Source organism: Cupressus sempervirens, chromosome 1, assembly GCF_028749045.1.
Source record: "Cupressus sempervirens isolate cs-2001-9-10 chromosome 1, ASM2874904v1, whole genome shotgun sequence".
In the NCBI taxonomy this organism is placed as follows: domain Eukaryota; kingdom Viridiplantae; phylum Streptophyta; class Pinopsida; order Cupressales; family Cupressaceae; genus Cupressus; species Cupressus sempervirens.
The window spans coordinates 275,732,014-275,876,192 of record NC_143118.1 but is presented as its reverse complement, the minus strand read 5'-3'; the positions used below and the strand labels follow the sequence as shown (position 1 = coordinate 275,876,192).

Here is a 144,179-nt window from a genome sequence, read left to right as displayed (position 1 = left end):
ACCTATTTCACTTGCAAATTCCACCTTTTAAGAAAAGAAAAAAATTGTTAGATTCATAAATGAACTGAAGCTACCTTTTAATTTACTTGAAGAAATTGACCAAATTAAGGAAACATGATATAGCAATGAAATCAAAATATGATACCCCATGTGTCTGGTCAGCCCAAATATATGCAAACATTCATCATTAAGTCTTTCATAAAATATATTCTTCCCTACAAAATAATAATGTGATTAGTAATTATTGCAAGGGACTACACATGAGGTTAGTGCATTTGATTATGACTATAAGATTATTTAGTAAAAGAAAGGATCACTCACTAAAGTACTTAGAAGTTGGAGTGTTTTTAGCTGAAGACCATCTTCATTGTTCATGAGAAACTGATCACAATTCTTTATTGTTCCCATACATCTAGCATGGGAACACCTAGGAATGTCCTCATCATCTCCTACATAAAATGAATCCAATATTACAAAATTCCCCCTAAGAAATAATATTTCAAGTGAAATAAACACATGAAAAATGTGTGTGTGTGTGTGTGTGTGTGTGTGTGTGTGTGTGTGTGTGTGTGTGTGTGTGTGTGTGTGTGTGTGTGTGTGTGAGAGAGAGAGAGAGAGAGAGAGAGAGAGAGAGAGAGAGAGAGAGAGAGAGAGATCTATTTAACAATAGGTTGTGCCACCACATATGTTGTCGAGCTAAATGTTGCAAAATTTGTAGTCAGCAGTGCATCTTCAGTTTTGTTCATCATAGTAGGCAGCGTAGTGAATAGAGGATGAATTATACAAGCTAAAAAATGAGATTGCTAGAGCACAATAAAAAAATATTATTTGAGCAAAATACAAGTGTAGGATAGAATGACATGTGATGTACTTGAACCACCTAAAGTATCATCCTTTAGGGGATCGCCCCTCAATTTCCTCAGCATCCTCTAAAAAAATAACACATATGCATTTAATTTAATGACATAAATAAAATATTATACTATAAAAACCATTATTGAACATTTTTTATAATTAAAAACTACATTAATACTTATTGTATATGTGCAAACTGGGTTCACTAACCTATCAATCTAATTTGTAATTCAGTAGTCTGAGGTTGAGTTAATGCCAATTGTGATAAAAAAAAATTCCTATATCATTAATCAAATTTTTCAATGCAAACATAGTATCATGGGCTGAATCAAAATCAATAATAAATTCATCCAGGTCATCATCTAGCTCCTCATCCTCATAGACTACTTTATCCTTTCCCTTTTCTTGATCAGAAGAGAAATATTATTAGCTCTATATTTAAAATCAATCTGAAATAGTAGTGAAGAATAAAACATTAAAAAAAAATATGCATTAACATATTTCTTGTATCTAATTTGTACAACAACATTAAGTTTTACCTATTAGGAAGAAGAACCATCGTTGCCATGTGTATCTTGCCATTGTTGATCCATACTATAGCCTTGCATTTCAAAAAAAATCATTGGGACATGCTAAAATACATGTTTTATTATTCTAAATTAGCAAAAAGAAATACAAATTTAATGGTGTGTTAGATTCATTGATTGGAATTGATTTTAAATGTGCATAGTGTGTACCACCTCGCCCATGATAGTAGTTTTGTTTGTATCTATGCTATTCAAATTGTAATCAATAAAAAACTCTTCACCTCCACATATTGATTTTATCACACATACAAATACATGATTTCCCTTACACACCTCAAATATGAAATTTTTTTGCTTCTTAGTTGACGCAAATTGTGCACTATTTATAAAACTTGCAATATTCCCTAATGCTTTTGGCCTTCCCTCAATGTATGTAGCTACTATTTTACTTTGTTCACTAAATTTTTGTTGTATATAATTTTTTGTGAGTGCATACCTATACATAACTTTTTTTTATCTAGCAATCTGCATCCAACTATTATAATCATGGCAAGGTCCAAAATACTCAATCAATTCAACAACCTTATGGTAAGAGACCTTTATGCCATCCATGGAAAAAAGACCCAAACCATGTAATGAGGATGGTGCTATGTGATATATCCTCTTTTTGACACAAAAATAGTGTGTTTATTTTAGGAATTTCATTAGGGACCCATTGTTTTTGTAGATGTTTATAACTAAAGGGAACATCAAAGTCACCTTTACTCTCATCATCATAAGAACATGACCCCCTATGAGCAAGGAAAAATTTCATGTGTTTATTGAATTTATTTCTATTATTTTGACCTCGAGTCTATCTCCTTGATTTAGACATACTAAATGTCTCATTTTCTTCTTCCATCCCTACATTTTCCTCACTCGAGGAAGACAAATCTAATAAATTCCTATTTGTTGGTACCTGCACTTCATGAAATAAAAGAGATAGGTGGCAATGAGAGAGAGATTTTACAAATGATAAAAGACATTAATATCTATGGAAGATATTGACTTATAAATGATTATCCATGAGACTATGTGGGATGCTCATGAAAGGACTTTAAGTTTCTGCAATAGTAAATCAATTATCTTATGTTAGCTAAAAAATTCATGATACATATACTCAAAATTAAATTGAATATTAGCATCACAAATAAATTATAAATAGTAAAACTCACATTATAATTTAATCAAATTAATTATCTATCTATCAAGAACTAAATGTTGAGTAGCATATGCATTGATCATGCTGGTGCTCAAAATTGTAGCCCTGATTTTGAGCACCGTTGAGAAATTTAAGCCCTATAAACACTTTAAAATGAGATTGTACCTGGCTATACCTTTGAGGCCCCTAAGGTGTTTAATGTTTCTAACACCCTACATTCTATATGTCAATGTGTTCCATGATGATAAAATGCCATTCCAAGTCATTTCGGGAAGTCCCATTTTGAGTAGTTATCAAATCTTCATTTTCATCAGTGTCAAACGATAGGAGCCTATGTTTGCAAGTGAATATATCGCACCCAGAAATGTTTTCTGATTTGCCACTTTGAGAATGTCTAATGTCCATACCCAAGAACCTATGTTTTAGATTTCAATTCATTTCGAGTTCATTTGATTAGGTTTTGAATCCCTCAAATTTGGTCTTTTAATTTTTTCATGCCGATGCACTTTGCACAAAATTCTAGGGAGCCTTGTTTGACCTGTAATAACTTTTGACTAGTTGAACAAAATGCTAAATTTCCTTTTGTGTTTCATTTTGGATGTCAAAGACTTGTTATGTTTCAAGTTGCAACTAGTGACGAATCTGTTTGATCAATTTTCAAATGCAATTCCAAATGTAATTTTTAAAGTTTTACTGGTGTCAACAAGTGTAAATTGTTTTGAACCCCTATTCATGTTGTTATATCTTGGAATCCATGATAGGTCACATCAAATGGATTGTATCACTTTGTTGCCCTCTAAAAATAATCCAAGTGCATCAATTTTTAGGTCTTGACAAATCCATATGCACACTTTTCTAGGTCAATTCCATTTGCAAAAAATGTTATCTTGTCAATGTTTCTAGTCAACAATTCCGAGTAGCTCACTTTGACCTTTTTCCATTTGCACCCATTTATTTGTCATGAGCCCAAATCACAGATCCATAATGTTCTCATGAAAAAGAACCAACATCCCAATTTTTGTCTTTCCAAGCATCCATTTGCCAAATTTTCAAAGTCGATTCTGAACCCAATTTAGTGTTTTCTAACATGTTTTCTTGCAGGAAGTTCTAAGAGGTCTACTTTGACAATGAATATCTTTTGACCCTAAATTCGTCATGAGATGAGATTCGACAGGGTGAAAGAGTGCAAAACAGAGAATCAGTGTGCCAGTTTTCAAAGCATGGTCATGTGTTTTTGTCATTTTTTAAGGCCAGTCAATGGACCTTCGGGTGTAAAATTGACAAGTTCCAAGTTAATGAAAAATGAGTTTCAAATTCATTTTCAGTGCTCAAATTTTGATTTCAGATAGTTCAAGAAGGTCACTGAAATGATTTGTCAATTTAGGTGTTCAAAAACAAAAAAAAATTAGGCGGACCCACTTGGGGCCTAACTAATTCCACCAAGTTATTACGACATCTAAATTTCTTCAAATATAGATCAATTTAAGGTGGCATTTGTATGGTTATATGAAATTCTTGAATTGATGCTAAGATAAAATAATTTCACTTGGGGAGAAAATAGCAGAACACAAATGGCAACAAGCATTTAGTGCCTTTTTACTAAAGAAATGTATGGGAGCAAGCAAAATAAAGTTGTGCAACTCATTACAAACCTTAATTCAGAAGAGGAAAAGAAAAAGTGTTTCTTTGACTAGGTTGAAAAGCTTGATGCTAGTTACCCAAGGGGCTTGCATGCATACATTCATAATGCTAGACAACTCTACGCAGATTCAAAAGATGAAAAAAATCTACTTAGTGGATTTACCCCTAATATACCAGTTGGGGAGGTTTTGTTATATGGTGAAGATGACTTTATCAATTTTGAAGAATATGGGGTTAGTGAAGTATGATGTCTAGTATTTGTGCTTATAGCAAGTGGACTAGATCAACGCCTTGGTCACAGTACATCAAATTACACATTTGGCTTCTTAGACCATAAAAGTTTAACAAATAAATGGAGCTTTGCTCATGAACAATGGAGGAACAACACTACTCTATTAATTTCAAAATCAGAACTTGTACAAAGCTGATCCAAGGTAGATGAATTAAAATTATAAGAACATGAAGCTATGAATTCCAAGAAAAGTGAAGCCATGGAGAGATAGAGGGAAAAGGCAAAAAGCATGAACAAAGACCAACCAGTAGAGGAATAGGGGAGCCATCTCGAGAGCCCCACGTGAAGGGAATTTGATTGAATAAAAGAAGCCACTTTTTAAAATAGAAGATAGGGTACCCCATTCTAGACATGTCTTACTATTACTAGTAAGTCTTTCTATGTCATCACTTGAGCAATGGCTTCATGTGGTCTCCTATGATCTCTACGTTAAAGACAAGTGGCTATTGTTCTTCTATTTATCACGACAACATTGTATGTAAGCCTATGCCAAGGATAAGAAGTACATTAAAAGGAACACAACATTCACATTTAAAAGAAGATAGTCATTGTCAAAGCTGCAGCAACCAAGGGAATGAGCCATTGATTGAGGATAGAAAGAGGAGGCATCTTAGTTTAGAGAGGACCACATGTGAGGAGTGAAAGTATCAACTACTAAAGGTAAGAAGTAGTTTTAAATGGAGACTACGGCAGTTAGAAGGGGTCCCATGTTTGAAGTGGGAGGAAGCACAATAGTAGGGGATGTAAACAAGGAGAGTGCCATGTTAAAAATACCATGCCAGTGAATGATGTGAAGAGACCTGCAAAGCCATCCCATGCAAGATGCAAATGAGGGAAACCCACTGTTTTAGAAGGCAGTCACATGTCAAAATGGGAAGATGCCATTGTATGGGGGAGATTGACAAAGATTACCCAAGCATAGAGTAGTCCACACCACACACAAGGAGGAGAATTTGTAACATGAAGCCAGTCTAGCACCATACATAAAGGGACCAGCGATAAGAAGGAGATGCCTGAGTGGAGCTTGGAGAATCACACACAATGGAAGGGCAGTGACATTTGTAGAATAATAGAGCCAACCCTACACCAAGAATAGGGAGATATATGTTGATCATAAATTAGGTTATCTATTGTGCATGAGTTACAGAGTTCCCATCAGATGTAAAACATCCAAATGCGTGTGAGAGAAAACACAGAGGCTCAGTCTACAAACATCTAAATGCAAAGTGTTGAAAGTTTTAGTCATGAGCAAGAATATGTGAACCAACACCAAGGAGCGGTTTCCGCAAAAAATGCCCACACTTAAGGAAACTCACCTAAAGTAGAGAAAACCAGGGGATGCATGCAATTGCAAAATAAAAAACCCAGCACTAAAGTCACCCACGTGAATAGCTGAAGATGCAGGGTCAAAAATGGGTACACATTGGTCAAAGAATCAAAAACCACTAGTGTTAAAGAAATGAGCTACCAAAGGATGAGTAGCAGAGGTGTCTTGTGTATGGACATATACATAAGAAAGCCCACAAAAGGTGCCATGAAGAGGAATGGGCACAAGTTTTTAAGGAGGCATCAAACTTTGAAGTGGTAGAGAACAAAGGGGAAATCCCAGTCTAAACCCTTTATCCCACATTCGATGGGAGTGGGAATTAGGAAGCTTTTAAATACTATTCCTTGCAATATGCATTGTGTCAACAAGAAAAGGCTTTTGGAAGTTTGGAGCACACATGGGGCCCATCCCAGTCGACCTGGTGATGTCAACATGACATTAGGCATAATTTTAAATGAAAAGGCAAGTGAGCTAATGTGGACCCGGTCAACAAGATCACGCCATGTGCCACATCAATTGAATGGCACATTCCTGGAAGATGGAGATGCGCACTGGATAGATAATGCGAGATTGTAGGTGATTGCCACATGATATTGGGCTCAGAGTAGGTGGTGATGTGGCAAAGGCATGCAGGCTTAGGCAGATGCATAGGATGCTTCCATGTGGTAGATCTAATGGATAGCGCATGCCTGCATTTTGAAGATGCATGCTAGTTAAGCAATGCGAGCATGTGGGAATCAAACAAGTGGTAGTGGGCCCAGGGTGCATGATGACATGGCAACCCTAATAGTAGGTGATAGAGTAGTTCATCAACCAATGGTAGCATGCCACATGGCACATGTCAAGGCCTAGTCAAAGGAAGGTTGACCCAAGGGGCAATATGAGGGCAAAAAATAAAATAATTTTAAAATTCCATTTTCAATTATTTTTCAAAACGGTGCACGTGAAAGTTTTTTAAATCAAAATGAGCATGTTTTCTAAAGTGTAAACTTTAGGACATTTTTAAAAAAATATTGATATTGGAGTTGCACCCTGAGTTTTCTAGTAGAGGGAGACATTTTCAAACTGATATTCTGGGGGTTTCTGAGAGGTGAAGACAAACTTTCTAATTCTGAGGTTAGTTTTTGTACAAGAAGCAGTGTGTTCAGGTTATTCGAGGTTTTCTCTCAGATTCCTATTTTGCAACTACATTTAGGTATCAAAGTTCAAAACTATTTTTTAGTAAGGTAATGACTTGAATGTGGCTAAAAGGTAGTGAAAATGCAATTAAGGTCGAATTCTAATCAAATTCACTCATTAAAAACTCAATTTCACTAGCATTTCATTATGTAGTTCAAATTTTTGGTTGCATAAAGGTTTCATCATTTAGCTAAGGTATTTAGAAGTTTGTTACAGAATAATGATGAAATCAAATCAGATTAGATGGAAGAGAGAGATTAGAGAGAGTCTTTTCTTTGCTAGGAGAGGGAATTTCAAGTGGACAAATGTCAATTGTAGATCAAATTCGAGAATTAATCTTCTTCCTATATCTTTCTTTCTTTCATCCATTATAGGGGTTGGTAGTTTTCTCTAGGTAATACCAACAGGGTTCTAGTGTTTAACTATGAAACCATTTTCTTCAGCATATTCTCTCTTGTATGAACAACATTAGGAAGGATAATACAGATAGTTTAGATCTGTTAGGTTTTCATGTTTTCATTTCATGCATACGAATGTATTGTTTCAAGGAAATTAATACAAAGAATAGATGGTTGAGTTTCATCTTGAATCTTGTCTCCTTTATCAGTGAGCTTCAATGTTTTATGGTCTTTGAACAAAGAGCCTAGGTCATAGTTGCAGTCCCTTAAGGTTGTATGTTGTTTCATTGTTTCCTGTAACCCAAAGAGTTATGTAAATGCTTCAGAGAATTCAACGGGGTTACAAGTTTGCTGATGGGAATATCATGTAAGAATGAGGTTCAGATTGAGCATTGATTTCTATTTACAAGTTGAATAGATAGATCGTATACCTGAATATATAAATAAGTATTAGATATCCATATGTATGCATTTGATTCATGGATTTTCCCAATGGATTAGACGTTGGTCAGCTACATGATCATTAAAATCTTACTGCTGCATATCTGAGGGTTTGTTGAAATCAATATTATTAATCAAAATCAATTTAGTTTTTCATGTTTTGTAGTGGACTAAAAAGAATTGACCCTCACTCAACTTATGAGATTCATAGATTTGCATTTAGCTGTTGTAGATTTGTGTCATTTCATGAGTTATTAGGAGATATAAGGGTTTTCATCTACAGTAAATAGGTTTAGATTCATGTTTTAAATGCACTAGTACCATATCTCAGAACCTCAAGGTTAACCTACCTAGGTCTCACAGAGCCTAAAGTGAAGAAGGGTCAAGCCTTATAGTTGGCCCAAGACTGTAGTCATGTGCATTCATCATAGGAATTTGCTAGCCTTAGATGCATTTGTCTAGTTTCTTGGTTGTTTGTAAAACTATTAAATTAGGAGCCAACAGATCACATAACTATACATTTCATTCTTCTCATTGATAATCAAACCCCCCTCTAATGTTAGCTAATCAAACCCCTTATCATTGATATTATTCTTCATCCATCTCATCATTAGGATCATCATTGTCATTGACATCATCACCAACACTATCCTAGTCATTGTTATCATTGTCATCATCATCATCATCATCATCATCATCCTTCTCATCATCATCTAATTAGTAGAATCATCATCATTGTGATTAGTAGTAGTATCATTTGCACCAAGAGCATCATCAACTAACTCTTTATCTTGATCTACTTCTTCCTCTTCCTCGGCATCTTCTTCTTCCATCACATTATACTTTATTGTCCTTCTCCTTGGATCATCTCTAAAAATAAATGACCAACCCATTTTATGTGGAACCTATAAGTAAAATACCTACATGCATTGGTTTTGAAGAACATAGGTGTCATCCCCAATTAAATCAAACAACCTTGTATTAATCATTGGAAATCTATTCTCATTCTCAATAACAATTCTATTACAATCATTTTGATTGAGTTGTAGTCTGTACTATTTGATGATGAAGAGAACTAATTTGAAGGAATTAAAGTCAGAGTCAAGTATATCAATGAAAATACCATAGTATCAATTTTTAGATCTCAAGGATGTAAGTCATTTCTAGATGAAATATTGGTCACCTAGAAGCCTAATCTTATCCTAGAATCACAAGTTCCCTTCGTGTCATCTAAATCTTAATTGAAATTTATAACCATTGAAAAACATAGCCTTATTGTGTTTCACCTAAAATAATGTCAAACATGTATAAATTTTTCCATCATGAGTTCAAAAACATATGATTGATTAACATACTTATGAGTAACTAGAGATCTCTTAAACCATATGCTAAATTTGTTTCCTTTTCTATAACATTGGGGTCTCCATTACATTGAGCTTTTTAAAAAAATGAAGAAATAGATTCCCATATTAATCCATGACCAGAATGTTGACATTTCACTCCATATTGTCATCCAATCTTTATTGTTTGCAATAAAAAAATGTATTGCATCCCACTCTTTAGCAACTATAAAAAAGTAAATAGATGACTTACAATAGATTGATTTTGAAGATTAAGAATTAATTAAGTATAATAACATCTCATAATTCATTACCTTTCACTTTCATAAACTACCATTCCCCACCAAGTACTCCCCTTCAATTTTTTTATTGGAGTTGAGATCCCAAATGCAATCTATATGGTTCTTTGTTGCAAGATTCGGAAGATATTGAGTAATGTACACCATCATCTAATATATCATAGATCCCTCAATCATAGAACCCTCAAGACATACTCTTTGTCAAACCAAACTCTTCAAAAATTTCAAGTGTCTCTTAACCATCCACATTGACCTAAGTTGTGTAGGTCTATACAATCCAATCTCCTCAACTTGGTGTATGAGGTAGTGTTCTTGTGCATTGAATAAAGTTGAAGGTAAACACTTTTTCATTTCACACATTAGTAGAGGAATTATTTTCTTCCAATAATTTATATCTTTTTTATGGATTTCTTTAGATAAAAACCACCTACAATGGATTCAAGACAAAAATATATATAAATATGAGACTTTACAATATATTACTTGTTTGATATATTGAACAAATATCACTACTTACCTCATGTATTTTCCAAGATCATATATCACTTGTTTGATAGTATTGTCAAAGTTGTTTGGAGCTATAGGGGCAGCACATATTGCAACAATTGTCAATTGATCATTTCATTATTTTCTAACATAATTATAAATACAAAAGACCATGACTTACCTTGATGAAGGTATGCCAATCATGTGTTTTTTCCTTGGAGAAAATTCACTTTTCTTTGATATGACATTTCTTATATTTGTAGGAAATCAAATTTTTTGTATGACTTCTTTTATGGAATTAATTTCTCACTCTATTAATAACCAAGGAAGGGCACTTGCATTAATCCAATCTCTATTGCTATTTGATTCAATGATATTTTCATTGTATGATTGGAATCATGAATGTCACTACAAATTTTGGCAAGGTTTTCTTTGTCATGCCTTCCATACAGTATTTTCCAAAGTGTCTCTATTACATTATATCTAATATGAATAGTATCAAATAAATGCACAATTTGTAGCTTCTCGGAGTAGGGCAGCTTACTAAATTCTTTGGGATGACATTTTAGTCCCTTTGGAAGGTGGTTAGTATTGATTCCTTGATGACCTCAAATTATATTATATTCCAACTACCATAGGTGAGGTGTTATTTTTTATGGCTTTGATGAGATTTCATCTTTGGACCACAAATTGGACATGCAGATTTTCCCTTTGTTTGAAGACCTACAAGATAATGATACAATTGGATTAAATATGTTCATTTTTGGAATTAGTATTATCACCTCCAACTAGATTTTATCATAACATACCATAAAAATGTTTCAACCTTGGGGCATCATGAATTGTCCACACAAGAATTGCATGGAATTGAAATTTTTTTGTCCAATTGGTCTAGAGATATATACATAGTGAAATCATTCCATAAAACTAGCAACTCATCGATAAGAGGTGCAATATATACATTCATATATTTCACTTGGTACTTACCCAATTGAATGAACAACATCAAATAATTATGTGGTCATTTCACTCAAAGACTTATAATTACATGTAGGTAACAGTAAAATAAGAAAATACCTGGAACAATCATTGCCAACATAATGTGCTCCCTCTTTATTGACATCCATGGAGGAAGGTTATTGTTGATAACAAAAATAGGCCACACCTAGTAAATGGATCTCATCTCTCCATATGGATTGACACCATCAGTTGCCAGAGAAAGCCTCATATTTCAAGGTTCTTTTTTAGAGTGTGGCTACTTTTTCTCTATCCATAAATGTTGAACCATCTATGGAAATTCTTATAATGTCATATTGACTTATATTGCATGCATTGCAACCCATAAATTGTGCCAAGCTACTACACTAGAATAATTTTTTAAGATGTGGAATAATGGGGACATAACGAAGAACCTTGTGAGGCACCTTTTTTGTCACTTAACTATCTTGATATCTTCTTGTATAGCATTCGGGGCATTCTATTGCACTTTCATGTTCTTTATGATAAATTACATGATCTTCAAGACACGAATCTATTGATTGATGCTCCATTCCAATATGTTTCATAGTGGCACATAATTCTTAGTATGAGAGAGGGAGAACATTTGATGGTGGTAAAAAATTATTGCCTATCAATCTATAGTGAAAAATATTATTTGCTAGTATAAACAATCTTAATGGTACATATTTCACCTATTATAGACTATAATCATGTATATCACAAACCTTAGAATATGTGTCATTTTTATATGGGATAAACCATTCATAACCTTCAAATTCACCAACAACAATACAATAGAGAAAAGAGTTGATTGGGATCCTTTGTAAAGGGTCATTTTTTCCTTCTCAAGTAGAGGTATATCATGGAAAATCTCAATATCATCCTCATCAACATTAGCACCAGCACCACTATCAAATGTGCCATGGATCAATGCATTTGTACCATAATCTTCAAATGTGTTTCTGTCACATGATCATCATCTTCCATGGGATCATGATCTTATCCCTTAATAATTGCACCTCCATGTTCCTCCATATTCACACCTACATTTTCCTCTATATTTACACCTCCATGTTCCTTTGAGATGTGTTAGTCCACATCACATACGACCCTGGGGGGATCAACCTATATATAAATGATGATAATCAAACCCTTATTTTATGGTTCATATGTATAATAATTGCAACAATAATTGCAAAAGAATATAACAAATAACTTACCAATGGATGTTAATCAAACCCCCCTTTAGTGTGACCATTCTCCCTACAATGTCTCTTAGTTGTTTTGATTTTGATTCTTCTTGTCTTTAAGTTGTTACAATGCTTGCAAGGACAATAACATTTATCATTGTTTTCTCTTTGAAGGTTAGACAACAATCTAGCGATTGTCTCCCTATTTTGATCAAACTCCCTTGTATTATCTGACATGTTCCTTCTTCACAAGAATAACCTATTCATGTACCCTTATTGAGTTGGTTGTACTTAATGTTTATATCTCCACATATGGTTTTTGTAAGAATTTTCCTTAGGAAAAAATTCATCCAAGATCATAGAACTCAAACACAAGCACAATTGTAGACCAAAAAGGAGTATGATCAATATATCAATGTATTTCCTCATACATTTCTCTATATTGTATGTCAAAACACACTAGGAGTGCCTATATGTAAAGGCCTCTTAGGAAGCACCTAGAATGTCTCTAGAAAGAACTAGGAGATATGATAATCATGACAACTAAGCACACATCTTATCCATCATTCTAGATGAGAGGATAAGAATGACAAGGTGTATCTCAAGTAGAGATGTTGTAGACACCATGTGCTTAATTGCCAATGTCTATACCGACATCAAATTATCATTTTACTATTTTTAACATTAAATTAAAAATCATTTTACAATTTATCTTAAATTTAAATTTATTTAAAAATTGCCATTTTGATGCCCATATAGACGTCACCTGCTTAATTAGTGTGCTAACTCCTATGTTGTAGACACCATGTGCATAAAAGAGGTGCAAACTCCTATGTTGTCAACATGACAACTCACAAGAGTGCACATACTCCTAGGTGACTAATAAATAAATATTAAAATAATGCATTAACCTAAGTAAACTTAAGTAAGTGTAAATAGTAAATAATTATTTACACCAATAGTTTTGAAAGAACATTTTTGTGTAATTAATGTGTATATCTACAAAATTATTGGACATGTTGTACTTAATATTTATATTTGTACACATAGTTTTGAAAGAAACATTTGGTGTAATTAATGTGTATATCTGCAAAATATTGGACATGTACTTAATATTTATATCTACATATATGGTTTTGAAAGAAACATTTGGTGTAATTAATCTGTATATCTACAAAAATATAGGACATTTTGTACTTAATGTTTATATCTACACATATGGTTTTGAAATTTTGGTGTAATTAATGTGTATATCTGTAAAAATATTGAACATATTGTACTCAATGTTTATATTTGCACATATGGTTTTGAAAGAAATATTTGGTGTTCAAATAGTATAGAAACTTTTATAAAATTAATGTTTTACAAGAAAATGCACCTAAAGAATTGTTAGCTCAAAAGCAAGAACATGGTGTTGAAATAGTATAGAAAGTGCCTGACATGAGAGGTCCACAAGTGAGGGTATTGGCAAATCTTGAAAAATTGAATGTTAAAATGAAAACTATCGAGGATCAAACACCTATGCCAAAGTTACAACACAATGTGAAGTTGAAAGCTATTGAGGATCAAACACCTATGCCCCTTTTCCTCTATCCCCTTCCTCTTCATTCATATTTTTTGTAACTCCTTATCACTCCCTCCATTCTTCTTTTTGATTTTGCCTTCTTGTTTTCTCGAACATTCAAGGAGTTGTTCACATGATTCCTCATTAGTTCATATTTCAATCAAATTCTTTTATCCATGTAGGAGTGAATGTTGTTAAACATGAGTAGTTATTGTGTCAAAACTTCATCTTTGTTTGACCAAACTATAGCAGGAATTACATTCATTCTTATTCTATCATGATCACCTTGGAAACATCATTTGCATTTTCTTAAACTAGCATATCATAATACCTTGAATGTTGGTTTCTCATATTTGTTCGTTTGAAACATTTTGTTGGTTTTTGTGTACATTCTTTATTTGATTTCTCATTCAAAAGTTTGTGTACGTGAGATCTTTAAAAAAAAAAACTTCTCACAATATTCTTACCCTCCAATTTATTGTATTTAAGATATTATGATTTATCATGATCACCTTGGAAATAGCATCTAATCACCTTGGAATGTGTCATGTGTTGCATCTACATTTGCTTTTCCATTTCTTATAAGAGTGTTTCAAGGTTGGCAACCACTTCAACATCCTTTGCATGGTTTAGAGGTAATTTCATTGTGGTAGAGGCTTCTATAAGGGAATGAGCCTCATGATTATGGAATTTACATAAAGGTAGAACTTTCTTCTCCAACCCCTTTAACTCAACTCTTCATTGAAGTTATTCTTCCAGCAATGAGAATAGCTATTAAAAATTCCTAGGAGCCAAGGGATCCTAAACCTATGCTACATTTTCTAGAGACATGGGATAAGTTACTACTAGATTCAGAACTTCATAACATTTTGGCTCATATAGTGATGCCCAAATTAACAACAACAATAGATACTTGGGATCCTTGCAGGGAGACTGCCAATGCATGCATGCTTACATCCTTGGGTTCCATTTTTGGGCTAGCTTATGGAGCCTTTATATCCAACCATTCATTATAATTTGGGGAATGCACTTTGTTGGCTGTCAAAATTGCATTCCCATTTTGAGAGTCTATTTCAAATTTTGAATCACTTTAAGCCCTATAAGTGCTCTTTAATGCATATGTACCTGACTGTACCTTTGAGCCCTGTGAGGTTTTTAATGTTTATAAAAACTTCCATTCAGCCTATCCACTCATGTCATGAAGTTAAATTGTCATTCTGAGCCATTTCGTGAAGTCCCATTTTGAGCATTTGTCAAATCTGCATTTTCATGTGTCAAACAATGACAGGAGGCCATGTTTGCATCTGAATATCTCACACCCAGTAATGTGTCATGATCTACCACTTTGGGAGCATTTAATGTCCATACTAGAGAGCCTATGTTTCAAATTTTGAGTTGTTTCAAATCCATTTGACTAGGTTTTGAATCCCTCAAAGTTGGTAGTTTATTTTTTTCATGCTAATGCACATTGCACACAATTATAGAGGGCCCTATTTGACAAATTATAACATTTGACCAGTTAACTGAAATGAGGAAATTCCTTTTGAGTTACATTTTAGGGGTCAGAGAATTGTTGTGTTTCAAGTTTGAGCTTATGATGAATCCATTTTATCAGTTTTAAATGCAATTCCAAATGCAATTTCTTACTTTTTACTAGTGTCAGCATATGCAAATTTTGTTAGAACCCTTGTTTGTGATGCCATATATTAAAATTCATGCTAGGTGAGATCAAATGGATTGTACCACTACATTTTACTCTAAAAATTCTTCAAGTTTTCCAATTTTTAAGTCTTGACGAATCCATCTACATACTTATCTAGGTCAATTCCATTTGCAAAAATTACTTTTCTACCATTGTTTCAGTCTACAAATTTTGAGTAGCTCACTTTGACTGCTCATCATTTGCGCCCATTTATTTTTCATGAGACAAAATTGCAAATCCATATTATCCTTGTGATAGTAAACTAGTGTCCGAGTTTTCATTCCCCCAAGTGTCAATTTGCCCAGTTTTCAAAGCCAAATCCGAATGTGATTTAGTGTTTTCTGACATGTTTTCTTGCAGGCAGTTTTGAAGGGGAAACTTTGATGGTCAATATCTTTTGACCTTGAATTTTTCATGGGATGAGACTCAACATGGTACAAGTGTGCAGAAAAGAGAATCAATGAGTCAGATTCTAGAGCCCAGTCAGGTGTTTGGATCAGTTTTTAAGGCTAGTCAAGGAACCTCCTAGCATAAAGTTGGCAATTTGTAGATAAGTGGTAAAATGAGTTCAATTGATTTTTCAGTGATGTAGTAAGGGTTTAAATTGAGTTTAACTAATGAAAGATGGCTATTGAATCGATTTGAAAAGTCAATTGCCTGAAAATAATTCTTTTTAGCCAAGTCACCATCTGACCTGACTCATATAATTAGGAAATGTCTTTATCAGCATTTTTGCATTGCAAGGGTGACTTAGTCTTAATGGGGTCCCTATTTTAAAAAAAGAGTGCTTGGGGAGCCAAAGGAAGGAAAGTATAATGAGAAACAAAAATGGAGGTCAGAGCTTGTAATAACTACCCAAGGGATGCCTAGGAACTATATTACACATGCAACAACTTTAATTAGAGAGAGAGGTGCATCTAAAGTTTTGTTGAAGGTTCATGAAAAAACAAATATCTAGATGCAGATAGTTTAATTCATCTCAAAATTGTGGGAATGATGAAGTCCTGAGACTTTACCCACCTGCAGTAGGAGTATTGCGAGAGGCATGTGAACCAATGAAGCTTGGAAGGTTATCAATTCCTACAAGAACTCAACTTTTTTTCTGATTATTGTAATCCACAAGACAAGGAAGAAGCCATTGGTTTTTTCCTTAAAACAATGGTTTAAAGGAGTAAATATATTGGAGTTTAGCAATAATCAGCATTCCTACTAGGGAAGATGAAATTGGTCCTATTGTTCTTCATTTGGATTCGCTGGGTCTCCACACCAGTGGAACAATATTTTCCAATATTTAGAGTTATTTAAAAGCATAAATGGAGCCATCAAGAAATTGATTGTGAAGAATCCAATCCAGAGATTAAGGAAAAAGGGGTTGAGCAAAGCCATCAATGGTAGGAATCCTCACAACCCAAGTAGTATTAGAAAATTTTCTTGAACATTCTTGGGGATGAATTCAATATTAATATACCTTCCCAAAGGGGAGAGCAATAAAAAAGATCAATGCATTGCAAATAGAAGATGACCATGTGGAAAGAGGTAGGAGTGGACATAGGGAGATGCCATAACAAGAAAGATCCCAAGCAATTTTGAATGAAGAGAAGTGGCTAAGGTGGGAAGGTAATAGATTAAAGAAGCCACCTGTCAAACGAATGAGGTAAACGCTCACACAACTGAATGAACAATTTGTAGGTCCAAGAATATCATGCTAGAAAAGCATAACAGGGCACGGCTTGAGAGAAGGAACATGAAGCTATTTGGGGAAGGGTAATTGCCATCTACAAATCTCATGCCAAGGAAATTTGCATATCAGTTCAAATGAGCAATCCCACGCCATGGAATCTATAGACTTGGGAGAAGTCAATTGAAAGAGGAGAAAATGCCAAAGGTTATGAAAAAGCCACCAAGCAAAGAAAAAGAAACCAGTATATAAAAAAATCCACGCATTACATAGATTCATGCATAAAAAGAGTAGGGAACTGTGAGGATTTGAAAAAAGATGCCATTGATAACAGAGCTCCATGCCTAAGAGGAGGAAATCCATAACAGAGAAGCTACTAACCAAAGCTTTCCACCATGAATAAAAGATGACATTCACACTATGTAAAGCACCCACATTAAAAGAAGATAGCCGCCAATGAATAGAGGAGCAATCTGATATTTCAAATATCCCACATTGAGTAGGTGGGGAGTAGTTTCAATGTTTATATACTTTTCCACTCAAAAGCTAAGTGTCTAATGACAGTGGGCTTTTAGAAGGTAGGCTCACATGTGTGGGTTCTAGTCGGCCAACTAGAGGTAGTTGAACATAAGTTTTGAATGTGCACATGTGTCCAAATGCTAAAATGGAATGTGAAGAAGGAGATGGTACCACATGGATGATCACACAATTGTTGCTATGTTGCCAACTAAAGTTTCTCACCCAATAATTATAGCAACATGGCAACCATTGAGGTGGCACAGTGAGGTGGTGAAGACATGGTGCTAAGATGTAAGAAGAGATCAGAGGTAATGTTGTCAGAAAATGTGACCAAAATTTAGTGGTCACCATGTTGCCACTAGAAAAATAAAGAATTTTTGGCAAGCGACATGGTAACTTGCTAAAAAATACAAAAATTTGGTAGAGAGTGTGAGAGGATATGGGGTCCCACCTAAGTTCATCAACCTACCAAAGATTGACAAGTGGCATTGTATGATTGGTTGAAGGGATATAAAAGAGTTTAAAATTTTAAAATATCCCTATTTTGCAAGTTCATATCCCCATTTGAAAAAAAAATTTTCAAATAGTGAATTCCTATGGTTTGAACTATAGGCTTTTTTAAAAATTTCAAATTCATTTTTAATGTGCAAACCTGTGAACAGAGGCTTGAAATTTAAATGGCCATAACTGGGGCTATTTTTATCCAAAATAGGTGATTTAATATACCATTGGAATTGGGATAATCTTATTTCCATTTTTGAGTTCATATTTTGTACAGGTTTTCACTAATTCGTGCTATGAGCTAGTTTGTGATTCCTAGGGTATTCTCAGCAGAACAGGCATATTTTATTATTGATCATTAGAATCAATTAAAGGACAGATTTGAAGACCTTTTCAAGCTTTAATGTGGAAAAAATAATTTGGAAAAGACTGTATTGACTTCTTGCAGTCATTTTTAACTGGTTTTTCACTTTTTCCTTGAGTTAAAATTTGGCATCAAAATCAGTTATGATGTTGAATCAGATATCTCAAATATTTCTTGATTTTGGAAACCAAATGATGAGGATTTGATTCGAGTAGTTGAGGAGAGAAGGTAGAGAGATTATTTTCAACTTCTTGAGGGAGAATTCTGAAGGGACACATGTCAATTGCAAATTCAATCTGGGAATTGCCCTCTTGATATTTATGCTTTCTTCTTCTCTTTTGAAAGGGGTTGGAAAATATTGGAAAGTTTCTCTGGAATGAAGACACTTAGTAGAATTGGCCCTAGAATTGATGAAGCCTAAATGGAAGATTTAGGATGTCCTGGTTCCAGACCATGAACCTTTTTCTTTGGCTGTGACACCCCCTTCCCATCCCATCAATTTCTCATTTCCACCATTTTCTCTCTTGTAGGATATCATTTGTTCATTGTATAGTCTAGTTTATCAAGTTCTTTATGAGTTCATTTCATGCATTTTTATGTACTATTTCAAGGAAATTAATACAAAGAATAGAAAATATTGATTTTCAGTTTGAATCTTGTCTCCTTTCTCAGTGAACTGTGATGTTTTATGATCTTTGAACAAAGAGCCTAGATCATAGTTGTAGTCCCTTAAGGTTGTATGTTGCTTCATTATTGCTTGTAATTCAAGGAATTATGTAAATGCTTCAGGGAAATCAATAGGGTTGTAAGTTTATTGAGGAGGATATCAGGTAAGAATGAGATTTAGATCGAACATTGATATCCAATTTACAAGGTAAATGGATAGATCTGGAGTCTTGACATAAGATATGTGTTCTAGATATCCAAAATGCATGAGGGAGATTCGTGAATTGCCTAATGGATGAGGCATTGATATGTTATAGGATCATAAGTTTGTTTTTCATATCTAGTTTTCATCCACTTTCCCCACCCACATAAAATCAAATCAAATTCAAATAATCTTTACATTCTATGTTGAAGAACTAGAACAGTCTAACCCTCACTTAGCTTGTGCATTTCATAGAGTTGTAATTTGCTACTACACTTCTTTGTTACTGCATAGGTTGTTATGAGAAATAAGGGATTTTATCTGCTTTGTAAGATTCAGGAATATGTTTTGCATTGGTACCATATGAATTGAATTTGAGGTCCATCCACCTAGGTTTTGCAAAGCCTGAACTAGAAGAAGGGTCAAGCCTTATAGTTGGCCCGGTGTCTGAAATAGTATGTTGAAGATGGGAGTTAGTTGTTCCTAGATGTACCATATTCTCATCGAGGTAATTTAAAACCTATAACATTTTAAAACACCAACAACCTCATGCCTGGCATTCAAGTGATGCATTTACATGTGCAGTTTTATCACCTTGAAAAACTATATTTGACCCTGCTAGTTGGGAACAACTAATTGTTCATTTTATTGTACCTAATATGATGACAGTTCTATAGAAATTTGTAATCAACCCATCTAATTAGAAACTAGACCAATTTAACTTGGTTGTGGTTTGTTTCTTTCTAAAAATATCTGTTATGATATGTTTTTATAAAATTTCTTGCGAACTCTGCCCATTTTTTGTGGTGTACATTATTTTTGTGTAAGATCTCAAGGTAGGTCACTTAGCATGGGTTGAGTGAGTTTTATTGTTTTATTATTTGTATTCTAGAATATATATGAAGATAGATCATATTTTCTATTGTGAGATAATATGTCATAAGCACCTTAAAAAATATATCACTAAATATATAAAGAGATACATGTGTAGAAGGAAGCATAAATACATGCATGTTTAGAAGGAAAATAAAAGAACATTTACAAGTGTACCTCTTCTCACCCTAGAAGAGAATTGTTGAGCAAGGGCACGTAGATCACAAGGGCATGGCATGGCCATGAAATTGCAGAGCAAGGGCATGACATGACAATGAAATCAGAGAGCAAGGGAATAGAAAAAAAATGTAGAGATCATGAGGGCACATCAAGGAAATGCACTGATCACAAGGGCATGGCAATGTTCACATCTCTCCACCCTCATTTGGAGGTCTCCACCTCTTTCACACATAGCTCTCCACAATCAAAACAAATTGAAAATTATTTATGTCATGTTTTCTTTATTTTTTACTTATGCTTGTGAGGGCGTCATAATGATGACACAAATGTTAGTATCATGATGACTTTGGGGACAATTGCAAAAAAAAAAACATGAAAATCACCACAAATTACATTTTCGTTGCAAATTATCATCATAATTTGACCCCAAATATTGTAATGGGTCATGGAAATTTTTGTTTTGGAACATTAGTGGATTAGATTTTTTTTAAGCTTTAGCAAATGGAAATAGCACATTTCACATTATAAGGTAAGTTTGGTGGTCTACAATCCATTGAAGGCTACAAATTAGTTGCTTCTTAATTATTTATGGTTGTTATTCTTTGCTTGATATTCATCCATTAAATCCATGGTGATTTCTTGAGTTAGATAATATGTTAGATAATATGTTTTATATACATCTTCTACCTTGTTTGACTATCCACTTCTATGCTTTCCATGACTTCAAATGCATATGAAGGTTTTTTATGATCCCTTGAGGCTCATGGCCTTTATGGTACAATTGTGTCTTTACATTTGATTTCATGTATTTGAGCACACTCCCACACACATTTAATTCCTTCTATAAGTATTTTTGTATCATTATATTTATGTTTGCATCACACCTATGGATTTTTTTTTGATGTCATGAAATGTGTTTGCATGTCAAATCTACAAAGTTGTGGATACTCCAAAATGTGATCTTGTATATTCTCGGTTCTTTTATAACAATCTGATCTCAAGATGCTTGCATGCATTGTTCCAATAAATTTATTTTTATTTCCAACATTATACCTCATGCATTTTTGGATTCATGACGTGGCAACCATGTCATCATGAAATGTGTGGTGATATCTTTTTCTTGTGGGAAATGCATTGAATACCATTCTTGTTATTCAGTAGGTACCTCTCTACTATATGTATGCAGATCAACCATGTCTTATATTTCTTATTTATACACATATATCTCCATACTTTCTACTGTTATTGTTTTACTTATGCATCTAATTGGATCTCTTGGGCATCATATGATCTCTTCATGTGATAGTATCATAGGGGTAGATATGTCACTATAATGTGTATGTTTTTCTCCTTTCTCATATGGCATCACTTTTATGTTCTCATGCATGTATAGACAACCACCATATACCTATTAATGAATTATTTTGATTATGAGAATATCCTTTCATTTGATGTCATCATTTCAATGCATATTCTATGCTTATGTAGATATTGCTAGCTTTCTATTTATAGTCTTCTTGTTTAAGCAATATCAAATGAGCTGACATGCTCTCCATACATGCAAGTGACTAAAATATGATGGCTGACCCATTGTATAATATGCTGGAAATATGAAGCATCATGTTTTATTTCTTTCACAATATTCTTAAAATGTGATTTTGGATAATCCTTTTCTATTAGAACAATTTCAGCCATATGGTAAAATGTGCATGCTTTAATTATGTACCTTGCTAGTTTGTGAGATGTGCCCTTCTGAAAGCCAGACTTTCTTTTCCATCCCTTCTATTTCCCATTGTAGATTTATCTTTAATCATGGGATTCTCTTCTCCTTTAGCACTAAACTCATGATAATATAGTACTTTTGAATACTTTACTTGATCCATGGTTTCTTTAATGCTATGATCCTCTAGGCTTGATATGCTCTTCCTCTAGTGTAATTGTCCATGAAATACAATAGGGAAATTCCTTGGTGTTAGAGTAATCCTAGTAAATCTTGGTAAAGGAGCTATGAGTCTCCCTCATAGTACTAATGTGTAGCACTAAGAGAGATTTGTGTTCTTCCTCGAAGCTATTCTTTCCTAGAAGATGCTTAATCCCAAAAGGTGCTCAAGGAGTTCCCTAATGGGGAGTTTCTCACACTTAAAGCCTTTTTTCTCTAATGAAGGATTTCTCTAGCCTTTTTAGGGTTCCTTTTGATACCATACTCTAGAGTATATTTTCCTAATCCTCTCCAACCTAAAAACTCAACTACCAATTTTCAAATCACACTCTTAACCTATCAAATCCCAACTAAGCACTTAAGTGCTTGCCAAGTAGAAAAACAAACCTAGGGGTCCCAAAATGGCCAACACATGTTTTGAGCATCCCCTAAATGTTCTTGGTCATTTACCAACCACTATGCATCATCTTTCCAAGTCCAAGACTTCAAAATTACCAAATTGCTCTTTTAGGCCTTATAGCCCTATAAGCCCTAGTTAGACCTCCTACAAAAAAGGGAGTTGAAATAACTTCAAAACCTCCTTAAAAAGAAATTTTTTTCACAAATTCCTAGGGTCAATTATTTTCTAGGTTTTAGACTCCCATGGCATAAGTACAATACTTTTCTAGAAAACCCTATTTTTGAGGGTTTCTAGGACAATGATAGCAATATCTTCTTGGTTGTATTGGCCCTAATTATAAGACCTTCTCCTCTAGCCTATGAACCCTTGACTCCTCCTAATTCATTTTCCAAATCAATATTTTCTCATCCCAATCAAGTAAACACATTTAAACCTTCTTGCAAGCATCTTAATTCTTAGTCAGACAATTCTAGGCTTGCCTAGGGCTCACTTGCAAGAATAGAAAAAAATTTCTCCCAAACTTCAAAAACCATATTTACATAATTTATAGAGTCTACTTATTTAATCCAAAATTATATTATTTTTTAACCATGGGCATTCAAGTTATAATCATTCTAGTGTAGACTACTATATACAAACTAGCAAGAAATACAAAACAAATTAATTATCAAAACCTAGTAAAATGAATTCAAATTCCTCCAAAAATAAGACATAAATCAGTCAAATGTTATGAATCAAATAATCCATGAAAAAAATTAGGAGGATAAATCCAAAACAATAGGTCTTAATCCAAAAACATGTTTTTTGTGTATATGTTTCCTCCTTCACATGAACATTATCTACAAACCAACTACCAACCCTTCAAAAAGGGATTGATCTATCCTTATATACCTTGTTTCTAAATTTCCACACTCTTAGTTTGAATCCTAGAACTTTTTATTTCCTATTCCTAAATCTAAGGAAAAGTTGTCATGAGCAACTTTTGCAATTTTTGCAAAAATGACCTTTTAACCCCCTAAACCCACCTAGTTGGATTCAAGACCATATAAATTGATCCAAAAACATCTATGGACCTTATTTTAACCATAATTTCTTAATTTTGAGATATATAGTAACTTTTCCCATAGTTGACCCTTTCAAGACCTTGTAGCTCTAACTAGGTCTTAACAACTACAACATGATCTACTCTTGCTTTCAACCTTCTAACACATTCTTCAACACACCTTGGGGCTTTATAACTAGTCCTTATTTGGTAAATGGTTAGCTAAACCATTTACAAGAAAAACATGACTATTAGGGCTTTCCTTTCCCCTAAGGTGCTCCTACACCACTCCCCTTAAACAAAATTGGATACTCTGGATGAGGGAATTTATTGATTTGGAAAGAAATAGTCAGAATTATATACCTAAAAAGGGAAAAAATAATGTTAGATACAACATGGTACTTCTTTCTTCTTCTACATGGTTCCTTCTTGCACTTGTCTTGAGTACAACTAGTTGGATTCTTTGATATTTTAGGGATGAACATGTGTTCATGATTGTAAGATTAGTTGTAGGATATCAAGCATTTCCTAGATCTTCCTGGATCTAACTCCCCTTATTCCCTTCTAAAACCCATGCATGTTTTGTGGTCAGATGGATGTTGGATGGATGTAGGAGTCAAAGCAAGGGATCAACATCTGTATATTCCTCTTAGGTCATTTCTAGTACCTTGCATTTCTCTTATTCTCATGTATGCATGTACTCATATTTAGGGAATTTAGTATGTTTTTGGCTATGCTCACAGCCTCTAGGAGCCTAAGTACTTGGTTTAATCATTATTAAATGCACTTCTCATTGGATGTCCCATTCAATACATACACAATGTTCTAGTCATTTGATGTCCCATTTGCTACTAAGTAAATTTTATGTCCTATTAAATACATACACAATTTTCTAGTCACACATATTTTTCCTTTTAGCATGTACCTTTATTTCAGCTAATTATATGTGCATATGTATCTTGATTTTTCAATTTCATGCAAACTGAAAAAAAAATCTTAACCAATATCACATAATAATCAAAAACTAGAGTATTGAAGACAACAAATTCATATAGTAACTAGGCCTCTAATTGGCACCAATTCAATTAAGATGAAAAATGGTAATACACCAATCAAGAATATCTTTTGCCTTCTTAAGATCCATCTTCAATTCATTAATAAAGATCACAAAACCAAGGTACACAATCTCCTCTTTCATAAAAGAATATTTCTTCATTTTTATCAATAGATTTTTCCTCCTTTAGCCTCAGCAGCACTGGTTTAATATGCATTAGGTTTTTCACTTTAGTCTTACTCGTCACACAGGGCTTCCCAGAATTATGTGCAAAGTGCATCAGCATGAAAATAGTAACTGGCCAACTTTGAGGGATTCAAAACCTAGTCAAACGAACTCAAAATGACTCGATATCTGAAACATAGGTTCTTGAGTATGGACACTAGATATTCCCAAAGTGGCCAATCATGAAACATTTCTAGGTGCAAGATATTCAAATTCAAACAAGGTCTCCTATTGCTGTTTGACACTTAGGTGAAAATGCAGATCTGACATTTTCTTCAAAACAATACTTCGCCAAATGACTCAGGATTTCAATTTAACTTCATGGAATAGGTAGATGCACTAAATGGAAGGTGTTAGAAACATTAAACACCATTTATTCATTAACTCAACAGTGGGGTACAAACTGACAGCCATGTACAAAGTCATTTTAAAGCATTTATAGGGCTCAATTTTTCAATGGTGCTCAAAATTGACCATGCAATTTTTAGTGCCAACAGTGGCTCTGTCTGGGGATGCATGTCCCTTGTGGGCATGGCAAGATTTCAGATCTCTGGGAGAAGAAGACCACACACTTGATAGCAAAAACTCTCTCGAACATCTTTATTGAAAACAAGAAACTACTCTAACTATGTATACACGATGACCCCGAGCCATCGAAAAGTTTACAAAACTTCTTACCTCTATCAAAAACCTAATTCTCATTTACATCTCCCTGAGGTAAGATAAAATTCTCATTATCATTTTTTTCACCAATCAGATTAGCATATTGAAACAAATAACTTGGTAAAACAAAACAACTTCCTTCATTCTCATAGTGCACATAAAATGCAAAGCCTATGTCATCTTCATGCTCACTATGAGAAAAAGCATCAGCATGCTCATGACTACACAAACTGAACTAAGAATCAACATCCAATGATGATTCATGCATGCTGATCAGAAACACAAAAACTTCATAATCTACATCATTCACCAAGTTGCAAACACCAAAAACTTGCAACTCACCTTGTGTCTTCGGCTGCATAGAGTGTTTGGAATCTGATTGTTGCCTACTTGCAGTCATATCATTCACTAAATCAGGTTCATCTTTTACTGAAACCTCTTCACAGTCAAAACATTGATTAGTCACCATACATGAAAATTCATTCTGAAAGTGTTGATCTAAACTATGCTGATCACAATCATTTTCTTCATCAAACTGAATGTCAAAATAAACCTTGAACTCATCTTTACAAGAACTATCAGCATATAAAGAAAATCTATAATCGGATTGACAACACTCATTGTTTTCCACTTCACCATATGAAACATCAAAACAATGTTCAGCAAGATCAACATGAAAAGAATCTAAAACAACATTAACCTTCCCTTCATTAACATTCTCTACATCCAAAAAATCATCATGTCCAAAGACATTTGAGGAACTGTCATCTACACCTCTAAAATTTGACAAGGCTTGTTTGGATTCTACCTATTTTTCCACATCAAACTTTGGGGAATTGATTTGACCGAATGAGAAGGTATTATGAGAGAAAATATGAAGATCCTTAGAAATACTTACATGCTTTTCAAATTCACGAGCCAACAATTCTGAGATTTCATCGGAGTTCAAGAAGATTGCCTCACAAATCTTCTCCTGGCTATGGTTATCATCTAGATAATATGAAGAACTTACAACAGCAGGATCCTTAGTGTAACAATATGGAAAATCAACATTATTACAACATTCATTCTTATTGTGGCAATTAGTAGATCTGCTATTGTTACAACTTTCTTCTACTTCATATGTATTGTAACAAAATTTATCTTCTCTTTTATATCCATCTTCATTATGCTAATTGCTATTACCTGATTCGTTAACATTTGAATCCACCTCTTCACATTTGGAAGCCAGATTATCTTGCTCTATGGACTCATTGTATTCATTACTACCTTGACTTTTAGCACACTCATTATCATCAGAAGACATAACATGAAATCTATAATCATAATCTTCCATCTCTTGAATGAATCTTTCAATTTGTAAAAACCTTTGTAATCTTATAGGTGCTGGACTATTGATTGAATCAGGCATTAGAACATCAAGGAAAACACTAGGCAGGGAAGATTCCTCAGGTCTACAATGAAAAGGCATCTTACTGATTACTGATTTAATCCTTAAATAACATTATCAACACTTAGACCTTGAGTGCTACCTACTTGAATTCTTATAAGATTGACAATACTTTTGTAGACCATTGTATTCAGCATAGCAATGTTATTATTCACAATTTCTAAACTCTTAGAATTTGGCAAACTAATCTCAGATCTGAGATCTGACTCCATTATAGAAAAAAATTTCTACCTCTTCTTTCTAGTGCTTCAAATCACTTAATAGAGGCAATTTTTTTAAACACTTGACTTCCATGAAAAGAAACATGAAAATCAAAATACCTCAAGTGCTGATGTTGAACTTCAATCTATTGATTTGGCATAGGTGCAAGATTGGAATTCCTTCACACCACTGATCAAACTTTGTAGAGTCACCACTCCTTTCAAGAAGATAAAGAGATCACTACTGTGATCTACTTTTTACATTTCAATTCTTTATAATAGAAGATTACAAACAGCACTTTAAAACTTATCAAGATTTTAAAACTCCTTTCCAAGAGACTCAAAAAATTTAGATCTGCCCATACAACTAAAAGTCCTTCAAAATTTTGCAATAAAATCAACTAGGAACAATTAGTACAGAGATTTGAGAGTCGCCACTCACTTATGTGAGAAATAAAACATAATTTGTCACTTCACAAATCTAAACCAGACCTTCAATGTAGGCGAAACTTGCAGATCATTATTATCTTGAAAAGAATTTACACTTTATAAATGAATTCTTGACTCTAAACTTTCTCAATAGTACTTGCAAACTAAACTGATTGAAGATAGACCTATAACAGTCATAGCACACAATTTTCATCTAGTTTTACAACCTACTGCTGATTATGAATAAAGCTCAACTAGGGTGCATGATATTTGAGTAAGAGACCTGGAAAACATATTAGATAACCTACTACTACAAATTCTTTATGCACTTATTCTTCTATATTGAATCTCTTCTTTTAAATTCTCAACATTTGTCTTAAATCTTATTCAATACAGTCCCCAGCAGAGTCACCATCTTGTTGGTGTTTGAAAATGTTACCGGTTTTCAATTACCCTGATGAGAACAAAACACATATAGGGGCAACTAACTCCCATTTTCAACATGCCATTTCTGACAGCAGGCCAACTATAAGGCATTACCCTTCTTCTTCTTCAAGATCTACAAAACTTGGGTGAGTGGACCTATAGATTCTTTATATGGTACCACTTATCAAAGCATACACTGAATCTAATATGAAGCAGATAAAACCCTTATTTCTCCTAATAACCCATGAAATAACATCAATCTATAGTAACTAAATGCAGATCTAGGAACCTCATAAGCTAAGTGAAGGCATTCTATTATAGCTCTTCAACATGAAAGGAAAAAATGTTTGATTATTGATGTTGAGTTTCAACAAATCCTCAAACATGCAGCAATATAACAAGTGATCTTATAACTGATCAGTGCCTAATCCATTGGGCAATTCCATGAATTCAATACATACATTTGTGATATCAAGAAAATATTACATATACCCAGACATCAGATCTATCTAATCACCTTGGGATTCAAACGTCGGTGTTCATTAAGACCTCATTCTTATGAAATATCCTTCTCAAGATAACCAGCAACCCTGTCAAACACATCAAGCATTTACTTGGCACTTTGTTCCAGTAGCAAGATATATCAGACATACAACCTGAAGGGGAAGAAAATAGATCTCAGCTCTTTGTTCCAAGACCACATGAGACTACAGATTACTAAGATAGGAGACGAGAACCAGAATGAAACTAATGAAATGCTTGCTCATATGTATTCATTTCCTTGAAACAATACAAACAAATGCATGAAATTAAAACATCAAACAACCTAACATATTAGAGCTATCTATATTATCTGCACTATTACTATTCACATGAAAGAATTTTGCTAAAGAATGGAGGTGGAATCACAGTTCTAGATCCAAAGAAAAGGTCTCCCAGAATGACTGCAAATTTCCTACCAACAATGGTCTCATAGTAACAAAAAACTAGAACCCTTACAAAGGATGAAAGAATGAAAGATATAGCAAGAAGTGAATTATCAGATCTGATATGCAACTGCCATCTGTCCCCTTGAAATTCAATCTCTAGCAACTGAAAAACCTCTTTCATTTCTTTACCCATCTGACTTGATTTGGTTTTCAACATCACACTCTAACTGATTTGAAAATATCCTCTGCTCAATCATGAAAACCTATTTGCCAAAATATCTGATTTGCCTCATGAAATGCTAGTGAAATTTCAGTTTTTATGGAGTGAATATGTTCAAATTTTGACCCATACTGCATTTCAACTTATTTTTAACCATATTCAGGTCATCACCATGCTAGGAATCAAATTTGAACTTCCATACCTGAATATTTTTGTAATTCATGTACCTAAGACAAATCCCCCTGTAGCTTGAACCAACTACTTCATGTGCAAAAACTAATCTTGGAATCAAAAAATTCAGACTTCCATGATTTTGGTGGTATATGATAAGGCATATCTAGCCTTCAGGAAACCCCCAGAAGGCTTGTTTGAAAATCACCTCCCTTGCTAAAAAACTAGGTCTGCAACTTTGACTATTTAAAATTTCAAAAATTTAAAATAAACTAAAGTCTCTAACTTTATAATATGACCTCTTTTGATTTTAAAAGAGTTGCACATCAGTTTGAAAAGAAATGAATAAAAAATAAAATTTTCATTATTTCTAATTTCTCTTCACCCCTCAAAAATTGAGGTCAAATTGGTTTGACCGAGTGACACATGTCACTCATTTATTTGTTCACCTCTACTTCATCTACCACATCACCATCTACCTTGGGCCCAGTGACATGTGGCAAAATCCCCCTTTCACGCATTTTTAACTAACGTGCATCTTCTTTTTGCGGAAATGCGGGCACTGTAGGATCTGCCACGTGGCAGCATCCTGTGCCTCTGCCTAAACTTGCATGTCACTCACCACTTTACCACCAGTTCAGGCCCTGTTGCCACGTGGAAATAGCCCACTTCCTTAGATTATTTATCTAGTGTGCAACTTCATTTTGTGGGTATGTGAGATTTGTTCGATCCACTACATGTCTTCATCTCCTCGCATCTGGGCATCTTCGCCACATCAGCATCTGCGTGCATTTGATTAAAAATTTTCTTTGACTTGGATCCATGTGACATCATCACGCAATTGGCTAAGCCACGGGGTCCACTTCAAATTTTTCTCCTTTGTCTTTGAAAAGGTGTGTCTTTAAGACACATTAACATGTGTGTCGATTCATATTTGAAGCATTAAGAATCCAACTTCCCATTCTATGTGGGACTAAACCTTTTAATGGTTTTCTTCATGGTTTCCCTACTGTAGACGTTCCTCTTTACTATGTGTGGGTAGTCTGATCCTTGCTAGGACTGTAGTCTTAATGCATGTAGGTTTCCTATGCTTGCTTATGGCATTTTTCATGATGGCTTTGTCTTTTGTTTAACATGAATTCTTCTCTCTAACTGTGTGAGCTTCACTATTGCATATATTTGTTTTATTGCCAAAACATGGAGCCCCAGTTCTGCATGCAGATCCATGCTTGGACATTTTTTTCTTGAGCTATGGGCTCCCTCTTTATTTCTATGTAGCCTGTGGAGCTTCCATCTCTATGCTATGACTACCTCACTCTGGTTGCATGGGTCTACTCTCTTATTGACACTGCCTGTCCCATGTTAGCGTGAGCTTCTTCAACATGCTTGTTGCTTGATATTCTTTGACAGCGACCTCTTTTTAATGTGCAGTTCTTTGTTTCATACCCCAAATATAATTTTCAAACTTTTGGCTTTCCTACAGTGAATAATTCATGACTTGATGTTGGCCTTGCTCTTACTGGAGAATTGTCAATGCTTGCCAAGTTTCTTCTAAACAAACCCAAAAACATGAGTCCAAACTTAAGGATGCAAACTTTGTACAATCCTTATTTCTGCCACTATGAGTGAGTTCTTGGTCTTTCATCCATTTCTCCAAAACTATGTAATGGTGGGGTCTCACTAAAAGATAGCTTTTTTTATCCTTCTGTGTACGATAGTAGTATGCAATGTCCAGAGGCTCTACAAGTCTTATGTATGTAGTGCCCGCATTAATCCATGTATTTTAGCATCTAAAGTCACTGGGCAATTCATGCTCCTCCTCCATTGCAACAATTCTTTCCCAAATTGTTTCCAACTTTATTCTAGCCATATTTACATAAACATGTGACTTTCCACAATGTTGTTTGAAATGATCATAGTACCCAAAACCCTCCTTACAGCATGCTTTGTACCATTCCACCTTTGCCATTTTACTTTGACCTTCGCACAAATTTTCATTAAGCATTTCAATGTTCATATCTTGTTTATTTTTCATCTCTACAGCTTTTCTAAATGCAAGGGATGCATGAAGGTTCTAAGCTCCAACACCAATTGCTTCTAATTCTAGTGTTATTCCTATCTCAAAGGAGTCGACAGAGAAGCTTACAATCAGCATTGTGTTGAGCAAGTTTTTCATGATAGCTTCCAACATTTGGCCATAACATGTGTGATCTGAAACAAAGGTGACTGCAAGTTGATTAGGAGGCATTCCTTGCATGGTGAAGTGCAACATCTTCAGGATAGCTTCAGAGTCATCAATACAAGCTCCACCTTGCGTTGAGCAAAACATATAAGTACCAAAGGGTCTATAAAAGCTTCTTTGGTCAGAACCTCCTAGGTAATTATTTCCTATTGTAGATGTGCACTGTAGGACATTTTGAATAAGAGTTTTGCAACCCCACCCCCCCCCCAGTGTAGAGAGATGTGTTACAACAACATTGTCAATCCTCATTGTGCTCCCCCAGTGAGGCACAATTGTATTCAAAGGCTTGACAATTGATTCAAATGGTGCAAGGAGCATCCTAGGGACAATATCATACCTTCTTTTGCAGAAACCAGAGAGTGGCCAGGGTTGCAACATCACCTCCCATGGAATGACATGTAAGTACAATGGTTTGTGCCTTTAAATCTTGTATCACTAATCTACAAATTGTCAAATTGATATCAGGAGGTCTGTTAACTGCCTTTGAAAACTGACCCAAACCTCAAACTGGGCTTTGAAAACTAGCACATTGAATCTCTGCTCTGCACTTTTGCACCTTGTCAAATCTCATCTCATGATAAATTCAAGGTCAAAAGATATTGACCATCAAAGTTTCCCCTTTAGAATTACCTGCACAAAAACATGTCAGAAAGCAGTAAACTGGGTTTGGATTTGACTTTGAAAATTGGGCAAATGAGCACGTCAGGAAACCAAAACTAGGGTATTAAATCTTTGTCATGAGGTGGGGCTCATGATGAATAAAAAGATGCATTTGGTGAGCGTCTAAAGTTGGCTACTCAAAATTGGCAGACTAGAAACACTGATAGAAAACATTTTTTGCAAATGGAATTGACCTGGAAAAGTGTGAAGACGAATTCATCAAGACTTGAAAACTGACATGCTTAAAGTATTTTTAGAGGAAAACATAGTGGTAAAATCCATTTGATCTCACCAATCATGGATTAGGAATTATAACACCACGAACAAGGGTCCTAACAAATCTACAAATGCTGACACCAGTAAAAGGTTACAAATTGTGTTTGGAATCGCATTCAAAAACATATCAAACGGATTCGTCAAGACTTAAAAATTGAAACATAGGAGGTCTCTGACGTCTAAAATGCAACATAAAAAGAATTTTATCATTTTTTTCAACTGGTCAAAAGTTATTACTCGTCAAACAAGGCTTCCCAGAATTATGTGCAAAGTGCATTAGCATGAAAACATTAACTAGCCAACTTTGAGGGATTCAAAACCCAGTCAAACGAACTTGAAATGACTCAAAATATGAAACATAGGTTCTTGAGTATGGGCACTAGGTATTACCAAATTGGAAAATCATGAAACGTTACTGGGTGCAAGATATTCAAATGCAAACAAGGCCTCTTGTCGTTGTTTGACACTTTGGTGAAAATGCATATCTGAGATTTGCTTCAAAACAATACTTTGCCAAATGACTCGGGATGTCAATTTAACTTCATGGAATAGGTAGACGTGCTGAATGGAAGGTTTTAGAAACATTAAACACCATTTATGCATTAACTCAACAGCGGGGTACAAACTGACAGCCATGTACAAAGTCATTTTAAAGCGTTTATAGAGCTCAATTTTTCAATGGTGCTCAAAATTGACCATGCAATTTTTAGCACCAACACAATCTACCATCATGTAAATTGTTTCTATCATACTACCAAGGTCTTCCCAAAAGAATATGAAAATAATCCGTAGGCATAATATCATACAAGCCCCCATCAAAGTGATTTCCAATCTTGAATTTTACAAGGCATTGTTCACTTTATAGTAATGTGTGTTCATCCTTCATCCAATCAATTCCATAAGGATTGCAATTTTTCATCCTTTGCAACTACAACTTAAATACTAACTTTTGACATACCAAATTATTAGAACCACCACAGTCGATCATCAGTTTGCAACATTTCCTTTAATCTTACATCTAGTCTTGAAAATAATTTTCCTGAAAATAGATTCTTCATTCATTTTCTCATTGCAAAAAGTTCTTCTAATCATCATGTTCTCTCCACTCTCAACTTCATTATGTGCAATGATAGTTTCTTCTTAAATTAAATCATTTTGCTACTAATTTATGTCTTGTTTCTAGAAAAAGTCCATTCAAGGGCTCTATGTCCTTCTCCATAGTTAAAACAAGTACCTTTAAATGAAGATCTACCTTCTCTTTTGCCAATATTATTATTCCTAGAGTTACAAGAATAATAACCTCTAGTGTATCTTCTTTCCATTTTTATCTTCCTTTATGTTGATGTGTGCTATCAGATCTATTAATTTCTCCATAAGATCTACCTCTACTCCTCTAAAATATTTCAGCTCTTTTCCTTTGTCTATGTTCTTGTTTCTTTACCAATATTTGTTTACCTCTCTAGGCATCCAAGTATATTTCTTCAACAATTTCTATTTTCATAAAAATAGTCTCATCTTATATTGAAGTTGTCAATCCATTCAAGTACCTAGCAACCTTTTCAACCTCATCATCAACATGTCCAGATCTAATGTCCAACTTATAGAATTCCCCAATATAATCTTTCACATTCTATTCTTCTCAAAAGATTAATTTATACTCCGCAAGAAGGAATTCCTTTTTAATCTTATGAACCATTCTCACTCAAGTCTTGACCTTTTTTTTCCCATTTCTTTGTCTATCAATTTGAAAGTGTTCCCACCAAAGAGAAGTATAGCCTTCTAATGATGCAGGGCATTCAGAGAGTCAAAACTTTTGACTTGAATCTAAGTTTTCTTAGATTTTTCTAGGTTTTTTTCAAAATCTATAGTTGAGGTGGATTCCAACCCAACTAGCTCTGTTGGGGCCATTTTGACTATTTTTTCGAGAGCCAAAAATTCCATCTTGACCTCTGAATTTCACTTTTAAAATATCTTAAGTATTTTTTTTTATTTTTCTACTTTGAAATAACTTTGAAATTTCTTTCTAAATTTTGGAGATTAGTTGGAAATTCACCTTTTTAGATTAAAGGGTAGATTTAGGAAACTTAAAATTTACTTTCTGGGGTTTTTATAAGTTACCAAAAATGGCATATTTTTCCTATGGTCAAAATTTGCCAAATTTTGAAATTTCCTTTTTTGTAGTAGTAGTTGTTATTTAATGGAGTTAGAGATCCATGTAGAAGCAATTTTGGAGGAATGAAGAATTGGGAATTTGAATCTCTATTGTATTTTGGCCATGAATTTTTTAGTTTCTAGTTTTTGAGATTAGCCTGCTACGTCACCTAATTTAGTAGTTTATATCCTCACTTTCCTATCCCCAAGGATACTTTTAGAAATAAAAATACTTTTTAATCTCAAAGATCCAATCCAAAAAAGCATCATTCTCAAGATTCCCATAGTATCTTGAAAGTTCAAAAGGTCTTGAATTGTCTCTAGACAAAGCTTTAAAAATCCTTTCTTAATCTTGATCTTCTTCAATCTTGGGATTAGGTGCAAATGTTTCTTCTTCATCACTAACATCATTAAGATGTACTCCTCTTCTCTAGGTTATTTCAACATCTTCAAGTCTATTTAAAATTTATCTCAGCATATATATTATAGAAATATATTCATTTCCTTTACCATGAACCATTTTGATAATAGTTTGAATGCAAGAATCATAACTCTCTGCAATTTATAGGTTAAAAATTAGATCTTCCACCTTATAAAAAAACCAATCAAGGCTCTCCATGATCTCCTAAACTTTACAAGGAAAGAAACCTTCAGCTCTAATACCATCTGATGCAAAGTAGGATGGGACAATGAACCAAAGAACATTCACCAACAACCTTCTTGGAATATACACATGGAAGCCAACACCAATATGGAAACAAACACAAAATATATGTAGATTCGAAATGCAAATGGATGATGCAGTCTTCTTAAAAAATGCCAAGAATAAGACCTACCTAGTTGTAACCATAAATAAATGAATTACAATCTATGATCTTAGAAGCTTGAGTTTACATAACCAAACTTATAATATATTTCTTCTACTATTCTCAATTCTACCTACTCTAATCCTAGATCTCAAATATATATAACCAAGAAGACCACAAGTCCGCATGTTAGAAAATATATTACAAAATATAGGTCATGCCCCAAACTAGAAATTAGAGACCAAACAATTAAGAAAGATAATGGTTTTAGGCACAAAGATAGGTCCACACATGATCTAAGGAAAGATCCCCAAGGCCACTATTCAGGAGGAAAGAAAATTTATTTTGTTTTCTTTCCTTGGAGATCTAAAGTGGTGAAAGAATTCTAGTATATTATGGCTTTGGCTAAGGCCCAACCATGGGGAGCTTAGCTTGGATCATTTTTTTACCCCAGTATTCATCCTTGCCCAAAGGAGAAAGAGACTGATTCCCAAAGTTTTTTGGTCACATAAATCAAGACCTAGATGATCACATTAAAGTGGTTACAAGCACTTGTGGGATTCTTGGGGTGCAAGAAGAAAACATCATTGTTAGACTATTTCACAAGGGGCTCGTCAAAAGTGTCACAGATTGGTTCCAAAATTTTCCAAACTATTGTATCACTTGATGGAATGATCTTCAGGTAAAAAAATTTCTAGAGATTTAAGCTTGCAATTGATGTTAATTATTCTTTATTAAATTTCTTTCAAATCGAGATGAAGGAAGGGGAAGCTGTAAGGGATTTTTTAGATAGATTCAATAGAAATATTGATAAAATTCCTCCAACTAGTCAGTCAAGTGAGAATAACTATTTGAGTATCTTAATTGCCACCATGCAAACTGAAATTAGATTCTTGCTTCATCATCTAAAATTACAAAGGTTGCAAGATGGACAAATGGAGACTATTGGTTTAGATGATGATATGATCATAAGTGGAGGATATTTTAATAAAAAATTCTAGGCATAAATTTCTCTCTATGAACAAAAGTTTTATTTGAAGGTAAAGCCTAAACAGAAAATGCTTGTTTTCAAAATAATAAAACCAGCATCCTTTGGCTCTATTCATCCAAATTTAACTATGTTCAATGACGAAGATTTTCTAATACCTCCTTTGATTGAAGACAACCCCATAGTATGATTAGATCATATCATCTACACATTGAGTATGATGATGAGGATTTTCATAAGTCTGCATCCACTAAAAATAATTCCCTTGATATGGTGAGAGTTTTTGTTTGTGCATAGAGGATACTGAGGGACATATTCCTCAATTAGGTGGTATAATGACTTGCCTTGGTGTACCTCCTATTAAGAAGGAACATGGCAATGACCAATTAAATAAAAGCCTCCCATTGATTTTCCCTTTTCTAGAATTTGAATCTTTTGCATTTCAAATTTCTAATGCTATTTTAGCCTTTGGTGATAATCAAGAAAGTATGGCAAATCAGCATGGACAACCAAGTATACATTTTCTTGATACATAGATGGAATACGATATCTTCCATGTTGATTATACACCTCAAGAAGAAAGGTTGAATCCTAGAGTGTGGGAGGAACTTGAAGACTCTTTAAAGAGCCTAGCTAATCATGCTACACAACCAAAAGGAAATGGGACCAATCAATAAGACCCATACATATGTAGCAATGATAATTTTGAAATAGAAAATATCTTGTAGGGCAATTATGTATATTTTCAGTTTGATCACGCGAAATGTTTTCAGCCTGAAGCATTAGAGATTCGTGGAGACACTCAAAAGATAAGCAAATATAGTTTGTTCATCCCCATGCCATCATTTACACAAGCTAAAATAGAGGCATTCCAATTTAATGATGAAGATGACCTACCTAATAATTCCCCTATAATGGGAGCTTTTCTCTTTTGAAAATGAGCTTAGTGATGTACCCATTGGGGATAAATTCTTCACAAGTCTAATTTCAAATTCTGATAAGAATGCCTTTGCACTACATCTCAATTCTCTACCTATTAGAGGCTTGTTTTCTTTTTCTAAGATGGAAGAGATTATAGTTATTTGCAATGCAAACCAACTCATTGAAAATTGGGTTAGAGTGTTGCAGCCAGAATCCTATGGAGTAGAATGGTTGTTTGGGCTTAACATGTTGTTTCAAAGGTTTTCTCAATACATGGCGATTATATCCTTTCTTGTATCTACTACTCAATGGTTTCTTAGAGTAATGCATCTCATATTCTAGCCTCTTTTTCACACTAGCACATACTTTTCTCAACTGTTTAATGGCTTTCCATGAGTAGCCAAATGCATTCTTAAAGGTATCGGTCACTCACCCTATCCTTTTCTATATAAAATTTTGTTATGCCTAGGGGTCACTTGCTTTGTTAGTTTAAGTTTAATTTTCTTTCTTTTGTGGTGTTGGTAGCTTTTTTTTTGGTATTTTCACATTTTCCCCTCTCTATTATGACTCTATCTTCCAAATGGCTAGACACTGATCTACTATCAGAGATACCTATATTCTTCATGTACAAGTTACAACCACATATCCCTAGTGAGAGCCAATTTTAAGCATACTTTCTACACCTGAGTTTAAACTTTGAAAATCAGCCCCATAGAATAAATTCTTAAACTATTTCATTTCTCTTTATTTTTTATTACTAATGATGTCTTTGTAAGAATTGACCTATGAAGAAGTAGTATTCCAAAGTTGTCTTGAGCTTGAACTTTGAACCAGAAAGTGCAAGGGTCAAGTTTGGGTTCAAGAGCATGAATGATCAGTTCACATATGCAGATCAAGGTTCATGTTTGAGTTCATAGAATCAAAGTCTAAGATTCAAGGTTCAAATTTTAGGAGTTCAATTTTAAGGTTCAATTCAGATGTATATATCTAATGCTTCAAGTTCCCAAGTGAAAACCTAGTTCTAAATGGCAATGTTCATTGGCCAAGTTCAAGTTTTGTTGTTCAAAACATTGGTATGAGAGTCTACAATATTATTTCAACTTCAATATATCAAGGGTGTAGATTTATATTCAAAGATAGTAAAGTTATTTGAGGTACATTTGGTTGAAAACTCTTTGTCCTTGGGAAATGATGCTCTCTTTCTGAATCAAGGATAACTTTAAAAAATTATCATGTAAACATGTATTTCCCTCATTGAATGACAATTATAGTTAGACAAACTTTGTCAAATTCACTATTAATATTGTATATATCATTTTGGTTGGAGATCATGGTGCTATCAATACAACATTGATATACAAAGAAGATTATACCAAATACATCTATATGAATGGCATAAGATTGTATAGACCTGATTAAGATGTGCTAAAGCCAATGGTAATCAATTGTGATTGCCTCAATGGGAGAATTAAAAACAAGAATAGTTTTTATATCTAATGAGTTTTTTTTGAGCCTAAACAAAAAATAAACATCTCTTTTTATGGTTGATAGTCCTCAGGTTCCTAGGGGAGAGGGGAATACATCTCTTATGCTATTTTTAACAGGGAAAAGGGGGATTTTTTTTTCTATACTTTAATTAGATTTGTAGAGATATGATAATATTGTGGTCATCCTATTATGTACTTAAAATGAAGGAATTTTATATATTGGATTTTGATGTTTGGGTATGAATTTCTTAGACTAATGTTGATTACTTAGTCTCTTCTGTCACATTTTGAATACAGTTCTATATTGTTATTCATTTTTTGTAAGACAAAGTAATGATTTCTTCCATTTCCTTTATAACATGAAGGATTCTCTAGGTAGTCTTGTGGCTTCTTATTCATCTTTCTTCTTTTATTTAGTTTATAAATCTAGCAATCACATTCATTTCATGACTATGAATGAATGTCAAAAAGCCTTAGTATCTTCAGGTTAAAGATACACTCTATCATTTAATCCATTGCAATTCTTTCTATGATAGAGTTGTACCTCACAATTCCGAGGAGGGATATCAATCTAATGACAACTTATCCAGCTGTTGGTAGCAATTGTTCCTTTAATTAGACATTTTAAGTCATTATTTATATTTCTTCTTGAAAGAAAAATCTACTGACCAACAATCCTAAAAAGCCTTGATCACAAAACCTCACAGAAGCAAAAAAAAAAAAAAAACATGTTACTTGATATGCCAAGAAATAAGCATGCCTCAATAAAATAGAAGGATTAATCCCTTAGGGAATGAAATTAACTTTTTTGAACATAGGATAAGTATCCACAATAGGTCTTCATTAAGAATCCAACTACATGAAAAGAATAAACACAAATAGCAAGAGTCATGTTCCACAAACAACAAATGGAAACAAATAATAGGAAATATTTTTGGTTGATGCAATATTTCCAAAGGACCCAAGCTCATGTATCAATACACATAAAAAAAAAGTATGATCAACTAGCATAAATGCATTACTAGCCCCTCTGGTATTTGATTTTTCATTGATGTAACCTTTTAATGATTTTGGTATTGGTTTAAGTATATCAAGTATTAGCTATAGTAATTTATTAGTAAGCTAAGTCCACACCTCAAAATTGGGGGCACTGGGGGGCTGAATTAGTTTTCATAAATGTAATTAATTGCAAAATTATCAAATTGATCACCAAAAAATAAGACATCAATGAAAACTAACACGAAAGATAACACCGTATCACATAGATTTTTATTCTCAAGGAAAACACTTGATTAGAGGGAAAAACCTCGATGGGGGTCATACCCACTAGACATTTCACTAATATATAGATTCTTAGTTAATTGATGTGACCCTATTAGGAGTCAAATATAATGCATTTAGTATAATTATCCTTGTTCGAGGACATATCCATGTTAAAGGACCTTGAACCCTTATTAGAAGGTTCACAACCCTACTAAGAGCTTATGAGAACAAAAAATGTTGGCTGCCCAAGAACACTCCACAAAGGATAAGAAGTTTAAATAACCTCCACATATGGATAAAAAATCCAATATGCATGAATTTACTAAACAACAACACATTTTCCAAAATAGTTCCTTTGAAATTTACTAGAAATGATAGATTCTACTTGTTCTTCTTCTCAAAGAATATGACATTACTTCAAATTTTCTCTAGTAGTCTACCATCAAGGCTCACAAAAATACTATTCTATACCATAAATACAAATGAGGAAAACATTTTTCCTTTATTAAAATTACAATTTTAAGCAATTATGTTGGCCTATTAGGACTTCCCTAATGCACAATCAAATACATAAGACCACACTGATGCATACAAGACTCCTTAAACAACTATACAACCATTACATGAAATTATTCATACACTACCATCTATAATAATGCTTTCCAATAGAAATCAACACACTACATCATCTAATTAGCTTCTCGTATAACATATCTCATGTTCCACATAAGTGACCATAGACATAATGTCTACATTCTTCTTGCAACACAAAAATATTCTTTCATATTTAGGACTTCCAATCAATATTCAAATTGTACTGATCAATAACCTGCAACATATAAAATTGGAATTTTTCTACAACCACAAAACATATATTGATGTCAATAACAAAACCTTTCATCAATATAACATGCTTTCTATCTCAAAAACATGTCAAGTACCAATAACTTTCCACATTTCCAAAAATCTCCCCCTTTGGCATTGATGACAACATATGGTAAAAACTCATCAATCCAAATTGTGTCATTGAAGTACAACTTTCTAAATATTCTCATTGTATACAAAATTTGATCTTTCTATACACATACCTTCCCTGATGAAATGTTTTTCACATTAAACTCTCCTCATTTGACATCAATAGAAAAAGGGTTCCATATGGGTTTCAAATAACTTAAGTAAAAAATTCTCTCCTTGTGAAACTAATCTCTTTCCTTAAGAAATATATAAAATATTTATGATATATTCCAAAAGTTTCTTTGACCAAGCTAATCTACAACAAAAAAGTAAATCAAGTACCAACAAATATTTTTGCACAAAAACTAATCAAAAGATCTCTTAGATTAATCTCTTTTCACTATGGTCACTCCCCCTTATGAGAAATACCAAGCATCACATCCATGTGTATGAATGTGTCCTTATTTTTACTAGACTAATACATACCTAGATTAATAAATATTCACAAAAACAAGGCCTTCACCCAAAGAATACCCTAGATATACTCAAATTTTTCCTTAGGAAAAGGATTAGTAAAAAAATTTACAACTTTTTCCTTTGTTCTTACATATTCCAGTATAACTTCTTTCTCTACAACATCTCTCTCATAAAATTATCTTTAATACATATGAGCTTAGTCTTTGAATATAAAATAAGATTCTTCAAGACATGGTGTACTTTTATTTACAAAATGCACATCAAAGGCTCATTAAAGTATATATACCAATATCCTTCAACATGTATTTCATCTGAATCAATTGTGTGCAATTATTTGTAGGAACAACATACCCTACTTGCAGTAGAATAATATTTACAATCTTTCTTCTTGCTTAATCATGAAGCTAATCTCCCACCTAGGAAGAATACTCCTCCACTTTTTCTTTTCCTATCATGAATGTTTCCAGATAAACCTGCGTAAGTATAAGCATATAAGGTAAAATAACTAGATTTATCATAAAATGACCATATTCTAATGTTGCTTTTTAAAATATTTGAAAAATCCTCCTTATAGTTGCTAAATGCAATTCCTTAGGTTCTACTTGATATCTAGAAAAAAGTCCAAGTGCATTTGCTATATCAAGTCTACTATGAGTTGGACATTATAATCCTCCAATCATAGATATATACCTTATCTAAAATATACTAGGTGCACCATCAATAGAAGTCAACTTACATTTAATCTACATAGGAGTTCCAACTAGCTTACAATTTTTCATACCAAAATTTTCCAATGAATCCTTAATATATGTAGTTTGAGATATAAATATACCATCTTCATTCTAAGTTATTTGTAAACCAAGAAAGCATTTTATTTCACCAATCTTAGACAACTCAAAGTCTCCTTTCATTACAACAAGATATTTACTGCCCATTTCATTAGTTCCACCAAAAATAATACCATTAACAAATACCTCAATAATAAAAACACCTTCTATATTAATTCTCGAGTATAAGTTAATATCTTCACTAACTTTCCTAAAGCCCTAATACAACATTAACCTATCTAACCTTGTATACCAATCTCTTGGAGCTTTCTTCAATCCATACAGTACTTTCTTTAGTTTTCAAACCATATCTTTTTTATTTGTCAAAGGGAATCCATTAGGTTTCTCAGTGTATAATTACTCTTCTAATTATCCATAAATGAAATCACATTTGACATCCATCAGTTGCATTTTGAATTTCATGTTAGATGCATATGAAAAAAATAATCTATCTACTTATATTCTATCCACAAGAGCAAAATTTTCTTCAAAATTGATACCTTCCTATATAGAATGGCCTTTATATACCAATCTTTCTTTGTTCCTTACCACTTAACCTTTTTCATTCATTTTATTTCTTAAATATAAATTTAGTTCCAATAAATTGCTTATCTTTAGGCCTATGAACCAATTATCATGTGTAATTATTTTCAATGAGTTCTAACTCTTCTTTCATTTCATTAATCTACGATTTATATTTTCTTGTTTCATCTGTACTCTTAGGTCCAACTTGTGACATCAAGCATATCTCATTTCTCATTCTTTCTCTATTCATTATACCACTAGTAGTATCTTGAATAATCTGATACCTCAATGATTTAAAACTACATACCTTTATGTTCTGTATTCTTTCATTGGTTATTTTATCTAAACATGTATCCCATTGTCAATCTCAAAGAATTGATTGTACTACTTTTTAAATTTTGATTCTAAATTTGGTTTTGACTCTAACTTGTTCTCGCTTGATTGTCAAGTCTTAATTTGATTCATAATTAAATGTTCTTTCTTTCACCTAGAATTTCATCAATCTTTATGTTTATAGTCTCAATAATCTTATTCAATTGTATATTATAATATTTATAAGATACTCTCTTAGTAGAATACCCAAGAAATATCCCTTCATCGCTTCTACGATCAAACTTTCTCATCTCATCATCTCTCTTAGTGTAGCATTTCCTTCCAAATTTTCTAAAGTAATTAATTGTAAGTACATGACCAAACCAAAGATCATATGAAGTTTTACCTATTTCATGTCTTATGTAAAATCTATTCAAGTTGTATATTACAATATTTATTACTTATCTCCAATGAATATGTGGCACTTTTTCTTCAAGCATCATGGTTCTTGTTGTATCAAGAATGTTCTATTCCTTCTCTCTGGTACACCATTATGTTGTGGTGTCCCAAGGGCTAACGTCTATTTGAAAATACAATAATCCTCACAATATGCATTAAATTTATCAGATGTAAACTATCCTCCTCTATCAGACCTTAAGCATTTTATCTTTAATCCAGATTCATTATCTACCTTAGCTTTATAGATCTTGAATTTATAAAGGCTTTGGACTTGTATCTTAGGAAACCAACCCACGTCATTCTAGATTAATCATCAACAAAAACTATTAAATATCTTTCATGATAATATGTTCTTGTCTTGGTAGGACCACATATATCTATATGTGCCAATTCCAACTTCCCTTTAGCAAAAACCATATTTCTCTAAAAATAGCCTCATGTATATTTACCCATTACACACTCTTTGCACATCATGTTAATAGGCTTCATAATCTTAGGAAAATTTATTATTTAATTATGATGACTAATTCTCATCATGTTATCAAATTTTACATGAAAAAACCTTCCAATTCATAACCAACTTTCATCAATCAAGTAGCAACAAACAACTTACTTCATAAGGATTCAATTGAAAAATATTACCTCTGGTCTTAGTCCCATATGCAATCACATTTCCTAATTCTTCATATCTTATTGAACACCTTCCATCTTTGAATTGAAAATGTTAACTCTTATCCACAATTTTTCCAATACTCAACAAGTTGTGTTTAAAGCCATCAACAAATAGAACATCATCAATATTATTTATACCATCAAGATTTATATAACCATTTCCCTTAATCAAGAAAGGATTATTGTCACCAAATCTGAAAAAAATAACAACAACATACTTCTTCAATTCAAAAAACTTGTCTTTATCACCTATCATGTGATCTAAACAACCACTATGAGCTGGTCTCTATGAAATTTTTATAACCTTCTCCTCTTTCATGCACTTACTAGTCAAATACCCATTTACTATCTCTTTTCTCACAATGTTTGTGTCTCTATTTTTTCACTACTTCCCAAAGAAGTCTTTACAATTCCTCCCTTTTCCAAAGTCATTCCAACTTTTACTTTAATCAAAATTTAATATAGTAAAAAAAAATCTCCACTTTGTTTCTTACATATAACACTTTGTTATTTTGTGTCTTCCATTTCCTATCCTTATCTTCATTTCAAATTCTTGTAACATTTTTTCATGATCTATTTCCTTTAGGAATTCATGTATTTTAAATGCAAATTATGTTATACCTTTTTAACTTAAGAACGTAATAGTATTATATTATTGTAAAATCTTAAATTGTATGCACCTTTAACTAGATTCTCAATTATGTCATATTTTGGTGTTCTTAAGGTTGCATGTCCACTATGCTTGATCATCCCTAGATCATCAAAAAAATTGGATCTCTTTCCAAATTCACAACTCCCCAAAAAAATTTCACTACTTTTTGGAAAAATAGGTCTTGCAAGTTGACCTTTTACTAGGAAGAGGTCATCTATGTTGACCTCTTCCTTGCCTATTTCCCTATAATTTATAATTTCCCTATGTCTCATTGGTTTATTAGGATTTTCCATATTCCCATTATCTTCCTTCAACTTTTGAGCCTAAAAAAATAATGTGTGATATTAAAGCCACCCATCTATACTCATTTTTCTAACCATGATAAATATTTTCAAATCATACTCAATATTTAAAGAAAAGCCTTCAAGACCAATACTTCATTTAAAGATTCTTCAAGAATCTAAAGAAACTTTGAAGATAATATTCTCTAGTATAGAAATCTTATCTAGCATAATGTCTAAGTAGATGAGACATCAATCAAGAAAGTAGATAAATTAACCATATGCATTCACTATTTTATCTAGTTTTCAATTCAATAATCAATCAAGCATAACAAAATTGAATATCTTTGAGTATTATTTGTAGATCTATGCATTTTTCAAGGGTATCCCTAATTCTTCTTTGCATTTCAAGGTTTAAAGAATACATACAAGTAACCTATAAGAATATTTATAAACATCACAATCTCAAAATGAATTTATGAAGGTACATACATTTCCCAAGGTTCAAAAAATACATGCAAGTAGCATACAAGCATCTTTATAGACATCACAATCTCAAAATATATTCATGAAGGTATAAATAGTTATATTATAGATCTAACATCTCTTTTATGTTTTTCAAGCTTCTCATTCATGAAATTTCATTTATATCTCAAGGTTGATTACTCATCTATGGTTTGACTAAGGTAAATCCTTTCTTACACAATATTTTCCTTGTTTTCTATACATAGCAATAGGTGGCATTTGCACCAATTTGAATCCAAAAAGTTTAAGACCCGTACAAACAATCTACAACTAGGTTCAATAAAAAGTGGAGGGAATAGGTCAATTAAGGAAACATATTCCTAGAAATGAGTTTCCCTTGGTGACCTCTTCTCTCCAAAATAACATCAAATTGAAATCATAAGTTAGTGGTATCTTCTAGTTTCTATTTCTAGCATCCCTATTGACTTGTTTACTTTCTATTATATTCTACAACTTCTCTATTTTTTCTATTTTGTCCTTCATAATGCATCATTAAATTATATCTCCCTAATTAATTCATGCATGACAAAAAATGAAGGATTATTGTACCTTCTTGACATTTAAGTCGTATATGAGTCTAGTGTGTCATCTTCCTTTAAATGTAATAGAGAATTGGCTACATTAACAAATGTGGATATTACACTTTGGATTTAAAAATAATTTTTCCATATTACATGACACCTTGACTAAAATAGATTTTTCAAACTACTAAACAAAATTAAAACAAAAAATTTCACTCAATCATCTAGAAAACTAAAAATTAAATTTGTATCATAAATTTTTATAGGCAACCTACTTATATGTGCTAATATCACCAACACTCTGGGTTGGATTCCCAAAAAAAATCTAGCAGAAGGGGTTGGAATCTTCTAATGCTGACAATTTGGTAAAACCCAAATAAAAATGGTTTGAATAGTATTACATTTTCATTTGGCATTAGCCAAATTTGATGAGTGCTAAATGAAAAATGCACTAGATATAAATATATGTTCATAATGCTAGCACTGAATTATCTACATTAAATCAAGTTCATTATTCATATTCCATAGAATATTATTTATACTAGTTCTTTCAAGACATCATACTCATATAGAATTGTAAGCTAATGATGTCAAATGAATAAAATAGGAATAATTTATAATTCAATTTGTTATATAATTTTGTTTTTTATTACATTATTAATAATATAAATTCTTATTATTATTTATATTCAAATCAAAAGTGTGATTTTAGTTTTTTTTTTTTAACTATTAGTAAAAACATTAAATTTTTGAATTTTCACCAATGACAAAATTGAGAATTTTCTTGTTTTACATATAATATTTATTTATAAATTTTAATAGGGGAGTATTTTTAAATGAATTAAAATGAAAGGAAACAAGACCCAATGTTTATTTCTTTAGAGTCTTTTGAAACTAACAAAAAACCATAGGAAGTTGGAGAGAACCAAGTGAGATAACATTCATCAATAGATAAATATATTTATATAGGTTTGAAAATTAGCCTTCTTACATGTCAAGCACATACATTCTTTCTTTCTTATAATCTCTTTTCTAATACCATAGGTCCAATGACAAAAGTTTATTCTTCCTAAGATCATGAACTACTACTTCTAGAGATATATCGGTGCAATATATAAAGGCATTATGACACACAAGTCAACCACAACATCAAGAGCATTCCTCAAGAATAGGAAACATATCACAACAAATAGTTGTAGTCCCAAATTATAAGGAACAAAAGAAAACACATATCAAGTCTTTTAGTCCTAGATATATATCCTCCTAGATCCAAGAACAATTTGTCAACATGCCACCAAAGATCCGTGGTAATAATTTTTCATTACAAGATCAAAATCTGCCAACAAACATGAAATTGGAAAGAAGGCACTACCTAAGAGAAGATGAATCATGAATCATGCAATAGTGGACCAAAAGATATGAAATGCTTAGGATTAGAAAGAATATTAGGTGCAGATTATATCTTAAAATTGTAAAATTTGAATCAATCAAACAAGATCTCATGAATGATCAATAGACTAGAAAATTGGCAAATAAAACATGGAATATTGTTGGTTGATATATGATTTCTCTAAACCTAGGATGCTCGTGTATCAGACACCCAGGTTTGATAAAATGAGTGTCTCACTTTGATCCCTTGGAAGAATCCAAAAAATCTAACTTGGGTTGAAATATCTATAAAAAATCTTCTAATGGTATGTCTTTCCATTTTATTAGATAATTCATATATTCCTTTCCTCTAGTACTCCTTCCAACTCTACTCCTCAATAAATTTTCTATGCAATCTAATTACATCTTAATTTAGTATTTCTTCACATATGAATCTTCATCCAAACTACCTTTAAATTCAAGTTACTCATACAAATTTGCAATATTGAATACAGGTGAAGTATCTGTATCCTCTAGTAGCTCAACTTCATAAGCATTCCTATAATCAAACTTCCTCATAATCTTATAGAGTCCAAACTTCCTCATCTTTAATTTTTAATAAGTTCCCAATGGAATCCTTCCTTTCTTTAGGTGAAACATAACTTTGTCTCCTATCGTGAAATCATTTTGTCTTCTTGTTCTATTAACCTTCTCTTAATTCATGGCCTCCAAATGATGTTTAACTTCCTTTTGTAAGCCTTCATGTAATATAAAAATTCCTCTACTTCAACACTCATTTTATCCTCTAATTTCATATCTCTCAACTCTAGAACTAATTTAGGACTCAAACTAATAACTATCTCAAAATGTGTCTATTGAAAATATTCAAGACTAGCTAGGTTACTAAGAGGGGAGGGGTGAATCAGTAACCTTAAAAACTTTATCAAATTTAGCTCTTAATTATAATAATCCAATTACCATTTATTTCATCAAATCTGATCTACTTGCATGTATGAGAAACATAAAACAATCATAACACTTGAACACAATGATTTGGTGACCCAAAAACCTTCCAAATAGAAAGTAAAACTAGGGTGGGGATGATACCCACAAAACTTCAATACTATAGCATAAAGTTGGTTGATTAAGGCTTACATTGATCACTTTTAATGATCTACCCTGTTAGGAGTAGTTAGGACTGCAAGGTCCACCTTGTTAGAAGTTTTACAAACACACAATGTAGTATTCACTTGGTAAAAAGATATGAGAAAAGACTGTTAAGTCTACCTTACAACTGAATTGTTGATAGAGATTCCTTGAAGTGTTGATCACCTTTATGTGATGGATTTTTCTTTTGCTGCTTCTTTTCTAATATGGCCTTACAATATACTTTGTCTGCTACTGATTCACATTTGCATGCTTCTTTTTCACATTATTGTCATACTTGGATATGATACAATACATTAAATAGATATCAATCCAATTTACATAATTACAAAGTCATCCATCATACAAGTTAACACCAATATTACAAAGTCAGCCCATATGTAGATACTTGGGTTCTAAAGACTAACTTGGTGAAGTTCTAATACTCGGTGTCCATTGTCATTACTCAACATCATCATGCACTCAGTAGAAGTAGAAGCTTGGTCCATACTAATCACTTCAATGTAGTCTTGAACTCGGTCTACACTAGTGACTCGATAGATACTGTGTAACTTGGTATAAATTGAATTACTTATTTACCATGATTGCACTTGGTAAAAACTAATCTCCATACAGCTCAGTTAACACTAGCTTCGCTTTACATGAACTTCTAGCTTGGTAGAAATTGCAAAGCTCAGTAACCACTAGAATGCTCGGGTTGAAATATTAGACTTCATATTGATTAAATTCACTTGGTAACCATTGGAATGCTTGGGTTGAACTGTAGTTCTTGGTGGCTACTAAAATACATGGCAAACACTTGTAGACTGTTCAATAAGCTTAGTAGCCATACAAAATTTAAATAAGTGTTGTCACTAATAAAAAAACTTGAATGAATGTCAAAAATATCCCCCTTTGGCATTAGTGACAAAAACACTTATTAGCCAAAACTTATATACATCTCAATGTGATACTAGCTTGGTATGGTATACTATTTTTGAGATTTTTCAAAATTTGTCTTTGTAATTATATGTATTATACTATATCTACAAATTTTTTGCTATATACACATTCTCCCTTTGCATGATTCTCCCCCATACAATATACATAGCATAACAAGTGTCTCTCCCCATATAGCATACTAAGTGTCTCTCCCCCTTTTTGACAATAATGCCAAAGATTTATTCAAAACTTATTTACATTGAAACACCAAAATGAGAGGAAATTAGAATGTACCTTAAGAATAAGTGATCAGATCTTATCCTAGTTCTCTTACAAAACTTTACACATATATAGAGCATCTTGCACTTCTACAAATAGTTGTATCATGTGATCTCCAATGGAGAAGTTGTCATGGATCAATATTTTTGAATAAACAATATGCTTCCACATTGTATCCATGATGGGAAGGATCATATTCTAAATATCTATCAGTGTAGACCAGATCCTTTCTTCTTCTCTCAACAACTCTTCCTACATATCTAATAGGAATTTAATCCTCGTATGATGTGTAGAACTTGAACTAGAGTCAAGTTGCAAATTTTGTGCACTAGTCTTCAGATCTTCATCAATCCTTGTCATTTTCCTCTTTATCTCCTTTGTGAACTTGGTAACATCACACAACTTTCCAAAAATTGATGTTACATTTGTGCAAGAGGTTTCAAGATTGGTCAAAATTGATGAAATCTCCACTGTTTGGATAGCTATTTGATGAGCAATGTACTCAAGCACTTTATTAACAAATTTCTTTTTTGCTTTCTTAATAAACTTATCTTGATCGCTAGTATCCTCATTAAACTTCTATATTGCCTCTTCTAATTGCAAAAAAATGTGTTGAGAAGTGTCAACTTCAACACCTATAGCCTCAATCAAAATATTCTTGGCATCATCTATGATTTTGAATTCTTAGTCCCTCTCCTCTCTAAGTTTTTTTTGTTTTGCTTTCTTTTGGAGGAGTTCACCGACTATGTGCATTTGATCCAGTGTGATTGTAAATGTCCCATTTTGTCCATGACCAAATCTTCAACCTCTTTCTATTCTATTAATGTCCTTGTCTCATACTTCAGAGCTTTGAAGTTATGTACACTTGCTCCTTCTCTTAGTACCTTAAGTCTTTCCTAAAAACTTGGTAGAGGTCGGTTAAAGATAACATCACCACCTTCCTTATCTACCTTCTTCCTTGATCTTCTGGTGAACACTATAGTGGATGGCTTAGGTGGCTTGGTGATGATCACCTTGCCTTTCTTCTTCATTGGTTCTTCCTCCTTTTCTAATTCCTCTTCATCCTCTACTTCTTTGACATCTTCTCCTTTACCCTCTATCAACATAAGAGGTGTGGTTGTTTTGAGTTTGGCTATCCTCCTCTTACCTTTATAACTACCTATGGAAGCTTAATTTCAAGATCTATTCTTTCCTTGGCCTCATCATATGTTCCAAAGTATGGTGCCTTTGGATCAATAGGTTCATTAATTAAAGCTTCAATTATGTCCTTTGCTTCATCTATATTCACCTCATAGGGAAGAGGTTTTACCCATACAATTATAAGTTTCACTACCTAAATGTAGACTCTGCCAAAGTCTACCATGAAGCATATATCTTCTTTGTAATCTTCTACCGGCTTCTTGAGTATCCCGAATCTATTATTCATTTTCTCCTTGAAGACATCAAAATAGTTATCCATAATGCTAACAAAATTCTCTCCCATTTCAGAAATATATTCATTAATCTGATATAATATTGGCATGTCTTTTCTCCATACTACCTTGCCTTTTGAAGGGGAAAAATTTTGAACATAGAAAAATAAGAAAGTCAACAAAGAAGCAAATTTTCAAGGGTTGTTCTTGGAAGTTCTAATACTTTCCATGTTTTTGTTGAATTGCTTCAACAACAGATCTACCAGGTCATATGACAAATTGTTCTTCACAACCTTGTGTGCCAAGTCAACAACTTCACATGGCACATTATTCAAACAGATTGAACTATAAATCTTATGGGCTATCACATGTATATTGAATTTTAGTTCTACATTAATTTCAATACTAATCATGCCTCTATCATCCCACTGGGCTAGGGTTTTCTTTTCCAACTCCACCCAACCTATGGTTTTAGTTACTTTGGCCTTGGTGAGCATGAGAAGACCAGTAATGCAATGAATCATCTTCTTGGTGATCATGACTGGTTGCTCAAGCTATAACTAACCATTGTGAACTCAACTAAGGATGTATCTAATCCATTTTATTTGAAAACTTTGTGGCAAGTGAGGAATGTGGGTCAAACCCTTGTCTTCCAAATGTTTACGCTTAGGTTTAAGAATCCCATTCACACATAGTTCACCTATGGCATCATCCATTCCTAGGGTTCCAATTTCCTAAATTTCACATTTAAAATGAGTTTGGATGTCATTAATGAGAAGTACCTTAGGAGGGATCAGTGACTACGCTCCATTTGGGTCAAGGGTTTTAGCAATCACCAGCATAAGTTTGAAATCAAGTGCTTTCCATTCTACTCCTTCCACCAACATCTCTAACCCTTTTCTTGTTTTTCTGATGCTTGATTCCATGACTACTTAGTAAGCTATGAAAACTTTGAAGAACTTAGCTACAAATTCTACTCAAAGTCACTTGGTCACTTGGTCATATGATAGATTGTTCTTCACAACCTTGTATGCCAAGTCAACAACTTCACATGACACACTATTCAAATAGCTTGAACTATAAATCTTATGAGCTATCACATGTATATTGAATTTTAGTTGTACATAAATTGCAATACTAATCATTCCTCTATCATCCCACTGGGCTAGGGTTTTCTTTTCCAACTCCACCCAACCTATGGTTTTAGTTACTTTGGCCTTGGTGAGCATGGGAAGAGTAGTAATGCAATGAATCATCTTCTTGGTGATCATGACTAGTTGCTCAAGCTATAACTAACCATTGTGAACTCAACTAAGGATGTATCTAATCCATTTTATTTGAAAACTTTGCGGCAAGTGAGGAATGTGGGTCAAACCCTTGTCTTCCAAATGTTTATGCTTAGGTTTAAGAATCCCATTCACACATAGCTCACCTATGGCATCATCCATTCCTGGGGTTCCAATTTCCTGAATTGCACATTTAAAATGATTTTGGATGTCATTAATGAGAAGTACCTTAGGAGGGATCAGTGACTACGCTCCATTTGGGTCAAGGGTTTTAGCAATCACCAGCATAAGTTTGAAATCAAGTTCTTTCCATTGTACTCCTTCCACCAACATCTCTAACCCTTTTCTTGTTTTACTACTACTTGATGCCATGACTAATTAGTAAGCTATGAAAACTTTGAAGAACTTAGCTACAAATTCTACTCAAAGTCACTTGGTCACTTGGTCATATGACAGATTGTTCTTCACAACCTTGTATGCCAAGTCAACAACTTCACATGACACACTATTCAAAAAACTTGAACTATAAATCTTGTGGGCTATCACATTTATATTGAAGTTTAGTTCTACATCAATTGCAATACTAATACTGCCTCTATCATCCCACTGGGCTAGGGTTTTCTTTTCCAACTACACCCAACCTATGGTTTTAGTTACTTTGGCCTTGGTGAGCATGGGAAGACTAGTAATGCAATGAATCATCTTCTTGCTGATCATGATTGGTTGCTCAAGCTATAACTAACCATTGTGAACTCAACTAAGGATGTATCTAATCCATTTTATTTGAAAACTTTGTGGCAAGTGAGGAATGTGGGTCAAACCCTTGTCTTCCAAATGTTTATGCTTAGGTTTAAGAATCCCATTCACACATAGCTCACCTATGGCATCATCCATTCCTGGGGTTCCAATTTCCTGAATTGTACATTTAAAATGAGTTTGAATTTCATTAATGATAAGTACCTTAGGAGGGATCAGTGACTACGCTCCATTTGGGTCAAGGGTTTTAGTAATCACCAGCATAAGTTTGAAATCAGGTGCTTTCCATTCTACTCCTTCCACCAACATCTCTAACCCTTTTTTTGTTTTTCTACTGCTTGATTCCATGACTAATTAGTAAGCTATGAAAACTTTGAAGAACTTAGCTACAAATTCTACTCAAAGTCACTTGGTCACTTGGTCATATGACAGATTGTTCTTCACAACCTTGTATGCCAAGTCAACAACTTCACATGACACACTATTCAAACAGCTTGAACTATAAATCTTGTGGGCTCTCACATGTATATTGAATTTTAGTTCTACATCAATTGCAATACTAATCATGCCTCTATCATCCCACTGGGCTAGGGTTTTCTTTTCCAACTCCACCCAACCTATGGTTTTAGTTACTTTGGCCTTGGTGAGCATGGGAAGACTAGTAATGCAATGAATCATCTTCTTGGTGATCATGATTAGTTGCTCAAGCTATAACTAACCATTGTGAACTCAACTAAGGATGTATCTAATCCATTTTATTTGAAAACTTTGCGGCAAGTGAGGAATGTGGGTCAAACCCTTGTCTTCCAAATGTTTATGCTTAGGTTTAAGAATCCCATTCACACATAGTTCACCTATGGCATCATCCATTCCTAGGGTTCCAATTTCCTAAATTTCACATTTAAAATGAGTTTGGATGTCATTAATGAGAAGTACCTTAGGAGGGATCAATGACTATGCTCCATTTGGGTCAAGGCTTTTAGCAATCACCAGCATAAGTTTGAAATCAGGTGCTTTCCATTCTACTCCTTCCACCAACATCTCTAACCCTTTTCTTGTTTTGCTGCTGCTTGATGCCATGACTACTTAGTAAGCTATGAAAACTTTGAAGAACTTAGCTACAAATTCTACTCAAAGTCACTCGGTCACTTGGTCATATGACAGATTGTTCTTCACAACATGCCAAGTCAACAACTTCACATGACACACTATTCAAACAGCTTGAACTATAAATCTTGTGGGCTATCACATGTATATTGAATTTTAGTTCTACATCAATTTCAATACTAATCATGCCTCTATCATCCCACTGGGCTAGGGTTTTCTTTTCCAACTCCACCCAACCTATGGTTTTAGTTACTTTGGCCTTGGTGAGCATGGGAAGACTAGTAATGCAATGAATCATCTTCTTGCTGATCATGACTGGTTGCTCAAGCTATAACTAACCATTGTGAACTCAACTAAGGATGTATCTAATCCATTTTATTTGAAAACTTTGCGGCAAGTGAGGAATGTGGGTCAAACCCTTGTCTTCCAAATGTTTATGCTTAAGTTTAAGAATCCCATTCACACATAGTTCACGTATGGCATCATCCATTCCTAAGGTTCCAATTTCTTGAATTGCACATTTAAAATGAGTTTGGATGTCATTAATGAGAAGTACCTTAGGAGGGATCTATGACTAAGCTCCATTTGGGTCAAGGTTTTTAGCAATCACCGGCATAAGTTTGAAATCAGGTGCTTTCCATTCTACTCCTTCCACTGACATCTCTAACCCTTTTCTTGTTTTGTTGTTGCTTGATGCCATGACTACTCAGTAAACTATGAAAACTTTGAAAAACTTAGCTGCAAATTCTACTCAAAGGCACTTGGTCACTCTATAATTCACTTCTTTGCAATAACACTTAGATTTTTTAGTGAAAATGAATTCAATTTCTTGCTTTTTGTTAAAATTTTGCCATTAATGATTGGTACAAAGGTCGCTATGATGACATCATGCTTGACATTATGCTTGACTATATGCGTTGTTGGTGTTTGAAAATGCTATAGGTTTATGAATACCTTAATGAGAATATGGTACATCCAAGGGCAGCTAAATCCCATCATCAACATACTATTTCAGACAGGAGGCCAACTATAAGGCTAGACACTTCTTCTACTTCAAGCTCTTCAAAACCTAGGTGGGTGGATCTCAAATTCAATTAATATGGTGCCAGTGCAAAAAATATATTCTTGAATCTATTAAGCAAATTTTACCCTTATATCTCCAAATAACTCATGCAATGACATAGATCTGTAGTAGCTAAATGCAATTCTATGAAATTCATAAGCTGAGTGAGGGTTAGACTATTTAGCTCTTCAACATCAAAGGGGATAGCATTTGATTAATGATGTTGAATTCAACAAAGCCTAAATATGCAGTAGTAAGAACTAATTAATCCTATAACTGATCAGTGCCTAATCCATTGGGCATTTCTATGAATCAAATAAATACATACAAGTACCTGAGACATATTTGTATCTTCAGATATCTAATCTATCCATTAACCTTATCAATAGACATCTATGTTCAATTTAAATTTCATTCTTACCTGATATCCTCCTCAATAAACTTGCAACCATGTTGATTTCCCTAAAGCATTTACATAACTCCTTGAATTATAAGCAACAATGAAACAATATACAACCTTAAGGGATTGCAGCTATGACCTAGGCTCTTTATTCAAAGATCATAAAACATTACAGCTCAGTGAGAAAGGAGACAAGATTTAAAATGAAACTCAATCATCTGTCATTAATTTTTTTGATTTCCTTGAAATAATACATTCATATGCATGAAATCAAAACAAAGAAACACCTAAGAGATTTGAACTATCTATGTTCTCTTCATTATTGTTATTTATACAAGAGAAATTGTTGAAAGAATGGTGTCTCAATAGCGAGTCCTTTTTCTTCTTAAAACTAGAACCAACCTATTTCACAGTGAAAACTAGGAACTGTTACACTGAGAAAAAAGAGAATGATATAAGAGGCAGTGAATTCCTAGATCTATTGTGAAGACAACATGTGTCCACTTGAAATTCCCTCTCCTAGTAGTGAAAAGAATCTCTCTAATCTCTCTCTACAACTTGATATCAAATCCTTGATTAGTTTGCCTCCCAAAAGCATAGAGTATCTCAGAATATTTTATTGGAAAGAATAACTAATTTCTGATGCCAGATTAAAACATTTGTAAAAATTAGTTAAAATGACCTTTAAAGGAAATAAAAACTTATTAGAATTATTTCTCTACACATTCTGGCTTCAATAGTCCTTTACATCTACCCTGTAACCAATTCTTATGATTAATGATGAATTCTACCCATTCTACTGAGAATGCCCCAAAAATTGCAAATTTTCTTATAGCTCAAATTGGTGAATTTTTATGTAAAAACTAACCTTAGATTTGGACAATTCATATCATCTTGGTTCCAATGGTATATTGGAGTGCCCATTTCGGTAAAAAAATGCCCCTGTTATGCCCCTCTAAAAATCTAGGGTCCTATTCATGACTTTCATGGCACTGACAGTTTCAAAAATTTGATATACTAAAAAGTTTGAACTATGTCATTAAATCAAACTTTATTTAAAATGAACAGGTATGTGCATCTCAAAAGACAATAAAAATTTAATTTTATGAGTTTGAAATTTCCTTCAATTTTCTATCTGGGTCAAACTTGGTTTGACCATTGGTGACACATGTTGTCACATGATTGGCTCTTTTCTTGCATAGCTATCAAACCCCTCCAACTACGTGCCATGTGTCAGAATTTTATTCATCCTCTATTCTACCATGTCAACATGCCAAGTCACCGTGCCACATCATGGTCATGATGTCGCTATGTTATCTATCAAGTAACTTCATCTTGGTGACATAGCGACATCCATTAGATCTTCCATGTGGCACAATCCGGTTCATCATTGCAACCTAATTGCCACATCATAGACCTCCTTGAAATTTGTGTCATGTGATACCTTATGGTTGGTCTGGTCATTGCCACATCATCCTCTCATTAGTGCACACACTACCTAGCTACCACTTGGCATTATCTGGTTCATTGACTACATTGTGCGGGCTCGACAACAACTCCTATCAGATTCCAAAGTTTTTTGGTAGGTCGCTATGTTGCTACCAAAAAACCTTGCCATTTTTTCAGTGGTGACATAGCACCTTGCCAAATTTTGGCCACTTTTAGGCAATGACATCAGCGTGCTCATTTTGCATGTTCTTTCAAAATTTCTTTCTGGTCGCCTCTAGCTGGCTGTCCACTAACCCCACCTACAAGTGCAAGGGCCACAAAATCATGTGTCTTTAAGACATGTTATGATGTGTGCACTAGCATATTTTAACACTAAAAGTTTCCCAATATGCTCAATTTGGGATTATGTTATTTGATTGTTTCTCCACTACCCTGGCGACTTCCTCCTAGCTAGGGCCTTCCCCTCACACAATGACTTCTTCACCTCCTTCCATAATGCTATAGTGGTCTTCCTTGGCACCTCAAATGCTAACCCTCCAGCTTACTTCAAATCCACTTGGACTAATTTATATATTAGATCAATTTTATTTGTCAAGAATGTGAACTTTGTATCATCATTTGCAACAAGAATGTATACTGCTTCAAAATTTTCAATGAGTTTCTAGAAAGGAAGCATCTCCTCCTTGCATTTGAATCCCTCGATACCTTGAGGAAAGTTTTTCAAGAATACAATAATAGAACCTATTCATAGGGTTAGTCCCCTTTGTAATATATAAAAGGATATATTGTCCATCTTCAGTTATATTAGCACTGACTATCCACTCAAGATTTTCAAGATCTTTCATAACATATCTTCAGATTGCTCTGTACCCAAGAAATGGTAAAATAGGATTTTAAGGACCTTTCATAACATATCTTCAGATTGCTCTAGACCCAAGAAATGGTAAAATAATTGACGGTTGAGGCTGATAATAGTTTTTGTTCCTACGTCTAACTCTTCTCTGGAGATTCATTTTTCATTTCATTGGTGGCTACCTTCATTTTTCAGCATGTTCATCATTATCCTCAATGGAAGAGGGCATGGTAACTCATGACTAGGATACTATATTCTCCCTTGGTATCTTCTCTTTATCTTGATATTCGTAGGTTCTTCTTTTTATATTGGTGATCTCCAACTATGGACTCCCCCTTAATGTGAGTTGTCCCTACATTTTAAAACGTATGGGTCCTCTATTACATGATTGCTTCAACTCCCCTGTAGCTTCAACTCCTTTTTTTTTTATCATAGGCTGCTCTTCTTTCACCTACTACTTTTCCTTGCAAAAAGGACAGTAGCCCCCTTCATTTCTTAATGATTTGCACTATTTCCAATAGCATATGGGTTTGTTGGTTGGTTGACTGGCCACTATCATTTACCAAGTCTGAATTTTTTAACACATTTCATGGTGTGGACTTTACAACTACAATATATACCTGTCAATCAATCAATTTGAACACAAATGAGATGATGTAGAAAGAAGAAGTGTTGAAATGTGTACACTTGATGGACCCATTGGATGGAACACAAGTGGGAACGGTACCATTTTTTTATTTATATGTTGAATTTGAATGCTCATGAGGAGGCAAAACAATCTTGTGGGGCTTAGAAAGAGTTTTGTAATGGTTTTTCAAAGTTATGCTAAATATCTTTTGATTTATTTTCTTCAACTTTACAATGTGCATGCAAAGTATTTCCTCCAAGACCTAGAAGATCTAATTGACATGTATTACATGCTATGTAGCCACCATAACTAGTCATCCTCTAGATGGCGGAAGGTACATATGTTGGGGTTCCAATGGGGCTTCTACTAATAGTGTCTTTGGTATTCCACTACTCAAGATACTTAGAGGAACCCTTGCATTCATTTTCACCTCCAATTGTGAAACTTTGCCCCATTAATCTCATAACTAGTTGGGCAATAGATTGTTATCACTTTGAGATATCTACCTGAGGATGAAAATTCTCCAACAGTGAAGCTTTATCATTATGATCTCCCAAGTATTCAAGCTCCACATTTGATTTTATGAACCTTTGTAACAATACCCATTTGGATATCTTTTCTTCCCTAATTCATTTTTGACATTCAAACTCCAGTTGTGAAAACTTTGATAGGCACATTGTGTACAAAGTCACACTCCAAATTTGAATTATTTAGAAATGTGACATTCTTTAGAGTTACCTGATGCACAATATCCATATATTGAAAGTTTATAAATATCAAAATCATTATGATCACTACTCTCAAAACATGAATCCTTACCGATTATCCCAGCTCTGATGAATTTAGTCGGGCCCCAAACTGGGTCTGGTTAGAAAAAAAAAAATTCAATCACCTGATCATTTAAACCAATCCATTCATCATCTGATATTGATCAAAATCAAATTTGATCATTGAACTTTCATTTACAAGTCATTTTATCACACTCTTGCAACTTGTCAACTTTGTGCCAGGAGGGTCCTTTGACTGGCTTTAAAAACTAACTTGAACAACTGACCAGGCTCTAAAATTAGACACATTGATTCTCTGTTCCACACACTTTTACCCTTTTGAATCTTGTCTCATGAAGAGATCAAGGTCAAAAGATATTGACCTCCAAATTTTCTTACTTAAAATCACCTGCAAGAAAACATGTCAGAAAACCATAAATCACGTTTGGATTTGGCTTTGAAAATTGGGTAAACTAACACTTGGGAGAATGAAAACTGGGGTGTTGGTTCACTATCACAAGGAGAGTATAAATATATGATTTAAGCTCATGATGAATAAATGGACGCAAATGGTGAATGGTTCAAGTAGGCTACTCTGAATTTGCAAATGGAATGGACCTGGGAAATTGTGTAGACAAATTCATTAAGACTTGAAAATTGGCACACTTGAAGTATTTTTAGAGTACAACACAGTGGTATAATCCATTCGATCTCACCTATCATGCATTTTGAGATATAACATCATGAACAAGGGTACTGATCAATCTACATTTCTTGACACCAGTAAAAAATTAGAAATTGCATTTGGATTCATGTTTGAAAACTGATCAAATAGATTCGTCATAAGCTCAAACTTGAAACATAACAAATCTCTGACCCCTAGAATATGATGCAAGAGGAATTTTAGCATTTTGGTCAAGTGGGTCAAAGTTATAATAATTCAAATAGGGCTTCCTAGAATTTAGAACAATTCACATCAGCATGACATCAGTAAATGACCAACTTTGAGGGATTCAAAATCTAGTCAAATGGACTTGAAATGACTCAAAATATAAAAAATAGATTCTCAGGCATGGACACTAAAGTCTCAAAAAGTGGTGAGTCATGAAACATTATTGGGTGTGAGATATTCACTTGAAAACATGGCCTCCTATCACTATTTGACACTTAAGCAAAAAATGCAGAATTGACAATTGCTCAAAACAGGACTACACGAAATGACTCAAAATGAAAATTTAACTCCATGAAACACATAGACATGCCGAATACAAGATGTTAGAAACATTAAACACCTCTTAGGCCTCAAATGGATTGTCATGTACACATGCATTTAAAAGGCACTATTTCTCAATGGTTCTCAAAATTGAGGCTACAATTTTGAGTGCCAATAGTGGCTCCTAGGGATGCATGTCCCTTGCAGGCATGGCAAGGATTCAAATCTTTGGAAGAATAAAACCATTCCCAAAAATAGAAAAAGTTCTCTCGAATAGCTTGATTGAAAGAAAAAATAACTACTCCTATTATGTACAAACAAACTTCAACAAAAAGCTTTACCTCTATCATAAATCTTATTCTCATCTGAACTTCCATGAGGTAAACTAGAAATACTTCTCCTATCAGTTTCACCAATCAGATTATCATTTTGAATCAACTCACTCAACAAAACTAAATCTAAACCTTGACTTTCACAATGCATATAAAAACTCGATTCACTTTCTTCAACAACTTTCTCATTATGAAAGTTTTGATCAGCATGCTTAAAAATATTAGACTCAAATTGAAACTAATCTTTATAAACTAATTCATGAACATCATCAAATGTAAATACAAAAGCCTTATATTCAACTTCATTAAATGAGTTATATGTGTCACTCATACCTTGCCTTTGCATCTCCTCAGATGTTTCTGGCTGGGTTTCAAATGAGTAATCAAATTTATATTCACACATAACATCATCATCAAAATCTAAAATCACTCCATAACCTCCCAATGTATCTTCACAATTGAAATTCTAATTAGTTTTTACCTCATATGAATCATCATAAAACTTACTATGAAGTGTTGGCTTATTTTCAAAGTCAACTCCATCAAACACCTCATATTCAAGCTCACAAAATGCAGCATCATTAGAGTATTTACTATCACATATGGAAGAACAACACTCTGATTTGTCACAACACTATGATAGTTCATCATCATTTATAACCAACTCAACTAAATCTGAAAGCTCAAAATTCTCCTCAAAAAGTGGATTGATAACTCCATGCAAGGATCGTCTTTCAACATTTGGACAGAAAATGGGTTGATTATCATCACAGTCTTCATCATATAAAGCATTAGTATACACTTTAAACTCACTACCCATTTCATCTTCATGGAGACTCTCAACATATGAAGAAAAATTAGAACTATATGAAGAATCACTTTCTATTTCTTCTACCAAACATATAGTATCCATAATAACATTTTCTTCATTATCTTGTTTAGGATAACCATTTCAAATAGACTGTGATTCATTCATAAACCCCTCACTACATGTTGGATCTTTATTGTCTAATGTAAGAACACTTAAGAACCCTTCACTGAAATCTTCATATTCAACTTCATTAGCTTCAACTAGATTCAACATTTCTTTATCTTCATACCTTGAGGACAAATCACTCTCAAACTCTTCATTGGCTAACTAATTTATATAATGGAAAAATTGAGATGCATTTTCTCTTTCAAATTCAAAAAAAGAATTCATACCTTTACCTTCGTATGAATGTTCACTTCCAGCATTTCTTTCTTCTTCCCATTTTACATCAGATTTGTATGAAGATGAACATGTACTATCATTGTCCTTTCCTTGACTCAAGTTACTTCTCTCATCATTGTCTTCATATGATGCTTCTTCACAATATGTCAAATTAGAAACTTCACCTTCATCATTTGAAAGATGAATTTCAATGTCTTCATACTCATATTGAGATGCATATCTTTCAACTTCAACCTTTATAACATTCTCAACATAATGCAATCTCTCAATAAGAGAATTCATTTTTTGCATATCTGACTGGTCAAGTGAATCCATCTTATCATCCACTACTAAAAAATTACAAACATATACACTCTAGTCTTCTGACTATGATCGAGATATATTTGATTCACACTCTTCATCTTGTGTTATCTCTCCATGGCATGTCAGATCAGCAATATCAAATTTATGACCAAAGACATAACTTCTAGCCTCCTCACTTCCACAAGACTAAGATCTAGGTGTAGCAACCTCTTATTTTTCAAAATTAGTTACATCATCATACATGTAATTATTATGAGAAGAACTTACTATTGTAACTAAACCTTGATTCATAAAATCAACACAGTGCTCAACCCTATCAAAGTCTAAAATACATCTTACTATTGTAACATCATGAACATATGTGTCTGCATTTGCAATAGACTCATTCTTCTCCACACACACACTCTAATTTGAAATTTTAATCTGATTATAGATTACAGTAGGGGTGTTGACATTCTAATTTGAAATTGAAGCATCAACACCACACTCATCCTTTCTTTTAGATACATTATACTGGCACACATTTTTAGCAAAGTAACTTCTATTCAATCTGTATTTTAGATTATTTTCAATCTCTATAGTAGTCATAAAGCCTGATATAATGTCCTAGGTTCTTTATCCCTTAGTAGATAATTCATCTTTTTGTCAAATGTGTCAAAATAGATAGCTAAACACATTTGATCATTAGGTCTATAACTCTCAAGGATCTCATTCAAAACTTTTACAAATCTGATATTGAATTGAGGCACAAGTTCATCACACTTAACATGAATCTTCAAGAACTTAGCATAAGAATCAGATATGCTTACTCTTTCTCCAAATTGCCCCATGAAGATAGAATGCAACTCACCCCAAGATGAAATAGAACATACTAGTAGAAAATAAAACCAGTCTCTAGCATCACCTTCCAGAGTTTGAACAAATAACTTCATATGCATGTCCCCATGAGCAATCTCATAATCACCCATCAAATCACTAAACAATTCAGCATGATGACTAGCTAAAACAAGATGGTTCCCACCAAACTTAGGCAATTTATTTCTAACATCATTAGGAATGACATTTGGGAAACCATGAATGCCATTAAAATTTAATGGCATATACCACTTGGTAGAAATAGATCTAGAAATTTCACTAACAAGCTTCATACTAGATGAAAGGAAACTTGACATTGTTCAAAGCTTTGAAACTCATTCACCCATAATAAAAATTATATTCAAAATTAAAACAAATATATACAACCTTCTACCAAATAACTTTCTTCAAATACACTTCACAAACTTGAATACAACAAGCTAAAACTCAATCCAATGAAGTGTATGAAACTTGTCAACCTATTCTCCTCTTTCTAGTGCTAGAAATACCACTTGATGGAGAACACATATGTAGAACTTACTTTCATGCTAATGAAATCACATGAAAGTGTAAAGTACCTTTAGTATTGTTGTATGAAAACATTGATCTATTGATTGGCATAGGTGTTGATCTCAATTCTTCACACCACTGATCAAATTCTTATAGAGTCACCATCTCCTTGAGGAGAAAAAAGTGAAATCACTGCTATGATTCATTTCAACATTTGTATTTCTTATGATAGTAGATCAACACAACACTTTAAAACTCATTAGTCAAGAACTCACATATCTCTCTTCTTTCTTAAAACATATCATAAATGTTAGATCTGCACAATTGAATTGAAAAGTCCTAAAAACATTTAGATGCAACCAATCTACACTGGTACAAAGATCTTTTAGAGAGTCGCCACTCACAATTGTGAGAAAGATTTAAAACATGATTCATAACATGACCAATCTAAACTGAACTTTCAACTTATGGGATTTGCAAATCTTTAAACATTTCAAAGAGAGAAACCATTTTTGATCAATTCTAACTCTAAGATTACAGCAGTACTTTCAAAACAACAACTAGCTAAATTGACTGAAGATGAACACAATTTGCATTCAACCTCAAAGCTACTACTATAAATGGATCAAATTTAACTGGGGAACTCAAAACCATACATATAGAACTGAATATGCACCATATATCATAGATTTCCAGCTCCTTATCAATGAACTCCTTCATAGGTCCCCAACAGAGTCACCATTTTGTTGGTGTTTGAAAATGCTATAGATTTCCAATTACCCTGATGAGAATATGGTACATCTAGGGGTAGCTAAGTCCCATCATCAACATACTATTTCAGACACTAGGCCAACTATAAGGCTAGACCCTTCTTCTACTTCAAGCTCTACAAAACCTAGGAGAGTGGACCTCAACTTCAATTAATATAGTACTAGTGCAAAACACATATTCCTAAATCTATTAAGCAGATTTAACACTTATATCTCCTAATAACTCATGCAATGACATACATCTACAGTAGCTAAATGCAAATCTATGAAATTCATAAGCTGAGTGAGGGTTAGACTTTTTAGCTCTTCAACATGAAAGGGGAAAATAATTCATTAATGATGTTAAATTCAACAAAGCCCTAAACATGCAGCAGTAAGAACTAACTAATCCTATGATTGATCAATTCCTAATCCATTGGGCATTTCTATGAATCAAATATATATAGATGGGGACCTAAGACATATTCATATATTTAGATATCTGATCTACCCATTAACCTTGTCAATAGACATCTATGTTCAATTTAAATCTCATTCTTACCCGATATCCTCCTCAATAAACTTGCAACCCTGTTGATTTCCCTGAAGCATTTACATAACTTCTTGAATTATAAGAAACAATGAAATAACATACAACCTTACAGGACTACAACTATGACCTAAGCTCTTTGTTCAAAGATCATAAAATATTACAACTCACTAAGAAAGGAGACAAGATTTAAAATGAAACTCAATCTTCTGTCATTCATTGTATTGATTTCCTTCAAATAATGCAGTCATATGCATGAAATCAAAACATAGAAACACCTAAAAGCTCTAAACTATCTATGTTCTCTTCATTACTATTGTTCATACAAGAAAAATTGCTAAAAGAATGGTGTCTTAGTAGTGAGTCCTTTTTCTTCTACAAATTGGAACCAACCCATTTCACAATGAAAATTGAGAACACTTATAATGAGAAAGAAAGAGAATGATATAGGAGGCAATGAATTCCCATATATATTGTGAAGACGACATGTGTGCACTTGAAATTCCCTCTCCTAGTAGTGAAAAGAATCACTTTAATCTCTCTCTCTAACTGGATATCAAATCCTTAATTAGTTTGCCTCCCAAAAGCATAGAGTATCTTAGAATATTGAATTGGAAAGAATAACTGATTTTTGATGCTAGATTAAAACATAGGCAAAAATTAGTTAAAATGACCTTTAAAGGAAATAAAAACTTATCACAATTACTTTTCTACACATTCAAGCTTCAATAGCCTTTTACATCCACCCTCTAACCAATTCTGATGATCAATGACAAATTCTGCCCATTCTACTAAGAATGCCCCAAAATTTACAAATTTTCTTATAGCTCAAACTAGAGAATTCCTATGCAAAAACTAACCTCGGATTCAGAAAATTTAGATTGTCCCAGTTCCAATGGTATATTGTAGTGCCCATTTCGGTAAAAAAAATTCCCTTGTTATGCCCCTCTGAAAATCTAGGCTCCTATTCATGACTTTCATAGCACTTGAAATTTTCAAAAGTTTTATATATTATAAAGTTTGAACTATGTCATTAAATCAAACTTTATTTAAAATGAACAGGTATGTGCATCTCAAAAGACATAATAAAAAATTAATTTTATGACTTTGAAATTTCCTTCAATTTTCTATTCGGGTCAAACTTGGTTTGACCATTGGTGACACGTGTTGTCATGTGATTGGCTCTTTTGTTACATAGTTGTCAGACCCCTCCAACTAGGTGCCACATGTCAACATTTGATTCATCCTTTGTTCTTCCATGTTAGTATGCCAAGTCATTGTGCCACATCATGGTCATGATGTCATTATGTTATCCATCAAGAAACTTCATCTTGGTGACATAGCAACATCTATTAGATCTACCAAATGGCACGATTTGGTTCATCATTGCAACGTGATCACCACATCAGAACCCTCCTTCATATTTGTGCCATGTGGTACTTTATAGTTGGTCTGATCATCACCACATCATCCTCTCATTACTACACACACTACCTAACTACCACTTGTCATTATCTGGTTTGCTGACTACATTATGTGGTCCCACAACAACTCCTACCAGATTCTAAGGTTTTATGGCAGGTTCCTATGTAACTACCAAAAAACCTTGCTAGATTTTGGCCACTTTTAGATGATGACATCAGTGTGCTCATTTTGTTTGTTCTTTCAAAATTTCTTTCTAGTCGCCTCCAACTGGCCGTTTATGAGCCCCACCTACGACTGCATGGCCCACAAAAGTATGTGTCTTTAAGACATGTTATGATGTGTGTGCTGGTATATTTTAACACTAAAAGTTTCCTAGCATGCTCAATGTGGGATTATGTTACTTGATTGTTTCTCCACTACCCCAGTGGCATTCGCCTAGTTGGGGCCTTCTCACATGGTGACTTCTTCACCTCCTTCTAGCATACTACAGTAGTCTTCCTTGGTGCCTCAAATGTTGCCCCTATGACTTACTTCAAATCCACTTAGACTAATTTATATCTTAGATCAATTTTATTTGTCTAGAATGTGAACTCTATGTCGTCATTTGCAACAAGAATGTATTCTGCTTAAAAAATTTCAATGAGTTTCTAGAAAGGAAGCATCTCCTCCTTATGTTTGAAGCCCTCAATACCTTCAAGAAAGGTTTTCAAGATTATAATAATAGAGCCTATTCATAGGGTCACACCCCTCTATAATATATAAAAGGATATGCTATCCATCTTCAGTTATATCAGCACCGACTATCCACTCAGGATATTCAGGATCCTTCATAAAATATCTTCATATTGCTCTGTACCCAAGAAATGGTAAAACAATTGATGGTTAAGGCTGATATTAGCTTCTATTCCTGAATCTAGCTCTTCTCTGGAGATTCTTTTTTCATTTCATTGGTGGCTACTTTCATTTGTCAACATGTTCATCATTATCCAAAATGGAAGAGGGCATGGTAACTCACAACTAAGATACTTTTTTCTCCCTTGGCGGGTTCTCTTTATCTTCATATTCACAGGTTCTTCTTTTTATTTGGTGATTTCCTGTTGTGGACTACCCCTTTATGTGAGTTGTCCCTACCTTTTGAAATGTATGGGTCCTCTATTACATGGTCACTTCAACTCCCCTGTAGCTTCAACTCCTTTTTTTTATCATAGGCTGCTCTTCTTTCACCTGCCACTTTTTCTTGCAAAAAGGACAGCGGCCACCTTCATTTCTTAATGCTTTGGACTATTTCCAATAGCGTATGGGTTTGTTGGTTGGCTAGCTGGCCATTGTCATTTACCAAGGCTGAAATTTTTTGCCACATTTCATGGTGTGGACCTTACAACTACAATATATACCTATCAATCAATCAATTTGTGTGCACTTGATGGACCCCTTGGATGGAACACAAATGGGAATGGTACCATTTTTTTTTTATATGTTGAATTTGAATGCTCATGAGGAGGCAAAACAATTTTTTGGGGCTTAGAAAGAGTTTTGAAATGGTTTTTCAAAGTTATGCTGCATACTTTTTGATTTATTTGCTTCAACTTTACAATGTGGACACAAAGTATTTCCTCCAAGAACTAGAAGATCTAATTGACATGTATTACATGTTGTGCAACCACTATAACCAATCATCCTTTGGATGGAAGAAGGTACATATGTTGGGGCTCCAATAGGGCTTCTACTAATACTATCTTTGGTATTGCACTACTCAAGATACTTAGAGGAACTCTTGAACTCATTTTCACCTTGAATTGTGAAACTTTGCCCCATTAATCTCATAACTAGTTGTGCAGTAGACTACTTCCACTTTGAAATATCTACCTAAGGATGAAAATTCTCCAATAGTGAAGTTTTCTCATTTTGATCTCCCAAGTATTCAGACTGCACATTTGATTGCATGAACCTTTGTAACAATCACCATTTGGATATCTTTTCTTCCAAAATTCATTTTTGACATTCAATCTTGAGTTGTGAAAACTATAACAGGCACATTGTGTAGAAAGTCACACTCTAGATTTGAATTATTTGGAAACATGACATTCTTTAGAGTTACCTCATGCACAATATCCATATATTGAAAGTTTATAAAAATCAGAATCATTATGATCACTACTCTCAAAACATCTTGAATCCCTACCGGCTATCCCAACTCTGATGAATTTAGTCACGCCCCAAAGTGGGTCCGGCTAAAGAAAATTCATTTTCAAATACATGATCATTTAAACCAATCCATTCATCATCTGATATTGATCAAAATCAAATTCAATCATTGAACTATCATTTACAAGTCATTTTATCACTCTCTTGCAACTTGTCAACTTTGTGCCAAGAGGGTCCTTTGACTGGCTTTAAAAACTAACCTGAACAAGTGACTAGGCTCTGAAATTAGACACATTGATTCTTTGTTCCACACTTTTACCCTTTTGAATCTTGTCTCATGATGAGATCGGGGTAAAAAGATATCGACCTCCAAAGTTGCTTACTTAAAATAACCTGCAAGAAAACATGTTAGAAAACCATAAATTGCGTTTGGATTTGGCTTTGAAAACTAAGTAAACTAACACTTGGGAGAATGAAAACTAGAGCATTAGTTCACTATCATGAGGAGAGTATAAATCTATGATTTGGGCTCATGAAAAATAACTGGACACAAATGGTGAATGGTCAAAGTAGGCTACTCTGAATTTGCAAACTGGAAACACCGCTAGAAAAACATTTTTGCAAATGGAATGGACCTAGGAAAGTGTGCAGACAAATTCATCAAGACTTGAAAATTGGCACACTTGAAGTATTTTTGAAGTACAACACTATGTTACAATCCATTTGATCTCACCTATCACAAATTTTTAAATATAACATCACGAACAAGAGTACTAATCAATTCACATTTCTTGACACAAGTAAAAATCAATAATTGCATTTGGAATTGTGTTTGAAAACTTATCAAACGAATTCATCATAAGCTCAAACTTGAAACATAACAAGTATCTGACCCCTAGAATATGATGAAAAAGGAATTTTATCATTTTGGTGAGCTGGGTCAAAGTTATAACAAGTCAAATAGGGCTTCCTAGAATTTAGAACAATTCACATCAGCATGACATTAGTAAATGACCAACTTTGAGGGATTCAAAACCTAGTCAAATATACTTGAAATGACTCAAAATTTGAAACATAGGTTCTGTACATGGACACTAAACACTCCCAAAGTAGTGAGTCACGAAACATTATTGGGTGTGAGATATTCACTTGCAAACATGGCCTCCTATCACAGTTTGACATGAGCAAAAAATGTAGAATTGACAATTGCTCAAAACGGGACTTCACAAAATGACTTTGAATTACAATTTAACTTCATGAAACACATAGACACATTGAATACAAGGTGTCAAAAACATTAAACACTTCCTAGGCCTTGAATGGACAATCGAGTACACATGCATTTAAAAGCATTTAAAAGGCTCGATTTCTCAATGGTACTCAAAATCGGGGCTACAATTTTGAGCGCCAACATGCACGATAGCCTGTCATCCACTATTCAATTGACTACTTGGTGAAGGTTTCGTGACTCAGTAACCATGTGTGACTTGTTACTCCCGACCTTTCTCAGTACAGTCTATGAACCAACCTTACTTGGTAGAGAAGGCAACTTTGTGATAACTAATGTTGATCTTCCTCAGGGATCCTTTTGTATCTTGAATAATGATTTGGATCTTTTTAACCTTTCAATTGGAACTATTTGAATGTGATCATGATAGCATAGTTCTAGTTCTCCTTTGGAAACCTAGTTGAAAATGATGGAGTCACCTAGTTCTTGAGTGACATGACCATCATTACTTGAACTAGCATCCTCGATAGTTTTAGGAATCCATTACTACCTCATCTACTTTCGAATGTTATTTTCTTTTTCTTTCTTTTCATCTTCAACTCTACCTATATTCATACAATTTGCTAGATGACCAAGTTTGGTACAAGTGAAACATCTTATGGTGGTATCTCACTTCCTTGTGTGATGTTTAACATAGTTCATGCCAATGTGTCCATATTCTCCACAGTAATGACATCTACACCAATTGTTGTAGTCCCAACCAAATATTGCTTTCACAATTTTCTCTACTAGATTGAATGACTTAGATCTGCAATCTGATGCATTGTGACCTTGTTTCTTGCATTTGTGACACTTGCCTTCAAATTTTTGTTTCCCTTTGCATTCATCAGCCCTATGACCATGCTGATTGCAATTGTAGCATTTACCATTGAGTTTTGCTTTACCATTACTCCAACATTTATTTGATGTATGACCTATCTTACCATAGTGATTTCAAGTAGGTCTTTGATTCCTTTGAGCACCTTGTTAAGAGGATTCACCTTCTTCTTTGTATCTAATTCCTACTTTACCTTTTTGTCTATAGATATTATGCTCATTCAGTTGATTTAATTAATTCATGTCTGGTTGGGGTTTCATCATTCTTTCATTGATTTTTTTTTTTAGTGTTTAAGTCATTTTTCAATCTTTCACTAATTTGCTTTTCAGATCTCAGCTCATTTCTTATTCTTTCATTGATTTTTCCTTCCAAATTTGGATCATTTCTTAATCTTTCATTTATCTGTCTTTGGCTCATGATTTCCTCATTTGCATTGGAGATTTGATCCATAAGATCTGCATGTTGAAGGGATTGTTTCTAGATCTCATTATTTCTTCCATCCATTTCTTCTTTCATCTTGTTCCTCTATTCCAAGATTTCACTTAGCCTTATTGACTGAATTTCTTGTTCTCTTTTGAGCTTTCTTACTTCTTCTCGTAGGGAACCATTCTTCTTTAAGAGTTATTTGATTGCATCATTTTCTTCATCTAAACTGCTTGAAGGGAAAAAGTCTTAAATTCTTTCTTCAATGTAGTGATGATCATTCATTTTATTTGCATGTTCTTTCCTTCTTTTTAGGGATTGGAAAAGTTGCTTCTTAGCTTTCATGAGTTGTGCAATGGCCATTTCTAGATCTAACTTTTCATTGTCAATTGCCTTATCTAGTCTAAATATCTCCATATTCTTTATCTTTGCTCAAGTTGTTAAACTTTCTTCTGAGAGCCACAAAGCTCTAATACCAATTGTTGGAAATATTCAACACTACCTAGGTTACTAAGAGGGGAGGGGTGAATCAGTAACCTCAAAAACTTTAATAGATTTAGATCTTAATTGTAATAATCCAATTACCATTTAGTTCATCAAATCTAATCTAATTGGATGCATGAGAAACATAAAACAATCATAACACTTGAACATAATGATTTGGTGACCCAAAAACCTTCCAAATAGAAAGTAAAATTGGGGTGGGGATGATACCCAAAAACTTCAATACTGTAGAATAAAGTTGGCTAGTTAAGGCTTACATTAATCACTTCTGATTATCTACCCTATTAGTAGCAATTAGGACTAGTAGGTCCACCTTGTTAGAGGTTTTACAAATACACAATGTAGTATGCACTTGGTAAAGAGATTTGAGAAAAGATTGTTAAGTCTACCTTGTTAAAGGATTTGGACTGGTTCACCTATTAGGATGAAGTAGTGGATCTCTGACTTACAACTAAATTGCTAATAAAGATTCCTTGAAGTATTAATCACCTGTAAATGATGGATTTTTCTTTTGTTGCTCCTTTTCTGATATGGCCTTACAATATACTTTGTCTACTGTTGATTTACATTCATGTGCTTCTTTTCCACATTATTGTCACACTTGGATATGATATAATACATTACATATATATCAATCCACTTTACATAATTACAAAGTTGACCATCATACAAGTTAACACCAATATTACAAATTTGACCCATATATAGATACTTGGGTTCTAAAGATTGACTTGGTGAAGTTTTGATACTCAGCATCTACTATCATTACTCAGCATTATCATGCACTCGGTAGAAGTAGAAGCTCGATTCATACTAATCACTTCAATGTAGTCTTGAACTCGGTCTGCACTAGTGACTTGGTAGATATTGTGTAACTTGGCATAAATTGAATTCCTTGTTTACCATGACTACACTCAATAAACACTAATCTCCATACAACTCGATTAACACTGGCTTCACTTTACATGAACTACTAGCTTGATAGAAACTACAAAGCTTGGTAACCACTGGAATGCTCGGGTTGAACTGCTAGACTTCATATTGATTTAATTCACTTCGTAACAACTAGAATTGTTAGGTTGAACTATAGTGCTTAGGGCTACTAAAATACATTGCAAACACTTGTAGAATGTTCAATAATCTTGGTAGCCATATAGAATTCAAATAATTTTTGTCACTAATTAAAAAACTTGACTAAATGTCAACAATGTCTTCCCTATAATCCTACTAATTAAACTATTATATGAAAAATCTTCTTGCGTCAAAACCAAATCCAACTTACCTAGTTGATCTTCAACTATACTACTCAAGAAATCACCCAAATTCTTGTTTACTACCTCTTTTTTTATCATCATTCTATGGATGAAAAGTATAACTGAACTCCAAATTAGTATCCACCTTCCTCCTAAGTATCCTCCAAAAGTAACCAATCTTTCTTTCAAACTATGCATCTTAGTAACCCATGTAATCTCACAACTTCCTTAAGAATAATTCTTCTACAAGCACTTCATTTCATTTCTTCTTACAAGGAATGAAATGTGACATTTTGGAAAATCTATCCACTAGCACAAACATAGATTCATTACCTCTTTGTATCTTCAGTAATCCTAGAATAAAATCTATGATAATGTCTTCCCAAGGTCTATTGGGTACAAAAAATAGTGTATACAATCTCAAATTTTGACTACTACCTTTAGAAACATGACAAATTTTGCAATTCTAAACAAATTCCTTGACATCATTACAAATATATTACCAAGACAATATTTCACTCGCTAAGCTTACTATTTTGTCAATACCAAAGTGTTTGGAAATTCCTCCATTATAGTTTTCCTTAATTATATTATCCCTCATTGATCATCTAGGTATGCACAAATGAACACCTCTAAGAAGCATGTCACCTTGAATGAAATAATTTGATCATTTACTTTAGTCAATTTCTACCATCTCCTTACAATATTTTCATTCATTAACAAAATCAATGTCTATTTTATACAAAGTCTTCAATTCATCATATCCAATCACTTCTACCCTCATGTATGTTAACATGTTTTTTCTTCAATTTAATGGATCAACTACATTTCTTGACTATCCACTTTTGTGTTTTAATGGAAAATAATAACTCTACAAGAAATCAACCCATCTCGTATGTCTATGATTTAATTTTCCTTGACTAGCTAAGTACTACAATTCTTAATGATCATTATACAATAGAATCTCCTTTAGTGATGAGTAATGTTTCCATTTCTCTATGGTGTGAACTATGGCATAGAATTTTTTATCATAAATTGACTATATTTTCTTATCATCGTTCAAATTCTAACTATTAAAAGAAATATTTCTACCTTCTTGATTTAAAATAACTCCAATTACATTCCTACCTATGTCACAATCCACTTGAAATACCTTATTAAATTATGGCAAGCCCAAAACTGGTTGTTTTACAACTTTTTACTTTAATAATTGAAAACTTTGGTTGCCTTCATATGTCCATCTAGAATGCTTCTTATCACCTCTCATTATCTCTATCATGAGATTAGAAATGGGATTAAATTTTTGAATTAACTTTTAGTAAAAATTAGCGAATTCATAAAATGATCTAACTTGCCCAAAATTATCCAATTTAAGTAATTCCTAAATCACTTTAACCTTATCAGGATCCATATTTAAACCTTCATCTAAAATTACAAATCCTAGATACACTATCTTTTCATTCATGAAATAATATTTCTTGGTATGGATCAACAACTTTTCTTCCTTCAATCTCTAAAATAATTGTCTTAGATTCATCAAATGCTCCTCTTTAACTTTACTAAAAATCAAAACATCATCTAGGTATACAATCACAAATTTAACCAATGAATTTCTTAAATATGTCATTCATTAACCTCATAAAAATATTAGGGGTATTAGTCAAACCAATACACATAACCAACCATTCATACAAACCTTCATTATTTTCAAATGCAATATTTGATTCATCTCCAACTCTAATTTTATATGATGATAATGAATCTTTAAATAAATCTTGGTAAAATAATTTTCTACACTCAAAAAAATCATTAGTTCATCCATCCTAGGCAAAGGAAACATGTACCTTACTGTTATATTTTTAATATATATGAAATTTCATTAGTACACATTCTCCATTCTTATTAGGTGCCCATACTATATGTATTACACAAGGAATCAAACTTTCTCTAATCAAACCCTTCCTTAAAAAATCTTGTACTTGTCTATTCAATTATTTATTCTCTATTAGTGTCATCTAATGTGGGAGTTTGTTTGGTAAACTAGATCCATATAATGACTAATACTCTTAACTAGTGGAAATCCATTAGGCACATTATCTAAAATGATATCATCAAACTCTATCAGTAACTTTTTAGGATGTCATTATACCCAAATCAGGTTTCTTTGGAATCATATCATAACACATAGTTTCCTTCTTCCAAACATCCAAGCATTTCCCTCCCTCAATGAAACAAATACCTGTAGTAGTAAAAGTATTATTCTTAGGTGCTTCTACAAAAGGTAACAATACTTGCTTCATGCTTGTACCACTCATCTCCTTTAGTGACCTTAAGGACCATGGATGGATTTGTTATCAATATCTTTTTCCTATTTTTTCATGCACCTTGCATTTTCATCTAAAAAATTTATGAGACCTCAGAGTTACCTCCTTATGGGTCAACCCTAGAATAGGTCAACATATTTTTGAATAGGGTGACTCTAGTTAACCTATTCCCTCAAAAATTTAGGTCCTAGGGCTATTTTAGTCATAGGGTTGCAAATTCAGAAATTGGGTGACCTAGTCATCTTTCTTTGTTTTTCAGCAAAAAAAAGAGTATAAAAGGAAGGTTAGGAAGCTCATTTCCATGTAGGATAGAAAATTATTTCCTCCCACCTTCTCCACAATTTATACTTATGTTTATTTAACCTTAGTAATAAAGAGACATACTTAGTGATCCAAGGACATCCACTTGACATCCTATAATTTCAATAAATCTTCAAGCACTCAAGAAAGAAGATTTTTATTAAGAATTCAAGGTATCCAAGATTCAAGGATACTATGTGAGTTTTTCCTCTTCAAGATCTATCATTTTGTTGACCATCAAGGGAGGAAATCTACATTGAGGCATTAATCATCTTCTTCATTGATTAACATCTATATCCATAGCTCCATGATGTGGTTTAAGTAGTTCAATTACATTTGTAGAGATTTCCTACATCCTTCATTGCAAATTCAACATTGACAACACATGAACATTGAAAAATCCTTATAGACAAGGATTTCTTCAAGAAAGGTGAATATTTACATTTTTCATACTTCCTTTCATATTTTACACATCAATTTTAATAAAAAAATTACTCAATATAGGGCTTGATCAAGGCAAGCCCTCATCAAACCAAGTTTTAGTATGTATAGGATAAGGATATCAAAATTATAGTTGTAGATCCCAAAAAATACTCACTAAGAAATTTCTAAAGACTTGGGGTAATATTTCTTTATGTTTCCCAAAAATGTGTCTATATTTTCATAAAAAAATTTAGGAATTTTACCACCGATTCAACATGTTCCTAGAGGTCTAAAAAAATAGGTTTTTATGGGTTTTCTACCATGATCGGATATTCAGAGTTAGAAATTTAGTCACAATTTTAGATGTATAATTTCTAGAGAAAAATACATATTCCCTTGCACATTTTGAGTTAATCACTTTATCATTAATTTTATATTTTATTCTAGACTTATTTCCATACTTTGTTTGGGTTGATTACAAGTATTCAGCACCTAGATCTATCTTACACATCACATTAAATCAATAAGTTCAATTTCACATTTACATTACATATCTTTAATATGTTTACATTGCATGAAAGAAGAATTTATTGCATACTTCCTTGATATTATTTTGGTTTAGTACTTGTATCCTTTCATCCATTTGGGTTTTTCTAATCCAACTTGAGTTATATTGAGAGTTATGCTTGGAAGCTCCTCTTTCTCTTGTATTCAATGTTTAATTGGTGAAAGTGGTTGGTTGATGAATTTTCTTCACATAGTTTATATCATTAGCATTAAGTGAAACATCAACATTTTTCACCAAAGTAATACCATTTGTCATTATAGTATACCTATTTAATCTATCATCATGTATAGCTTATCTATCATATTTCCAAGGCCCTCCCAACAAGGTATGACAATAATCCATCAACATAATGTCACTAAGAACTTTATCATGAAAAGATCCAATCTTAAATTTTACAATGCATTGTTCACTTACCAATACCTTGCCATCCCCTTATCCAACCAATTTGATATAGATTTAGATGCTTCATCCTTGGTAACTAGAAATTGGTACCCAACTCTTCATATGCCAAATTGTGTAAACTCTCATTGTTAATAATGACTTCGTAACATTTTCCTGCAATTTTACATTTGGTTTTGGACAAATTTTCCTTAGTATTGGTTCTTGATTAGGAAATGCTCTCCTCAACATTTATTTTTCTCTATCTTCCAATTGATTTAATGATTCATATGAGTTCTTTTCCACAAACACATTTTTTCTATTGATATTAGTCTTCTTTCTTAAATTCCCATGTGTCTTTTCAAATTATATATCCCCTTCTCCATATTTGAAACAAGTTCCTTTGAAAAAAATAGTCTTTTCTTTTGTAACCATTACCTCTAGGCTAACCTCATCTTCTTCCTTGGTATGAATTATCTTCTTTCCGTTATGATTTTCCTTTACTCAGATCTAAATAAGATCTTCCACCTCAGGTAAATGTTCTACCTCTTTCAAAATATACTAGCTCTTTATGTCTGCCTATGTTCCTATCTCTTATTTAGTTTCTCCTAATATTTAAGGTAAAAATACTCAATTTCCTCAAGACTTCCATATTAGCAATACTAATTCCATCTTGAATAAATTTCCTCAATCTATTAAGTTACCTTGAAATTATTTCTACCCCATCATCCATGTATATGAATCTAAAATCCAACCTATAGATTTCTTTGTTATACTCTTTTACAAAACATTCATTTTTCTTCAAATTCTACATTTTCCTCAACAAATTAACTTGACAATCACTAGGCCATAAATTTCCTTTCAATTTTTTCACCATATTACCCCATGATTTGATATTTTCTTTTTCTATCCTTTGTATATTGGTTTAGAAATGTTCCCACCATAAAGACGGATATCCTTTCAACTTAGTGATAGCAATCTTCACCTTATTATCTAAATGACTCAAAATGCTTTTCCACCTCATTGATCCAATCAAATAATTCATCCACATCTAACTTTCCATCATAGTCTAGTAATTTCAAATGTGGTATAACATTCACTCTAGCTTAGCTCTTAAAAATATTGCATCTACTTGTTTCAATACAGCTTCATCATTTATTATAAAATCCTTCTCATCACTCACATCATCAATTGGTCTTTCTCTTCTTTGGTAAGTATCTACTACTTCAAGTTTAAGCAAAATCTATCTTAACATATCCATTATTGTTGGATCTACATTGCTTTTTCCTCAAACCATCTTACAACCTTTTGTATTTGTAGTCCATATCTCAACTCTACCACCCACAAATAAAACTTAGTTAGGGCTTCACAACTTTACATTCAAAACTCAAGTTCACAAAGAATACAACTATCTCTTTAATACCTCCTAGCATAGTCCTTGATTGGAGAGACCTCAAGGAGATCATTCCAATCATGAAGAAAGAGTTAACACACACAAAGATAATAAGAATTTAAAGAAAACCAAGTGATATAAGAACTCGTTAATAGATAAATAGATGTACATAGGTTTGGCAATTGGCCTTCCTACATGCCAAGTGCATATATTCCTTCTTTCTTCCAATCTTTGATCTGAGACCTTAGGTCCAATTAAAAAAGTGTGTTATTCATATGATCATGAACTACTTGCCTCTAGAGATACATTAGTACAATATATAAAGGCATCATGACTCACAAGTCATCCACATAATTAAAAATTTGTGAATGCCAAATTTAGTTAGTGCTAAATGAAAATGCACAAAATTGGAAATGCATTTTCAATTTGGCTAGCAGCAAATGAAAATGTACAAGTAAAAAATGAGTTTCAATACATTAGATCTAGATAACTACAGCTAAATCTCTTAATAAAAATAAATACATGAAATATATGATCTAAGTATAGTATTTATAAATTATATATATGCATGTATATATGATGAAGGGTGCTCCCCTTAATACCTTAAACACATAATAGAAACAAAGAAATAACAAAAATTTGTGAGAACAAAGTATGGGCTTCTTATTATTGCTGCAAATGCAAAATTACAAAATTTAGAATTATAATATGCTAACCCACATGGATGCCTTCATTATAGTAATATGCAAGACAAAGCTACATATTATCATCCAAAGTTGTCCTAGACAATTTACTAGCATTTCTTAAATAGGGAATTTTATGTCGTCTGAGAAGGTTCTAGAAACTCAAACTTAATACCCAGTGTTGACAAATCCTAACAATACATATAGAGCTAGCCAAATACACCTTTGAAATTTATTTTTGAATTTTTGGTTGGCCCAACTTAGAAAAGAAATAACTTTAAAATGGTTGCTCCAATTTTCTATTATAACCCCTTTTCGGAATCCTCAACTTCTGATCTACAGGCTTATGTCTATGCAAGCACCCTTTCATCAAGTTTTTAGGCCTTATTATGGCACATTTAGGCCTTCAAAATTGAGCCCAAATTTTGTGTACCTAATATCTATAGTAATTTCATTGGTACTTATGGTATGGCATTGAGCCTCAACTGGTAGGTCGATATGCCTAAGATGAACCTCCACCATTGAAATTAGGACATTTTGAGCTTGTATGATTGAATTACTAAGTAAAAAGCCTCCATAGACAATAACTCTACATTAATACAACCCTTATTCAAACAACTAAAATGAAATATCTTTTTTGGTTGATGCAAGATTTCTCTTACACCCTGGACACTCTTGTATCAAACATCTAGGGTAATTTGAGAAGTGGCTCCATTACATCTCAAGTGTTCAGAGGAAAACCAAGATGGTCAACCTCCTCCCTTACTAGCCATGATGAATCTTCTATTGACCACCCTTTCTAATTGATTGAGTACTCTTCATAAGTTTTGTTCCTTTTTCTTTTTCCAACACAACTATCAAATATCCCCTCAATCTCCTTTGTAGCCAAACTAGCTGCTAGAATACTCCAATGTTCTTCTACAATTTCATCTCCATCATCTCCTTCATGATACTTTTTCAAATCTAAAATGTTAAATACTAGCAAAATTATCAATTTAGCAAGCAACTCCACTTTATAGGCATTTTCAAATCATGCCTTTTCACCATCTTACATAGTCCAAACTTCTTCATTTTCAACTTATTATATGTACCCACTGGAAAATGTCTTTTTTCTCAAATGAGCCATGACTCCATCTTAATTATAGAATTCCTTATACCTCATTCTCACATATTCCTTATCTTTATAATGTGTATTCATCTCCATAGTGTGCTTCCTCACCTCCTCGTGGATATTCTTCGATTGTTCAAAAAATTCTTCTACAATCAAATCCAGAAGCTTAATATTATACTTATGGATTGTGGAAATCTGATAGCCCTAAATTCTTCTACTTCAACACTACTTATATCTCCTTTATCCAATTACCTCAATTCATAAGAATTTCTAGGACAGCTCCCATATACAATATGGAATGTTGATTTACTAGTACTTCTATTGACACAATTATTATATGAAAATTCTACCTATAGTAAAATCAAATCACAAACTTTTGGCTTGTCTCCAACTAAACATCTCAGCAAATTTCCCAAATTGTGATTCACAACTTCTATCTGTCCATCAGTCTATGGATGATGTGATAAACTAAAATTAAAATTTATCTTCAATTTCTTCCATAATGTATGCCAGAAATACCCAAACAAATTGGTATCTTGATCTCAAACTATACTACTTGGTAGACCATGTAGTCTCACCACTTCTCTAAAAAATAAATCTGCCACATGAACATCATCACTAGTCTTCTTGTAGGGAATGAAATGTGTCATCTTTGAAAACATGTCAATGACCACAAAAATAGAATCATGCCCTTGCTGATTCCTTGGTAATCCAAAAACAAAATCCATGTTGAAATCCTCTCGTTGCTTCTCTAGTATAGGTAATGGCAGATACAACCCCATATTTTTGCTTCACTCCTTTTTCCATCTGACATACTTTTTAACTTTTTATAAACTTCTTCACATCTTCCTACAACTATGGATGGTAATAATTCTTAGCAACCAAAGAAATGGTCTTATCTCTCCCAAAATGTCCAACCAATCCTCCATTATGCTTCTCTTTAATGAGACTAACTCTCATGGAACTTCTAGGAATGTACATCTAACTTCCTTTGAACATCATACCATCTTGGATTATGAAATCCAACCACTTTTTCCTATCAAGTGTAATAGGTTCTATACAAGGCTTCCAAGCTTCACCAAAATTAGGATCCTCTAGAAATAAATTACTAAGTTCCTTGAACCCAACCACGTCAATTTACATTTTCGATAGTAAAAGTTGCCTTCTACTATGAGCATCTACAACTTTATTAGACTACTCACTTCTGTGTTTCAAAAAAAATGTATAACTTTACAAAAACTCAACCCATTGAAAATGCCTCTAGTCTAATTTTCCTTGACTATTCAAATATTGCAAATCTTGATTATCAATATACAAAACAAACTCTGTAGGAAGAAGATAGTGTCTCCACTTCTCAAATTCCTAAACTATAGTATAAAATTTATGATCATAAACATAAGATTTTCTTTTGGCATCATTCAACTTTTCACTAAAATAAGAAACAATCCTACCTTCTTGGCTCAAAATAGCTCCTATTGCAATACCACTAGCATTGCAATCTACTTGAAACACCTTGTTAAACTCTGGAAGTGCTAAAACAAGATGCTCTATAGCTTTTTGTTCCAACATATTAAAACTCTTATTTGCTCCTACAGTCCACTTAAATTATTTCTTATTCCCTCTCATTGTTTCAGTCAAGGGTCCACAAATATTGCTAAAACCTCTTATGAACTTTCTATAAAAACTAGTTAGTCCATGAAAATATCTTACCTATGTAGAACTCTTCCTAGTAGGACCTTCAAGGATAACTTTCACTTTCTCCAAGTCTATTTTTAGACATTCTACTAAAAATACAAATCCTAGGTACACCAACTCCTTCATAAAATTGCACTTGCTCAAGTTAATTAGCAAATTTCTTCCCTCAACTTATCAAACACCTTTTAGATATGTATCAAATGCTCCTCCAACATCTTACCAAAGATCAAAATATCATCTAGGTAAATAATGACAAACTTACCCAAAAATTTCTTTGGTACCTCATTCATGACCCTCATGAAAGTGCTTAGTACATTGGTTAGCTCGAAAGGAATGACTAAGCACTCATGCAATCCTTTCCTTCTTTTGAAGGTACTCTTCCACTCATCTTCTTCTTTGATTAGAATCTAATGGCACCCACTCTTCCGATCTATCTTTGTGAAAAATAAAGCTATGCTCAAGTAACCAATAATATCATTTATTCATAGCAATGGAAATTTGTGCTTTGCTATGATCTTGTTGATATCCTAAAAATCAGTGCATATCCTCTATTATCTATTCTTCCTTTGGTGCTAATACTTATGGTACAACACATGGACTCAGACTCTCTCAAATCAACCCCTTCTGCAACAACTCATGAACTTGTGTATTCAACTCTTCACTTTTTGTTGGTGTCATTCTGTGCACTACCTTTTTTGACAAACTTTCTCATGGAATCAAATCCATTTGGTGACTAACTTTCCTCACTGGGGGTAATCCATTAGGTACATTATCTGACACAATATCAAGAAACTCTCTCAACAAATTTTCAAATTCTATAGGTGCCTCCTCTACTTCTTCCTTACCATCTTTTTTGGATTGCAGAAAAACACTTATGCTCATTCTTCATACCTTGGAGAAAATCCTTTCCATCAACAAAACTTATTCTAGAAGCACTACATAGATTTTCTTCTTTTTCTTCATTGGATTCAACTTATGTTTCACTCCATCCTTTATCAGAGGGTAGCTATTTTCTTTCCCACCATTTACAACATGCATATAAAACTTCCATGGCCTACCCATCGACATATGACATATGTCTAAAGGTATGATATCTCAAAGAACCTCATCTTGGTAGCTTTTGATATTTAACTTAATAGGCACTACTCATTGATCATGACTGTGTGGGCATCCTACAACCAATAAATATGGTATGGATCTTAGTGTTTCTTCCTCTTGAGATTTAACTCAATGACCATTTTTTTTATACTAAAATTTCAATACTTCCACCATCAATGATCACATCGCAACACTTATCTTCACATTTTCACCTAATATGAAACAAACTCCTCCTTTGATCAGTTTTATTTTCTCCACTTAGTGACTCTCTTATTAACTAGGACTTCTCCTCTTTTGGCATCTTTAGAATGGGATGATTTGGCATCTTCATCAACATGCATGGCTTTGGCCTAGGCTTTGGTTCTTTGATCTACCCTTCCTTGGCATTGGGAACATTCAAATACTCTACTCCTCTTTTGGCATCTTTAGAATGGGATGATTTGGATCTTCATTAACATGCATGACTTTGGCTTGGGCTTTGGTTCTTTCATCTATCCTTCCTTGGTGTTGGGAACATTCAAATTCTCTATGCCCTTCTTCTCTACAGTGAAAGCATTTTCTACGGAAACCTCCTCTTCCAGATCTTTTCCGTTTTCCTCTTCATCTTTGATCTCCATTTTTTTGGTCATCGCAAAAATTAGAATTATTTTCCCTCTAGTTTTGACTACTATTTTCAACCTCATCCTTGTTCTTCTAATCATCATTTTAGCCTTTGTAAGATAGTTTGCAAGTTTTTCCACCACAATCTCTTCCATTATTCTTATTATCAAACTTTTTTCTCAGCTTCTCCTCAACTCTTAGTGAAAACTAGTATGCCTCCTCAATATTTTTCATTGGAACAAGACTCAAATCCTCCTAAATGTGTGGCCTTAACCTATTAAGATAATGCGAAACTTTCTCCTTATCATCTTCCACATGGCTAGTTGTAATGAAAAATTGGTAGAACTCTTCAGTATACTCTTCCAAAGATCTTCTTGCTTGCTTAAACCCTTGCATTTTCTTCAATTTAGCTATCATTTGATCCCATCTAGTGATTTTATCCTTCCCTCTTCTATTTCAATTCAACTAGATCTCCTATCACCAAGTCTTTATGTGACCCTTCAGTTTTGCCTTTACAAACTTAACCCTTTTGGGATCTTCAATATCTTCATATTCAAATTACTCTTCCAATTCATTGATCTAATCAGTCAATTCCTCTGGGTTAAGATTTTCGAAAAATGTGGGAACATCAAACTTAGGTCATTGTCTAGTCTTGGAAATGGTTTTGAAAAGCTTTTCCTCCTCTGGGTTAAGAATTTCATCTACTATCACTTGATCAACAATTCCATCTACTTCCCTTTCATCCTCACTTTCATTATCTCTACAATAAGATTCATTCCTATGCACTTTTTTTCTTGCAATTCTTGCAGTTTCCTCTTGAAGGATCTAAAACCATTAGGTGTAACACCTACAACTCTCCCAGCACACTCTCTTTGTAGAGGCATCTTTGCAATTTTATTGAAGCCCTATTACAAACTACCTCACAGTTGACAATTTATCTACATGCACAACCCAAACCATGGTCCTGGTGCAACTACCTCACAACCAATGATCTATTTACACACTTAGGAACTCCAACTTTGATACCACTTGATGAAGGGTGCTCCCCTTAATACTTTAAATACATAATAGAAACAAATAAATAATAGAAATTTGTGAGAACAAAGTATGTGCTTCTTATTATTGTCGCAAATGCAAAATTAGAGAATTTAGAATTACAATATTCTAACCCACATGGGCGCCTTAATTAGAGTAATCTACAAGAAAAAGTTGTGAACTATCACCTAGAGCTATCCTAGAAAATCTATCAGCATTTCTTAGATAGGTAATTTTATGCCACCCAAGAAGGTTCTAGACACTCAAACTTAATGCCTGGGACTTAAAGACTCTAAAAATACATATAGAGTCAACCAAATACACCTTTGAAATTTTTTGAAAGTTTTGGTTAGCACATTTAGAAGGCCATAAATTTTAAATTTTTACTCTACTTTTTTATTATAACCCCTTTTTGAAATCTTGATATTTTGATCTATAGGCTAAGAAATGTGTAAGTTCCCATCCATTGAGATTTTGGGCCTCATCGAGGCACATTTAGGCCTTCAAAATCAAGCCCAAAGTTTTTCTACCAAAAAATTATACCAAGAATCCATAATAACTTTACTGATACTTATGATATGGCATTGAGCTTCAATAGATAGGGTGAACTTGCACCTCTAAAATTAGGACATTTTGAGCTCATATGACTAACTTACTAAGTAGAAAGCCTCCACGAAAAAAAAACTCTACATTAAGACAACCTATATTCAAATAACTGAAATGATATATTTTTTGGTTGATGCAAAGTTTCTCTTACATCCAAGATTTTCTTGCATCAGTATATGTATTTATGTATGTATGTATGCATATGTAGAGAAAGAGAGTGGTAACGATGTGAATAAACTAATTACTTCCTATTGTGATATTGTTATCAAGATTTAACTATGTAGTTTATAGGTCAAACTCATTGACCCATATATCATTAATAGTGATTCACACATGACTCCATATCTCATGAGAACAAATGAAAAACCTAGCACTCATTGGATATAGATGATGCTCATAGAGGTGAAGCACTGGGGCTTCCTAGGACATCACCCATCCCAATACTACTCCAACTCGAGTGTGCTTAATATGGAGTTCCCTCCATGGTTAAACCCACTTTTCTTGCAATCCCATTTTAAAAACCTTCACCGAGTGTTGTGCTTGATGAACCATTCATTAGAAAGTCGCTTAATCTCATCAACTGATAAGTAGGAGATATTTCCATGGCAAGTCAAATTGTGATATTGCTATCAAGATTTAACTATGTACATTTTTTAGTTAAACCCATTGACCCATGTTTCATAAGTAATATACATACATACATTCACACACACACACACACACACACACACACACACACACACACATATCTATGTGTGTATGTATGTACATGGGTGTGTGCAGGATCATGGTGTGTCAAAAAGTGGTGATGTGAAAAAAAGAGTTTGAAAATGTCTAAAAGCATTTCACAATCTGCTCTAACTTTTTCCCACCCATCCTAATAACAAATCTTAAAAGTTAGGACCAAGACTTATTGGTTATCCTGTATGAAATTAGATGCCTGATACCTACAACTTTGATTTAAAAAAAGATCCCAAGCATTGTTTTATATTGCATTTTTTTTGTTGTTTGAAGCACTTGTTTCTGGTATCCAATCTTACAAAAAGTATACAATATCAATGAGTATTTTTTTTTCAATCAATTTTATTATAAATTAGTTATTTTTTATTGAATTTGTTAAAAATTAGGTTTTCCTAATAGAAATTGTTGAAATTTAGGTTGTTTTTAATAAAAAGTATGTTTTGCGAATTAATAGGTATGGCTGACTGAAATGATGATATTGAGGCAAGAAATAATGTTCCTCGTAACCCCCCACCAAATGATCCAGTACCCCCTCAAAATCATCCACCAAATGATCCCCTACCCCCTCAAAACCCTCCTCAAATTGAAGATTTGATATTTGAAAATCTCACTGAATTGAGGGTTTTGTGAACCACATATAATACTATACATGCATTGGCTCCTATGTTATCCACGTTAAACACCATAGTAGATAATATTGAAACACTTACCAATGAAGAAAATGTCGCTCTTCGTTGATGTGATGAAATGCATGCCACATTTGATGATGGGTTGGACTATGATGAGGTTGCGGCCCTTAATATAAGTAAAGATGATTTGGTTGCCCTTTTTGTGAACCCAAAAACTGGTATACAAGTCAACTGCAAAAAGCCCAAACTATCAATTAAATGGTGCACTAATGATGCTATACGTGAGAACATTTGGGATTTTTTTTTACATCCCTCCACATAGAAATTTAGACATCCCATTTTATTTCCTTAGAAAATTGTATGCAGAATTTGTGTTGGGCCTAAAGGTGAACTATTGGAGCATGAAGCCCAACATGGGTGTAAGAGGAGGAGCTCCTCAAGATAGACCCTTTTCCCAGTAGAAGAAAGTTGGCACTTTTTTCCCCCCTATTGATGTCTTCCCCCCTCCTCATGTGCAGCATCTTGATATCATTACAAAGACTAGCTCTTAGACTATTAGAGCCATCCATAGATTAAGTAGCCTATTGATATTCCAAGCTGTGTTAGTGCTACCTCCCCATGTTGATGATGCGGGTGTGAGTTCATCATCAGCAAGCTCATCACATGTTTGTTTGCCTCATACTTGAATAACATGCAAGAATATTTGTCTAGGTCCCATAGGTGATCTTTTTAAGTATCAATTTGTATTTGATGAGGATACACTAGACATACATATAGAGGCTACACACCCTGACGCAAGAGAGGAGGGGCATGTAGAGGCATGGACTCCTTCTGTTTCAATATGTGTATACATTTTTTTGTTATGAAAAATGTGATTTAAAGTTAATCTTTATAATAGATTAATTCTTATTTTTAACCCAAACTAACTTATACATGTTTTTTATCTTCATTCATGTTTAGTTGATGACTGAGGAGGAGCTCAGAAAAATTGATGATGTCATGCTCTTAGTTGTTTCATTTGGCCTTGAAACATCTACAATACATTATTTTGTGTTTTCCTTTTTTTCCTATTTGATATTGTAGCATATATGGTTTCTAATCTTTCTTTCTTCTTGTAAGTATTACTTGTTAATGGGGAACAGAGTGTGAGAGATGAGGCAAGACCTATTGACAAGAGAAAGGTAATTAGGTGCTTTCTATTTGATTAAATATTGATGCATTCTTGTAAAAAAAATTTGGTAATGAAATTTACTTATATTTTTTGTTGTATAGGGTGTGTCTAATGGTGATGAGCCCATGCAAATTCCACATTGTAAACGCTCGGGCATTTCCATTCATGCTAAGAGCCCCATTGTATGTATAAGTATCATTTATTTTTTATTTTCCTTATTTTCATAAATAAATTCAAAACTAATTTCTATGGTATTAACAACTAGTATTTTGTATCTCATAGGAAACACCTAGTGCACAGGAGGTTGGACATTAGAGTTTTGAATCTTTGCTGATGCAGCCATTATATTTCGAGGAGGAGTCGGCACAAGTAAGTTGTAGTTTGAATTCTTGATTGTATGTTATAAATTTATCATGCTATGAATTATAATGTTATATTTTAAGTTTTAGATTCATTTGACAAACATATTTGAACATACATAGGCCACAATCAGTGAGGTGCAAGCATTGTCAAGGACATATGAGAGGACTCCTGACTGGTGCAGGAGGTCAACGAGAGAGGTATTTATGATTAAATTTTAATACTATAAATATTCATTAAAAAAAAGATCATTATGAATTTGAGTAATTCAATGTTAGATACAAAGAATCATATAAATTTAGTAGTGTAACTTTGGGTTTTCCTTTTTTGTTTATGTAGGATGCATTTGATCCACCTAGTGCAATGAAGAGGCTGCATTTTGATTATCCACCAGCAACCTAGGATAGTATAGTTGTCACAGGATGCATCATGAGACATTTTGAGATGGCATATGACACATTGTTTATAGAAACACTAATATTATACACATTCTGATGGCATGATTAGCCACATTATTTATATGGATCTATGTATTTTGATATATATATTTGTGTAATTTGTCTATGGATACATGAACTTTGATATATATATTTGTGTAATTTGTCTATAGATACATGTATTTTGATATATATTTTTTTCATTTATGTGCACAATGATATACATATTAATTTAGTATAGTATTGTTCAATTTATTGCAGATCATGTATATTGTTCATGTTTATGGAATATCATTCATTTTGATCATGTTTGTTATATTCGATTCAAATACAATAATTTGTGAATAACATTTTAACAACCTTTATTATCAAATTTTGATGCAATACTTAATTTAAAATGCTATCATATATGTTTAATTTGAAATAATCTATGCAATCCACCTCCTTCACCCTTGTACATCATTTTTACAAAGAAAAATGAAAACAAGTGCTATTATGAGACTTTACTACACATTCAGCTTACCAAGCCCACATGACATTTTGGCAATGCAAGAAAGATTCAAGGCTTCCATCAACATCATGACATTGATATGTATGAGTTTGGATTAACCAATAGCTCTAAAATAACTAAAAATCAATATCTCAAACAAATTTCAACAAGATGTTGTTGTTAGCACATTAAAATCACAGTCATAGAAAGTTCATTTCACACCTTATATAGGTGTTTCCAACCTTGTATGGTCATGCTCAAACCCCTAACTAACTCTTTGCACTCATTTTCACTTTGCAAGAAAGCTTTTGCAATTTTGCAACTCTTACAATTTTGAGCAATTTTTGTTATAAAATAAAATTCTTAACTAGACAAGTTCACCAAAATTGATAAGGGGTCCTATTAGGTTGATTTAGAAATTCCAAGATGGTTTTTGACCCTTGGTCAACTTTTTTACCACTTTGGTCAACCTAACCCCTATTGAGCAACTTATAGGTATAATAGCAACCTAGGAGCAAAAACTCACTTAGCAACTAAGTTTAACCTTACCTAAGAACCTAATAGGTCTTATTAAACCACTAGTGATGTGGCTAGCATAACTACTGTAGAACCAGAATCAGTATGCAAAGAACATTAACAAATAAAGTAAACATTCACAAACCAAAAATTAAATTCACATATATGCTTAGACAAAGGAAGAAAACAAGAAGTGCAAACCTCACAAGAAAAAGCACTCCATGCTTTCTTGATTCTGTAGATGTGTCCTTTTGTTGTGGATGTATGCTCAAGATGCTCAAAAGTTGCTTCAATGGAGATGGGTAATGGCAAATTGGTAGCTTTGTGAGCTCTCAATTTGGCATTATAAGGTTATGGTTGATGGCTTTGGTTCTCAAAATAGCATGGTAACTTTAGCTCAAAGATTGTTGGTGAAATGGCTTGGGATGGGATTCAATTTATAGGCTAAGGGGTAGAGGAATGGAGGGCTTAGATGCAAGGATGGATGAAGGCTTAAGGAGGGCTAAGATGCACTCAAAGGGGAGCACATGGATTGTGCTTGTTTAGCACCAATGGGAAGGTGACACTTGTCACAAGGAGGATGAGTGTGAGAGGTTAGGGTAAAGGGTTGGTTAAAGTCATGATTAGTGGGGTTGAGTATGTAAGAGGGATGTAAGAGGAATGAGTGTGGAAGAGGGAAGAGTGTGTAAGATGGATGTAAGAGTCATGAGTGGGCTTGTAAGAGTCTTTTATGTTTTGTAAGAGCACTCATGACTTAGTGGTTGGGTTTTTTGAGGGGAGACTTTGGTTTGGATTAGGAAAGTCTTAAACTTGTTTAAGGAATGTGACAACATTAGGGGGTGGATTAGGCTTGGGTTTAGGATTAGCTTAGGGATGTTAGAGATGTGCAAGTGGATGGCATTAATGAGGGTGGGTGAGTTAGTGGCTAAGCTTGGTTAGTATGGGTGGATGGGGTGGATTAGGCTAAATGGAGGATTAGAGATAGGTTAGGGGTTTTTGAATTTGAGGATTTTATTTATCAAATAGATTTATTTAATAAATGGGGATTTTTGGAATTAGATAGAAGAATAGGATTTAATTGATAAATAATAGATTATTTGATTTATCAATTAGGACTATAGATGATTAATTAAATTAATCAACTAGGGGATGAAAAAGGATTAATTAAATAGAAATTTAATTAATAATGCCTTTTTAGATAACTAAATAGGATTACTAAAATAGTGTAATCAAATTTAGGTGTCTACATTTTGCCCCTCTTTGACATAGTGTTGAGACAACACTATTTCAAAGAAGTTTGAATGAAGACGACACAAAGAAGATGTTTTAGCAACAAGGTTGCCCCAGTCTCGGATAAGAAGAGGAGAGACTAGACTTAGATGATGCCCCCTCAAGAAGGCGATGGGGAGAGAAATGAGGCTTGACGATTTCTTGAAAAGTACAAAAAATTGAGGCGAGCTGAGACGCAGGTTGGCGAAGAGAAGGGGCTGAATTAGCTCAAACTCTCACTACGGGAGAATGATAAAGGGAAATCAGAGGCACAATAGTAAAGAAAGCTTAAGACTTTCTAGGATTGGGGGGGGGAGATGGAGGAGCGGAGCGCTATAAAAGGAATCCATGGTAGGGAGATGGATGATAGAATGATAAAGCTGATGCAACAAGATTTCAAAGAGTCAGATTGGCGGAAGATGGGTTTCAGAGATCCCTAGGACTAGGATTGTGGATCTCCAAAGATGAGGCTTGGTGGATTGATTTGATTGGTGGATCCCTAAGACTAGGATTGTGGATCCCTAAAGCTAAGCGTGAGGAGTGATTCAAAGAGATACTGATGCATAAGCTGGGGTAGGAGCGACAGATGTAGGATGTGGATGGGGGATAATGGAGATGAAGGGAATCCATTGAAGCTTTTTGAGCGGGGGGATACTTCAAAGAGAAGTACCACCATGTAGTGGAGCACTAGATTTGCTATAGGACTGTTGATTAATTGCCAAGGTTACCAAGAACATCAAGGCCTTTTCACTAACCGTCCAGAGGACTGACGAACTGACTCAAAACAAACACGCAAGGATTGCCCCAGTATCACACATGAATCCCAGAGGAAGCAGAGTGGAAACGACACTAGGTAACCCACAAGCAGAAAAAGAAAACAAGCAAAAGACCTGATCAAGACCTTACGCTCTAATTGCCCCATTCGCAGCATACCATGATATGGAAGATCGTGGCAACCTTGAGGAGGGAACAAGGAGATTGCTTGGAAAAGATATTTCAAGACCCAAAAGGGAAGATCCCAAACCAAAAGAAAGCGAAAATCCAAAAGAGAACTGTTTTCCAACGAGATGGGTAGGACGAGGTACTAACGGACCAAGATTAGACATGAGGGAAGCTATATCCTTCAAGGACCTATCGGAGAGCACCTAAGCTGATGGATCAGGATGAGTAATGCATCTGGCAAGCTGAACTAAGAAGGATAACACTTTGGTGACATGAGATCTAGCTAAAGGATGCATTAGAATAGCTAACCAAGGTGTGTGATGTGTGCAAGATGTTGATCAAGGACAAACTAACACGAACGCTGGATAGATACAATGATACTAAGCTAAAGAGGATATACAAGCTGACAGACCAAGATATGTTACAAATGTACAAGTTTGTTCATGTTTTGTTTTTTTTTGTGAGATGGAAATTTTTGTGAAAGATGGGATGTCTATAATAGTTGATAGGTGGATAGGTAGATGGTTTGTGAAAAGCTTAAGGAAAATGGGATTCTGTGCGTGCATGTGATAGGATACAGGCTAGGATACAAGATTATTTACAAGCTGGAATATGGTACAAGATTTGGACAAGATTTGGATATATACAAGGTATGGTACAAGATTTACAAGGTATAATACAAGCTTTGGTACAAGATTTACAAGCTATACAGGAGGTATTGACAAGCTCCATCAGATTTTGGATATTTGATTGGAACACCAAGGGAACAAGCAGGTGTTTTATGGGATGGTGGGTGGATGGATGAGGGATAGGATAGTGATAGATAATGGATTAGTCTTTAGCACACAAGGCACCTGAATTACCAGGTTTTCACCAAGGTACCTATCCAAGGCACTTGAATTGCCAAGTTTTCACCATTGGACGCTTATTTCTCTTTACTATTTTTTTTTTGTATTTTTCAAAAGCTGGGTATACCAAGGATCTTCAAGCATAGAACTTCTTGAGATGAATGATGTTAGTGGGATCATTCACGAGTTCTCCTTCTGGTGTAGATAATTGATAGGCTCCGGAGCCAAAGGAGGCAGTAACCACATAGGGACCAAGCCATGTAGGTTCAAACTTGCCTTTCTTTTCTCGATCTGCTTGGACTTTCATATTTTCTTTGAGGACCATGTCACCTGGCTGAAAGTGTCATGGGAGCACCTTCTTGTTGAAATTCCTTTTGAGACGAGTTTGATAGACTATGAGATGGTCATAGGCTTGTTGTCTCTTCTCGTCTAAGAGATCTAGCTGGGTGAGTCGAGCTACTCTGTATTCTTCATCTGAGATTTGCCCTCGCAAAGATATGCGTAGTGAGGGAAGTTCAACTTCTATAGGTAATACCGCTTCGGCACCATAGACTAGGGAGTATGGAGTTGTGCCTGTGGATGTACGGAAGGAAGTTCGATAGGCCCATAGAGCTGGATTTATTTGAAGGTGCCAATCACGGCCGGAATCATTGACAACTTTCTTTAGGATTTTGAGGAGGGTTTTATTAGTTGCCTCTGCCTGGCTGTTACCTTGTGGGAAATATGGGCTATAAAAGCGGTGATGGATGCGAAGGGAAGTGCATAATTCTTCCATGTTGAGATTTTCAAAGTTACCTCCGTGGTCAGTGAAGATGGTGGATGGGATGCCGAAGCGGCAAACAATGTGGTACAAGATGAACTTGGAGACTTGAACTCCTGTAGCTAAGACTAGGGGGACTGCTTCCACCCACTTAGTGAAATAGTCTGTAGCTGTTATTATCCATTTATGTCCATCAGATGAGAGAGGTGTGATAGTTCCAACTAGATCAAGGCCCCAACAAGCAAAAGGCCAAGGTGGTGCAATAGGCTGTAGATCCTGTGCTGGAGCATGCACAAGATTTGCATGCTGCTGACATGGGAGACACTTTCTGACAAAGTCACAAGAGTCTTCTTCAATGGTAGGCCAATAGTATCCTACTCTAAGGATTTGTCGTGCTAGGAAAATACCACTCGTGTGGGCACCGCAAAGTCTAGAATGTACTTCTTTTAATACCATCGTGGCCTCATTTTCATCTAAACCTAATTTTTCTTCATTCTATTCCTAATTTAGTTTTTTATCTTCATGAATGGCTACTCTTCATGATGTACCTACATTCCAATATCATAAAAAATATTAGTACCTTATTGTATTAAACAAGATAATCATAGGTTCACTGAATCATTATGAACAAAATAACATAGGAAGTAAATATACTTAGTCGAGTGTTCTAGTAGGGTCCTCTCTCTATTTTAGGGTCTCCAATAGGGCTTCATGATCAGCATTAGCAATAGTAAAAATTTATTTTACTTTTTATTTTTCTTGATGCTTCAAGAACTTTACATTTTTTGCTATAATAAGATGCAAATACATGAGAATTATTTTGTGCTTCTGATAGTTTTTGAATGTAGGAATTTCATTCCTTCTAAGCATGTATGTCCATAGCCATGTTCTAGCGACAACCGTTGAACCAGTAGTGTTGGAAATATTCAAGACTATGCTAGGTTACTAAGAGGAGAGGGGTGAATATGCCAATAGTGGCATGTTTTAATGGTTAAGTTGTTGCACTGTTATCCTTGCCATCAAGGTTCAAATCTAATGGGGATGAGGTCCCCTATTTGTGGCCTCACTAGTTCATAGCTCTAGGTCAAAGAATTTACCCCTCTTTAAAAAAAAGAGGAGGGGTGAATCGGTGACCTTAAAACTTTATCAAATTCAAATCTTAATTGCAATAATCCAATAATCATTTAATTCATTAACTCAGATCTAACTACATGCTTGAGAAACTGAAAACATAAACATTCATGACACATAAACACAATAATTTGGTGACCCAGAAACCTTCCAAATAGAAAGTAAAATTGGGGTGGGGATGATACCCACAAAACTTCAATACTTAAACATAAAGTTGGCATGTTAAGGCTTACAATGATCACTTCTGATGATATTCCCTATTAAGAGCAATTAGGACTGCTAGGTCCAGCTTGTTAGTGGATTTACAAACATACAATGAAGTATGCACTTGGTAAAGAGATTTGACAAAAGATTTTTAAGTCTACCTTTTTAGAGGATTTTAGACTGGTTCACCTATTAGAATGAAACAATAGATCTCTAACTTACAACTGATTTTTTGATAGAGATTCTTTGAAGTACTTATCAGCTTAATGTGATAGATATGACTCTACTACTCCTTTGTTGATATGGCCTTACAATACACTTATTATTGATTCACATTTGCATGCTTCTTACATATTCTTCATTCTCACTTCTCACTCATGCATGCACATATCTTTCTATATCTCTTATGGATATGATACAATACATTACATATACATATACATACATATATATATATATACATACATACATATATATATATATATACATACATATATATATACATATACATATATATATATACATATATATACATATATATATATACACATATATATATGTATATATATGTATATATATATATATGTATATGTATATGTATATATATGTATATATATATATATACACACACACACACACACATATATATATATATGTGTGTGTGTGTGTGTGTGTGTATATATATATATATATATATATATATATATATATATATATATATATATATATATATATATATATATATATATATATATATATATATATATATATATATATCAATCCAATTTACAAAATTACAAACTTGGCCAATATACAAGTTAACACCAATATTACAAAGTCGGCTCGAATGAAGACACTTGGGCTCTAAAGACTAACTTGGTGAAGATCTGATACACAGCGTCTACTTTTGTTACTCAACATCGTCATGCATTTGATAGAAGTGGAATATTGGTCCATACTAATCATCTTAGAGTAGTCTTGAACTCCGTCTACACTAGCAACTCAGTAGATACTGTGTAATTTGGTAGAAAGTGAATTCCACATTTACCATACCTGAACTTAGTAAACACTAATCATCTCATCACTCAGTTAACACTAACTTTGCTTCACATGAACTAATGACTTGGTAGAAACTGTGAAGCTTGGTAGCCACTAAACTACTTAGTAAGAACTGTGAATCTTGGTGGCTACCGAATTACATGGCAAACACTCTAGATTGTATAATGAGCTTGGTAAGCATATAGAATCTGAATAAGTGTTGTCACTAATAAAAAACGTGACTTAATGTCAACAATCTGCCCCTTTAGCATTAGTGACAAAAACACTTATCATCCAAAACTTATATACATTATAGTGTGATACTGGCTTGGTACTGGTATACTATTTTTTGAGATTTTACAAAATTTGTCTTTGTAAGTATATGCTTTCCTTTTCTTTTCCTTTGCATGATTCTCCCCCATATAAAATACATACTAAGTGTTTCTCACAATAAATACATACTGACTCACATATATATATATATACATTTTGTTTTTCCTCCTTTTTGACAATAATGCCAAGATTTATTCACAAACTATTTACACAGAGACACCAATATAAGAAAGAAACTCAAAATGCACCTTGAGTATGAGTGTTAAAGTCTTATCCCAATTTTCTTGCAAAACTTTACACGTATGTAGAGCAATTTGAACATCTATCGAGAGTTTTGTCATGTGATCTACAATGGAGAAGTTGTTGTCATGGATCAATGTTTTTGAGTAAACAATGTGCTTCTACATTGTGTCCATAATGGGAAGGATCATATTCAAAATATCTATCAGTGAAGACTGGATCCATGTTTCTTCTCTCAACAAGTCTACCTACATATCTAACAAGAATAAAATTTTCATATGATGTATAGAGCTTGAACTAGGGTCAAGTTGCAACTATTGTGCACTAGCCTCCATATCTTCATCAATTTTATTCAATTTTCTCTTTATTTCCTTTGTATACTCAGTAATATTGCATAATTTTCCAAAAAGTGATATTACATTTGTGTAAGAATTTTCAAGATTAGTCAAAATTGAGGAAAGCTCTACTTGCTAAATAGCAATTTGTTGAGAAATTTCCTCAAGCACTTTGTTATCAAATTTTTTTGTACTCTCTCAATCAATTTCTCTTAACCACTGGAGACCTCATGAAACTATTGGACTACTTCTTCCAATTGAATTCAAATGTGTTGAGAAGTATCAACTTCAACACCTATTACCTTAGTCAAAATATCCTTAGCACTATCAATGAGTTTATATTCTCTATCTCTTTCCTCTCTTAATTTCTTTTTCTTTTCTTTCTTGATTTACCCTTTTGTCTATAGAGATTCTACTCATTTAGTTAATTCAATCGATTCATGTCTACTTGGGATTTCATCATTCTCTCATTGACTTGATTTTCAGTGTTTAGGTCATTTTTCAATCTTTCACTAATTTGCTTTTCCAAATTTAGATCATTCCTTAATCTTTCATTGATCTATTTTGACTTATGATTTCTTCATTTGCATTCAAGATTTTATTTATAATATCTTCATGCTGAAGGGATTGGTTCTAGATCTCATTGTTTATTTTATCCACTTCTTCTTTCATCTTGTTTCTTTTCTCCAAGATTTCATATAGCCTTACTGACTGAATTTCATTTTCTCTTTTGAGCTTTCTTATTTCTTCTTGAAGGGAACCATTCTTCTCTAAAAGTTCTTTGATTGCATTATTTTCTTCATCTTAACTACTCGAAGGGAAAAGATCTTCAATCTTTTCTTCAATGTATTGGCGATTATTCATCTGATTTGCAAGTTCCTTCCTTCTTTTTAGGGATTGGGAAAGTTGCTCCTTAGCTTTCTTCAGTTGTGTAATGGTTATTTCTAGATTTAGCTTTTCATTTTCAATTGCTTTATCAAGTCTAAAAATCTCCATTGTCCTTGATCTTTGCTCAATTTGTCAAGCTTTATCCTAAGAATCACAATGCCTTGATCCCAATTGTTGGAAATATTCAAGACTATGCTAGGTTACTGAGAGGGGAGGGGTGAATCAGTAACCTTAAAACTTTATCAAATTCATATCTTAATTTCAATAACCCAATAATCATTTAATTCATTAACTCAGATCTAACTGCATGCATGAGAAACTAAAAACATAAACATTCATGGCACATGAACACAATAATTTGATGACCTAGAAACCTTCCAAATAGAATGTAAAACTTGGGTGGGGATGATACCCACAAAACTTCAATATTGTAGCATAAATTTGTATTGTTAAGGCTTACAATGATCACTTCTAATGATCTACCCTGCTAGGAACAATTAGGACTACTAGGTCCACCTTGTTAGAGGATTTAAAAACATACAATGAAGTATGCACTCGGTAAAGATATTTGACAAAAGATTGTTAAGTCTACCTTATTAGAGGATTTTGGATTAGTTCACCTATTAGAATGAAACAATAGATCTCTGGCTTACAATTGATTTTTTGATAGAGATTCTTTGAAAGATTGATTACCTTTATGTGATATATATGACTCTACTACTCCTTTGCTGATATGGCCTTACAATACACTTGCTGTTGATTCACATTCACATGCTTCTTAAATATTCTTCATTCTTGCTTCTCATTCATGCATAAACACATCTTTCCATATCTATTATGGATATGACACAATACATTACATATATATATATATATATATATATATATATATCAATCCAATTTACAAAATTACAAAGTCGGCCAATATACAAGTTAACACCAATATTACAAAGTTGGCTCAAATGAAGACACTCAGGTTCTGAAGACTAACTTGGTGAAGTTCTAATACATGATGTCCACTACCATTACTCAACATCTTCATTTATTTGGTAGAAGTGAAAGCTCAATCCATACGAATCATCTTAGAGTAGTCTCAAACTCGGTCTACATTGGCAACTTGGTAGATACTGTATAACTTGGTAGAAAGTGAATTCCATGTTTACCATACCTGAACTCAGTGAACACTAATAATCTCATCACTTTATTAGCACTAAATTTTCTTTACATGAACTGATGACCTTGTAGAAACTATGAAGCTTGGTAACCATTGAACTACTCAAAAAGAACTATAGGACTTCACACTACCTAAATTTACTTGGTAACCACTGAAATGCTTAGTAGGAACTGTGAAGCTTGGTGGCTACTTAATTACATGGAAAACACTATAGACTATGTAATGAACTCAGTAACCATATGGAATCTGAATAAGTGTTGTCACTAATAAAAAACTTGACTTAATGTCAACAAGTAGGATATGTGAATCCATCATCATCTATGATCTATTGCGTAAAATTTTGTTTACTTCTTACACAATGTGCTAACCAATAATCTTATTTCTCATCATTCCCCTATGGTGTAACCAATGCAAAGACATGTCTTGGCTAAAGAATATCTGATAGATAGTTATGCTCAAGTGAACTTTCCATGTCATCATTTCTGATAGAGGGTATGATAGACAATGGAGTAAGATAATGTGGAGCCCATGTGTCCACCCACTCACTCAACTCACAGTGATCCCAATCACACTAAAAACAACTAGGATAAAAGCAAGCTAGTTGTCATGTCCAAATGGTCCATGTACTAGAATCAGAGCTCTGGAATGAATGCATTTTTTATGAGTCTCTCACTATAGCACAATCTGATCTATTACCAATGGACCCTTCCTCAACCAACCAAAAGAACCTGCATACTACTGAATCAAGAGTCCCCCCTTATGATAATGATGAACTACACCAATCAACAATGTTATCAGCATCAAGAAGCTTTGCTCCTAAAATCTTCAATTTCTCCTTAACTAGAGCTCTCTTCACACATGCCCCTGCTCCATCATGTTCCACTTTCCCCATGGATGGACTCAAAAAAAATACAAATATGAGGCACCCCCCTCTCTACATGCATCCTACACAACCAATAAAGCATGTGGGCATTCTTGAATTGACCTACACAACCATCTAACCAAATGATATTTCTATCCATAGAAATCGCATGCTCCTATAAGAAATCAAAATAATTCTTGAAATAATGTTGAACAAACTTGTGAGAGTGAGATCTATAATCACTCATATAAAAATGGTACTCTCTAATAATCTTTTGATTATCTTCTACACTATCAAGAGCATGTCTATATATTATGTGGACAAATATAGCAATCTGAATGGAGTTGTAATATGGAGATTATGTCTCATTTTGAGGCTGCAATGTGTAGTTCTCAACAAAGTCAATGACTAATATAATAGTGCCAGTGAGAAAAGTCTCCTTACACATTCTAAATTTTTGATCCAACCACTAAGACCTATGACTATGTCTTGCATACTTGTAGAAAATATTTTTCTTGAAATCTGAAATAAAACTAGCCACACTAATTTCTTTTGCAACCAATTCACATCTAGAGCCCTCACCCCCACTCTTCAATGTGTATTTCACCATTTCATATACCATTTTTTTAAACTATTGTCTTCCTAAGATCTTCTTCACATCCCTCATGGAAACATGTGTCAAACTTGGATAAGCCACCACATTCTAAACACTTCTCATTTAAGCAATCATTTCTATAAAAGAAACAACCCTCAACTCTATGACATAAAAATTTATCTAGCAAGTTTCTTGATTTCACATATTCATTATCTAACTCTATGATTTCACCTTCAACCAATACATCGTCAACTTGACTCATTTCTAACATACCTTGTCTCTTCCTTCAGTGATTTAGCTTGTCCCTTTCCCTTTATGCTACAATGTCTTCATTTGATACCTTCCTTTTGCATTTAGCCTTTCGATGACTACTACTTCCCATTCAAAAAACAATATTGGACACCTAATCATATATTATCGAACCTTTTTCAATCGTATGGGCCCTAAAAAATTAGTTGTCTCCAAATCCATGAAAATTGCATACAAAAAGTATGATTTTCGAGTCTGCAATGACAAGGAATATGTTGGGAAAATCATGCTAGTATTATCGGGTACCCAATCTCATATTGAGTACCTGATTTAATATTGGATACCTGATATGAGATTGGGTACCCGAAATTGATTCACAAATTTTGGAGGGAAGTGAACAAATTTTATGGGCAATGTAAACAAATTTGATTATTATATATGATTAATATATATATGATTATTATTATATATTATTATTATATTATATTATCATTAAATATAGTATAGCAATATATGTTATTATTATTATGAGCTATGATCCATTTGGTTGGTTCAAATGCATCGAGAGGGATCATAGGTTAACCTATGACCCTTCTCAATGCATTCAAACCAACCAAATGCATAATATATTGTTTGAAATATTCAAGACTATGCTAAGTTACTGAGAGGGGAGAGATGAATCAATAACTTCTGAAACTTTAACAATTTCAATTCAATAAATCAATTAGTACTTAATTCATCACATCTAATCTAATTACATGCATGAGAAACTAAAAACATGAAAGCATCCATAACACTTGAACACAAAGGTTTGGGGTGGAGATGATACCCACAAACTTTAGTACTGGAGCATAAAGTTGGCCTATTGAGGCTTACATTGATCACTTTTGATGATCTTCCCTGTTAGGAGAAATTATGACTACTAGGTCCACCTTGTGAGAGGATTTATAAACACACAATGAAGTATGCACTTAGTAAAGAGAGTTATAAAAGATTGTTAGGTCTACCTTGTTAAAGGATTTTGATTGGTTCACCTATTAGGATGAAGTAGTAGGTCTCTGACTTGCAACTAAGTTTGCTGATAGAGATTCCTTAGTGTACTAATCACCTTTTCTTGATAGATATGTCTTTGTTGCTCCTTATACTGATATGTCCTTTATAATTCTTTATCTGTTGCATTCATAACTTGAACTTTTCACATCCATATTACAATACATATGTTCACACATTTGCATTCTTTCTTTTACTCATTCTCTAACTCATTGGATATGATACAATACATTTCATATATATACCAATCCAAATTACAAGATTACAAAGTCAGCCCACATTAAGATACTTGGGTTCTGAAGATTGACTTGTTGAGGTTATGATACTTTGCATCCACTATCACTACTTGGCATCATCATGCACTTGGTAGACATAGAAGCTCAGTCCATACTAATCACTTTCAAGTAGTCTTGAACTTGGTCTACACTGGTGACTCAGTAGATATTGTGCAACTTGACAAACACTAAATCACTTGGTTAACATGAAGTAGCTCGATTAACACTGGCTTCGCATCACACGAACTGTGAACTTGATAGATACTTCAATACTTGGTAACCACTAATAAAATTGGTGTATTTTAAAATGTATAGTTTGAACTATTGAACTTCACACTGATTGAATCTACTCGACAAACACTGGTATAAGTCCAAAAGACTCGATAGCAACTGCAGAACTTGGTGGCTACTAAATTACATGGCAAGCATTGTAAACTATTCAATGAGCTTGATTTACAGAATCTGAATAAGTGTGTGTCACTAATAACAAACTTGACTGATATGTCAACAATCTCCCCCTTTGGCATTAGTGACAAAAAAACTTATTAGCCCAAAATTGAATACCTTGTATTCATCACCACACGATACTAGCTCAGTAGAGTATATTATATTTTTGAGATTTTTCAAAATTGATCTTTGTAAGTATATATAGTATACTATACATATTTTGCTATCCATAGCATGTCTTACTGATACATTTCATGATTACATATGTCTCTAGAGGCCCTAGAACCCCTATGAACACATTTGGTTGGTTTGAATGCATTGAGAGGGGTCATAGGTTAACCTATGACCCCTCTTGATTGATTTCATGACAACGTATGTCTCTAGGGGCCCTAAGACCCCTAAGGATGCATTTGGCTGGTTTGAATGGGTCAAAAGGGGTCATAGATTAACCTATGACCCCTAAGGATGCATATGGTTGGTTTGAATGGGTCAAAAGGGATCATAGATTAACCTATGACCCCTCTCGATGCATTTCATGACAACAAATGTCCCTAGGGGCCCTAGGAATGCATTTGGTTGGTTACAATGGGTTAAAAGGGGTCATAGGTTAAGCTATGACCCCTCTCAACACATTTCATAATAACGTATGTACCTAAGGGCCCTAGGGCCCCTAGGGACCAATTTGGTTGGTTGTAATACATTGAAAGGGGTCATAGGTTAACCTATGACCCATCTTCAGAAATTTCATGACAACGTATGTCTCTAGGGGCCCTAGGGCCCGTAGGGATGCATTCGGTTGGTTTGAATGTGTTGAAAGGGGCCATAAGTTAACCAATGACCCCTCTCGATACATTTCATGACAACGTATGTCCTTAGGGGCCCTACGGCCCTAGGGATCGATTTGGTTGGTTCCAATTCGGTGAAAGGGGTCATAGGTTAACCTATGACCCCTCATGACACATTTCATGACAACATATGCCTCTAAGGGCCCTAGAACCCCTAGGGACCAATCTAGTTGGTTCTAATGGGTCAAAAGGAGTCATATGTTAACCTATGACCCCTCTCAATGCATTTCATGACAATGTATGTCCCTAGGGACCCTAGGACACCTAGGAAAGCATTTGGTTGGTTCAAATGCATCGAGAGGGGTTATAGATTCACCAATGACTCCTCTTGATGCATTTCATCACAACTTATGTCCCTAAGAGCCTTAGGGCCCCTACGGATCGATTTGGTTTAATCAAATGCATAGAAAGGGGTCATTGGTTAACCTATGACCCCTTTTAATGCATTTTATGACAACATATGTCCATAGGGGCCCTAAGACCCCTAGGGACACATTTGGTTGTTTCGAATGCATCGAGAGGCATCATAGATTCACCTCTGACCCCTCTCAACATATTTCATGACTAAAAATGTCCCCTTAGGCCCTAGGGCCCCTAGGGATGCATTTGGTTGGTTTGACTGTGTTGAGAGGGGTCATAGGTTAACCTATGACTCCTCTCGATGCATTTCATGACAACATATATTTCTTGTGGCCCTAGCACACCTAGGAATGCATTTGGTTGGCTGGTCATAGGTTAGCCTATGACCCCTCTCGATGAGTTTCATAAAAATGTATGTCCCTAGGAGCCCTAATACCCCTAGGGATGCATTTGGTTGGTTCAAATGCATCAAGAGGGGTCATAGATTAGCGTATGAGACCTCTCAATGCATTTCATGACAACGTATGTTCCTAGGGGCCCTAGGGCCCCTAGGAACCCATTTGGTAGGTTTGAATGCATCAAGAGGGGTCATAGTTTAACCTATGACCCCTCTCAACATAGGGCCCATAGCGACCCATTTGGTTAGTTCAAATACATTGAGAGTGGACATCGGTTAACCTATGACCCCTGTCAATGCACTTCATGACAACATATGTCCCTAGGGACCTTAGGACTCGTACAAAGGCATTTGGTTGGTTCAAATGTGTTGAGAGGGGTTATAGATTAACCTATGACCCCTCTCGACACATTTCATGACAATGTATGTCCTAGGGCCCCTAGGGATTGATATGGTTGGTTCCAATGTGTTGAAAGGGGTCATAGGTTAACCTATGACCACTCTTGATGTATTTCATGACAAAATATGTCCCTAGGGGTCCTAAGGACCGATTTGGTGGGTTACAATGCATCAACAGCAGACATAGGTTAACCTATGACTCCTCTCGATGCATTTCATGAAAACATATGTCCCTAGCAGCCCTAGGACCCCTAGGGATGCATTTGGCTAGTTCAAATGTGTCAAAAGGGTTCATAGTTTAACTTGTGACCCCTCTTAACGTATTCAAACCAACCAAATGCATCCCTAAGGAAATTTGTAGTCACAAAATGCATTGAGAGGGGTCATAGGGTAATCTATGACCCCTCTCGACATATTTTATGACAACATATGTCCCTCGGTGCCCTAGGACCCCTAGCAATTAATTTTCTTGGTTCGAATGCATCACGAGGGGTCATAGGTTAACCTATGACCCCTCTTGACACATTTCATGACAATGTATGGGCCTAGGGCCCTATGACCCCTATGAAAGCATTTGGTTGGTTCAAATACATCGAGAGGGAGCACAAATTAACCTATGACCCCTCTTGACACATTTCATGACAACAAATGTCTCTAGGGGCCCCAGGGCCCCTAGGAACACACTTGGTTGTTTACAATGGGTCCACAGGGGTCATAGGTTAAGCTATGACCCCTCTCGACCCATTTCATTATAATGTATGTCACTAAGGGCCCTACGGCCCCTAGGGACCAATTTAGTTGGTTCTAATGCAACAAAAGGGGTCATACGTTAACCTAAGATCCCTCTTCATGCATTTCATGACAACATATGTCACTAAGGTCCCTAGGGCCCTTAAGAATGCATTTGGTTGGTTTGAATGTCTTGAAAGGGTTCATAGGTTAACCTATGATCCCTCTCAATTCATTTTATGACAACGTATGTCCTTAAGGGCCCTAAGTCCCCTAGGGACCGATTTGGTTGGTTTCAATGCATCGAAAGGGGTCATAGGTTAACCTATGACCTATTGGTGTTTTAAAACTACCAAGCAACAAAATTCTTAATACCAAGATGACAATACTCACACAATCTAAAGATTAGCCAATTCTTATTAGCAATTGTATGTCCAACACCATTTGGTCCCAACTTCAACAAAACCAAGGGTGGTTTTCTACTCTTCAGGCTCTAGAAAACCAGGGTGGGTATACCAAAGGATGATTCAAGACTGTGAAAACTATATAAGGATTATTTTTAGTTTCATTCTAATTCTCATCTCAAATCCTCAAATACATACACAATTCTTGATAACTTGATAAACACATCCCATGTAACAGATATAGCAAAAAATTCTTCTATAGATCTGCAACTGTTCTCAGCAATAGTGGCTAACTGAAGCTAAAATATTCCATCCAGACAATTACTGGCCAACTTTTAAGACCTACAGGACATAAAGTAAAATTGATTTAATTCTGCATTTTTTGAAAAACCATTTGTAACACATTTTGATCAATGTCTAATCCATTGGAGTTCAAAGTCTAAAGAAAATTCTTAGATCTAATTTGTTGCCTTACAAAAAATTTCATTAGCAATTCTTATGAGAACTCATCATTCAAAATCATTTCCCCTACTACAGTAATCTTATCATATTCATTAGAGCTTTTACTTAATCCATTGAATTAATAGCAGTGATAAATAGATATACAACCTAATTGGATTGCATTCAATTGCACAAGCCTTTACCTATACAACATCAAGATAGCCAAGCAATCAAAAGGAGACAAAGTTCAAAAAGAATTGATATGGGGATAGTTCATAATTTTTATTCATTTTCCTTGAAAATTGTATACAATTTACAATAGACTCAGAATGACCTTCAGAAGAAACACAGCTCATTCTATATTCATGTATTCTTAAGATCTAACAGAGAAAATACACCACCAATTCTTTCAAAACAATGGACCAAAAATAGACTAAGTATATCACTTAGAAAATAGAATTTGGACCTCAACATTGCCTTGAAAACTCACTTATATAGGTGTTAGTTGCAACAAGCAAAGGGAAAATGTGACTAATAGATGTCCTTACAAGAGGAAAACGCATACATCTCTCAAAAAGAAAAATGACTAACAAGAAGTTATGTCAATCACCCATTCTCTTGCGGTCCTTTGTCTATCATTTCCTTTCGTTGATTTTGCTCCAACGGTGTTTTTGTCATATATGTAACTGCTAAGCTTGTCCTTGACAAAATCTATTCTTATGATTGTACTCTATCCTCGACCCATGGTTTTGTCAAGGTAACTACTTTGTGAAATTCATCTTTACTTGCCACTCTTCACTGATCATGATAGGCTTTAGAAATAATGGAAAAGTTACTTAGTGTGCAACCCTTGAGCAAGGAGACAATGTGCCTATCAAATATAACAAAATAGGTAACTTCTGATTCCCAGCCACATCTACTTTCTTAACCACCTTTTGACCAAAGTTTCCATCCACTGACATAAAAAAGATGCATGCTAACAAAAATCAAGAAAGACCATACCCGTGAGTATGAAATCTACTTCACCTTTCTCAAAAACTATGCATAGGACCCCATACATTTCTATTACCCTGGCATCAGGCCATGATATCTTGAAAATTTGTTTAAAGGATGATGTTACCGCTGAGAGGGCAGTTATATTACTAGGTTCATTCATTATCCTTCTCAAAACCTTGGTTACTTGAGTATGACATCTTACCATAGTTTCAAAGAGATGAAACTTTAAGAAAACACTCAGGATTACTAGTTTTCCTCTATCAAAAATCCATATACTTCTACACTAGACAAAACACTTCTTTTCTGCAATCCAGTTCAAACTAGTATGCAAGGTATTACAATCCTAGGCCCAAGTATTTTTACCTAGTAATCCCTCTGCTATTCACAACCCAAGATCTAGTGAACTCTTTAGAACCATCCTTTGATTAAACCATACAAGACAGAAAATTTTTGGAAACTATTGCATGAGAACTTACTTGGAGTTTTTTTTTTCTCTTCATAACTCAGCAATTTATCTTTGAACCAATCGCTTCACACTCCTGCCAGATTTATCTCAATCCTTGTAGTAATTATATAAATTCAGAAAAGATTTCAAAATCTTTATTCGTGCAAGGTGAAACTAGGAAAATCTTAGCTGTTATACTCTGTTATTAACTTCACATGTGAAACTTTTCCCATCTTATTAATGTGCAGAGTGCCACCACCTTCAATATTTAAAACTTTGGTATCAATCTTAAAAATCATACAATTGTGGGGTATAGAGAAATAAAACTAGGCATTGCACTCGACAAGTTGGCCCTCTAATCAAATGAAAATTTCCCACGTACACAGCTCTTTCATTTATGGCACTTCTATTTGGACCCACTGGCAACTGAGGACACGTGTCAACAGGTCCCTACTTCGCTATACATAAAGAACGAGCACCTTGCTATAGCAAAGTAGTGACAACCATCGATCTGATCTTGATCTTACATATGATATGTTACTCTACTACTTAGGAAAATAGTGGTGGGTCCTCATTCGCTACCTCACTATATGTATTGTTTGAGAAACTCCTTATGCTGAGACAGTGATGGCCATTGATTTGAGATTACATCAAAGGTGGAGAAACTACACCAAGTACCCTAAGGAAAAGTGGATCCTACACTCGCTATGTCGTAAAGACTAAACATCATGCAACTCTTTATATCCAGATGGCAAAGATTGTAGATTGAAACTTCATCGAATGATTGGGGTCTCTTGAATGCTTTATGAGTGAGGCATTGGTCCTAGGCATTGATGACGTAGGAAGGTTTGCACTACTAGCGATCAAAAAATCCTTTACTTTAGTCTTAGTCGCCATCTACGTCCCTTGAGATCCCACTAGATGTTCATTTCATGGAGCCTCGCTACTTCGTTAATGGTGATATGGAAAACTTTTTCGATAGCGAGATAGCAAGACATCAAAAAAATCATCATTCCAGCGTCGATATCTGATTGTCTCCAACTAGGTCCCTTTTCCTATTCTGACAGCATTTTCTAGATGTCTGTGACTAAATGATCAGTTAGAAGACAATTTTTTGATTGTCGTGTCTTCATCTTGTGGTCCTATCTTTTAACTTCCTGACTCTCGCTACCTCGCTATACATAAAGAGTCCCCATTTTTCATAGCGACGCAATGACAATGGTGGATCTATTTAGATTGGACGGATGGGAGATTTTGGGAGGAAAAGTAGCTCGAGGCACGAAAGATCTAAAGGGAACAAAATATTTGCCTGATTTAAAATTTTAAACATTTCGTGCCTGACAGTTTACGAATGGAAAGAGACATAGGGTTTTCATAAAACTCTCAAAGGCTTGCAAATGGACAACTTATCTAGAAACCCTATTATCTATTAATGGGCACAATCTAAAAATTTCTATTCCTAGACAGAGGACTTCAATCATGTGAATATTCAAACCAATAGTGGCTCTATCTAGGGACATTGAATTCCCTGGATTCAAATGAGGGCATAGAATTTTTGGGAAAAGCAAACCACACACAGACTCCCAAATTTTTCCCCTCAGATAGCTTTACCAAAAGCAAGAAGCTGTCACTAGCATTATACATAAACGATGGCCCCAGGCCATCGAAATTCAACAAAATTTTTACCTCTATCATAAATCTAATTCTCATCTGAAGATACATGAGGTAAACTAAAAATATTTCTTTCATCAATTTCACCAATCAGGTTGGTATTATAAATTAACTTTATTGATAAAACTAAAACTACAACTTCGCCTCCATAATGCATATAAAAACTAAACTCACTTGCAACCATTTGCTCATTATAAAGGTTCTGATCAGCATTCCTACACATGCCAAACTGAAAATCCTCTTCATTTAATGACTTATGCATGCTACCAATCTCAAATATGAAATTTTCATATTCAACTTGAGGGAGAGGATCACTCATACCTTCAAATTGTGTATCCTTAAGCATAACCAGATGATATTCAAATGAACACTCAGACTTGTACTCACATATATCATCAACGTTAGAATCTAAAGCCAATCTAAGATCCTTACGTGATTCTCTGATATTAGCAAGTGGGTTAGTCATCTCATTAGAACATTCATTATAAAATTCATTACAAGGTGCATGTTGATTTTCAACATCTTCATCAGACACCTTGTCATCAATTTCATAATATGCCATCTCATCAATACTTTCACCATCATATCTAGAAGTAGAACAATCTGATCTCTCACAACAGTAAGATTATGTATCATCATTAAACTCATTCTCAACTAAATCTGGACTTTCTAGGTCTTCTTCAAACAATGGGTTAATGACTCCATGCATTGATCCCTTTTGAACATTATGACACAACATGAGTTGCTCATCCTCACAAGCATCATCATATAGAATGTTGTCATATACTTTAAATTCACTACCCATTTTATGTATGAAGAAAAGTTAGAACTATATGAAGACTCCCTGTCTATTTCTTCTACCAAATATATAGTCTCCATAATTACATCCTCTTTATTAGGTTGTTTAGGATAACCATTACAAACAGACTATGATTCATTCCTAAACATCTCATTATATACTCGATCTTTATTGTCTGATATAAAAGAATTTGACAACTCTTCCCAAAAATCTTCATATTCAAAGTTATTAGCATCAACTGACCTCACCGTCTCTTTATCTTCATACTTTGTGGATAAATCACTTTCATATTTTTCATTTGCTAACTGATTTGTATAACACAAAAACTGAGATGCGCTTTCTTTTTCAGATTCAAAAGAGGAATTCATACCCTTATCTTCAAATGAGTGTTCACTATCATCATTACTTTCTTCCTCCCATTCAGCATCAGACTCATATGAAGTTGAATATATTGTATCATTTTCCTCACTATGATTCAAGTTACCACTCTCATCATCTCCTTCATATAATTCATCTTGATAACACACTAGGTCAACCAATTCATTTTCATCATTTAAAAATTGACTTCCAAATTCCTCATCCTCATGTTGAGATGCATATTTTTCCATTTCAATTTTTAAAAAATTCTCAACATAATGCCATCTCTCAATAAGATAGTTCATTTCTTCCCCATTTTGCTAATCAACCTTATCATCTCGTGTTATCTCTTCATGGTCTATTGGATCAGCAACATCAGGTCCATGATCAGAAAGATAACTCTTAGTTTTCTTATTTGCACAAAACTAAGATCGAGGTGCAGCAACTTCATTAGCAATAGAATCATATATACAATCAACATCACAAGAACTTGCTAATGTAACTAATTCTTGATCTTCAATATCAGCACATTGCTGAACCCTATCAAAGTCTGAGATACATCCTATTGTTGTAGCATCATGAACATGTGTGTTGTCATTTGTACCCAACCTAACCTTACCTATACACATATTCTAATCAAAATTTTCCATTTGATTAAAACCTACAGTAGGGGTATGGATATGTTTATTTGAAATTGAAGCACCAACACCCCATTTATCCTTTCTTTCAAATACATTATATTGGCAGTCATACATAGAAAAATCACCTTTAGTCAATCTGTATCTCAAGTTATTTTCAATATCCCTAGCGGTCAAAAAAGCCTGATATAATGTCTGTGGTTCTTTATCCCTTAGTAGATAATTCATTTTCTTGTCAAATGCATCAAAATATGCTGCTAAACACATTTGATCATCAGGTCTATAATTCTTAGGGATTTCATTCAAAACTCTTGCAAATCTGATGTTAAAATGAGAGACAAGTTCATCACTTTGAATATGAATCTTCAAGAACTTATCATAAGAATCAGATACACTTACCCTTTCTCCAAATTGCTTCATGAAGGTAGAATGCAATTCACCCCAAGATGAAATAGAACATGCTGGCAGAAAAGAAAACTAGTCTCTAGCATCACCTTCGAAGGTTTGAACAAATAACTTCATATGCAAGTCCTCATGAGCAATTTTGTAGTCACCCATCAAATCAGAAAACAACTCAATATGGTGACTGGCTGTAACAAGAGGGTTTCCATTGAACTTAGGAAAACTTTTTCTAACATCATTGGGAATGACATTTGGGAAACCATGAATACCATTAAAACTTAATGGCATATACCACTTGGTAGAAATGGATCTAGGAATTTCATTAACTAGCTGCATACTAGATGAAATGAATCTTGACATTCTTAACAAATCTTAACCTCATTCAACTTTAACAACTTTCGATTTATATTTTGCAGCAGATCTATACCCTTCTACCCTTTTCAACTTCTAAAATACACTTTACCACATTAAAAATAGCCAACTGAAACTGATCTAATGAAGTGTATAAAACTTATCAAATCATTCTCCTCTTCTCAGTGCTGAAACTTCACTTGACGTAGAACACACTTGTATAACAATCAATTTTCATCAAAAAAAAATACATGAAAATGAGAATACCTTTAGTGCTATTGCATGAAACCACTGATCTACCGATTGGCCTAGTGCTAACATAAACTCCTCACACCACTGATCATAACTTTACAGAGTCGCCATCTCCTTGAGGAGAGAAATGAAATCACAGTAGTGATTCGCATTTATCATTTCAAAAAAGCTTTTAACAGCTAATCAAACAACACTTTGAAACTTACTTGGTCAGAAACTTATATAGATCTCTCTTCTTGCTTGAAAATTCACACACTTTCAGATCTTCTTATTTCAACTGAAAAATCTTTGAAAACAATTTATACTTCCGATCTACACTAGTTTAGAGATCATTTAGATAGAGTTGCCACTCACTTCTATGAGAAAGATTTGAAACATAATTCATAACACTAAAGATCTGAACTGAATGGTCAACTTTGTAAAATTTTGCAAATCTTTAAAACACTTAGAAGAGAGAATACTTTATTCAACAATTCTAACTCTGATCTTACACTAGTATTTTGAAAACCACAATCGATTGAAAATAACACTTGGTAGCAACACAATCTACACTCAGTCCTTCAAAGATACTGCTATCTTGAACAAAGAATTACTAGGTGCATGACAACTAAGTAAGAAAACTAGAAAAACACATCAGAGAACTTACTCTTGCAACATTTCCATGCACATCTTCTTGTTGTATTGAATCCCTTCTTAAATTCTCAAGGTTTGTCTATCATTCTGATTCAATACAGTCCCCAGTAGAGTCACCATTTTGTTGGTGTTTTAAAATTAGCAAGCAACAAAATGCTTAATACCAAGATGACAATACTCACTAAATCTAAAGATTATCCAATTCTTATTAGCAATTGTATGTGCACAACCATTTGGGCCCAACTTCAACAAAACCAAGGGTGGTTTTCTACTCTTCAGGCTCTGCAAAACCAGGGTGGGTATACCTAGGGATGATTCAAGACTATGAAAACTATATAAGGATTATTTTTAGTTTCATTCTGATTCTCATCTCAAATCCTCAAATACATACACAATTCTTGATAACTTGATAAACACATCCCATATAATAGATATCACCAAAAATTCTTCTATAGATGTATAGGTGTTCTCAGCAATAGTGGCTAACTGAAGCTAAAATAGTCCATGCAGACAAGTACTGGCCAACTTTTAAGATTTATAGGAAATAAAGTAAAATTAATTTAATTCTACATTTTTAAAAAAACCATTTGTGACACATTTCTCTTACAGCTGGATCAAATTTTGATCAGTGCCTAATACATTGGGGTTCAGAGTCTACAGCAAATTCTTAGATCTAATTTTTTGCCTTACAAAAAATTTCATCAGCAATTCTTATTAGAACTCATCATTCAAAATCCTTTCCCCTACTACAATAAATCTTATCATATTCATTAGAGCTTTTACTTAATCCATTGAATTAATAGCAGTGATAAACAAATATACAACTTAACTAGATTGCATTCAATTGCACAAGCCTTTACCTATACAAAATCAAGATTACCAAGTAATCAAAAGGAGACAAAGTTCAAAAAGAATTGATATGAGGACAGTTCATAATTTGTATTTATTTTCCTTGAAAATTGTATACAATTTACAATAGACTCAGAGTGACCTTCAAAAGAAACATAGCTCATTCTATATTCATGTATTCTCAAGATTTGACAGAGAAAATACACCACCAATTCATTCAAAACAATGGACCAAAAATAGACTAAGTATATCAATTAGAAACTAGAATTTAGACCTCCACATTTCCTTGAAAACTCACTTATATAGGTGTGAGTTGCAACAAGAAAAGGGCAAATCTGACTGATAGATGTCCTTACAAGAGGAAAATGCATACCTCTGTCAAAAATAAAAATGTCTAATAGGAAGTTATGCCAATCACCCATTCTCTTGTGGGCCTCTATCTATCATCTCCTTTCATTGATTTTGCTCCAACGGTGATTCTGTCGTATATGTAACTGCTAAGCTTGTCCCTAAAAAAATCTATTTTGATGATTGCACTCTATCCTCGACCCATGGGTTTTGTCAAGATAACTACTTTGTGAAATTCATATTTACTTCCCACTCTTAACTGATCATACCAAGCTTCATAAATGATGGAAAAGTTACTTAGTGTGCAACCCTTGAGCATGGAGACAATGTGGCTATCAAAGATAACAAAATGGGTAACTTCTGATTCACAGCCACGTCTGCTTTCTTAACCACCTTTTGACCAAAATTTTCCATCCACTGAAACAAAAAAGGTGCATGCTAACAAAAAGAGAGAAAGACCATACCTATGAGTATGAAATCTTCTTCACCTTCCTCAAAAACTATTCACAGGACCCCATACATTTCTGTTACCTTGGCATCAGGCTATGATATCTTGAAAATTTGTTTAAAGGATGATGTTACCACTGAGAGGGCGGTCATCTTACCATGTTCATTCATTATCCTTCTCAAAACCTTGGTTACTTGACTACAACATCTTAACATAGTTTCAAAGAGATGAAGCTTTAAGAAAACACTCAAGATTACTAGTTTGCCTCTATCAAAAATCCATTTACTTCTACACGGGACAAAACACTTCTTTTCTGCAAACCAGTTTGAACTAGTATGTGGGATATTACAATCCCATGCCCAAGTATTTTTACCTAGTAATCCCTCTGCTATCCACAACCTAGGATCTAGTGAACTCTTCTAAACCATCCTTTGATTAAACTGTACAAGACAGAAATTTTTTTGGAATCTATGGCATGAGAACTTACTTGGAGTTTTTTTTTTCTCTTCATAACTCAATAATTTATCTTTGAACCAATCACTTCACACTCATGCCATATTTATCTCAGTCCTTGCAATAATTATCTTCGTTCAAAAAAGATTTCAAAATCTTTATTCGTGCAATGTGAAACTGGGAAAATATTACCTATTATACTCTGTTATTAACTTCACATGCGAAACTTTTCACATCTTATTAATGTGCAAAGTGCCACCACCTTCAGTATTTAAAACTTTGCTGTCAATCTTAAAAATCATACGATTGTGGGGTATAGAGAAAGACAACTAGGCGTTGCACTCAAAAAATTGGCCCTCTAATCCAATGAAAATTTCGCACATACATAGCTCTTTCATTGATGGCACTTCTATCTGGACCCACTGGCATTTGAGGATACGTGTCAGTGGGTCGCTACTTCAACTTACATAAAGAACCAGCACCTTACTATAGTGAAGCAGTGACAACCATCAATCTGATCTTGATCTTGCAGATGATATGTTATTGTACTCCTTAGGAAAGTAGTGGTGGGCCCTCATTCACTACTTTGCTATATGTATTGTTCGAGCAACTCTTTATGGTGAGACAGTGATGGCTGTTGATCTGAAATTACATCAAAGGTGGAGAAACTACACCAAGTACCCTAAGGAAAAGTGGGTCCTACACTCACCATGTCACAAATACTAAACATCTTGCAACTCTTTATAGTGAGATGGCGAGGATCGTAGATTGAAACTTGATCGGACAATTGAGGTCTCTTGAATGCTTTATGAGTGAGGCGTGAGACCCAAGGATTGATGAAATAGGAAGTTCTACACTGTTGGAAATCAACAAATCCTTTACTTTAGTCTTAGTCACCATCTATGTCACTTGAGGTCCCCTGGATGTTCATTTCATGGAGCCTCGCTACTTCGCTAATGGTGATATGGAAAATGTTTTCGATAGCGAGATAGCGAGACATCGAAAAAATCATCATTTCGGCAACGATTTTTGATTGTCTCCAACTAGGTCCCTTTTCCTATTCTAATAGCATTTTCCAGATGTCCATGACTGACTGATCAGTTAGAAGACAATTTTTTGACTACCGTGTCTTTATCTTGTTGTCCCGTCTTGTAACTTCCTGACTCTCACTACCCCACTATACATAAAGAGTCCCCATGTTTTCATAGCAAGGCAACAACAATGGTGTATCTATTTAGATCAAATGGCTGGGAGATTTTGGGAGGAAAAGTAGCTCGGGGTGCAAAAAATATAAAGGAAATAGAATATTTGCCCGATTTAAAATTTTAAACATTTTGTGCCTGACCGTTTACGAATGGAAAGAGACATAGGTTTTTCATAAAACTTTCAAAGGCTTACACACGGACAACATATCTAGAAACCCTATTATCTGTTAATGGGTATAATATGAAAATTTCTATTCCTGGACAGATGACTTCCATCATGTCAAAATTCAAACCAACATGACCCCTCGTGACACATTTCATGACAACATTTGTCCCTAGGGGTCCTAGGACCCCTAGGGACCAATTTTGTTGGTTTCAATGTGTCAAAAGGATTCATATGTTAACCTATGACCCCTCTCAATACATTTCATGACAACGTGTGTCCCTATGGACCCTAAGACCCCTAGGGATGGATTTGGTTGCTTTGAATGTGTCGAGAGTGGTCATAGATTAACCAATGACCCCTATCGATGCATTTCATCATAAGATATGTCCCTAAGAGCCCTAGGGCCCCTAGGGACCCATTTGGTTGGATCAAATATGTAGAGAGGGGTCATAGGTTAACCTATGACCCCTCTCAATGCATTTCATGGCAACATATGTTTGTAGGGGCCCTAGGACCCCTAGGGACACATTTGATTGGTTTGAATGCATCGAGAGGTGTCATAGATTAACCTATGACCCCTCTCAATATATTTCATGACAACAAATGTCCCTAGGGGCCCTAAGGCCCCTAGGGACACATTTGGTTGGTTTGAATGTGTTGAGAGGGTTCATAGGATAACCTATGACCTCTTTCAATGCATTTCATGACAACATATGTTTCTTGGGGCCCTAGGTCCCCTAAGGATGCATTTGGTTGAATTAAATGTGTCAAGAGGGGTGATAGGTTAACCAATGACCCCTCTTAATGAATTTCAAGACAACATATGTCCCTAGGGGTCCTAGGACCCCCACAAATGCATTTGGTTAGTTTGAAAGCATCGAGAGGGGTCATAGATTAACCTATGACCACTCTCAATGCATTTCATGACAACATATGTCCCTAAGGGCCCTAGGGCCCCTAAAAACCCATTTGGTTGGTTTGAATGCATCGAGAGGTGTCATAGATTAGCCTATGAACCCTCTCAACACAAGGTCCCTAGTGACCCATTTGGTTGGTTCAAATGCATAACCTATGACCCGTTCCAATGCATTTCATGGCAACATATGTCCCTAGGGAACATAGGAACCCTAAGGACACATTTGGTTGGTTCGAATGCATCAAATGGGGTTATAGATTAACCTATGACCCCTCTCAACACATTTCATGACAACCTATATTCCAAGGCCCCTAGGGACTGACATGGTTGGTTCCAATGTGTCGAAAGGGGTCATAGGTTTACCTATGACCCATCTAGATGCATTTCATGACAACATATGTCCCCAAGGGCCCTAGGGACCGATTTTGTGGGTTACAATATATTGAAAGGGGACATAGGTTAACCTATGACCCCTCTCAATGTATTTCACGACATAATATATCCCTAGGGGCCCTAGGAGACCTAGTGACACATTTGGTTGGTTCAAATGCATCGAAAGAGTTTGTAAATTAACCTATGACCCCTCTCGATGCATTTGAACCAACCAAATGTGTCCCTATGGACATTTGTTGTCATGAAATGTGTTGAGAGGGGTCATAGGTTAATCTATGACCTCTCTTGACGTATTATATGACAACATATGTCTCTAGCGGCCCTAGGACCCCTAGCGATGTATTTGCTTGGTTCAAATGCATCAAGAGGGATCATAGGTTAACCTATAACCACTCTTGATGCATTTCATGACAACATATGTCCCTAGGGGCCCTAGGACCACTAGGAACACATTTGGTTGGTTCAAATACATCGAGAGGGGTCATAGGTTATCCTATGACCCCTCTCAATGCATTTCATGACAATGTATGTCCCTAGGGGCTGTAAGACCCCTAGGGTTGCATTTGGTTGGTTTAAATGTGTTGCAAGTGGTCATGGATTAACTTATAACCCCTCTCAATGTATATCATGACAATATATGACCAATTTGGTTGGTTCAAATGCATTTAGAGGGGTCATAGGTTAACCTATGTCCCCTCTCAATGCATTTCATGACAACATATGTCCCTGGCTACCCTAAGACCCCTAGGGACACATTTGGTATGTTTGAATGCATTGAAAGGGGTCACAGGTTAGCCTATGATCCCTCTCGATGCATTTCATGATAATGTATGTGCCTTGGGGCCATAGGACCCCTAGGGACCCATTTGGTTGGTTTGAATGCATCAAAAGGGGTCAATTATGTCTTTTTCTTCAATGTTCACCTCATAGGGAAGAGATTTTACCCATACAACTCTTGGAATCATTGTTAGAATGTAGACTTTGTCATTATCTACCATGAAACAAACATCATCTTTGTAATCTTCAACCAATTTCTTGGGAAACATGAATCTATAATTCATTTTCTCTTTGAAGACATCAAAGTAATTATCCATTATGCTGTCAAAATTCTCACCCATTTCTGCAATGTAGTGTTAATCTGATATAAAATTGGCACATCCTTTTTCCATAAAAATATACCTTTAGAAGGGAAAAACTTTTGAACATAGAAAAATAGACATGTCAACAATGAACTGAATTTACAAGGATTGTTCTTGGATGTCCTTATACTTTCTATGTTTTTGTTGAACTGTTTCAACAATAAGTCTACAAGATCATATGATAGATTGTTTTTCATGACTTTGAATGCCAAGTCTACTACTTCACATGAAACATTATTGAGATGAATCAAACCATAAATCTTTTGTGCTATCACATGTATGCCAAATTTTAGTTCTAAATCTATTACACTACAAATCTCCATACCTCTATCATCCCACTTAGCTAGGGTTTTCTTTTCTAACTCCACCCAACCTAGGGCTTTAGTAGCTTTGGCTTTGGAGAGAAAATTTTTTTAAATACTCCAAAAGGCTTCCCTATTTGTAGATGTGTACAAATTATGCTACCAATATAGTATATTTTAAGTTAATAATAGTCTCAATCATCTTCAAGCTTGGTCTACATGTGATAAATAATTTTCTTAGTAATCAAAAATAGTTTCTCAAGCCATAACTAACCACTATGAACTTGGCTTAGGATGTATCTAATCTATTTGATTTGGAAACTTTGGGGTAGGTGGGGAATGTGGGTTAAACCCTTATCTTCCAAGTGCTTATGCTCGGGTTTAAGAATACCATTTACACATAATTCACCTAGGGCATCATCCATCTCTAGGGTTCTAATTTCTTGAATTGCATACTTAAAATGAGTTCAAATATCATTAATGAGAAGTACCTTAGGAGGGATTTTTGATTGCGCTCCATTTGGATTGAGGGTTTCTATAATTGCTGGTACAAGTTTGAAATTTAGTGGTTTCCATTCGACACATCAAACCAACATTTCTAACCCTTTTTTTTCCTTGATATTGCTGCTTGATCTTTGCATGGCTACTTGGTAGGTTATGAAAAACTTCAAAAAAATTACTGCAAATTCTACTCAAAATCACTTGATCACTCTACAATTTGCTTGATCACAATAACACTTCAAGATTTCAGTGAAAAATGAACTCAATTTCTTACCTTTTGATAACATTTTTCCATTAATGGTCAATACAAAAGTAGCTATGATGACATCATCATGTGTGATAGGTTGTCATCCACTATCTGTTCAAATCACTCAGTGAATACTTCATAACTTGGTAACCAAACATGTGTGACTAGTTACTCTCAACCTTGTTCGGTACAATCCATGACCCAACCTTACTCAATGATAATTGATACTGATCTTCTATGATCCCCTTGTATCTTGAATACTGATTTTGATCTTTTCTTTTTCTTTTAAATTTTGGAACTATTTAGATGTGACCATGATAACACAATTCTAGTTTTTAGATAAGAACTTAGTTGGAAATGGTGGAGTCACCCACTTCTTGAGTGACATGACCATCATTTTTTGGACTAGCTTCCTTGATGGATTTAGGAATCCATTGCTACCTCATTTTCTTTCTGATGTTATCTTCTTTTCTTTTCTTTTCATCTTCAATTCTACCTATATTCATGCAATTCTTGGCTAGATGACCAAGTTCGATACAAGTGAAACATCTTATGATTGTAACTCTCTTCCTTGTGAGATGTTTAATACAATTCATGCCAATGTGTCCATACTCTCCACAGTAATGACATCTGCACCAAGTGTTATAGTCCCAACCAGATAATGTTTTCATAATTTTCTCTGCTAGATTGAATGAATTGGTTTTGCAGTTTGATGCCTTGTGACCTTGTTTCTTGCATTTGTGACATTTTCCTTCAAATTTTGGTTTCTCTTTTCATTAATTAGCCTTGTGACCATGTTGATTGCAATTATAACATTTACCATTCAATTTTTGTTTTCCATTACTCCAACATTTTTTTGATGCATGACCTATCTTACCATAGTGATTGCAAGTAGGTCTTTGATTCCTTTGAGCACCTTGTTTGGAGGATTCACCTTCTTCTTTGTATCCAATTCTTGATTTACCCTTTTGTCTATAGAGATTCTACTCATTTAGTTAATTCAATCGATTCATGTCTACTTGGGATTTCATCATTCTCTCATTGACTTGATTGTCAGTGTTTAGGTCATTTTTCAATCTTTCACTGATTTGCTTTTCCAAATTTAGATCATTCCTTAATCTTTCATTGATCTATTTTGACTTATGATTTCTTCATTTGCATTCGAGATTTGATTTATAATATCTTCATGCTAAAGGGATTGGTTCTAGATCTCATTGTTTCTTTTATCCACTTCTTCTTTCATCTTGTTTCTTTTCTCCAAGATTTCATATAGCCTTACTGATTGAATTTCATTTTTTCTTTTGAGCTTTCTTATTTCTTCTTGAAGGGAACCATTCTTCTCTAAAAGTTCTTTGATTGCATTATTTTCTTCATCTGAACTGCTTGAAGGGAAAAGATCTTCAATCTTTTCTTCAATGTATTGGCAATTATTCATCTAATTTGCAAGTTCCTTCCTTCTTTTTAGGGATTGGGAAAGTTTCTCCTTAGCTTTCTTGAGTTGTGCAATGGTCATTTCTAGATCTATCTTTTCATTTTCAATTGCTTTATCAAGTCTAAAAATATCCATTGTCCTTGATCTTTGCTCAAGTTGTCAAGCTTTATCCTAAGAATCACAATGCCCTGATACCAATTGTTGGAAATATTCAAGACTATGCTAGGTTACTGAGAGGGGAGGGGTGAATCAGTAACCTTAAAATTTTATCAAATTCATATCTTAATTTCAATAACCCAATAATCATTTAATTCATTAACTCAGATCTAACTGCATGCATGAGAAACTAAAAACATAAACATTCATGACACATGAACACAATAATTTGATGACCCAAAAACCTTCCAAATAGAATGTAAAACTGGGGTGGGGGTGATACCCATAAAACTTCAATATTGTAGCATAAATTTGGATTGTTAAGGCTTACAATGATCACTTCTAATGATCTACCTTGCTAGGAGCAATTAGGACTACTAGGTTCACCTTGTTAGAGGATTTACAAACGTACAATGAAGTATGCACTCGGTAAAGATATTTAACAAAAGATTGTTAAGTCTACCTTATTAGAGGATTTTGGATTAGTTCACCTATTAGAATGAAATAATATATCTCTGGCTTACAATTGATTTTTTGATAGAGATTCTTTGAAGTATTGATCACCTCTATGTGATAGATATGACTCTACTACTCCTTTTCTGATATGGCCTTACAATACACTTGTTGTTGATTCACATTCGCATGCTTCTTACATATTCTTCATTCTTGCTTCTCATTCATGCATACACACATCTTTCTATATCTCTTATGCATATGATACAATATATATATATATATATATATATATATATATATATATATATATATCAATCCAATTTACAAAATTACAAAGTCGGCCAATATACAAGTTAACACCAATATTACAAAGTTGGCTCAAATGAAGACACTCAGGTTCTGAAGACTAACTTGGTGAAGTTCTAATACATGATGTCCACTACCATTACTCAACATCTTCATTTATTTGGTAGAAGTGAAAGCTCAATCCATACGAATCATCTTAGAGTAGTCTCGAACTCGGTCTACATTGGCAACTCGGTAGATACTGTGTAACTTGGTAGAAAGTGAATTCCATGTTTACCATACCTGAACTCAGTGAACACTAATAATCTCATCACTTGATTAACACTAACTTTTCTTTACATGAACTGATGACCTTGTAGAAACTATGAAGCTTGGTAACCATTGAACTACTCAAAAAGAACTATAGGACTTCACACTACCTAAATTTACTTGGTAACCACTGAAATGCTTAGTAGGAACTGTGAAGCTTGGTGGCTACTTAATTACATGGAAAACACTATAGACTATGTAATGAACTCAGTAACCATATGGAATCTGAATAAGTGTTGTCACTAATAACAAACTTGACTTAATGTCAACAAGTAGGATATGTGAATCCATCATCATCTATGATCTATTGCGTAAACTTTTCTTTACTTCTTACACAATGTGCTAACCAATAATCTGATTTCTCATCATTCCCCTGTGGTGTAACCAATGCAAAGACATGTCTTGGCTAAAGAATATCTGATAGATAGTTATGCTCAAGTGAACTTTCCATGTCATCATTTCTGATAGAGGGTATGATAGACAATGGAGTAAGATAATGTGGAGCCCATGTGTCCACCCACTCACTCAACTCACAGTGATCCCAATCACACTAAAAACAACTAGGATAAAAGCAAGCTAGTTGTCATGTCCAAATGGTCCATGTACTAGAATCAGAGCTTTGGAATGAATGCATTTTTTATGAGTCTCTCACTATAGCACAATCTGATCTATTACCAATGGACCCTTCCTCAACCAACCAAAAGAACCTGCATACTACTGAATCAAGAGTCCCCCCCTATGATAATGATGAACTACACCAATCAACAATGTTATGAGCATCAAGAAGCTTTGCTCCTAAAATCTTCAATTTCTCCTTAACTAGAGCCCTCTTCACACATGCCCCTGCTCCATCATGTTCCCCTTTCCCAATGGATGGACTCAAAAAAAATCCAAATATGAGGCACCCCCCTCTCTACATGCATCCTACACAACCAATAAAGCATGCGGGCATTCTTGAATTGACCTACACAACCATCTAACCAAATGATATTTCTATCCATAGAAATTGCATACTCCTGTAAGAAATCAAAATAATTCTTGAAATAATGTTGCACAAACTCGTGAGAGTGAGATCTATAATCACTCATATAAAAATGGTACCTCTAATAATTTTTTGATTATCTTTTGCACTATCAAGAGCATGTCTATATGTTATGTGAACAAATATAACAATCTGAATGGAGTTGTAATATGGAGATTATGTCTCATTTTGAGGCTGCAATGTGTAGTTCTCAACAAAGTCAACAACTAATATAATAGTGCCAATGGGAAAGTTCTCCTTACACATTCTAAATTGTTGATCCAACCACTAAGACCTATGACTATGTCTTGCATACTTGTAGAAAATATTTTTCTTGAAATCTGAAATAAAACTAGCCACACTAATTTCTTTTGCAACCAATTCACATCTAGAGCCCTCACCCCCACTCTTCAATGTGTATTTCACCATTTCATATACCATTTTTTTAAACTATTGTTTTCCTAAGATCTTCTTCACATCCCTAACGGAAACATGTGTCAAACTTGGATAAGCCACCACATTCTAAACACTTCTCATTTAAGCAAGCATTTCTATAAAAGCAACAACCCTCAACTCTATGACATTAAAATTGATCTAGAAAGTCTCTTGATTTCACATATTCATTATCTAACTCTATGATTTCACCTTTGACCAATACATCATCAACTTGACTCACATTTAATATACCTTGTCTCTTCCTTCAGTGATTTAGCTTGCCCCTTTCCCTATATGCTACAATGTCTTCATTTGATACCTTCCTTTTGCATTTAGCCTTTCGATGACTACTACTTCCCATTCAAAAAACAATATCGGACACCTAATCATATATTATCAAACCTTTTTCAATCGTATGGGCCCTAAAAAATTAGTTATCTCCAAATCCTTGAAAATGGCCTGCAAAAAGTATGGTTGTTGGGTCTGCAATGACAAGGAATATGTTGGGAAAATCATGCCATTATTATCGGGTACTCAATCTCATATTGAGCACCTCATTTGATATTGGATACCTGATATGAGATTGGGTACCCGAAATTGATTCCCAAATTTTTGAGGGAAGTGAACAAATTTTATGGGCAACGTAAACAAATTTGATTATTATATATGATTAATATATATATGATTATTATTATATATTATTATTATATTATCTTATCATTAAATATAGTATAGCAATATATGTTATTATTATTATGACCTATGATCCATTTTGTTGGTTCAAATGCGTCGAGAGGGGAGGGATGAATCAATAACTTCTAAAACTTTAACAATTTCAATTCAATAAATCAATTAGTACTTAATTCATAACATCTAATCTAATTACATGCATGAGAAACTGAAAACATGAAAGCATCCACAAACTTTAGTACTGGAGCATAAAGTTGGCCTATTGAGGCTTGCATTGATCACTTTTGATGATCTTCCCTGTTAGGAGAAATTAGGACTACTAGGTCCACCTTGTGAGAGGATTTATAAACACACAATGAAGAACGCACTTAGTAAAGAGAGTTATAAAATATTGTTAGGTCTACCTTGTTAAAGGATTTTGATTGGTTCAGCTGTTAGGATGAAGCAATAGGTCTCTGACTTGCAACTAAGTTTGCTGATAGAGATTCCTTAGTGTACTAATCACCTTTTTGTGATAGATATGTCTCTGTTGCTCCTTATACTGATATGTCCTTTATAATTCTTTATCTGTTGCATTCCTAACTTGAACTTTTCACATCCACATTACAATACATATGCTCACACTTTTTCATTATTTCTTTTACTCATTCTCTAACTCATTGGATATGATACAATACATTTCATATATATACCAATCCAAATTACAAGATTACAAAGTCAACCTACATGAAGATACTTGGGTTCTGAAGACTGACTTGTTTAGGTTATGATACTTGGCATCCACTATCACTACTTGGCATCATCATGCACTTGGTAGACATAGAAACTCAGTCCATACTGATCACTTTCAAGTAGTCTTGAACTCGGTCTACACTGGTGACTCAGTAGATATTGTGCAACTTGGCAAACACTGAATCACTTGGTTAGCATGAAGTAGCTCGGTTAACACTAGCTTTGCATCACACGAACTATGAACTTGATAGATACTTCAATGCTTGGTAACCACTAATAAAATTGGTGTATTATAAAATGTATAGTTTGAACTGTTGAACTTCACACTGATTGAATCTACTCGACAACCACTGGGATAAGTCCAAAAGACTCGATAGCAACTGTAGAACTTGGTGGCAACTAAATTACATGGAAAGCATTGTAAACTATTCAATGAGCTCGATTTATAGAATCTAAATAAGTGTGTGTCACTAATAACAAACTTGACTAATATGTCAACAATCTCCCCCTTTGGCATTAGTGACAAAAACACTTATTAGCCCAAAATTGAATACCTTTTACTCATCACCACACGATACTAGCTCAGTATAGTATATTATATTTTTGAGATTTTTCAAAATTGATCTTTGTAAGTATATATAGTATACTATACATATTTTTCTATCCATAGCATGTCTTACTGATACAAGTTCTTTATCATAGCATATTTCTCCCCCATACTATGTGTTCCTCTACATGTCTTGCTTCCTCATAACATATAACTTTTCTCCCATATCTCCCATATAATAACACATCTCCCCCTTTTTGACAATAATGCCAAAGATTTATTCTAACATATTTACATAGAGACACCAAAATGAGATAAGAATCCAAAGTGTACCTTGAGGGTGATTGCCAAGGTTTTATCCCAATTTTCTTGCAAGACCTTACATGGATGAATTGCAATTTGCACTTCTACTAATAGTTCAATCATGTGATCTACAATAGAGAAGTTGTTATCATGGATCTGAGTTTTTGAATATACAATATGTTTCTGCATAGCATCCATGACTAGAAGGATCATATTTTGTATGTCGATCAATGTTGAGCGGACCCTTTCTTCGTCTCTTAACAATTGAACTTGCATGTATGAAAAAAATCTCATCTTCTTGAAATGTGCAGAGCTTGAAATAGGGTCAAGTTGTAGCTACTGAGCACTTACTTTAAGATCCATATTAATTTTGGACAATTTTTCCTTTACTTCCTTTATATACTCAGTGACATCACATAGTTTTTAAAAAAGTGATAACACATTTGAACAGGACGCCTCAAGATTGACCAAAATTGTTGAAAGCTCAACTTGATAAATAGCTATCTGTCGAGAAATGTGCTCCAACACCTTATTGTTAAATTTCATTTCAGCCTTTTCAACTAGCTTTTCTTGACCTTCAGTGTCCTCATTGAATTTTTGGATGGCTTCTCCTAGCTGAAACAAAATAGTTTGAGAAGAATCGACCTCAATTCCTATTGCCTTAGTCAAGATATTCTTGGCATCATCAATTATCTTATACTCCATGTTTCTCTCCTCTCTTAACCTTTATTGTTTAGCCTTTTTTTGGAGGATTTCATCAAATATGTACATTTGGTCTATAGAAAGATTGTAGATATCCCATTTGGGAATCCATAATTCCTCAACCAAATCTATGTCTTCCCCTATCTCCTTTCCTTTCCCCAAAACTTTTGTACTTGGTTGAACCTAAGGTTCAACTATCCTTGCACTTATTTCTTTTTTACCAAGAATGGAAACAATAGTAGACATACTTCGAATTACAATAAAAACTAATATTGTACTAACTGATGGAATACTTACAGAGATGCTTAAAAAATCCAACATTGATGAAGTCAAAATTGTAGAACTTGGTGGCTACTAAATTACATGGCAAGAATTATAAACTAATCAATGAGCTCAGTAGCTATATAGAATCTGAATGAGTGTGTATAGCTAATAACAAACCTGACTGATATGTCAACACATATGTCCCTAGGGGCCCTAAGACCCCTAGCATTTGGTTGGTTCAAATGCATCAAGAGGGTTCATAGGTTAACCTACGACCTCTCTCGATGCATTTCATGACAACATATGTCCCTAAAGGCCCTAGGACCCCTAGGAACACATTTGGTTGGTTCGAATGCATTGAGAGGGGTCATAAGTTAACCTATGACCCCTCATGATTCATTTCATGACAACGTATGTCTCTAGTGGCCCTAGGACCCCTAAGGATGCATTTGGTTGGTTTGAATTGGTCAAAAGGGTTCATAGATTAACCTATGACCCCTAAGGATGCATTTGGTTGGTTTGAATGAGTCAAAAGGGATCATAGATTAACCTATGACCCCTCTCGACGCATTTCATGACAACAAATGTCCCTAGGGGCCCTAGGAATGCATTTGGTTGGTTACAATGGGTCAAAAGGGGTCATAGGTTAAGCTATGACCCCTCTCAACACATTTCATCATAACGTATATACCTAAGGGCCCTAGGGCCCCTAGGGACCAATTTGGTTGGTTCTAATACATTGAAAGGGGTCATAGGTTAACCTATGACCCCTCTTCACACATTTCATGACAACATATGTCTCTAGGGGCCCTAGGGCCCCTAAGGACGCATTTGCTTGGTTCGAATGTATCAAAAGGGGTCATAAGTTAACCTATGACCCCTCTCGATACATTTCATGACAACGTATGTCCTTAGGGACCCTAGGGCCCTAGGAATCAATTTGGTTGGTTCTAATTTGTTGAAAGGGGTCATAGGTTAACCTATGACCCCTCATGACACATTTCATGACAACATATGTCTCTAAGGGCCCTAGAACCCCTAGGGACCAATCTGGTTGCTTCCAATGTGTCAAAAGGGGTCATATGTTAACCTATGACCCCTCTGAATTCATTTCATGACAATGTATGTCCCTAGGGACCCTAGGACACCTAGGGAAGCATTTGGTTGGTTCAAATGCATCGAGAGGGGTTATAGATTCACCAATGACTCCTCTTGATGTATTTCATCACAACATATGTCCCTAAGAGCCTTAGGGCCCCTACGGATCCATTTGGTTTAATCAAATGCATAGAAAGGGGTCATTGGTTAACCTATGACCCCTTTCAATGCATTTTATGACAACATATGTTCATAAGGGCCCTAAGAACCCTAGGGACACAGTTGGTTGTTTCAAATGCATCAAGAGGCATCATAGATTCACCTTTCACCCCTCTCAACATATTTCATGACCAAAAATGTCCCCTTGGGCCCTAGGGCCCCTAGGGATGCATTTGGTTGGTTTGAATGTTTTGAGAGGGGTCATAGGTTAACCTATGACTGCTCTCGATGCATTTCATGACAACATATATTTCTTGTGGCCCTAGCACACCTAGGAATTCATTTGGTTGGTTGGTCATAGGTTAGCCTATGACCCCTCTCAATGAATTTCATAAAAATGTATGTCCCTAGGAGCCCTAATACCCCTAGGGATGCATTTGGTTGGTTCAAATGCATCAAGAGGGGTCATAGATTAGCATATGAGACCTCTCAATGCATTTCATGACAACATATGTCCCCCTAGGAACCCGTTTGGTAGGTTTGAATGCATCAAGAGGGCTCATAGTTTAACCTATGACCCCTCTCGACATAGGGCCCATAGCAACCCATTTGGTTAGTTCGAATACATTAAGAGTGGTTATAGGTTAACCTATTACCCCTGTCAATGCACTTCATGACAACATATGTCCCTAGGGACCTTAGGACCCCTAGGGACGCATTTGGTTAGTTCAAATGTGATGAGAGGGGTTATAGATTAACCTATGACCCCTCTCGACACATTTCATGACAACGTATGTCCTAGGGCACCTAAGGACTGATATGGTTGGTTCCAATGTGTTGAAAGGGGTCATAGGTTAACCTATGACCACTCTTGATGTATTTCATGACAACATATGTCCCTAGGGGTCCTAAGGACCGATTTAGTGGGCTACAATGTATCAACAGTAGACATAGGTTAACCTATGACTCCTCTCGATGCATTTCATGAAAACATATGCCCCTAGCAGCCCTAGGACCCCTAGGGATGCATTTGGCTAGTTCACATGTGTTAGAAGGGTTCATAGTTTAACTTGTGACCTCTCTTAACGTATTCAAACCAAACAAATGCATCCCTAAGGACATTTGTAGTCACGAAATGCATTGAGAGGGCTCATAGGGTAATCTATGACCCCTCTCAAAATATTTTATGACAAAATATGTCCCTAGGTGCCCTAGGACCCCTAGTGATTAATTTTCTTGGTTTGAATGCATCACGAGGGGTCATAGGTTAACCTATGACCCCTCTTGACACATTTCATGACAACGTATGGCCCTAGGGGCCCTATGAACCCTACAAAAGCATTTGGTTGGTTCAAATGCATCGAGAGGGAGCACAAATTAACCTATGAACCCTCTTGACACATTTCATGACAAAAAATGTCTCTAGGGGCCCTAGGGCCCCTAGGAACACACTTGGTTGGTTATAATGGGTCGACAGGTGTCATAGGGTGGTTTTCTACTCTTTAGGCTCTAAAAAACTAGGGTGGGTATACCCAAGGATGATTCAAGACTGTGAAAATTGTATAAGGATTATATTTAGTTTCATTCTGATTCTCATCTCAAATCCTCAAATACATACACAATTCTTGATAACTTCATAAACAGATCCCATATAATAGATATGGCCAAAAATTCTTCTATAGATCTGCAGGTGTTCTCAGCAATAGTGGCTAACTGAAGCTAAAATATTCCATGCAGACAATTACTGGCCAAATTTTAAGATCTACAAAAAATAAAATAAAATTGATTTAATTCTGCATTTTTTGAAAAACCATTTGTAACACATTTCTCTTACAGCTGGATCAAATTTTGATCAGTGTCTAATCCATTGGAGTTCAAAGTCTACAGCAAATTCTTAGATCTAATTTGTTGCCTTACAAAAATTTCATCAGCAATTCTTATCAGAACTTATCATTCAAAATCCTTTCCCCTACTACAGTAATCTTATCATATTCATTAGAGCTTTTACTTAATCCTTTGAATTAACAGCAGTGATAAACAAATATACAACCTAATTGGATTGCATTCAATTGCACAAGCCTTTACCTATACAACATCAAGATAACCAAGAAATCAAAAGGAGACAAAGTTAAAAAAGAATTGATATGGGGATAGTTCATAATTTGTATTCATTTTCCTTGAAAATTGTATACAATTTACAATAGACTCAGAATGACCTTTAGAAGAAACACAGCTCATTCTATATTCATGTATTATTAAGATCTAACAGAGAAAATACACCACCAATTCTTTCAAAAAAATGGACGAAAAAATAGACTAAGTATATCACTTAGAAAATAGAATTTGGACATCAACATTGCCTTGAAAACTCACTTATATAGGTGTGAGTTGCAACAAGCAAAGGGAAAATGTGACTATAAAAATGTCCTTACAAGAGGAAAACGCATACATCTGTCAAAAAGAAAAATGACTAACAAGAAGTTATGTCAATCACCCATTCTCTTGCGGGCCTTTGTCTATCATTTCCTTTCGTTGATTTTGCTCCAATAGTGATTCTGTCATATATGTAACTGCTAAGCTTGTCCTTGACAAAATCTATTCTGATGATTGTACTCTATCCTCGACCCATGGGTTTTTTCAACATAACTGCTTTTTGAAATTCATCTTTACTTCCCACTCTTCACTAATCATGCTAGGCTTCAGAAATAATGGAAAAGTTACTTAGTGTGCAACCCTTGAGCAAGGAGACAATGTGGCTGTCAAATATATCAAAATCGATAACTTCTGATTCCCAGCCACGTCTTCTTTCTTAACCACCTTTTGACCAAAATTTTCCATCCACTGACACAAAAAAGGTGCATGCTAACAATAAGTGAGAAAGACCATACTCGTGAGTATGAAATATTCTTCACCTTCCTCAAAAACTATGCATAGGACCCCATACATTTCTGTTACCCTGGCATTAAGCTATGATATCTTGAAAATTTGTTTAAAGGATGATGTTACCGATGAGAGGGAAGTTATATTACTAGGTTCATTCATTATCCTTTTCAAAACCTTGGTTACTTGACTATGAAATCTTACCATAATTTTAAAGAGATGAAACTTTAAGAAAACACTCAGGATTACTAGTTTTCCTCTATCAAAAATCCATATACTTCTACACGGGACAAAACACTTCTTTTCTGCAAACCAGTTTGAATTAGTATATGGGATATTACAATCCCAGGCCCAAGTATTTTTACCTAGTAATCCCTCTGTTATCCACAACCCAAGATCTAGTGAACTCTTCAGAACCATCCTTTGATTAAACCATACAAGACAGAAAATTTTTGGAAACTATGGCATGAGAACTTACTTGGAGTTTTTTTTTGCTCTTCATAACTTAGCAATTTATCTTTGAACCAATCACTTCACACTCGTGCCAGATTTATCTCAATCCTTGTAGTAATTATCTTCATTCAGAAAAGATTTCAAAATCTTTCTTCGTGCAAGGTGAAACTGGGAAAATCTTAGCTTTTATACTCTGTTATTAACTTCATATGTGAAACTTTTCACATCTTATTAATGTGCAAAGTGCCACCACCTTCTGTATTTAAAACTTTTCTATCAATCTTAAAAATCATACAGTTGTGGAGTACAGAGAAAGAAAACTAGGCATTGCACTTGACAAGTTGGCCCTCTAATCCACTAAAAATTTCCCACGTACACAGCTCTGTCATAAATGGTACTTCTATTTGGACCCACTAGCAACTGAGGACACATGTCAACAAGTCACTACTTCGCTATACATAAAGAATGAGCACCTTGCTATAGCAAAGTAGTGATAACCATCGATCTAATCTTGATTTTACAGATGATATGTTACTGTACTACTTAGGAAAATAGTGGTGGGCCCTCATTCGCTACCTCGTTATATGCATTGTTCGAGCAACTCTTTATGGTGAGACAGTGATGGCCATTTATTTGAGATTACATCAAAGGTGGAGAAACTGCACCAAGTACCCTAAGGAAAAGTTGGTCCTACACTCGCTATGTCACAAAGACTAAACATCGTGCAACTCTTTATAGCAAGATGGCGAGGATTGTAGATTGAAACTTCATAGAACGATTGGGGTCTCTTGAATGCTTTATGAGTGAGGCATGGGTTCGAGGCATTGATGACATAGGAAGTTCTGCACTACTGGCAATCAACAAATCCTTTACTTTAGTCTTAGTCACCATTTACGTCACTTGAGGTCCCACTAGATGTTCATTTCATGGAGCCTCACTACTTCGTTAATGGTAATATGGAAAACTTTTTTGATAGCGAGATAGCGAGACATCAAAAAAATCATCATTCTGGCGCTGATTTCTGATTGTCTCCAACTGGGTCCCTTTTCCTATTTTGACAGCATTTGCCAGATGTCTGTGACTGAATGATCAGTTAGAAGACAATTTTTTGACTGTCGTGTCTTCATCTTGTGGTCCCGTCTTGTAACTTCCTAACTCTCACTACCTCGCTATACATAAAGAGTCCCCATGTTTTCTTAGTGAGGCAATGACAATGGTGGATCTATTTAGATTGGACGGCTAGGAGATTTTGGGAGGAAAGGTACCTCAAGGCACGAAAGATCTAAAGGGAACAAAATATTTGCCTGATTTAAAATTTTAAACATTTCATGCCTTACCATTTATGAATGGAAAGAGACATAGGGATTTCATAAAAATTTCAAAGGCTTGAAAATGGACAACTTATCTAGAAACCCTATTATCTATTAATGGGCACAATCTGAAAATTTCTATTCCTAGACAGAGGACTTCCATCATGTGAATATTCAAACCAACAAACCAACAGTGGCTCTATCTAGGGACATTGAATTCCCTAGATTCAAATGAGGGCATAGAATTTTTGGGAGAAGTAGACCACACACAGACTCCCAAATTTTTCCTCTCAGATAGCTTTACCAAAAGCAAGAAGCTATCACTAGGATTATGCATAAACGATGACCCTAGGCCATCGAAACTCAACAAAAGTTTTATATCATAAATCTAATTCTCATCTGAAGATACATGAGGTAAACTAAAAATATTTCTTTCATCAATTTCACCTATCAGGTTGGTATTATAAATTAGCTTTATTGATAAAACTGAAACTACAACTTCACCTCCATAATGCATATTAAAAACTAACTTCACTTGCAACCATTTGCTCATTATAAAGGTTTTGATCAGCATTCCCAGACATGCCAAACTGAAAATCCTCTTCATTTAATGACTTATGCATGCTACCAATCTCAAATATGAAAGTTGCATATTCAACTTGAGTGAGAGGATCACTCATACCTTCAAATTGTGTATCCTTAAGCATAACCAGATGATATTCAAATGAACACTCAGACTTGTACTCACATATATCATCAACATCAGAATCTGAAGCTAATTTGAGATCTTTAAGTGATTCTCTGATATTAGCAAGTGGGTTAGTCATCTCATTAGAACATTCATCATAAAATTCATTACAAGGTGCATGTTGATTTTCAACATCTTCATTAGACACCTTGTCATCAATTTCATAAGATGCCATCTCATCAATACTTTCACCATCATATCTAGAAGTAGAACAATCTGATCTCTCACAACAGTAAGATTATGTATCATCATTAAACTCATTCTCAACTAAATCTAGACTTTCTAGGTCTTCTTCAAACAATGGGTTAATGACTCCATGCATTGATCCCTTTTGAACATTATGACACAAAATGAGTTGCTCATCCTCACAAGAATCATCATATAGAATGTTGTCATATACTTTAAATTCAATACCCATTTTACATATGAAGAAAATTTAGAACTATATGAAGACTCCCTATCTATTTCTTCTACCAAATATATAGTCTCCATAATTACATCCTCTTTATTAGGTTGTTTAGGATAACCATTACAAATAGACTATGATTCATTCCTAAACATCCCACTATATACTCGATCTTTATTGTCTGATATAAAAGAATTTGACAATGCTTCCCAAAAATCTTCATATTCAAAGCTATTAGCATCAACTAACCTCACCATCTCTTTATCTTCATACTTTGTGGATAAATCACTTTCATATTTTTCATTTGCTAACTGATTTGTATAACACAAAAACTGAGATGCGCTTTCTTTTTCAGATTCAAAAGAGGAATTCATACCCTTATCTTCAAATGAGTGTTCACTATCATCATTACTTTCTTCCTCCCATTCAGCATCAGACTCATACGAAGTTGAATATATTGTGTCATTTTCCTCACTATGATTCAAGTTACCACTCTCATCATCTCCTTCATATAATTTATCTTGATAACACACTAGATCAATAATTTCATTATCATCATTTAAAAACTAACTTCCAACTTCTTCACCCTCATGTTGAGATGCATATTTTTCCATTTCAATTTTTAAAACATTCTCAACATAATACCATCTCTCAATAAGATAGTTCATTTCTTGCACGTTTTGCTGATCAACCTTATCATCTTGTGTTATCTCTTCATGGTCTGTTGCATCAGCAACATCAGGTCCATGGTCAGAAAGATAACTCTTAGTTTTCTCATTTGTACAAACTAAGATCTAGGTGCAGCAACTTCATTAGTAATAGAATCATATATATAATCAACATGACAAGAACTTCCTAATGTAACTAATTCTTGATCTTCAATATCAACACATTGTTGAACCCTATCAAAGTCTGAGATACATCCTATTGTTGTAGCATCATGAACATGTGTGTTGTCATTTGTACCCAACCTAACCTTACCTATACACATATTCTAATCAAAATTTTCCATTTGATTAAAACCTACAGCAGGGGTATGGATATGTTTATTTGAAACTGAAGCACCAACACCACATTCATCCTTTCTTTCAAATACATTATACTGGAATTCATACATAGAAAAATGACCTTTAGTCAATCTGTATCTCAAGTTTTTTTCAATATCCCTAGGGGTCACAAAAGCCTGATATAATGTCTATGGTTCTTTATCCCTTAGTAGATAATTCATTTTCTTGTCAAATGCATCAAAATACGCTACTAAACACATTTGATCATCAGGTCTATAATTCTTAGAGATTTCATTAAAAACTCTTGCAAATCTTATGTTAAAATGAGAGACGAGTTCATCACTCTGAATATGAATCTTCAAGAACTTATCATAAGAATCAGATACACTTACCCTTTCTCCAAATTGCTTCATGAAGGTAGAATGCAATTCACCCCAAGATGAAATAGAACATGCTGGAAAAAAAGAAAACTAGTCTCTAGCATCACCTTCTAAGGTTTGAACAAATAACTTCATATGCAAGTCTTCATGAGCAATTTTGTAGTCACCCATCAAATCAACAAACAACTCAATATGGTGACTGGCTGTAACAAGATGGTTTCCACTGAACTTAGGAAAAAAATTTCTAACATCATTGGGAATGACATTTGGGAAACCATGAATACCATTAAAACTTAATGGCATATACCACTTGGTAGAAATGGATCTAGGAATTTCATTAACTAGTTGCATACTAGATGAAATGAATCTTGACATTCTTAACAAATCTTAACCTCATTCAGCTTTAACAACTTTCGATTTATATTTTGCAGACTATCTTAACCTAGGGATGATTCAAGACTATGAAAACTGTATAAGGATTATTTTTAGTTTCATTCTGATTCTCATCTCAAATCTTCAAATACATACACAATTCTTGATAACTTGATAAACACATCCCATATAACAGATATGGCCAAAAATTCTTCTATAGATCTGTAGGTGTTCTCAGCAATAGTCGCTAACTGAAGCTAAAATAGTCCATCTAGACAAGTACTGGCCAACTTTGAAGATCTACAGGAAATAAAGTAAAATTAATCTAATTCTACATTTTTTCAAAAACCATTTGTGACACATTTCTCTTACAGCTGGATCAAATTTTGATCAGTGCCTAATCCATGGGGGTTTAGAGTTTACATCAAATTCTTAGATCTAATTTTTTTCCTTACAACAAATTTCATCAGCAATTCTTATCAGAACTCATCATTCAAAATCCTTTCCCCTACTAGAGTAAATCTTATCATATTCATCAGAGCTTTTACTTAATCCATTGAATTAACAGCAGTGATAAACAGATATACAACCTAACTAGATTGCATTCAATTGCACAAGCCTTTACCTATACAAAATCAAGATAACCAAGTAATCAAAAGGAGACAAAGTTCAAAAAGAATTGATATGGGGACAGTTCATAATTTGTATTTATTTTCCTTGAAAATTGTATACAATTTACAATAGAGTCAGAGTGACCTTCAGAAGAAACATAGCTCATTCTATATTCATGTATTCTCAAGATTTGACAGAGAAAATACACCACCAATTTGTTCAAAAAAATGGACCAAAAATAGACTAAGTATATCACTTAGAAAATAGAATTCAGACCTCCACATTTCCTTGAAAACTCACTTATATAGGTGTGAGTTGCAACAAGCAAAGGGGAAATGTGATTGATAGATGTCCTTACAAGAGGAAAACACATACATCTGTCAAAAAGAAAAATGTCTAATAGGAAGTTATGCCAATCACACATTCTCTTGTGGGCCTCTATCTATCATATCCTTTCATTGATTTTGCTCCAACGCTGATTCTATCGTATATGTAACTGCTAAGCTTGTCCCTGAAAAAATCTATTCTGACGATTGCACTCTATCCTTGACCCATGGGTTTTGTCAAGATAACTACTTTTTGAAATTCATCTTTACTTCCCACTCTTCACTGATCATGCCAGGCTTCAAAAATAATGGAAAAGTTACTTAGTGTGCAACCCTTGAGCAAGGAGACAATGTGGCTGTTAAAGATAACAAAATGGGTAAATTCTGATTCATAGCCATGTCTGCTTTCTTAACCACCTTTTGACCAAAATTTTCCATCCACTGAAACAAAAAAGGTGCATGCTAACAAAAAGTGAGAAATACCATACCTGTGAATATGAAATCTTCTTCACCTTCCTCAAAAACTATGCACAGGACCCCATACATTTCTGTTACCTTGGCATCAGGCTATGATATCATGAAATTTTTTTTAAAGGATGATGTTACCATTGAGAGGGCAGTCATCTTACCAGGTTAATTCATTATCCTTCTCAAAACCTTCGTTACTTGACTACAACATCTTAACATAGTTTCAAAGAGATGAAACTTTAAGAAAACACTTAGGATTACTAGTTTTCCTCTATCAAAAATCCATATACTTCTACATGGGACAAAACACTTCTTTTCTGCAAACCAATTCGAACTAGTATGCGGGATACTACAATCCTAGGCCCAAGTATTTTTACCTAGTAATCCCTTTGCTATCCACAACCCAGGATCTAGTGAACTCTTCAGAACCATCCTTTGATTAAACCATACAAGACAAAAAAAATTTTGAAAACTATGGCGTGAGAACTTACTTGGAGTTTTTTTTTGCTCTTCATAACTCAGCAACTTATCTTTGAGCCAATCGCTTCACACTCGTGCCAAATTTATCTCAATCCTTGCAATAGTTATCTTCATTCAAAAAAAATTTCAAAATCTTTATTTGTGCAAGGTGAAACTGGGAAAATATTACCTATTATACTCTGTTATTAAATCACATGTGAAACTTTTCACATCTTATTAATGTGCAAAGTACCACCACCTTTAATATTTAAAACTTTGCTGTCAATCTTAAAAATATACGATCGTGGGGTACAGAGAAAGACAACTAGGTGTTGCACTCAACCAGTTGGCCCTCTAATCCAATGAAAATTTCCCACATACACAGCTCTTTCATTGATGGCACTTCTATCTGGACCCACTGGCATCTAAGCACACGTGTCAGTAGGTCGCTACTTCACTATACATAAAGAATGAGAGCCTTACTATAGCGAAGCAGTGACAACCATCGATCTGATCTTGATCTTGTAGATGATATGTTACTGTACTCCTTAGGAAAATAGTGGTGGGCCCTCATTTGCTACCTCGCTATATGTATTGTTTGAGAAACTCTTAATTGTGAGACAGTGACGGCTGTTGATCTGAAATTATATCAAAGGTGGAGAAACTACACCAAGTACCCTAAGGAAAAGTGGGTCCTACACTCGCTATGTTGCAAATACTAAACATCGTACAACTCTTTATAGCGAGATGGCGAGGATCATAGATTGAAACTTGATCGAACAATTGGGGTCTCTTGAATGCTTTATGAGTGAGGCATGAGTCCCAAGGATTGATGACATAGGAAGTTCTACACTGCTGGCAATCAACAAATCCTTTACTTTAGTCTTAGTCACCATCTATGTCACTTGAGGTCCTCTAGATGTTCATTTCATGGAGCCTCGCTACTTCGCTAATGGTGATATGGAAAAAAATTTTGATAGCGAGATAGCGAGACATCGAAAAAATCATCATTCCGGCGCCAATTTCTGATTGTCTCCAACTGGGTCCCTTTTCCTATTCTGACAGCATTTGCCAGATGTCCATGACTGAATGATCAGTTAGAAGACAATTTTTTGACTGCCGTGTATTCATCTTGTTGTCCCGTCTTGTAACTTCTTGACTCTAACTACCCTGCTATACATAAAGAGTCCCCATGTTTTCATAGCCAGGCAACGACAATGGTCGATCTATTTAGATCAGATGGCTAGGAGATTTTGGGAGCTAAAGTAGCTCAGGGTGCGAAAGATATAAAGGCAATCGAATATTTGCCCAATTTAAAATTTTAAAAATTTTGCACCTAACCATTTACGAATGGAAAGAGACATAGGGTTTTCATAAAACTTTCAAAGGCTTGCAAACAGACAACTTATCTAGAAACCCTATTATCTATTAATGGGCACAATCTGAAAAATTCTATTCCTGGATAGAGGACTTCCATCATGTGAAAATTCAAACCAACATGACCCCTCATGACACATTTCATGACAACATTTGTCCCTAGGGGTCCTAGGACCCCTAGGGACCAATTTTGTTGGTTTCAATGTGTCAAAAGGATTCATATGTTAACCTATGACCCCTCTCAATGCATTTCATGACAACGTGTGTCCCTATGGACCCTAAGACCCCTAGGGATGAATTTGGTTGCTTTGAATGTGTCAAGAGTGGTCATGGATTAACCAATGATCCCAATCGATCCATTTCATCATAAAATATATCCCTAAGAGCCCTAGGGCCCCTAGGGACCCATTTGGTTGGATCAAATATGTAGAGAGGGGTCATAGGTTAACCTATGACCCCTCTTGATGCATTTCATGGCAACATATGTTTATAGGGGCCCTAGGACCCCTAGGGACACATTTGATTGGTTTGAATGCATCGAGAGGGGTCATAGATTAACCTATGACCCCTCTCAACATATTTCATGACAACAAATGTCCCTAGGGGCCCTAAGGCCCCTAGGGACACATTTGGTTAGTTTGAATGTGTTGAGAGGGTTCATAGGATAACCTATGACCTCTTTCAATGCATTTCATGACAAAATATGTTTCTTGGGGCCCTAGGTCCCCTAAGGATGCATTTGGTTGAATTAAATGTGTCGAGAGGGGTGATAGGTTAACCAATGACCCCTCTTAATGAATTTCAAGACAACATATGTCCCTAGGTGTTCTAGGACCCCTACAAATGCATTTGGTTAGTTTTAATGCATCTAGAGGGGTCATAGATTAACCTATGACCGCTCTCAATGCATTTCATGACAACATATGTCCCTACGGGCCCTAGGACCCCTAGAAACCCATTTGGTTGGTTCGAATTCATCGAGAGGGGTCATAGATTAGCCTATGAACCCTCTCAACACAAGGCCCTTAGTGACCCATTTCAATGCATTTTATGACAACATATGTCCCTAGGGAACATAGGAAACCTAAGGACACATTTGGTTGGTTCGAATGTATCAAATGGGGTTATAAATTAACCTATGACCCCTCTCAACACATTTCATGACCACTTATATCCCAAGGCCCCTAGGGATTGACATGGTTGGTTCCAATGTGTCGAAAGGGGTCATAGGTTAACCTATGACCCGTCTAGATGCATTTCATGACAACGTATGTCCCCAGGGGCCCTAGGGACCGATTTCATGGGTTACGATATATTGAAAGGGGACATAGGTTAACCTATGACCTCTCTCAATGTATTTCATGACATAATATATCCCTAGGGGCCCTAGGAGACCTACTGACACATTTGGTTGGTTCAAATGCATTGAAAGAGTTTGTAAATTAACTTATGACCCCTCTCGATGCATTTGAACCAACCAAATGTGTCCCTATGGACATTTGTTGTCATGAAATGTGTCGAGAGGGGTCATAGGTTAATCTATGACCTCTCTCAGCATATTTTATGACAACATATGTCCCTAGCGGCCCTAGGACCCCTAGCGATGTATTTGGTTGGTTCAAATGCATCAAGAGGGGTCATAGGTTAACCTATGACCACTCTTGATGCATTTCATGACAACATATGTCCCTAGGGGCCCTAGGACCACTAGGAACACATTTGGTTGGTTCAAATACATCGAGAGGGGTCATAGGTTATCCTATGACCCCTCTCGATGCATTTCATGACAATGTATGTCCGTAGGGGCCGTAAGACCCCTAAGGATGCATTTGGTTGGTTTGAATGTATTGCAAGTGGTCATGGATTAACTTATGACCCTTCTCAATGTATTTCATGACAATATATGACCAATTTGGTTGGTTCAAATGCATTTAGAGGGGTCATAGGTTAACCTATGTCCCCTCTCGATGCATTTCATGACAAAATATGTCCTTGGCTACCCTAAGACCCCTAGGGACACATTTGTTAGGTTTGAATGCTCTCGATGCATTTCATGACAACGTATGTGCCTTGGGGCCCTAGGGCCCCTAGGGACCCATTTGGTTGGTCTGAATGCATCAAAAGGGGTCATAGGCTAACCTATGACCCCTTTTGATGCATTTCATGACAACATATATCCCTAGGGGCCCAAGCACCCCTATGGACACCTTTTTTTGGTTCAAATACATTGAGAGGGGTCATAGGTTAACCAATGACCCCTCTTGATGCATTTCATGACAACATATGTCCCTAGGAGCCCTAGAGATCCTAGAGATGCTTTTTATTTTGTTGAATGTGTTGAGAAGGGTCATAGGTTAACCTATGACCCCTCTTGATGCATTTCATGACAACATATGTCCCTATGACCCCTAGGGACCAATTTGGTTGGTTCTAATGCATTAACTTGTGACCCCTCTCAACCCATTTCATGACAATATATATCCCTAAGGGCCCTGGGACCCTTAGAGACACATTCGAGTGGTTCTAATATATAGAGAGGGGTCATAGATTAAGCTATGACCCCTCTAGATGCATTTCATGATAACATATGTCCGTAGGGGCCCTAGAACCCCTAGTGACATATTTGATTGGTTCGATCTCAACACATTCCATGGCAACGTATTTCCCTAGGGTTCCTAGGGGCCCTCGAAACCTATTTTGTTGGTTTGTATGCATCGAGAGGGATCATAGGTTAACCTATGACCCCTCTCAATGCATTTGAACCAACCAAATGTGTCTAACCTATGACCGTTCTCAATGCATATTAACCAATCAAATGTGTCCTTAGGGGCCCTAGGAACCCTAGGGACATACGTTGTCATGAAATATGTCGAGAGGGTTCATAGGTTGGCCATTAGCTACATACGTTGTCATGAAATGCGTTGAGACTGCTCATAGGTAACCTATGACCCCTTTTGACACATTTCATGACAACGTATGTCCCTAAGGACCCTAGGACCCCTAGGGACACATTTGGTTGGTTCGAATGTGTCGAGAGGTGTCATAATTTAACCTATGACCCCTCTCAACACATTTCATGACAACGTATGTCCCTAGGGGCCCTAGGGATGCATTTGATTATTTTGAATGCATCAAGAGGAGTCATAGATTAACCTATGACCCCTCTTGACGCATTTCATGACAACTTATGTCCCTAGGGGTCCTAAGGCCCCTAGGGACCAATTTAGGTGGTTCTAATGCATCAAAAGTGGTAATACGTTAACCTATGACCCCTCTTGATGCATTTCATGACAACATATGTCCCTAGGGTCCTGAGGACCCCTATGTCATGTCCCCTATTCAAATAATTTTAAAAAAAAATAAACTTTGTTAAGGCAGGCAGGCTCCAAAAAGGTGAAATTTTGGAAAAAGGGGTTAATCTTTGGAAACCAATGCACTAATAAATAAAAATTATTATTAAATTATATTTTATTAACCCCTCTTGGACGTGAGTTAGGGTTATGCCCTCTTTAAAAGGGGTTTGGAGGCATTTTGGGCTCATTCTACATCTTGATTCTTGCTAATTTTCTTGTTGTTCTTCAGAGGCTGCCAAACCTGTGGAGAAGGAGACCCAAGAATGGGAGTTTGCAAGTTTCTAGGAAGGCTAAGGACAGGATTTTGAAGCCATTCCATGTGCATGCTCATACAGAGTTTTCCTTTGTGCTGAATAGTGCCGATTTGGGTGTTTTCGGGGTTGTTTTTGGTTTGAGTTTGGGTTTTCAGTTGAGTGTTTCATATCAGTTTGGGTTGCTGCTGTATTTCAGACTTTATGATGTTAAAATAGAGCTGAATATATGTATTGGGTCGTGATTAAACTTCTGAGATAGTTTATGAGTGTTTTGTGGTGTTTCCGGGCATTTTTGTGTTAATTTCAGGAGCCCGATTGAGCATAGTTTTGCCCTACATTTGTGAGCTGTTGTGTAAAGGCTATAAAAATCTGAAAATGTCATTTTGTAGGCTGTTATGCTGCTAAAATTTCTATAAAAATGTCTATTTTCAGATTTATTAATAATTTGTGAAGTTGTGAAGTTTTTGGCAATAATTTGGACATACCCGATTTGGGTTTTATTGGGAAATTGGCAGATCTTTGTAATATTGGTTGTTTGATTTTAAAGTTCTGATTTGAGGCTGGAAATATCATAAAAAATTATTAAAGGGACATTTCAGTGGTATCAGAGCCGTGATCTTGCCAGCCTGAGGGTTTGTAGAAGTTGCATGTCAGTTTTAACAACTACCCAGATCTTGCATGTCAAGTTTTGATAACTACCCAGATCTTGCATGTCATATTTTATGATTGCATGCAACTAAGTGAAAGAGAAAAAAGATATTTTCAGCGAGAAAAGAATAAAAAAAATTTGATCAAACCCCCAGTTGAAAGAAAAAGTACAAAATCCAAGGAAGAAAAAAGTATGGCTAATCCAGATGAGATGGCAAAGAAATTCTTCCAAGACATCCAAAATACTCAGAAGCAAACAGTGGATGGTTTGGCGGAAACTAGAGAGGCTTTGCGAATATTGACAGAAAAATTACAAGGAATTGCATCTATTAATGAGAAAGGGAGCACTTCAGAGGAGCCGAGAAATGGGAGATCCACACCATCTAAATCAACCAAATCTATTTTCTTTCCTGCAGATGAGCCACCAGTACCAAATCCAGCCATTAATCCAGTGGAAGAGGTTATAGGTAATTTGATTACATTAAGAGCTACTTACAATGGCTTAGAGGATGACTTTCATAGTTTAGTTCCTTTTAGAGAATATGTGGATATGATGAACGCTTTGATGCCCAAGAAAGAGAACAAGAGGGAGCATGACACAAGTGGAAGAGAGCTCAAAAATAAA

General features: G+C 34.5%; 1 pseudogene; it reads right to left on the bottom strand.

Moving 5' to 3' along the window:
* Window positions 1-30,992: 30,992 nt before the first annotated feature.
* LOC149577186 (lipase-like PAD4) lies at window positions 30,993-110,899 on the bottom strand (annotated as a pseudogene).
* Between the last annotated feature and the right edge of the window lie 33,280 nt (window positions 110,900-144,179).